General features: G+C 42.9%; 1 protein-coding gene and 1 long non-coding RNA gene across 4 annotated transcripts; one reads left to right on the top strand and one right to left on the bottom strand.

Moving 5' to 3' along the window:
• The first annotated feature begins 15,860 nt into the window (after nt 1-15,860).
• hcn1 (hyperpolarization activated cyclic nucleotide-gated potassium channel 1) lies at nt 15,861-103,250 on the top strand. 3 transcript variants are annotated; one of them, XM_030435435.1, is made up of 9 exons: nt 15,861-16,724; nt 26,057-26,480; nt 54,612-54,773; nt 67,989-68,207; nt 76,947-77,093; nt 82,253-82,493; nt 91,655-91,819; nt 100,524-100,829; nt 101,150-101,428. In XM_030435435.1, exons 1-9 carry the CDS (start codon nt 16,375-16,377, stop codon nt 101,299-101,301), a joined length of 2,166 nt encoding a protein of 721 aa, XP_030291295.1. In that variant the 5' UTR covers nt 15,861-16,374; the 3' UTR covers nt 101,302-101,428. The 3 variants fall into 3 exon arrangements, with proteins under 3 accessions (XP_030291295.1, XP_030291296.1, XP_030291294.1); XM_030435436.1 differs by having other exon boundaries at nt 101,153-101,428; XM_030435434.1 differs by having other exon boundaries at nt 16,375-16,724; nt 100,524-103,250.
• On the bottom strand, nt 81,294-82,365 carry LOC115592546 (uncharacterized). Its single transcript, XR_003986183.1, has 2 exons — nt 82,224-82,365; nt 81,294-82,108 (listed from the first exon to the last, which is right to left on the bottom strand). It is a non-coding gene; the product is annotated as an uncharacterized LOC115592546 (long non-coding RNA).
• Nucleotides 103,251-122,383: the final 19,133 nt, after the last annotated feature.

The following is a 122,383-nucleotide window of genomic DNA, read 5'->3' on the forward strand; positions in this document are numbered from 1 at the left end:
TCACCAGCCACTTGTTTGTTTTGGCTCGCTGCCATCTCGTGCTGTCCAGGTAGTGTATAATCAGCTTGTTGGAGCTCGAGGGCTTGAGAGCTTCTGCCCACAGTTTTATGAACAACGCTTCAGTTTCGCCGGGGACCAATATTGATCCTGCGACCTCTCGGTTGGGGGGAGGGGAGCGAGAACATTTCCAGAAACAGCTGGTAATGGTGTTGTTTCAGAGCGTTGCATTAATTCTCTGACTGAATACAAAACATTTGGTGTATTTGCTGCATGCTGAAATGATGAGCGTTAGCCTACTTCATATAGAAGACATAATTACAAACAATACAGTCACGTATGATAAGTATTTGGAACCGGTCTTGTCAGCTGTCTACCAGACACCCTCAGTGCAGTCTGTTAGCTCTGGATCAGCCGCCTCACCTCCTGCTGCCTTCTCCTCCAGCTCCATCTCGTGCTCATTAATCAGCTTATATGTATTACCAGCTAAAGATATTAATAGAGTGTGGATGGTTATTGTCTTACCAGTGACAGCAGTCTAATGTGGTTAATCGTAGGCTACCGATAAGGCAGCTGATCAGTTTTTAGCCAAGCTAGCTGCATGGATCTGAATGTAAGTTGACGAACTGAAATATCTCAACTGTTATCGGACAGATTCACATGAAAGTTGGTACAAACACTCAAGACTCTCTCAGAATGAATTGTGGCATGAAATTTCGTTGATCCCTTGACTTTTCTTCCACTAAACTTGTCCTGAAAATGAGTCGTCGGCCTTACTCGCGCTTTTTGTTAGCGCTTATCAACATTAGTTAGCATGCTACTAAGCCAAACCGAGGCAATGAACTGTTCACTGTTGTGTTATTATTGTGGGAGAGTTGCCATGCTAGCTTTAGCATTTAGCTCAAAGCGTCTGGGAACGTATCAGTGTTCCTGCTTGTTAAAAACCAGCCAACTTTTACTAACTTCTAACTAATAACTTCTCACAGGATCTTTTGTCTTAAGTTTCGGCTGCTTACATTACTTTTTTTGGAAATAGTCCCAGCAGCTGATGTACCAAGTGGAGGGTGGAAGGCATTGTCCGGATCTACAGAAGTATGTTGAAAGTTGGAAACTTTCACTCTGTTGCACAACATAACAGACTGAGAAACAACTGAAAAAAAAACAAGGACAGCATTAGGATCCGGCAAATTGCACTCAACCAATAATGAGACCTTAAACAGAGGAGGCAAATCCACCCAAAGAGAACAGGGATTAAAAAGCAGTAAAAAACAAGATTATGTCACTAAATCTAACCTCCAGCCTGTCTCAATATTTTAGAAGAATAAGCTGGATGATAAAAAAAACAATTGTCCTTCCCCTGTCACTTCCTCTGGGGAAATAAAGAGTTGCTGGAGATGAGACAGAAGAGGAGCGCCAACACCTCCGAGCTAACGGAGTCATGCCGAAGTGTTGTTGGTTAAATGTTTGGTCTACTGGTGTCAAGAGTGATGAGGTAAGTAAGTCATTAGTGATTGATTCATTAGCGTGGGATCGAACTGGGGCACCTTGCCATTGTGGGGCCTCTTAATTATTCATAAGGAGGAGCTCAAAGGACTTAAACCTGGATTTAGAGCTTTGTCCTGCAGGGCCTCTGTTTGCCCTAATGAATGTTGAAAAGATGGAGAGGTATTGTCAATCACCATCATTCCAAGTCATTACAGAGAAGAAAATAATACTTAGGCTGGCTGGTAGTTGTTTTCTCTGCCTCACCTCCAGGCGTCTAACAGAAAACCGCAGCCTTGTGGTCACTATTTCACCTCCCTAACCTCATCAGAGCAGCCCGTCCCCACGTCAGCGCTACAGTTCACAAATCAGATAAAGCAGTCGCAGCAAAATGACATGTGTAAGCGAGGGCGGGGCTGTTTAAAACGGACGCCGCACACTTGACAAACTTGATTCCTAACGGTCAATTAAACATTAAACATCTTGACCCTGACTGCCCGGCTGCAACCAGGAGGTTCTTATCTCCCTTTTCTGATCCTCGCAGACGGACAACTTTGTAAATATTGTATTAGCTTCGACAGCTACAGCAATCTAAACCAGCGTAATGCGTCAGTAACAGATTTTGTATCATGTTAAAATGTGGTTCTGAACTAAAAGTCACCCACACGTGGATGCATTTATACTTAAGGATGCTTAGGGATGTTTCTCTGGGCCGTTGGTTTCCAGCTAGCATGAATGCTACTTTGTGTGTATAAACAACAAATTGGAAAAACAATTTGTTGGGCCTCTTCACCACCTAGGACGAGAAGGAACCGACTTAATTAAAGTCGTAAATTCAATACAGCAGCAGCACAGCAGCCATGTATCTTGTTTGACTTGACTAATGCGGTTCATCGTAAATACAAGGCAGGAAAATACACTTTCACCAAGTGGAAAAAAAAACACACAGTCATGTCTGTTCAATTCAGTTTCAGTTAGATATTCACCACAACGCACCGTAAGATTTGTGAATTAAGTTTGAAGGCGTGAATTTGTTAAAGCTCAAATGAATATCATCGCTGCTACGTGGATGCTGACACATTGAAACATTGAAAAAGAACAATAAGGCGGGTAAAGACGTCCAACCATCTCCCATATTTGTCAGAATCTGAACTATTTGTTAATACAATATTTCAGCAGTGGTGGAGAGTAAGTGGCTGGTACCTTCTGGCCAAAAGAGTGGGTTGTTAAAGGAGCTTGAGTTAACCCCCCCCCTTATCAGCCTCAACCAACAAGTGACAGACACATGAATGCATCAGTCATTATATTTCTGTGGACATGCACAGGATAGCACTCGTACAAGATCCCAGTGCACGTCTTCAACATCCAGCACACTGATACAGGCACAAAATAAAGCTATTAGGATGAAGACAATGAGGACACACACGGCCCACATGAGACTCTCTAATCAATAGCTCTCCTTCTCAAACAAACCTCGTAATTCTGAAGGGACTCGCGATTGTCCCTGAAAGCTCTCCTGGCTGGGACAGGCTGTATGACACGCGGTTAATTGGCCTTTCTCGTAGCGGACATTTTGACATGTCATAGCATGAATAGCTCAGGTGTGACTAATGACCATAATGATCAATTGAAGAGCCACTCGAGCCCTCCCACTCTGGCTCAGACACTCTGGCTAATGTTATTAGTTACACCTGTGTGCAGCGGCGGAGGCATCGACCAAGCGGAGTTAAAAGTTCTCACTGACGCGACGTATGGCTTAAACTGTCAAAGTAATCCTTTAATGGTTATTCAACATATAAGCGTGCGTTATGCTGAAGGATAAGCCCGCTGAAAATATCTCCAAATTTATCCCCGAGGCCTTCATCAGCGACTTTCCTTGTCACGAGTTGCATCTTGAGACATCACCCCGCCTGCTTACAAATCTTGGCTTCCTCGCGAGGATTTGCAGACCCTGAACATAATCATTTGACGGGTGGAGCTTGCTGAGGGGCAGCTCGGGATTAGGCGCCGCCTGAAGGGCTGAATTCAAGGCAAAGAAATATCAGAGATTAAGAGACTTGGTCACTGCGAGATGACCCTGACTCCTCCTTGACCGCCTCCGAGCTCTGACACCGCCACCTTTATTGCGACACTCCGGTCCGATCCTGAACGGTAGCACACTCCACTTGAGTCTGTTCACCCCAGAGACTGTTATTTTTGTTTGAACAAAAACACACTGCCTTGATGATGCATTGAGGACATTTGCCATAGTGCATGTACAGTGTATTTCAGTGCTTGCCCTTTGTTTACCCTTTTCACATCTGAAGTGTATAATCAAGCCTGAACGCTGTCGCCATTCCAAGGTGAGGCCGCTGTGTGTGGTAATGGGTACAGCTGCAGGGAACCTCGCGTTTGGGGGGGACTTTTAACCTTGCTGTGCTGCTGAGGCAGCAGACCAAAACACCAGGAAGCCTTGCCGCCGTGACAGCACGGGGGGGAAAATGCAGAGAGCTGAGTGACGGCTCGGGGTTAAGGGAGGACGGATGAAGAGGTAAGAGGTGCCAGGAGGATAAAAAAAGGGGTGAAAGGAAGGGAGGGCCGGAGTGTCACCGCTAAAAATATGGGTTGAGAGGAGCGGTCGACGGGGAGGCTGAGTGTTTGGACAGGAGAAAGGTGGGATAAGGCAGAGGGTGGATGAGGGAGGAGGCGACGTCGCACCAGGTTACGTATCCGTAGAGCACTCTTCAGTTCATTTCCCCGAGCCTTGGACCAGGGACACGTCGTATCCTCTTACCCTAAAACGTTCTGTGTTCATCTAAAGTAATTCCCTCCTCTCGTTGCCTGCCCCAAATGCAGACAGACGCACACACAAGCATGCACACACGCGTATGCACACTCGTCTGTCTGCGGCTGACTGTCGTCTGCGCTGTCTGGGAGCTAGAGCACTAAAGATCACCGTGGATTACTATGGGATTTTCCCGAAAATCTCTGGCTTTCAACGTTTAGGAGATTTGACTTTTTTCGAGCCATAATTAACGTTCAGATTCCTGACATCGTCCAGCCAGCCGTGACGCAGCGGCCGCTTCACCCCGATGGGTTTCAACTCGCTCATATCGCGGCCGACATTTATACGCAACATTTCAGACATGATAAGGTTTCAAAAGCTGAACCCCGGATGATTCATATATCCTAAAAAGAGTCCATTAGTTCTGATTAGATACAGATGTAAGACAAGAAACAGCTGGGTGCACACATGGTACATACAAAATAACCAAATTCCAGCTTTTTTTAATGTCCTTGATGTCCACAATCATACCTAATGACAGACAATTAAAACATGCGAGAGAGAAACATAATGACATTTGAAATTTGGAGTCCATATTGTAGCAGAATCCCTGCATGCGATAGGTGCCTCAGAGAGAAACGACAGCAGATATTGAAAGTAATAATCCACACAGACAGAGAAGCAGTGCTAAAACATGACACTTCCCAGGAGCTTCTTCTTCTTATATTAATATTGTTTCAAGTAAAAGAAGACGCTCTTTCAGCCCTAAACTGCGCAGAAAGACAGGAAAAAAAGCTATTTTCCTCCTCAGTAATTGCCAGACAAGATTGTTTCCAAAGATTCAGAGAGACGAAAAACACTCTTTTTCGTGCTGATTCTTGGGACGCAGACACAAAAAAAAGTGTGATGGTTCAGTAAGAGCCCGGGCAATTACCGATGCATTAGCGGGAGCACTTTGAAGACAGAGCTGTGTTGTTATACGTACATGTGGGTCAGCGTAGGCAATGTTTTGGAATATTTTACAGGTGGAGCGTTGCTATCTCGTAATATCTTTAATGTGTGAGTCAAATGAGGGTCTGATTTCCTCAATTACAGAGTCGAGCCGTCTGCAGTATGTGTATTCAGCTCCTGCCTGCACAGCAGAGCTCCTCAGATATTATATCCTTTCTTACCCTGCAAGGAAAAAACATTATTTCACCATCTCTAGAGTTACAGAGATGCATACCTGATGTTCTCCTCCTACATTTAAACATAATATAAGATCATAAATCACATGATGTAAACAAACTTAATGAAGTACAACCTAGTGAAGCACTTTTATCTACTCCTCCATTCTGAGTGTTCACACACACCTCAAGTTGCGGGTTCTGTGTCGTTTCAATGTGTCATGGTGATTTTTTTTTCTTTGTAAGAAGACCAATCACTTCTAGTTTGATGATGTCTCGTAGCCAACTAGCTAACTAACCTCACATCACTGCAGATTGGGGGATGACAGTCCTGCATTTTGACGCATGTAAATGTTGCATTCGCACCTCTCGATCGTTTGTGACGCCCCAAATTTAACGTAAGTCGACCAGTTAAGTTGCTGCACTTGGTACCGCCCCTCTAATGTCAGTGTTTCCCACACATATATCTTTCTTTTGCGGGTATATTGATGGCTACCCGACATATTTTTGCTTTTTAAACTGTACTTTTTAAAATCCATCGGAGAGAGCGACGCCATCCGCGATCGATTAACTCGTGGAAGATCTGCCCTCAATCTTCCCCCCTCCGTCTACTGTCAGTCACAAATGCTCAGCAGAGAGAGATGTTGTCTGGAACTACATCCCCTCCCGTAAGACACACTGATTGTGACGCGACCTCTCCTGTTGAATGGAGGCCTACTCATGCAGTTACTTTGTTCAAACCTGTAAGTGCACCTGGTTGCTGCGATGTCGCTCAGTGCGCGTTGGTTTTCATCAGCAACGTAATTAACAGCAAGCCTCCTCACCTGCTGTTGCGACAACAGAATCGGTTGAATAGATCGTAAACACCAGGTGTGTGTTGGCCGACTTACTTCTGATGTAAAAAGCAACACTATGTAATGGCAAACTCTTAAAGTGGTTCTGAAGAGAGCTCAGTGATTTTTGAGTGTCATTCTCAGGTTGTCAAATACCGACATTGTGTAACGGTCCTGAAGGTGAGATTTAAACCACTGCACCTTGTAAGTCTGTCCGAGGGGATACAGGGCCCTTAAAGAGCGAGGCTTAGGGTTGAAAGTTGGATAAGAGATTGAGCGACTGCCTACCTAAGATTGCGGTGGAGGAGGAGAATATTGCTGACCGCATGTGGTCCTTCGCATCTCTCTTCCAAGATGTGCCCACGGACGCTAAATGGTCCTCTGTAACGGCACACTAGCTGCAGGAGTGATCAGGATGAAATGTGCCAGTTTCGAGAATGTAGTGAAACACTCTCTTTTGAACTGCTACCATTCAAGAATGCTGCTCCTGGCTCTTGGCTGTGAGAGTCTCATTTTTGTTCACGCTGCAAAAAGTTTATTTTTTGACTGCTCACTCCTGCCCACGACAAAATCTAAACCCATTAGTTGGGTCCCAGGCCAAACGCTATGCAGTCCTCTAGCACAGAGCATCAGCCTCGCACTCTACAGCCCTGTTTTTAAAATCTGTTCATTTCCCTGTAGTGCTGTGAACATTTGATCAGTCTGAAGCAGAAATGATGATGAGAGACTGAGCAGCACCAGGACAGTCCCAACAAACCCGCATTGCTGAGCGGACAAATTAAAAAGCAATGATCGCTGTGAGTAGTGTTCTTGAGATTCTTGTTTGGTTTCCTGATGAGTTTCAGATAACACAGCAGACGGAAAAAAAACATTGCAACTTTCTTAAAACTCGATTGCATTCCTCTATCAGTTTCACTGCTGATATCCAAGCAGGGCCCTGCAGGTAGACGTCTCAGAAGCCTGCACACCCACCCACACGTGCACGCTGATAAACACTTAGCTCAGCAAAGGCTGGGGCGGCCCACTCCTCCATGACTGTTCTGAAAGACGCCACCCATCAAGGGATCAACGGACGCCAGTAAATCCATTACTAAAAATACTTGCCAATCCTTTGGGATTACTACGCATAGCAAGTGGACACTGTGTATGCCACAAATCTGGAATTAGGCAGTGAAAGGCCGTCAATGGTGCATGAAACACCTGATCCACTGTCTAGGCATGAGCGTTCCCAGGGCAAAGGTGCCTGTAGCAGTGCAACTTCAACTGACCTGCACCTTATGTGACTCTAAACTTTGGCAGCTCTCTCGGGATAAAGAGGTTAAAGAAAACAGACGGCAAAGACACTTTTTTAAAAACTTTACAGAATCTGTGCCAGTTTACGACGTGGTCGTTAGAATAATTGAGCCAAATAGACGCGTGCGAACAGAAAAATCCAGTCTTAAAGTGACTGTCATTAAGGTCAATAGGGTTGAAGTTTTAAAGGATTTAAGAATACAGACCAAGAGGAGAGGAGATCACTAGTACCAGGATGAGGTACAGTGTACAGCACAGAGATAATCAACTTCTTAAATGATGTAAGTTGTTATAGCAAACACGTATTAGTCCTCCGAGCTAATCAGGATCAGGTGTTGGTCATGCCAGGTTGCATCCAGGAATCCTGACTGAGAAACTAACCTTTGTTGTTTCTCAAGCTCTAATTGTATAAAGTATGTTACTATATACACAATCTGTTAGCTTAGCTTTTGTGCAAGGAATTGATGTGGAAGAAATAGTCATGCTGTACAAGACATTTGCAAAGTAAAACATACTTTAGAGTTCCTTTGCCAATCAATCAGAATTAGAGTGCTTTGTCGTTCATCAAATGATTCACAAGTTATTCATGCAATTAATAAATTGTCCTTCTTTGAGTGCTTTTGCCACAATTAATGAAACATTCAGATTTTTTTTGCAGTTATGAGTAGCTCTTCTGTTTTCTTTTTCATTTTCATTTACATACTGAGTTTTTAAATGTGTTCAGCCACTAAATGTGTCCATCTCACTTAAAAATTGATGCTTTTATTCTGCCCCTGTAGATGTATTCAGAAAATAATGTGTCTACATAAAAATGTCATCAAGATGCTGTTTGAATTTAGTAAAAAACCCTACATACATAATATTTTGATACTTTGGAAACTGATTATTTGAATCTTTTAATTAAAGTTATTCTATAAAAGCACTGATAGTGAAAAAAACTTAACATGTTTAACATTTGACATGTCAGTTTTTTTCTATTGTCAGTATGTTACAAGTGTGCATGACTCTCGAACATTCATTTTAAAAGTCCAGAGATTAATATTAATTGCGGACAATTCTGGACAATGTGTGTATGTATATACAGTATATACAGTGTGTGTATATTGAGTAGATAGTTTCTTTTGGAAAAGATAATTGCTACAAAACTTTACAAAGTAGCACAAGATAATCTAACATGGGAGAAAATGTGTTCTAGTAAAGAGTGGGCTTTTGCTTTTGTTTTATTTCAACTGGTATTGTCAGGTTAATTATAATAATTGCTGAAGGTATGCAGGTTGTATGTCATCATATAGTCATGTGGTTATGTGTATTGCCTGTATAATAGAGACTCCAAACTAACTCAGACTCTGAGTTTACTGTACTGTGGGACACACAGCACTGCTGTGCACCACCTGCCATTAATCCATGACAAGCAGTACAAATTCTCCACTGCTTATGCTGCGTTTATGTCAAATCAGAGTTATTTCTAGCTACCAGTTTCTGACTCATGTCAATATCAAAGTCATAATGCTGGCTGGGAAACTTTTTCTGAAGGCTGCCAGATGTCTGGCTTAGAGTTTCATAATATATTAGTGCCTGAAAAGGCATTGAAGGTGACAAACCCTTATTAAACAGAAGTACTGCTATTCTATGTCCATGCACAGTTTTTAACCCTTAATTGCCATCTCTACACCCGTCTAGTGATGTCCAGTGACGCACATGAACAAATTAAAGTAAAAGACTTTATTCTTCTGTGTGGCGTTGGTTGGTTTCTACAAGCCTGTTAATGTTATTTGTTTAAAGCTATTGAAGGCTGACCAGAGGAAGAAATCCACTGATCCAAGCTACTTCAGCCACTCACAGGACTTTGTCCCAAAGGCTCATTAGCCTTTAGGCAAACAAAATCTCGTTCTTATGTAATGTTGATAAGCAGTAGATGACCATTAATTCATGGATATGAGCTTAAAGGTTAAGTGCAGCAGCAGCCTTTTGGCTGCATAATCTGTAGAGGTTGAACAAGAGCTCAGCTGGGTGGATCTAATTATGATATGCTGATGCAAACTGTCACGTTAACCCCACTGACATGCAACCGGTTTAATTATATGATTGATGAATTAGGGCCCAGCCAACTTATCTCTTCCAAACAACATGTTACAAGTTAAAAACATGAAAATGAGAATTTAATTCTGACTTTTAACTTTTGAGGAAATATTACGAATAATTGTTATATTATAATGTGAACACCCATTGACATATAAGAAGTGGAAGAAGATAAGAAGAGTTAATTAATGTGGAAAATTGCTCACCCAGTAATGAAGTAGAAAAAGTGGATTGCATATTTGTGTACCTGCTAGTAATTGGCATGCTCATTTTGATGTTTACAGACCTACACCCCATCATTTTATCATCATCATCCTCTCAATTGAGCTTCTTAATGCTCGTACGTCAGTTGTCTGATTAAGTCAACCTTGGCCTGAGCTGGTGGCCGTCCAATGCCACAGCCTCATCCCTGAGGTCCATGATACCCTGATAGTCTCAGCTGGAGATTGACCAAAGCTTGCAATCCTGTTACAACACTACCGTCGTCCCGGCCACGATCACGGTTTAATTAAAGTAGTCAGTCATGGGACAACGGTCCAAAGAGGACAAGTGAATTAGTTGTCATGGCTGGACCAGGAGGTGGAAGATTTGTATTTTTTAATTTGTGTCAGTTATTGAGCTCAGCCTCTCAGATGTTTTAGTGACACTAGAAATGATTTTCTGAAAAATCTACCCTGTGATGGAAATTATAGTACCTATAATTTTAGATATGGTCTATTCCAATAATTCATAAAAGCCTTTTTGGAAACATTTATTATTTTTAAGGTCGTTGTATTTAGCGGCCTTAGTGTTTATTACAGTAACATTTGTAAGACTGTAAGTTTCAACATAACAGCATGAGAAACACATTTATTGTACGGTTACGGTAAGAAATTTAAAAGAAGCTATAAGAAAACTGTCAACAGTTTGAAGACACATTGTCAAAAGTCATATATAATTGTTTACATAGCATGATGAACAGATTTATTGAGTGTATAGGGGCAATGTGTAAGATATTGGCTGCAGTTTTAATTTAAAACACTTGAACCTACATTACAGCAACAGAGTGTGAAGAAGCAACAGTTCGACCTTGTGTCACAGACGTCTATGTGTTGTGTTGTGGAGATGTCTACTCAAGTTAGCATGCTAACTAGCTAGGCCTGACCTGTCCATTCTCATCATACCAATTTTGAACTGCAAGAGGCGATAGTCTGATAGGTTTAGTAGTTTCAGATGGGACATATATGTGTAATCTAATCTAATCTCTCCTGTCCCTGCCTGCTGTGTCTTGCCATCCCATAAGTCATAGTCTTGGCCAGAACTGCTGTAAATCGCCTCCATACTTTATCCTCAGGGACTGTGTTCAGTCCTCTAGGGCCACAGGGCTGCACACCTAACTGAGCCATGAGTTAATTAGCAAACGGTATTTGGCTGCAGCAAAGGATAGCTAGCAAAGAGCAACAGTTGTCTGTGACTCTGGTAATATGCTGCTCCCTATGTTTTTGGAGCTACCTCCAAATTCTGTCCATATAACCTTGACTAAGCTTTCTTGCTTGATTAAGTTTAAAACATGCTTTATTTGCCTTTATTATCGGTGAGCTATACGCTTATATAACAGTTAATCATGCTTTTGAAGCTATTGCATCTAAAACAAGAACAACGTCTTACGAAAGTAAGTAGATTCTGAAGTCTTAAGTGTTATTAATGTTAATAGAATCTCACAAGGACTAATAAGGACCTTTTTACCTTGGAACCTTAAATGAAGCGTGACGGCCTGTTGTTCATTCTTTGCTGTCGGCATCACTGTAAATGTGGCAGAAAAAACAAAGCCTCTCAGAAGGATAAACTGGCCATACATTGAATGACTTGCAGAAAATGAAAAGGGGCCGGGGGGGCATTGTAACACAATGCTGCCATCCTGTAGGTGGCTGATGCTATTTGTGGCATAGGCAATGGGGCTGGCAGTCGGGGGGGTATGTAATCCCTCATGTCCAGATGAGGTATTGACTGTAAACAGAGATGACTGGATGTAATCTTAGCGACACAATGCAATTTCAGCAGGGCCAGTGAGACCATCACAAGACTCGGGAGCACATTTTATCGTGCAGAAAGCAGGATATTTGGTGCTGCATGTTTCTGGATTTTCTGCTTTATGGTATACAGCGGGATTAAATCCCAATGAGATCAGCTCAAACATGATTTAATATACAGAACATTCCAGTGTTTACTGCATTTTTTTTTGTGTATAAGGTTACAGATCTCAGCGCAGAGATCTCATACATTTTATTTTCTGCAGTTTCCGATACAGATTTGTGTGAAGATATACAGGGATTGATGTGATTCACTCCTAACAGAGGAGCTGTCCTCTAGATTCAGATTGCATGATGATACTGAGATTTGTCCAAACCTACATGAAGCTTCACCCTACACAAATCCATCTCTTCCTTCCGTGACGCACATTCTCCACCCGGTAAATTTATTCTTGCTGTATTTATTCCCAGACACGTGAATGGGCCATCTGAGATTTGCACTTTGTTCAATATCAGTATTACTTTAAGCCATAAATCTTATGCAACATATTTTTTTCCCCTCCCCTGTCAGTACCCCTCCCTGCCCCATTAACTGTGGAACTGAAGTTACACAAGCCGTTGTGTAGGGAAAACAGTTGGCATGCCAACTAATCCAACCCAACACAAACCCAGCTGAGAGAGAAAAAGCACCAAAAATACATTAATAAATAAATAAATAAAAATCAAGGGATGTCTGTTTCAATTATGATAACATTTGGATCATTACATAATAATCCACAAGCAAACATGCAAAATGATCTGAGCTAATGTCCTCTCCAGTGATACACACGGCCAGCTGAGGCCATGAAAAGACTGAGCGCGTGGGTTCAGCGTGGGCATGTCATGGAGAGTCCTGCTGAATGGTGTCTGAGAGTGTTAATGAAGGTTTCAACTCGCGGCAAAATCAACACAGGTTAATTGTCCAAAAAGGTCCGAAACAAAGTCAAAAAAAGAAGTAGCTATACCTCAACGGACGAGTACTGCATCACTTGTTGTAGTGCTGTTTTTCAGCCAGATTATTTTCCTGTACGTTAGCTGTAACCTAGCGAGCAACAGCACACATCGAGGACCAACAACGTGTTTCATAGTTTAATTTGGACAACTTGTTGATACTTGCTGCACGCATCAAGTCAGAAAGCTGTTCCAAAGCCTTTACAGATAGTACAGGGAGCACATACTGGAGCCTCATTCATTCACTGAGTCTAGAAATAGTAGAAATCAGTTAAAGGGGCACTGCGTAGTTTTTGGAGAAGAAATTCAGACTCACAATTTTACTATTGACAATGTTAATGTGGTAATAATACAAACTAACTGAACGAACACGCTGTTCTCAGAGGAAAATAATCTTCCTGTGTCAGCCGGTGGTATGTTCCTGTTTTTTTTTGTTCCTTTTGTTTTTGTACTACTTTGCTCGTCTTAGTTGAGAATTTATTTTAGCTTTTGCGTTTCAACTTTCTATTTGTAGGATTTACGCTTCTTGGTTGTTTATTGGATTCTTGGTGTTTGGATTACTCAGCTTTTGTGAGATAGCGCTCGCCTTTCTGTTCTTAATCCCGCCTGCCTCCTTGGCGTTTTTTCTTTTTGCATTTGTGTCCTCACAATATTTTTTGGGGAAATGTAACAGTATGAAATTGTGTTGTCCTTTTAATGTCAGTTTGTTTATTCAGTCGGGAAAAGACAGAATTAGTTTGGGCATAAAATATGTTTCTCTTCTGATTAAAACTTCTCCCTCAAAACTAAATAGTGCACCTTCCACGTCCAAGTCCCAAAGATATTCTGTTTAAATTTTCTTCTTCTGCTCTCCCGTCTCTCATCACTTCACACCGCGGTTTGTTTCACTGTTATTTTTAATTCACCTTCCTCTAGTTCTTCGAGTCTCATTGACCCCTCTAGCTCTTTCTCTCTACTCTGACTTCTTTTCAGTAGTGGAAAGTACATTTCTTCAAGTTCTGTATTTAGGTACACAGTTGAGTTATTTGTATTAAATGAGTATTTTTTTTGGCACTTAGCTCTTCAATTCCATTTTAGTTATTGCAAAATATGCCTTAGTTACTTGTTGATTATTAAATCAAGACTTTTTCCACTCAGAACATAAAAAGTGTTCATGATAAATGATGTTGTGCCATAAATTGTTACTCCTTCACAGTTAATGCACAGTTGAAACAACTAGGTTATTACTCAGTCAGACAATTTGTTGGCAACTATATAATAATCATGTTGGCCATGTTTGATATAAAAAGCAATAAAATGTATTGGTTCAAGCTGCTTTATTTATTTTAAATCATTTTGAGGTTTGCACTTGCCCTCACTGGTTGGACCAAACAAACATTGTTAATGTTTCACTGTAGGCTGAAGTAATTGTTTATTTCACAAACCAAACAATCATCGATTAATGGCGAAAATAATAAGCAGATTATTCCGTGACGAACATTGATAATTGTTATAATCATTACTCACAAGATGAAGGATGTTTCAAAATGAGATTCACCTGCAACAGTAAAATCCTGATTTTATATATAAAAAATAACATTAATACATGATAATATAATGCAGTATATGTTTAACATTCACTGTATAAATGTGTGTTTACAGGTCATGGGGGACACTATTGTAGAGGAGGCTGCATGTTATCTTAAGGATTGCCTCCAGTGATGTCACTCAGTTGCTAAACTGCATTATGGGTAATGTAGACGGCACGTTTTGAAAAGCAGTACACTCGTCTAACATTACACTCGTCTAACACTGTTGAACAGTTTAAAAACAAATGATTAAAACAGAACCAGAGATCAACTTTTTTATTCCACACATTATTCCTCTTTTCTCAGAACCTGCCGCCTACATTACCCACAATGCAATTTAGCTACTGAGTGACATCACCAGAGGCTGTTTATCAGATTACATGCAGCTTCCTCTGGAGCCACAAAAGGCTTTATACTACTTTCATTTATTAGTACTCCGCAAGACCTGTAGACACACTGTAATGTGTATAATTGGTGAAGAGACCCCATTAAAGGTGCAGTACGTAGTTTTGAGGAAGAGATTTTAATCAGTAGAGATTTTTTTTATGCCTTAGCAAAGTAAATAAACAAACTATCTTTGTTGTCATGACTGAATAAACAAACTGACCTTGAAGGACAACACAGTTTCATACTGTTTCACTTTGTTTATGTGTGGCGGACCCTGCCACCTTTCTAGCTTCAAACCTCTGACAACATTTTGTTTATTCAGTTAGGGAAACAAAAAAAAAACATATTTCAGAGTTTGTATTATTGCCTCCTTAATATTATAAATATTAAAATTCTCAGTTTGAATTTATTCTCCAAAATTACAGAGTTCCCCTTTAAGTATCATTTTGAATCGATCTCTATAGTGTTATTTTACTTTTATCCTTATTTTAAGGATCTTTTATTATCTTCCTTCATACGGGCTGGTGTCTACAGGTGGCTGTTTTTATCATAACGATGAATCCTATAATTCAATTACAATATCCGGCCAAGCGGAGCAGGGAGAAAAGCTAATATGTTGATTTAACAAAGTTGGTAGATTAGAGGAGCAGTTTGTCATCCCTAAATTAAAATGTCATAACGCATTCTGCAGACGTCGGGCTGCCTGATTAACTCTGGCTTTTTAGAAATGCGCCATGCAGATGATTTTTTTTTTTTTTTAATTTGTGATGTACCTGCGGTGCATACTGAAGCCCAGAGCTCAAGCTTGCTCTGCAGGAACAGTTCGCCTCCTGCAGCCTGCAGCTATAGACTCACACTCTTTAAATGTTGGATCCTGTCTGCGACACCTTGGGGAGAAAAAAAAAAGAAAAAAAAAGGTGTGATTTCCACAAGATGTTCAGCTTTTTTTTTTTTTTTTTTTTGCTTTTTTTGGTTGCTCGTGCGACCAGTGGCTGAAAACCACGATCACACCGACGTTGCAATCTGTTTTTCACCGTGTTGTTCCTCTATTATCGCTCCTCAGTAGGAGAGCGAGCCTCACCGCCAGGAAGCACACACATGCTGCATGAATTGATCTGTTCCATTAACTTCATATATCCTCTTCTGCGCGCCTCTGACGCCGGCATGTGTGGAAGTGATGACAGAGGAGGAGGAGGAGGAGGGGGGTGTGACGGAGGATGAGGATGAAGAGGATGAGGATGAGGATGAGGATGGGGGGGGGGGGGGGGGGGGGGGGGGAGAGAGAGAGAGAGAACTATCATGAGCCACATTATGTAAATAAGGTGCAGGGGCATGTGCCAGTTAAACCGCAGTGCCGTGCGAAGTGAGACGAGGCTTTGGACGGCAGAAAGCCGGGGCAGTCGGTAGATGGCGGTAACCCAAGAAACCTGATCCACCGGGCTCTCGGGCGCTCTGTCTCAGTTTGCAGCACTCGCACTGGAAGGCAGAGGAGCTCGCGCAGTTTTTTGAAGGACATAAAACACACACACACTCACACACACACAAGGAGGAGGAGGAGGAGGAGGAGAGAGAGAGAGCGCGCGCGAGAGGAGAGGAGAGAGAGCGAGAGAGAGGAGAGAGCTCACGGCGGGTCCTGTCGAGTTCAGCGCGCAGCAGCCCTCCCGAGCCGGAGACGGAACGCTTTTTTTATTTGCCGCAAAAGACCCACACACACACACACACACATACGCACACACACCACAGACACACACACACCTAAAAAAAAAAAAAAAAAAAAAAAAAAAAGACGGGAAAACTCGGAACACCATGGAAGACAAGTCGAATTCGTTCTCCAGCAGCAAGGAGGAGAAGGCGGATGGGAATAATGTTTTTCAGAGGCAAGACTCGATACAGAAAAATAACACGGGGAGCCAGAAGGAGCACGGCAACTCCGTGGGCTTCAAGGGGGAGCGGGAAGAGGCCATGGTCGGGTTCGACGATCTGGAGGCGGCGGCCAGGCAACACGGCTTCATGCAGAGGCAATTTGGGGCCATGATGCAGCCCGGAGTCAATAAGTTCTCCTTGCGTATGTTCGGCAGTCAGAAAGCCGTGGAGAAAGAGCAGGAGAGGGTGCAAACGGCCGGATACTGGATCATTCATCCATATAGCGATTTTAGGTAAGGCGCTTGGAAAGAGAGAAAAAAAAGACACCTGCTCACCCTTTCCTCTACCTCCCTCTTTCCCTTTTTCTTTTCAACCCACCCCTCCCCGCCACCCTGAGGAGGTCTGCACACACACAAACACACACACAAAGCCATACACTCTTCACGCATAACGCGCTGTCATCGGCACACGCAGAGCACTAATCTTCCTCTCTGTGTTTTTAAGGCAATCAGGCTTCTCTGTGTGTGTGTGTTTGTGTGTGTGTCTGCCGGCTCCTGTCACACAGCGAGCCCGGGCCACTGTTTCATTGCGGCATTTTTTTTCCTTTATCATAATAGACAGAGAGAGAGAGAGAGAGAGAGAGAGAGAGAGAGAGAGGTAGAAGAGAAGGGGTGTGGGGGGTGGAGGGGAGGAGGGCGCGTTAAAGGCTCCAAAGGTGTATCAGTGAAACGTCCTTGGAAAGAGGCTGCTGAATGTCATGATTTGAAACACACACACACACACACGCTAACACACACACACACACACACACACGTACGCGCACCTTTTTTTTCTTCTCCTCTTCTGGTTTGTTAGTCGGCTCCCCCTCCTCATTGCGACATACTGGCGACAGTACCTGGACACACACACACATACACACACACACACAACGTGACAGTGCCACTGCACCATCACGGTTGTAAACATTTCACTGTAGGCGGGCGGTGTAAATGGAGGGGCCTGTGTGCGAAAAAGCCCCCCAAAAAACGCAGATGATGCGATAAAAATCACGCATGGGGAGCCGGTTAGAGAGAGAGAGAGTGACAGGGGGGGGTATTCAGTGCTGCGAGTGAGTCAGATGTTGTATATGTTGCACGTTTTGTTTTTTCTGTCTGTCAGCGGTGGTTGGAGGATGAGTGATGGGCTGGAAAATGTGATGGAATGTGTTTCGTGTGAGGAGAGGAGCTGCAGGAGCGTCCTCGCCACGCTTCCTTCACTTCATGTGACGTGATCCCCCCTTCCCTTTCTCTTTTTTTCCCCCATTATTATTCCGTGTCCTCTCCTCTCACCTGGACACGTGCATTGCATTGTCCCATTAAAAAAATAAATAAATAAACCCCGCTCCATGACAGGACGGGCAGTGCAGCCGCAGACAAACAGCTTCTCGTTTGTTTCCAGCACATTGCGCTCATGCATGGTAAACAAATGAGAGCAGGTAGAGAGAGAGGGAGGGAGAGAGAGAGAGGGAGAGAGAGAGAGAGAGAGAGAGAGAGAGAGAGAGAGAGAGAGAGAGAGAGAGCCCGGGCTGCTGGTCTCTCCCCCCCACAAGCTGCATGTTTACAGTTCACCACATCACCAATTAAGCATCTCATCTGGCCCCGGTGTCCCCTGGCACAGCTTGACGGTGACAATCATGCCCGTCGTTTTTTTCTTTTTCCACTGAAGCTTCGTGTGAACGTGCCAGGGCACGTTGGAGCTGTCCATGGTCCTGAAGTCAGATCAGGCCTGAGTCTGCAGCACTGTGCCCTCCCTAACTCTCTGCTGCTGCTGATTCAGAGTCTGCTGAGGAACCGCTGCACTTTGAGTTACCTCAGCCGGCCTGTTAGACTGCATATTTAATTCATACGCTTTTATTTATGCTTCAGCATTTCGATACAAATACATCACGAGAGCTCTTAGATGCACTTCTTCTAAAAGAACAACAACAACAACAATAATAATGATGATAACTTTATCTATATAGCACCCTTCATACAGAGATGCAGCCCAAATGGCTCAACAAAGGCTGAATAAGAGGTTAAAATGTGCCACAAAAAGAGGTTAAAACCAACAACAATAACAGGTTAAAAGCCATAATAAAAAGTTAAGATGTGCAACATTAAGAGGTTAAAAAATGCAACAATGACAGGTTAAAACCAACAACAATAACAGGTTAAAACCAACAACAATAACAGGTTAAAACCAACAACAGTAACAGGTTAAAACCAACAACAATAACAGGTTAAAAGCCATAACAAGAGGTTAAGATGTGCAGCATCAAGAGGTTAAAAAGTGCAACAATAACAGGTTAAAACCAACAACAATAACAGGTTAAAACCAACAACAATTACAGGTTAAAACCAACAACAATAACAGGTTAAAACCAACGACAGTAACAGGTTAAAACCAACAACAATAACAGGTTAAAAGCCATAACAAGAGGTTAAGATGTGCAACATTAAGAGGTTAAAAGGTGCAACAATAACAGGTTTAAACTAACAACAATAACAGGTTAAAACCAACAATAACAGGTTAAAAGCCATAACAGGAGGTTAAAACGTGCAACAATAAGAGGTTAAAAAGCAACAACAATAACAGGTTAAAATCCACAATAAGAGGTTAAAACGTGCAGTGATAACAAGTTCAAACCAGCAGCAATTGCATTGAATAAGGGAATAACAAGCATACGGACAAATGAAAAATACATAAATAGATCATAGGAATAGTAATAATAATAATGACAATATGACAGTAATACACTAAAAGAATACAATAGATGCCTTTAGTCCACATACTCCAATCATACGTTACATGCTTCCACATAAGTAGGATTTCCTCCACTCACCCATGCAAAGACACGGGGACATGCCCATATGCACACACAGATGTACGATGATGGTGGGTGAAAGATTAGAGGCCCCGCACAACAGTCAACGAGCTTAACAATCTGAAAACAATTATGTAAGAAGATTGACGCCCCCCCCACCAACCCCTCTACAAAATGGCCAGAGGGCAGGGCCGGAACAATCCCCTGATATGCATACCTTTCCTTTTTTTTTTTTTTTTTTAACAGTTATGAATTATTAATTCAGCAATTAATTAGTTGTCTGAAGAGAAAACTGGCAGTAGTTGTAGGTGTACGTGATGAATAAGTCAAAATAAAAGAGCTGCCTTTCGTTTGTCGACTCTTTACAGCATGTTGATGTATTTATTCTAAAGGAGATACGGGACGAGACAGTACTGTTTCTGTCAGCACAGAGTGATGTTGCGTTTAAAGACATAACGTGTCTTCCGCAAAGCTGTGCCCGTGTTTGCATCCCTCCTCTCGCACAGTCTCTGTGTTGTTAAGAAACAAGTGAAGCAGCAGCAGCAGCCTCAGAGAGACTGCGGGCCTGTTCTCATTTAATGTACACTATTTCATTTTGAATTATGGTATATTGCACAGCTGGTGCTTTCAAACGGGAAAGTTAATCCTGCCCTTGCATTTTGTTCTGGTCGCAGTCTGTTTCGGCTTTGACTTAAAACTGAGCATTTAGTTCACTTTGTATCAGAAAATACCCAAGATATTGTGTATCGCCATATCGCCTGGATATAAATCATGTATTTGGTCCATATTATCCAGACCTACTACGCTTTTCACTTTAGTGCTCATGTAATATGTATGTCTTGAAGCGTATGTGCATCTAAATACGTAGAATAAGAGGCGGACCGGGCCGTCAGTGGGGATTTTGTGATTTTTGCTGTGTTCCAGTCAGAGTCAGAGGTCAGGATTTCAGACAACAAACTTGTCTGACGGTCACAAAATGATGCCTCTTTGGCAAGTGTACACATGAGTGAACCCCCAGCAAAAATAGCAGAGGAAAAAACGACATTATGCATTTTATTTTATGTGACTTTTATACTAAAATATCTTAATAATAGAAACACTGTCGTCTACAAAAACATCGCGCCTCCTCCCCACGGGCGAGCCCATCGCTGGGTGACGTCAGGTAACTGCTCCATCGTCGAGTCGAGTTTACACTCAGGCTTCGAGGGGCGTTCCCATTGTACTTCTTCTCTGGGGGGGTGGGAGGTCCGAGTCGTCTCCGCTGAAGGAGATTGTTTTTTTTCCTATTTTTTGGTTGTGTGAGAAAACGTTTCACCGGCTCCGGCCCCCTTAAGGTTCCTTTTCATTGTGACATTTCACAAAGGGCTGTTTTTTCATGGGAAGTCTTCGTCCTCCAGCCACGTTAAAGACACAACCCCCTGTATGTCAGTGAGACTGCCTCCTGGCTTTGAGAGCGGCACAGTGCTGCGAGGTTATGGTGCTACTGCTACCTGCCGTGCCGGTGCACAAATGATGGTGGGGTGCGAGGGGTGCACTTTGCTACTGCAGCTCAGGAGTTCATCTCGTTCTCTGCGTTGGGCTTCACAACACAATTATTTGGGTTATTAGTTTTTTACAAGAGCAACCTTTCATCGTCATATCATTATGTTAATATTAAACATTTACCATCCCGTTACTCCTTTGTACGCTGTGGCAGAATCCACAAAACAAAAACAAAACAAAAAACTCTATGGGCTTTTAATGAAGAGTCTTACGTAAGTACAGCCCATGAATGACACCACCATTCACGCAGGGCTTTATATCGCTTTTGTGGGAGTGTTTGAAACTCAATATCCGACATATTCTTTGTACACAGTGGCTGCTTAAAGATTAATGGCAGGTTAGTAATATTCATTATTCATGGATTTTTAGAGAGGCCTCATGCACGGCCTCATACACCTCTCTGGTCAGGCTAAGGAGCGGCCTTTGTCGTGGTCTGAAAGACTCTCAGTGAGGTTTTCTTTTCAGAGTCTGTTAAAGAGAGGGCATCTGTTTGGTCAAGGCGGACGGGTGACACGTATGATCGTAGTTAAAACGCCACGCTGCTGGTCTTTTTTTGCCTGCTATAATTATTCTCGCCATTTAAACGTGCTACCTAGGACGTACTGTGCAGGAAATAAGGGGCAATTTCTTTCCTGGCAGCCTCTCAGGGTCACTGAAAATGACATGTTTTTATTCCTCAGTTTGAGGATTTGGATGTTTCAAAGGCCAAATTTAATTATGCCGCTTCACTAGAACTACTGCTATGTAAGGAGACAATGTTGCAGTATTCTTTAAACGTGGGCCTTCATACTTTCTACTCGCCACAAGTTTCAGAATCGGTCCAGTTGATCGCCTCAGTTGGCATCCACGACTGCCATGAAATCCTTTGGGGCAACTCCGACTGTCAGAGTTACGTCCGCTGAAAGTGTTTATTTCTGCCACTGACAGGCTGAAATTGTTGATCCAATGTGTCCGACAACATTACGGAAATGATCCCTAAGGAGATAGATCTTTTATATTAAGTAATAAGATCTATTTTGTAACCAGAAACACCAGAAAGTGTCCCTGAAGGAGAAGTCTTGCCGTGAAATCTCGAGAAAAGCGAACGATTACAGCTGTTGCCTCATCGAGACCGTGTTTATGTTTCAGATTTCAGAGCAGAACGTCTGCTTGAGCAGGACGTGTGGTTCTGGCTACGTAAAGGATCTTATTATTTAGAATGAAATTGTTTACATAATCTTGTCAGACACTTAGAATAACAATCTCAGCATTTTATTGGACGTAGAGTCAATGGTCATAGTTGCCCCAAAGGATTATGTTGCAACCATCGCAGCCACATTGCCGCCGCAAGCTGAAGTGATCCACTGGTCCAATTCCACAACATTTAGTTTCTGTGAATCATTTACTCACCAAAATGTGTCAATATAGGACCCAGTCTTAAAAATACTGGACTTCCCCCTTTATGGATGGAGTACTCCTGAGAGACAGGCCTACAGAGAGCGATGTTTCCTCCCTCTGTGTGATCTGCACTCCGTATTTCCCTCACCGTATGCATCGGTACAGTATGTGACCTCTCGCACAGTGTACTCGTTACACTGCAGATTGGATCGGGGGCTGTGCTGAGTAAGATTGTGCGGGGTTCCCTCTGTTGCTTGGCAGGAGAGGTCTGGCATTGATTATGATGGAGCACTTGTTGTAGGGAGGAAAAACCTACAAGATGAAATGAGCCGGCTTGATTTGGAGCGGGATCGCTTCGATAACGATTCGTCTGCCCGGGCAGGAGATGGTTCTCTGATCTTTGAGCTGAATCATTGATCATCGGTGCTTCGTGGGGTTTTTCTGTTTTTTTTTTTTTTTTTTTGTGGGGGGGGGGGGGGGGGGTGTTCTAGGGCAGCTTTCTGTTTCTCCTTTCCAGTCTGGTGACTAAAAGCATTGCTGTGGTTACGGCTGATTGCACTGCTCTCAGCTACTGGTTTAACTGGGGCCGGGTGCATTCTCAGAGTGGGAGCATCGAAGCAAGAGCGTAACACGGTGGTGCAGCGAGAGATGGGTGCGGTTGTTGGGGATGGCTGCAATGGCACACTTTGTGGGCTGGCTCTTTAAAAGAAAAAATAAAAGGGGGCGACTGCCTTAATATGAGCGATGTCACTTCATCTGAAATGCTCCTTGTTTTTCTGGGATTCAGCCTCGTAAACAACGTCTTTTCAGTGTTTTGTGGTTTTATAATCTTTAATTCTAGAAGTGAAACAATGTTTTATTCATTAGACGAGTGGGTGTCTTTGAGGTCGTGCACAGTATAAATACCACCTACCCGAGTCAAGAGAGAAATCGAAACATGTGGGCACTCTGTGGGCTTATGATTATGTTAATATGTGTGGAGAACGTCCAACCTTTCTGTGACTTGAAACTCAGCAACTTAACAGATAGCGATAATGAGTTTCTGAGTGGGAAAAGGATGTTTTTCTTTTACACTCATTCTTGAATTTTGTTTTTCTCTCTCAGCTTTCTGGTCTGGCTTGAAATCAATTGAATATTGTTTGCAATGCTGCATTGCAGTATTACTTTTTCCATAATTTCCTTTCATGCACTTTGACTTTTTGAGGTCTTTTCTATCTTCTTTCTGCTAATGTGTCTCTCTTTTTACACCCCTGACTAATGAAGCTATATAAAGTAATTACATATTTTCTACAAATTAAAAAGAGCTAAGGAATATCATCATAATCATGGTTCCCTTACCTTTGTCCCCTCAGATACGAATTATCCTTTTCAGTGTATCTTGATGTGAAGCATTTAAAAAGATGAATCTTCACTGTAGCTTCTTTTAAATACATTTAAACACAAACCACAAGAGGAATATCTCGTGACACGTACACACATACACATACGGTATGCACATTATGATAATGGCTGACGATAGTGTGCGTTTTCACAATCAAACCTGTTGTTTGTAGTTTTTGCACAAACATATTGTGTGCTCTGGTGTAAAGTCAGAGCTCCCCACGTGAAGAGTCCACTCTTCAGGCTCCAGTTCAAAGCCCACTGGTGTAAAAAATACCCGTGGCAGGGTATAATGAACCACCTAGATGACCGCTGTTTAGTTGAAGTGAAGACAATTATCGGACACATGATCTGTGGATATTTATAAAGCCAAGGCCCCATCTTAATTCATTCACACAGATCCATTACCGGCTGGCCAGTCTGCCAGCGAGACAGACAGCCGGCAAGCCAGCCAGCCAACCAGCCAGCCAGCCAGTCCATTTCCATCTTCAACGACAGCAATGGGCGGGCAACAACGCAGAGCAGAGGCAGGCAGTCAGTCAGGCAGCGGGGATGGCGTCAGTGGAGAGTTTTTAGCCGCAGAGATAGGATTCCTGAAAGCATCTATTTTCATTCATGGTTGCTCGGCCTTTATCGAGGCCCAGGACGCTCGGTGAAAAGAGCAGGGTGCTGATGAATCACTCCTGGCTCTGTTCATCACGAGACAGAGGGCAGGGACATTAACACAGGCAGGATGGATGAGAGGGGTCTCATTCTAACAGGGCCCTGAATACATCCAGCAAGCGCTAGCAGCACATTTCGTGATGCCCTTGAATCATAGTTAACTTTTTCTGCCCTGACTTGCATCCAAATGAGTTTCTCCCTCTCTCTCTCATGTCAGCTTGCAGTTGAACCATTTTAGTGGTAATTGCAGTGAAGGAAGCATTAACTACCTAAATCCCAATGCAGAGTAGCAGTGAAAACATGGACGACAAAGATGCGCATGCTGTGTGTGCAACAATTGGGAAGAGCGACCGACTAAAAAGCCGTTGCTTTCTCCTCAACCGACTGAAATCCTGTAGGCCCCGACTTCGGGCATTTTCAGTGGTGTAACCGAAAAAAACAGACCATAATAATGTGATGTTTATCGAAACCTTGACAGTATCTGCTGCCTTCCAGCTGCTCCAATCCCTTCGGCATGGTAGTTTTAGTTCTGATAGGCTATTACTTTCGACTCTTAACCAATCAGACGTTGCTCTGGGAAGACATTTGAATACCGATTTGACGATGATTACCATCGCAACAGAAGAAGCTTTCAGGTATCTGGGTCAGCCCTGGCTGGTAGTAGAAACGTCCCCAGCGGGAAATAAGTCTGATGAAAATAACAACAAAAAAGAACAACCTCCTTTGTTGCTGTCAGCTCGTCAGATATGGCAGCTTGGTCAGTGACAATAAGCTTCAAACTTTGATGCTACCTGCACGTCTAGCACGCATTTTGGATGTGAATGGTTCAGTGGTCAAAGTTAGCCATAATACATATGCAACACATTTACATGTTATGACTTTTGGACCGTTACTAACGTTCTGAAATGGTTTGGTCGGGTTTAGGCACCAAAACTACCTGGTGTGGTTTAGAAAAAAATCTTGACAACTTACGTATGAAACAAAAACAACAAGGAAATCTTGCAAAGTTCGAGGTCGATTTGGGAGTGAATCCGCTCCGTAGTCTGGTAATACGGCAGCAGATACTTCTGCATCTTTTGCCAGACGGCAGCACTGTGAACAGACCGTGGCTGGGATGGGTGTTGTCTGTTAGTATCTTGACTTAAACACGGGTCTCCAGGTAAAAACTCCTTTGTATGACTCAGCTAACCATCCCAACCATGACACCTTTTTGCTCTTTATACTTCTGCATCAGAGGGGAGCTAAAGGAAGTGACGCCAGAGTGGTGACCAGGTCTGCTGCACTGCAAGCACTGGGAGTCAGAACAGGCTTAATGACAAACATGATATTGTTGATTAGCCGTGTTAGCTGCATGACTGTAGCTCCGGACTAAAACATCTGAGCAGTTATTTGATAGATTTGTGTTGCATAGTCATTCATGGTCCCCAGAGGATGAATCTTGCTGTCAGTTGTGACCCCCTGAATCTTTCCCTTTACATTTCATTTAAGTTTGTAGTTGTGAGTGAAATGTCTCAATGGACTGACTCAAAATCTTGGTTCAGACATTCATACTCCCCCCAGGATGAACCACACTGACTCTGATGATCCTCTGACTCCTTACTTTCGCTCACTTTAATGCTTTCTCGCGTCACTTTTAGTCCTACAGGCTTAATGATGGATGTTCATGAAAGCTGTGTGCTGCCAGGCAACGTCCTGGAAGTGCGTTCCAATTCTTAGGAAATGTAAACACACTGTGACAGCCACGTGTGTGAATCTGTGATCACCTCCTACGACATGTTTCCTCCCTTGCATTACTGATTCATGTGTGTCACCCTGCAGGTTCTACTGGGACTTGATAATGCTCATCATGATGATGGGGAATCTAATCATCATTCCTGTGGGAATAACCTTCTTCTCAGAGCAGACTACCACCACCTGGCTGGTCTTCAACGTGGCCTCGGACACCATCTTCCTGGTGGACCTGGTCATGAACTTCAGGACGGGCATCGTCAACGAGGAGAGCTCCGAGATCATCCTCGACCCCAAGGTCATCAAGATGAATTACCTGAAGAGCTGGTTCGTTGTGGACTTCCTCTCCTCCATTCCAGTGGATTATATCTTTTTAATAGTGGAGAAAGGCTTTGACTCGGAGGTATATAAAACAGCCCGCGCCCTGCGAATCGTCCGCTTCACCAAGATCCTCAGTCTTCTGCGTCTGTTGAGACTGTCCCGACTCATCAGATACATACATCAGTGGGAGGAGGTGCGTATACGTGTGTGTCTGTGTGCGAGCTCCTGGCGTTGATATGAAGGCAGAGAGCAGGGCAATAATGCGGAGTAATGCAGGGATTTATGGTTGTTTGTGCTTCACGGTGGCTCTCCGGCTGGGTGGTTTTCCTCCCCGGCTGCACGGCAACAACCTTGAAAGGTTAACGCACAGATGTAATTGTGCACGTGTACGGCTAATAGGGGCTGTCAATCACCACTGGACGGAGGGCTTATCTTTGGATAACAAGTGGCCGTGTCAGTCTCAGCTCATTGATGGGTGAAATGAATTCAAAATCAGGAATTAAAAGCAATTGCCTCCATTTCTTTTTCAGACAAAACGCTTCAGTTCTAACCATAAAGTGGATTTATTCAGATTAAAGGCATAATGTGAAGTAATCAAGTATATTATCAAGTGTATTCCACTGGGGTGATATATATTCCAGGCTAAATGAACTGCTCTCTTAATGTTCTGTTGCTGTGGTTGTTCTCGATTCCTCTGGTGGATTTTGTGTGAACATCCACAAGGTTAAACCCCAGCGGACGTAACCGAGAGTGATACATTATTACCTTGCACCGAGTCCGTGCACTCCCTGACTCAGACTGTTTAACCGAAGCCGTAGTCTTTCTCCTTCTCCCCGGCAACGATTTCATTTACGCACTGCCTGATGGAAAGATTGCTTCTCTCTGTATCGTGACTCCAGCAAGGCGCCGTGTTGCATTTTTAGCCATCGTGTCCAAAGCACTGAGGTCACGTTTGATTTGAAATGCAGCCCAGATATAAAAAAAATAAATAAAAATGTAAATGGTTGACCGTAACACCTCCTCGTCCCGGACGCCCTTGCCCTGCAGCTCCCTGTCCGCCCCCTCTTATTGTCTGATTTCCCTGCTGTTGTCATCGCTGCTGTTATCCGGGCTGTTTGTTACGCCGGTTGAAGCAAATTGTGCTGCTGTCAGGCCTCAACACGATGCTCCCAATCTTTGTTTACTGTATGGTTCAGCGAGATATCAGCAACAGGGGAAGCGCGAAATAGATAATTGACTGTATAACTGGCAAAGCAAATATCATCGACCTGTAAATATAAGCTAAACGTAACTAGCTATAGTCGTGAACATCCACCCCAGAATATAAGTGTAGACGGCAAAATCGTTCAGCGTATCCAATTCCAAGGCACGCCACGGATCAGTGAACATTTACGGAGCGGGGAAAAGATCATCTTTGTGCTCAAGTAGCAATGAGGCAGCAGACTTTTATAGTGTTTATGGCAGCTTATACTTTTTTTCTGTCAGTGTGTGTTTTTAAAGCTGCGTTCTCTTAGCCCCGCCGCACAAATGTGGCATTTGGAAAACAAAAGCATTAATCACGCCTCAGCAAAAGCATTTCCTAAATGTGGACTTCACTGTCGGACACGCGCGCCATTACGTCACGCACCATATTCTGAAGAGCGGGCGCCATATGGATCGCAGTCGCCTGGCGCTGTTATCTCGGCGTGCACACTGTGTGGGAAGTTGATTATGCGTTTGAGAAAGGGGCAGCGCTGTGTGAGATACCGCTGGTTAGTTTGCAGGGGCCTGCACGCAGTGGGAGGATGGGGACGGTACGGGCCAGGTTAGAAAACACGGCGCCGCAAGGTTAATGAAAATCTGCAGTGTGCATGCAGGGAGGCAGGCAGTATGTATGCAGGGATGTGTCATAGCACTCGGATACAACGGCCCTGAGTCTCTCTCTCTCTCTCTCTCATGCTCAGTCGTTCCTCTTTGTCTCCACTCGGGTTTCTGCTTATCAAACTCTTGCCTGTTTCCCTCCCCTCGCATGCTCCTCTCTCTCACGGCATGTCACCCTCGCTCGCTCGCCGTCTCCCCCTAAAAAAAACGCTGTTGTGTTTAACCTCGGCGCGCTTAAAAAATTACAGTAAAGGAATTGACTGCCGTTAAAAAAGACACACGGAATAATAGGACGACGGCGAATCAGACACATCCACGGGAGACGTGCGAGGAGAGAAAAAGCCACTCGGTGGAATAATTCCAAGCTGTCGTAACATGTTAGGTGTAGGACGCAGGATTAGCGCTTTAATGGAGGGACAAACGCGGTCTCCTGCCATCATAATGAGTGTCGAGCAGCGAACCGTCGTTACATCGGCTCCGGGATGGGCTCAGTTAGTTATGCAGACAGTGGGTTTTGACAATAAATCATCTTGCAGCCTTGCGTGTCCGTCACTCGTTCATCTGTCGTGTGCTCCCGGCCCCCCTCTACACTTTGTCACCATCTCTTCTCTCCATCTGCGAAGGCAAAAAGAGGGCCGTTATTTCATCAGCGCAGGCTGGACACTCAGAACTGGGCTAAGTCAGATTTGCTGTCTCGCCAAAACACTCTCGAATGGAGCTATTCCTCTGTGTTTTTCATAGATCTTAATCTCTGCGCCCGTCAAAGGTCGGAAGCTGCATCTGGAGGCTCCTGCAGGCTTCGTTTTTCTACCTGCTTAGCACGACAGATAGTGGATATATACATGACACAGCTGGGATGAGTAGCTTTTATTTCATGTCCCAATTCTTTGGCTTGATATCCAGTCTGACCTGCTGATCCAAAGCGTCAGTATTTGATGAGTTGGGAATGAAACTCAACAATCAACTGTCTTACAAACCGGACCTTTAAAGGTGCTCGTGCCACACGGGGCTGCAAATAACGATTATTTTGTTTTTGATCAATCTGCTCCACGACAACGTCTAGTCTACGAATTGTCAAAACATTTTGAAAAATGCTCGTCACAATGTCTGAGAGCTCAAAACAACATCTTCAGTTTGCTTCTTTTGTCCGACCAACAGCCCAAAACCCAAAGACTCATCATTTACTATCATACACGACAAAGAAAAGCAGCAAATTGAAGCAGTATAGAAGCTGGAACCAAAACATCTCTGCTTAGCAAAATGACCAAAACCATTAATTGATTATCAAAATAGTCTGCGAATGATTTTAGAAAATGAACGAAAATTATCGACAGACTGTGAAGGAATAACATTTTTGACGTTGATGTATTGTGTCTGGATATATCTACTGGAGTTGGCAGGCTAACGATCCAAAGCTGCTCCAAACCTGCAGTCTAGACCACTAACTGCACGGCTAATTGTGCTAACTAGCTAACAGCAGCTACAGTTTGCAGCGGTTAGTGTTGCAGCTAATGTGCCAAAACAGAAACCTCTCGCTGGTGAGAGGTCGCTGGATATTGCAGTTTCAGTGCCCACATAGGAACTGTTTCATCTTATATTTAAGCAACTCACTTGATTGTCACTCATTAGAGAGGAGTGGTGGATGTGACTCCATCTGGCTGTGCCAATTAGGGAGGAAAAATAATTACAGCAAAAAAGAATATATATATTTAATGAAGTACACATCCTCAGCGAGATGGAACTTGTGATTCCTGGTTTTTCCGGGGCTCTTACGCGGTGCCACTTCTGTCCGTATCCGGTTCTCTCTGTGTGCTTGTTCAGTCATTCATTCATTTGTTTGCTTACACATAATTATAGCAATGCGGAGCGCTCAGGGAAAATTGCAGTGTATGGCGTGAAGGTCACGCAGAGCGGCAAATCAAATGAAATCACAATTTGAACAGGCGCCGACCGAAATGCAACTGTTCACACAACTGGAAGTAACAAACACGTTTTTTCCTCGTTTCCTTGTTTTCATGTAAACACTCGAGTGTTCTCTCAACATGTGCCGCCGTGAGATGATCTTAAGCATTTTGGTCATTTTCAGAACAGATTCTCACTGAACTACTATCAAAAGCATTTCTGTTACAGTAGAGTGTTTGTGAGAATCAGTGTTTTCTTTCAAACTGCAATTAAAATGCGTTACTTGTAGTGAACCCCACAGAGATTTATCTTTAGCTCTGCTGTGCATTTTAGCACCTTTCAGCTTCTTTTTTTGGTTTTCACAGCTGCACATTTGCTGTTTTGATCCTCGCCGCTATCACTGGCCTCTTTTCCGAAAAGGGCCAAGCTGTACCAAACCAACCAATCAAACCACGTCCCAACCACGGCTGTTTCTTAGCCGACGAGGAAGTAAAGCGGCCGCAAACCACGCCTCCTCTGAAACACGCCCACTTGGACACAACGCCATGGTGGCTGCAGAAAACAATACACAACAGCAGATCAGAAAAATGAAAAAGTATGAAAGAAATAGCAATAATCTCTGATAATGTGGCCTATTCCCCGACAAAAGTTCAAGTTTCCCTGTGGGTACAGACAGTATGTAGCATAAAACCTTGAATCTGGCTCAGTGTTTCCCACTCAGCGAGCACTGAAACAAATCCCCTGGTCATAGGTTCCTAACTCTCACCTATAGTGGCCATCAGGGGAATCAAATTTAATGACTCAGTATTTAATAATTCAATGAAATAATGAGAACAGTTATCGGGGGCATTTTATGCCCTTTCATCTTTAATTTCACAGGATTTTTTAGATCTTTCAAGGGCACATTTGCCCCCTGCTCCGACTCATTTCCAGCCCTGCTTCCTTTGCATTATGTTTTGTTCCTTATTATTTCATGTCCTCTCAGATACAGAGCTAATTATCCCGATGACCTTACGCTCACCACAGACACTTTTTTTTTCCCTCCAACTTCTGCCGCTGCCTTTGGATGCGCGCTAACGTTGGAGAGATCTTGGCGATCCGTGTCACCAGGAGCAGATTGAGATACCCCCACCAGCCGCTGTTGATTTTTTTTTTTTTTTTTTTCATTGTGTTTAATGAAAAATGCAAAAGCAGTCTAAGGGGATAGCATTTTTAAACTGCTATAGAGAATCCCCAAAGCTCCCAGTGCCACATCTGGCTCATCACAGCCACCAGGCCTCCTGCCAGATCCCAGCTCCAGCATAAGGGCTCAGGTTGGGCTTGTGGCAGCGTACCAGCCCCCAGGGGTGGCTGTACCCTTTCTGGAGCCCCGGGCGGAATCTGTGTGTCCGGGGCAAATCAGTTAACCATGCATATTTGTTTTCTATCTTTAGGTTTCACTGCGATTAATGTCACTATTTTATGATCTAATGCTTATGATGTAGAAGTGAAAGGTAAATGAATCATTATAGAGAATTAGGAATCATAATTAAACCTGTACGCACGAGAAATCCAAACCTCTGCCACCAATTCTGTGACTGTTCAGTGGTTTGTGTAACGTGCAACACATGGGCTGTGCACTCCAATTAAATTTGAATGTTTAGAGTTTTATATTTAACCGGCAAACATCGATCCGAATGAGTCAGAATCACAAAGTTTAATATAAGACATCTGTTGGAACTTAATTGTTGGTTCTCGAACATATAAGTGAATCCATTGGTGTGACATCTTACAAGCTAATGTAGCAAACTACACAACCAGACGAGGCAGATACAATGACAACTTGGAGGAGTAATAGACAATTAAATGAATCAAGATCAATACAAATATATATATAAAAAGAAAAAATAGCGTGAAGATGTCATAATAATATATAATACCAACTTGTCTTTTGGGGGAAACAGCTGAAATATGGTGATCTATTTTTATTCATAAACTGGTACTGAGGGAGATTTTGACATTTACCTGTCAGACTGTTCTGCTTCGGGCAGCTGTGGCCCTTTTTTTTTTTTGTTTTTACACATTCAATGTGAACGATTTGTGTGCGTCCACGCGTGTTAAAGAGGCACCGTCTGCAGACTCGACCGTCGCCGCCAATACAGGTCTACGGTTGAAGCATATTGACACATTTTCTCTCCGACGTAGGTTCGTCTCCCCTTCTTTAGTTAACGTATATCTCAGTGTATCAGAGTACACGTCGCCTGGTCGTGTTGCAGAGTCGACTGTATTTTGATACGGTGGTAACACGTTGTCACACATGGTGAGTTACACAATGATACCCATCCCCTCTACTGTCAGCGTACATAAACTACAGTAGCAGGACGGGATACTGTTACCAGTTTCACCTGCAGTGCTTCTTACTGGAGCTGCTTTACATCTCAGAATGTGTTCTTATTCTCAGGGCTGAAAGTGAGATCACTGCGCTGATAAAACATACGGCGTGTTCATACCGAGTGATCCACCGTGTTCACTGCGGTTTCTAGTCATGCTTCTGTGGATGTGCCCCCGACGATGAAACTGTGTCACCGTCTCATGTCGGCGTGTCATCGCCACTGTTGAGGTTTTTTTCTTTTTATTTTTTTTGCATAAATACGCCCTGAGGTGTCTTTCCTCAGACGCACACTATACTTTACGTTCCTGATGTGGGCAGGGTCCTTTCCCTGACTCAGCGACACGGATCCGTTTTACCATCGCTCCCACGTGATTTTGAACTTTTTTGTTCTTCTTCCCAAAAAAATGGTTCAAGTGTGTGTGTGTGTGTGTGTGTGTTTGTGTGTGAGGCAGTTAGCAGCTGTCGGCGTGCAGCTCCGCTTTTGTCAGAATCCGAATCGTGGAGCTGTCACGCAAAGGCACAACCTGTTTCTGTGAACATCAATGTGACAGGCTGAGTCACTTCCTCGAGCTCAGATTGTTCCACGCTGACATCAGAGACGCCCTGTGGTAGCGCAGTGTACGTTTAATTCACATGCAGCATGTCCTGCAGCCGGCATGCCTTCTGAATGTGCATCAGGCATTGTGTTGTTTGTCGGACTGCAAAAAAAAAATTGCAATGTGCCCGAGTGTGTTATCCAAAATTGCAGGACGCTGTAACTTTTTTTTTTTTTTTACTCAAAGCTGAAATGTGTGACAAACTGGTTTATAGTGAAACACTGTGGTGCTGCAGAGATGCCCTGTCCTGTAAAATCTTCTTCTCCAGATTTAAGAGAGCGTGTTCGGTAGAGACCTCGATAAATGTCGCATCATCGGGACTTTAAGAGAGACACATTTAGGAGACAAAAATGAGCATTTTCAGGTCACCACATGGCTGAGTCGGTCGATCGTACAGAGGCTGTGTCCTCACCGCCGCAGCCCGGAATCTGAATCCGACCTTCGACCCTTTGTTGGACGTCACCTTTCTCTCATCCTGTGTCACTCCCCGGCTGTACAATCCAATAAAGCCAACAAAAACAAAAGAGGGAGAGACCATTCCCACTAAATCAGGACTCATATCGCACTTGTCATATCTGTCAAAATACTAGCATATCCTGGTTCCCGACTGCAAATTGTGACCAGCCCGAGGCGATACTCACTCTCTTCAATCAGCGTCTTGATATGCAGCAACCTGTCAGTTGGATTGATCACCTTGGCAGATAGAATAGTTCACAAATACATATTTTCTGCTCACAGTTTGAAAGAAGAAATCTGTTTGTGTGCACACAGAAGTCTCAGCTCGTTCCCTTTAACTTGGGAGTGAAGGCCGAAGCGTTGCCTTTATCTTTTCGTCCGCCGTATTAACTCACCTCTCGCAGCAGTCGCCTGGAAAAGAAAACCCCCCTGCTGATGATCCCTTAAGCCGCAAGAGATAGGTAGAATCTGCTAAAGCCGTCAGCAGAGCATGATGCAAGCGATCTGCTTAATTATAGCGTCGGCAGGGAGACCTGGTCCCGAGCAGAGGTGCGCGGCTGGATCGCAGCTCGGCCGGTAAATTGATCTGAAAGGGGGCGGAAAATGTGAGCCGACTGACCTGAGTATCTAGTTCACTGTGCGGGAGCAGCGGAGGAGACTGTAACTACATTACGCCAGCTAAATTTGGTCCCCGCTGAAATAACCAACGCTATTGTGTGACAGGCAGCAGACCTACGGTGCAAAACAGTCTAAAGTCTTTTTTTTTTTGGATAAATTAAAGCCAGGAGGGAGCTTCAAAGGGTGTTTTTCTTCATATACATGGATATAAAAATAGCTTTTCTTTATGATTCTTTCTGATGCACACACCTTTTCTTATAATGTACTGCGCACTTACGAAAATAGATGCATCCATGTAAAGAAAACAGGGATCTGAAGTGAGGTTTACAGACAGGAGAGGTTGATAATAAGGCTGAAATTTCCTGTTTCGGTATCATTTCTTTGACAAACACCAATTCCAGTTTCCCAGAGTCCAAGGTGATGGTTCAAGTTGCTTTTTTTGTCCAACCAATTGTCTAAAAATCAAAGATTAACAGCAAATCCTCTCTGAAAACAGTATTTATGTGGCCTTTATGCTTGAATAATGCCTGATTATCGATTGTTTTTTGCTAATTTTCTGTTGATTAACTTATAGTTTAGCACTAGTTGAAGATATTACGAGAGGAGAGGTTGAAAATGTGGCTGAAAATAACAGTTATTTCCTGTGTGCATATGATTTATATCACAAACAACAATTCCACAACTCCCAAAACCCTGATGTGATGTCTCTAAGATGTTTTTTTTTCTCCAACCAGCAGTCCAAAACTCAAAGATGAACACTGTGCTCTGATATAAGACAAATCCTCACTGAGAACAGCATATATTGGGCACTTTTGCATGAATAATTACTTGATTGTCTATCGTTTGTCACTGATTGTCTGTTGATTAAATAATTATTTCAGGCAAGTGAATATATTACCTTCCCCGGTGATGAGAGCAGAGGCTGAAGACAGTCAATCAGAACCTCAAACATTAACACTTTTTAAGATACACGAGAAAACAAAATCCCCACCAGACAGCAGGACATGTTTGGCATTACCTGATTATCTATCGTACATGATTAATTATCTGTGGAATACTAATATAAAACCTTCCCACTGATCAACATAATGAGCTGAGGGAAGGTGCCGGCAGGGTAAAGTGAATAAAGGACTTCTAATTTGCCACCTCAGCAACAGATAGTGTCGTGTCAAAGGAGATTAGTCAGCTTTGCTTTATAGAGTCCTTTGGACTTGATTCACCTGTCTCTGAGAAGTGCCTTGAGGCCTCCGCCCTAGTCCCATGGAGGGACACAGGTGCATGACACACACACACACACACACACACACACACACACACACACACACACACACACACACGTACACAGAAGGTGTGCTGAATCATGAAGTGCTGAATCATGTGCAAGGTTGAAAGAGAGAGACGGAGAGACGGATGGAAACAGAGGAAGAGGAGAAGCAAAGGGAGGACGGCCGTGTGTGTTACATTTAATCTTTGAATCGGCAGCGGCAGTGATTCCTCCACTATGCTCATCTGATTGATTTTCTATTGCGTCGACTCCGTTACTCCCTGTAATCACAGCTTGTAAATGAAGTAAGGGGCGGAGGGTTCGCCGTTCGCATTGCCCTGCAGGCGTCCTGCTCGGCCGGTTTAAAAGCTGCACCTACGTCGCAGCGGCCGGAAAAAAACAAACCAGGATGAATCTGTGAAGAAAAGCAGACAATGCATTCATCACGGAGGCCAGCAAATGACATTTATGGGAGGATAATTAAAAGGATCCTGGCCTCATTACCGTCTTCTCTCAAATGGCATTTGGTTGCGGGACAGATTTTCAGTAGTGAGGGGAGGCGATGTGACCGGCTGCAGGACTCTCGCCTGTGAGAGAGCCGTGCTGGAGCGGAGCCGTCGGCCGATGACTGTATGCAACTGTTCCCCGTTACGTGACGTGATCTGATGTGATGTGATGTGATGTGCGAGGCTGAGGATTGTCGTGGGAATGTGTCATGTCTATGTGTGTGTGTGTGTGTGTTGTGTGTGTGTGTGTGAAGCAGGATATTTCTATACCCCGTAGCCTCGAGGTGGCATATGGAAGCTCGGGAGCACAACTAATCGTTCTTGTGCCTAAAAAAAAAAAAAAAAAAAAAAAGCTGTGTTTTTCACAATCTGCCGAGGCCATGACTGGGTTCACAGCGGCAATGACAGCTGCCGATGATCCAGGGAGGGTGTTGGAAGACATCAAGTCAAAACTGATCAGTAACTTTTTAGGCAAGGCAAGGCAAGTTTATTTGTATAGCACAATTCAGACAAAAGGCAACTCAAAGTGCTTTACAGGCACACACAAATTACATTAAAAGACATAAAAATTTCATTTAAAAGACATTAAAAATTGCATTAAAAAATAAAAAATAAAAATAGCATTTTAAGACCAGTAAAAACATTAAGAAACAAACATCAAAACAAATAGGCTAAAAATAGAGAAGCTTTAAAAGAAACAAGACTGTAGAGTCAGAGTCATAATGCAGTTCAAAGACTTGAATTGCTTCAGTTAAAAGCAGTGGCAAAAAGAAATGTTTTAAGTCTTGATTTAAAAGAGGTGAGTGTTGGAGCAGACCTGCAGTTTTCAGGGAGTTTGTTCCAAATATGTGGCGCATAGTACCTGAAAGCTGCTTCTCCATGTTTACTTCTGACTCTGGGGACTGAAAGCAGACCAGTAACTGACAATCTCAGAGGTCTGGATGGTTCATAACGCGGCAGCAGATCAGAAATGTATTTTGGCCCGAAACCATTTAGGGCTTTATAAACCAATAGGACATAGATTAATCAGAGAATCTTTGTCGTGTGACTTAAAGGAGAAGTTCACCCAAAAATGAAATTGCAGTCGTTATCTAGTCACGCTCATGTGAAGGGAAAGTCAGGTGAAGTTGCATTTCTGCAGAACGGTGTTGGGCAACATTCTCCGAGGCAACAGAAGTAGATGGGGACTTGCGTCAAACACAAAAACACATCTGAAAAAGAGAATAATCCATCCAGCCTCCAAGTCTCCAAGAGCCCCGAGATCACAAATTGATTTGAAAAGACGTCATTGACGCCCTTTTCAAAGCCGAAATCTTCACTGTGGCTGCTGAGCTAAAAGTGTCAGCGTTGCACCCTGTCTGAAGTGTGTGTCCTCGAGTCATGGGTGTAAATAATGTCTTTTCAAATTATTTCAGGGTCTCAGGGCTTCTGCAGACTTGTATTATGCCTGACAAGCTGATTGGAGCAATATTCTTGAAAATTTCAGTTGTTTAGGAGGCAATGCTGTTTTGCTGTAAAGCTCCAGAAATGTTTTGTGGACTACAAAACTTCACCTGAACTTTCATTTTCGGGTGAACTTACCCTTTACCATTCCTCGAACGGCAACAACACGCTGCTGTTGGAGATTTACGACAGCTCTGTAGATAAGGGCTGCTGGGAAAAGTTGTACAACCGGGGACATATTTCATCTTTTGGAGCAGGTGTTGTTTGGCCCAGATTCTGTATCTGCTGCTGCACAGCCGGTTGTTCATCATCAATATCCCCACAACAAGAAGCCGAGATGCTGGACGTTGCAAAGCAAACAAAGGTCTGGTTTCACCTGAAGGTACGTTGAGGACACTGAGGGACATCTTCTCTGCGCCTGGAGACGGTCGTGTCATTTACTGAACGGAGGCAGCGATCTGAGGCGCAGCTTGTGTGATGCATATGCATTAAAGCAGCATTAATGTGCAGGTGTGAGTGGGATTTCTCCACCAATGGAGAGAATGGGCAAATGATGCAGGTGGGATAAACCTGCACATTGCGCAGTGGTGGTTTTAAAATGGGCAGTTTCTGGTGTGCATTATGATACAGTTACGTGGGAGACATCTGTCATATCAGTCCCACATACATCCTCCATTTAGCTCTGATCTGAGCTTCTGATGGAGCGGAGGCTTTGTCTGGGCGCAGCAACAGATAGGGATTATTGTAATTTGTATAGCTCTGAAATATAACTGGAAGCCAGACCATGTGGGTCTTAAAAGTCATCAAAAGATGTAAAAATTAAAATCAAATTGAACTGGCAGCCAAAGGACGGTGGCAAGAATTTGGGTGATATTAGGTTTAAGATTGGTCTTGGACTGGGTTAAAATGAGCTGCAGCATTCTGCACTAGCTGAAGACAGATCCTTTTATCGTCTGGGAGCAATAACGAATAAGCCTTTTCTAAGTGAGGACAAGACCAAGCTGATGTAACATGGTAATGTCTTTTAGGTCGAGGGGAGAGAATTTAATGAGATTGCTGACATGTTGTTAAGGTTCGCAGAATAGTCGGGACCCAAATGCAGACAGGGAGGCAGGAAGGACGATGTAACGAATAACGAGCTTTGATGAACTAAAGCTGAATTCCAAATAACTACGACAGGCGACAAAAGGGCTGGGAGCAAAAAGCAAAGAGCAAAACTAAACAAGGTAGAAACCAGGAAGACACGAGGGAGGCAGGTAAAGCAGGATGAACAGACAACTTAAAATAAAAACACAAGGGCTCATCAACAAATGAATGTAGCGCATAGAAAAAAATCATGGGAAAAAGACAAAGACAGGAAGTGGAAGGTCACAACGAGAGACACAAGGATGTAATCTACAAAATAAAACAGGAAGTTACTAATCAAAAAACCCAACCCAAGTGTGGTCAAAAGTTGAGATGCAAATTAAATGTGATACCTAGATGTTCTTTTCTGAGCCTGACGGACATTTTCTACCATTAAACAGCATCTTGTGAACTCAGTCCAGCCAGAATGTGGGTTGACTGCTTAGTCAGCTGACTTTCAATTATTAAAAAGGCATAATAAATGAAAGGTGCCGTTCTTTTTCTCTTTTGTGTACATGAAGGTGCTTCTGAATCTTGGACTCTGAATCGCAGCTATACAAACGTAACAAATCTCAAACAAAATGACCACAATACAAAAAAGTAGGCCACACCTTTATTTATTATCAGTAAATACTAGTACTGTGCGGATCCTACCGACCGGTATCCATAATTGGACGCATTGCATTTGTCGCTAAAGCGTGAGCAGAAGCAAATTTTCTGTCCAGCTCTGCCGAGCACTTGGCTACGGAACAGTGAATTCACTGTTCCCTCTTCTTCCCTATTGCATTTTTCATCAGCGCTCCGGCTCCGTAGTGATGTTTGTGCATGTTTTATGCCATTTGGTTGAGCAAGTCTTAAAACAGCAGCCCTATTTCTTTTCTTTCTTTCTTTCTTTTTTTTTTATGGAAAGAGCTTACAAATCACCGTGTTACACATCTTTGTATTCGGGTTTCACTCTGACGGAGAGCTCGTGCCCTCCGGGCCTTTGTTTTTTTTTTTACAGCATCCAAATCGATTGCATACCACTTTGAATATTACGTGAATGGGTGACTGCCATCGATAGGTTTTTTTGCTTGCCGGTCAGTCATGTGGCATAAACAAATATGGGAAACCCCACCCTGTATTTGGGACTGCAGAGGATGACCGGGGAGGCGAAGCAGACATTTGTTTTCTTGTGTGAGGGAGATGCAGCCTGCTGGGGGCCTAAAGAGCTCCGTCACGTGTCCTTATGTGTGACAATCTGCCTGTCACACGTTTGACATGTTGTTTTGGGGGGGGGGGGGGTGCTCTTCCTGTTTTAGAGGCGCCCACACTGTCACAGCAGCACTCAGCAACCATGTTAAATACGCTGAACAAGAATGCGTGATTTCTCCTTTATTTGGTTCACACAATGTGCTTTTTACACACACATCAACATTTCTGACACAGTTAAACACTTCATTAAATACACTGAAGCGTATAAAATGTGGAATTATCGCTCTTCCCCCTCCCTCTCCACCCATTTCTCTCTTTTTCCCGTCATGCACAAAAACATCTACACACAGACAAGCGAGCAAAGTCACACACACGCACACACACACACACACACACACAAAACAGCCTAATGGACTCCTCCAGTCCAATTTTGTCTAGCAGACAAAAAAAAAAAAAAGAAGGACAACAATGCTTCCTCCCTCTCATGCTGTCTGTGTTCTTGTCCTCTCTGTTTTAAAACACGGCTCTCTGACGATGAACATAATGTGCCTTGAATCGTGTTCTCGCTCCGCTCACTAAGGGGAAGCTCGCTCTTGGCCCACAGGCCGGAAAATCCCAGACTCCACAGCCTGGAAGAAAGAAGAGTTTTTCCTCCTCATCCCCCTGTAGATTTAACCCATTTCACCCCCTCGCCAAGTCACTCGGTGCTCCTTCTGCCGCTAGTTGGTCTTGTTAACCGCGGCGGAGAGCGTTAATTGCTTGACCATATGGTTTGGAGTGCAGAGTTAATTGTCAGACCCGCGGTGTAAACTAGAGAGGAAATAAAGCACTAAGCTCGCTGATTACAGCCCCGCGGCTACTCTTTATTCCCATGATTTATTGAAGCAGAGACTGGCTCCCCAACGAAGAACATACTTTTGCACACATCGGTATAGATACAAGGTTATCACAAGTACGCAACAGCTAACAACTAATCCCCATCTAATATACGTTATTTCAACACGCTGGTTAAATGAATAAAAGAGTAGTTTGGAGGTGCTGTGTAGAGATTTTCCCCGGTGTGATCACGTCTCAGGAAGTATCTTATTTTCTATCTAATACAGGATGATTCAGTGCCATAGATAAGCAAATGGGCTTTCGAGTGAGAGGAAACACACAGTTTGAATTGGCGACGTCGTCAGCACTCAAACGTTCCAAGCTTAAATCCAAAAAAACAAACAAAAACGTAATGTCCAGTAAAACCTGCATGTTTCTATTATAAGTAACTGTATCTAAAGGAATGCAGTTTTTTTTGGCAGTCAAGTCATGTATTGCTGTTACATGTATTCTGATACTCGGTGCACGTAATTGGTATGCTATGCTGAACGTCAATATGCAAAGGGAGATAATTAGGAAAAAGATTGTCAGAGTGATTTATAATTATGAAATCCCAGAGTCAGTTATCCTGCCTCCATCGCATATCTTTGTGAAACGGCTTCGATAACCACATTTGAGGGTTCACTGCAGAAAATATGCGAGGTTAAAGACAATCAAAAATATTGGCCGATATGTCAGGATAGCTATATAAATAATCCAGTATCATTCCGGCTCTTGCTGTAGTGTTTAAAACGCAGCTTCCCCTCCCGAACGTGACGCCATTTGTCACGCGTTCAAGCTCCTCAGACGTTAACGGGACCAAAACACTGCATTTCACTCCCTCACCGATGCTTGACAGAGGTTAACGGATGCAAACCGACGTACGTCTGTAATGTTGAAAAAAAAAAAACCTGCTGATAGATCACATTCATCGAGTTACGTTCCCAGTATGTCAGCCTATATGCGAGCTTCTGCTGGCTGCGCAGGTCGCTTGGCATCACACTGTCACTGTAAGCTGATGCATGACATTTAAAATGTTGTATATACTCGTCCACCGGGAGTACCTCCGTCTCTCCCTCCCTCTCGGCCTCGGTCTTTTCATCTCCTCCTGTCACTGTCAGTCTGTCTCTCAGGCTGGCCCCTTATTTGATGTAAGATACAAACAGACATGTCCGCACAGCGAAGACAGAGAGACGGAGAGGCGGTGACACCGAGAGGAAGAGACGGAGAAAAGGGGGAAGGAATAGTTTGTCTAGACAGGAGGCGCAATCGCACGAAATGTGGCAATCAAAGTGTTTCAATCATTCGTATTTTTTTATATGGATGGAAGCAGGTTCCATGCTGTATATACAAATGACGAGGGGAAGGAGAGGAGAGGGATGCGTGCCGTGAAACACTGTCATCTTCAGTTACTGAGCCCGGGGTGTGACTGTTTCAGCAGCCCCGCAGCAGTCAAAGAAAATCAACATCTGCTATTTTCCTCCAACATCTGCTGCTTATTTTGAGCAGAATTTTGTTTTTATTAACTTGATATTCAGCGACGGTATTTGTATTAACCCCCCTTCGCCTGGCTAAAAGAACCAGCCTGTTAAAGCAAGCTTTGATCCCGTGTCCGTCCCAGCGGGATATCCCACCACCAGTTTCCTCTGCATGGTGTGCTCAGTACAGTAAGCAGACAGATGACAGATATAGACTTGGTGGTGGTGGTGGTGGTGGCGGCGGTGAGGGGGGGGTCGGGCTAAAGTGATAAGTGTGGAGATTAGGGCTAATCTCGGTTATTTCTGTCCCCGGGGGCTGTTGTTGGTGGTTACCCGCTGTTAGTGTGTGAGTGCGAGGAATGGCATGTGGAGGGGTCGCGCTGATGATGGTGATCCCTGGTCGTGAGAGGAGGGAAAGCTCCTGTGAGACCCTCCATACTCCACTGGACGGTTCTGCACGAGCCTCGTAATGATCCCTTTGTTATTTAGAAGTGGGGGGGGGGGGAGTAACACCACTCACGGCAGACATCCTGTAATGATGTCTCGTGCAAAATAATTAATTAGTAACTAGCGAAGCATTTAGGGTTTCTTCCACTCGCGCTTCCCGAGAGTTAATGTTGTGGTGGATGGATTTTACCGAAGCGCCCTTCATCCATCTGTCGTGACGGCAGCTGTGCTCATCTATTGAAGCCTTAGTATGAATAGAAACGCGATAATTTATAGTCTCTGTAGTCTTGTGTAAGAGCGATGGACTATTATTGCACCATAGGGATGTATTGTTATGGAGGTCTATTTGTGACTGCGGCACAGATTAGATTATGCAGCGTATCAAGTGTAGTTACTCATGCAGCTTCAGCTAACATAGTCAGAGGTATGTGAGACTAGATAATGTGTTGTCGCTGTACTCGGGGGTTACACGACTGGCTTCCATATAGGGCTTCATATTTACTATACCGTGCCGTGACACAGCGAACTAATGTTTTAGCCATTAAGAGCCGACGCGAGGTATTATCCGCGGGACCGTTGGCGCCGGTGTGTCCTCGCCGTTCACTGTCGTAGGAAGGGTCCATCTTGCTGATGTTTACATGAGCACAGCAGGTCACCCTGCGCAATCCAGTCAAATCCCTCCTGCTCTCACATGGGCGCTAATCTTCCCCCGACTGCCTTCTTAGCACAACTCACCCTTCCTCTCGTCTTTCACTCCTCCGTGACACTCGCAAAAATTGCATCCCCCCCCTCGCCCTCCTGCCGTGCATTTTTACGTTTTGGTGAATCAAGTGTAGCCGAAATTCAAGTAATAGTCAATGTTAAGTTATCAAACGATATAGTTTATATGAGGAAACACTGTTTTTTTTAATATTAAAGGTGAACTATGCAACCACAAGCGTATAAAAAAAGAAACAAAGCTCTTGGTACATTTTAGATGTATTTTAAAGTCATACGTCTACATTTGTGTTCAACATTCGAGAAAAACAGGCTTGTATTTTGAGTTATTAGATGAAAAACAGCAAGTTTTCCTGCAGAAATACAGAATTACAGAAATCCTACAGTTAATGAAAAAATTACTTTCTAACCAAAATTGTTTATATTTAGTGCACTTTTGAATGGATATTTGAACATTTTGGGAAATACATACACTTACATTTTATTTTGCTGTGAGTAAAAAGTGTGATATCGCCTTATTATCTGTGAATTAACTCCACCAGTTTTACATATCCAAGTGTGTGAACAGGTTTCTTTGGAGTGCTAATGTGAAAAAAAGAATTATAAATCCCCCCCCCATAGATGTCACTCAGTGACTAGTTGCATTGTGGGTAATGTAGGCACCAGGTTTTGAACAGCAGTCTACTTGGTTTTGCATTGGATTAAAAAAAAGAAAAAAAAAACTTAAGTATAGAGCCAGAGCCGGGAGTTAATCAGCTTAGCTTACCAAGAAGTCTAGAGGCAGTGGAAAACAGCTGGCCTGTTTAAAACATGAAGAAACAGAAATGTGAACACAACTCAACTCAAATCAAATCAAACTGGGAGTTATATGCAGGACCTGTTGTTTCAAGACCAAAGTGAGCTTCAGAGGGGCTTGTATGTGTATTTTGAACTTAGGAAGTCTTTATGCTAAGCTAAAGAATGCTAATGATATCCAAACTAATGACACTGACAGACAGACAGAGTAGTATCAATCTTCTCATCTAACCTATTGGCAAAAAGCAAATAAGTGTACTTCACAAAATGTACAACTATTCCTTTAAAGTAAAAGCTACACAGACTATGGTCAGTGTTTAGCGACAATGTGTCGGCTCCACAGAGCTTTACAGTGACTTTCAGCTCATTGTTTAGCTGCCCAGCCAACAACTTCACTGTAATTAATTCACTCTTAGGGCTCTCATAGCATCGTTTTCAGATGCAGCAGGTAGCATGAGAACATAATGCAGCATTTCACAGCTACAGATCCAGATATGTCCCTCATGAGTTTTAAATAAAGATAACTGGCAGTATTAACTCACAGTACAGATGAAATACATCCAGTAAGATGTTCATTCTGTGCAGCGAGACAAGAGGCTTCACTATATAAAATCAAATCAAGATATATCCGCAGACTGAAATCAAACAGAATGAATCATTTTCTGTTTTGTGCTTTGGATCGATGCCTCTGTAAACTCTCTGTTGTCTCTCGGCTCTTTGTCTCTCTTTTTTTTTTTTCACCATCCATCTATCCCTCCGTCATAGACTGACTGGGGACATTGATTTAATTCCTGGAATGATGTTGTCAAACTGTCGTCCTGAAACAGACTTGCATAACCAGACAATTGGAGGGAAAATGGGTCATGTGGGAAAACAGTTGTTTTTGAGTGTACTGGCGTGGTTTTTGAACAATATGTCCGCACGCCAACACACACACACACACGGCAGTCATTTGTTTTTCTCAGAAATGGCCTCATCAACGCGCAGGTGCCGCCGTCTGAGCTGTAAGTGCTGCTTGTTTTGGGAGGTTGTCAGTCATGTGTGCATGTTTCCTTCGAGCCGGCGTTGTTATTTTGTTGCTGCTGCTCAGGTTACAGGTACAAATCAATAGAACATTCATCCTCCTCCTCATCCATAAATACATTTACCTGTTCCCTTGATGCAATGAGCCTTTTCCAACATAAGGTCCTTCACCGTGATAAAGAATCTAACATTTTACAAAATAGAACACAACAGCACTCTTCTGCAATTGTAAGTTCAAGCGTTTAAGGTAATTTAGTTGTTTTTACATGTGTAAATATCACTATTTAAATAACAGGAAAATACTGTATTTCTAATAGTATTTGATAGTCATTTTAGGTTATATTACAGTTTTACAATTTTACAGCTATTCCTCAGCATCATCATCAGTATACACCATCAGTTTTAAATACCAAAAACTAAACAAGGTCCTGTGTAAAATTTAAGCTAAATCTCTATTTAAACAATGGAAAAATAATGTTTTTTGTATGACATTTGACATTTATTTTCTGTCATTTAACAGTATTTTTGGTACTATAACTGCCAGAGTATACTCCGTTTTGGACAGCTTTTCTTTCACAGCCATGAAAGCCAAAAACTAAATACGATCTCACATAAAATTGAAGCTAAAACTGTATTTAAATAAGGGACAACCACTGTTTTAATGACATTTGATGGTTATTTTCTGTTATTTTACAGCATTTTTGGTCCTTTAGCTTTCAGAATATACAGTTGTTTTCTACAGCTTGTCCTTATCAATGTTGAAAATCAACAAAAAAAACAAGGGCTCATGTAAAATTGCTAAAACTGTATTTAAATAATTGAAACATACTGTTTTTATGACATTTGACAGTTATTTTCTGTTATTTAACAGTGTATACAGCCAAGGTATACTGCTGTTTTTTTTACAGCTTTCCTTTTACAGTGTTGGAAGAAATTAGTAGAAGATTGTGCATAAATTAACTGCATACATTAAATGCATACGTTAATCCTTGCAGACTCTCGGAATAACGTTCACATAATCAAAAGGAAGGCTTAGCAGTCTCTGTGGGTTAGAATGTATATATATATATATATATATATATATATATATATATATATATATACATATATGTATATATATGCATATATATATATGCATATATATATATATATATAAGTACTGGTAGAAAAGGTACAAGATTCTCATGTAACATTTCAAGCTAAGTGTTTACCATCCTGAAGTCATTACCAACACAGTATCCTCACACAGTCCGCCCATGCAGTCCATGCAGAAGACATCATGAATGTGACCCCCTGTGGCTGTGCGAGCTCCTGCCCCGGAGGACGCTGCCTCTGCCAGTGCAGCTCTGAATGGTTGAGCACAGATTAAGGCGGAACAGTGGTGTTGAGGTTATCACGCTCACACGACCAAAATAGACGCAGAACGGGTGAGACAGCGGGCAAGGCAGCACCGCTCGCAGTACAGTGTGATGTACTTAGTGGGAGAACAGGGAGAATACTGCTGACGGACACGGGAATGATGGAAAACAGAGCGGATGAACTCCCGGGGGAAAGAGCTTCTTGGGCGGAAAAGGGGCTTTATTTGAACCGGTGACTGACAGAATGAATGCACTGATTGGTTGGAGGGGTTGGTAATCCAGTTAAGAATAGTATCACCCAACCTACCGTCACCTTTTATCTGACACTTTCCCAGGATCCTTGACATTATTGATGATCACGAATGAACCCACTCAGGCTACGTTCACACACATGTAGGTCAAAGAAGGAGAGCAATTTTCCTGTGTCTATTTATTTTTTCCTACCTAGCTATTATAACAGTCAGCATCAAGTGCCATACATCATCTGATTCAGGAGAACCTTATGTTTCTGTTTGGATCATTTAAAGTCCAAATTATGTGACTGTCTCAGAAAATTCTGGTTTCGTTTATTAAAAAGATGAATGTCTTGAATGTTTTAGCCCTCCTTATGAATTTGTGTCTACATCTTACCATTCCTAAGCTAGTTACAACCTTTATCATAATACTATCCCAGACATTTTCAACAAAAAAACAGGTGTAATCCTATACTTACAGAACACACTGATGCTTAGAGGAATGATCGTGTAATCATGTTCACTACAGAGCCCATGAATGCCCAAACGAGAGATGTGCGACGCTGAGCATCTCTGCTTTACATGAGTTTTTAAAGCATATGAAAGGATCAGGGGTTCAGAAATTATTTAAGGTTTTAGTTATTCTAAGCGGCTGCTGAAGTCTTTGAGGTTAAAAGTTGCAGGATTAATATGAAGGTGACTCCCTCAAACTAAAAAAGACTTTTTTAATTAGTTTTAGTGTTTACTCCCTACAATTTGATTTGTTGTGGTTGTGTTCAGTGATGTGAGTATTTCATTGTATCTTTGTCTTGTATTTGCAAGAAATCTTCTGAATTACACAGTTTTTTTTCTCCAAGTTTAGCTTGTAAAATTCAAATTGTAAACATAGCATATTAAAAAAAGAAGAGTACTAAGCACATCGGATGGCAGGGATGTTTACTGAAGTCATGAGCTGAAAGACAGTGATTCCGTACTTTTACCTCCTTTTTTCAAACTACTAACTTGCACCTCCTCCGTCGGTATGTCACGCTTTGCTATGCGTGTGAGGCGACGGTGCATGCAGTGAAGAAACAAATGACTTCCTCTTTCAAGTGTTTCCTTTAACATTAATAGATCACTACTTGTGTTCTGCCCGTGTAAAGATCTCATTGATCACCACCTGCCTTTTAATTAAGTCTCCGCCTGGAAATTAACTGTTGGGGCCTCATTAGCTGATATGCACTGCTCTGAGCTGGAGATCCGAGGCAAGGCGAGGCGGTTTGATTAGATTCGAGGTTCTGTACGGAGAAGAAAACAGCACAGAACAAAGTTAACACGAACAAAATCAATTCAAAGCTTAAGAGCAGAATCAAAGAGATTCATCTGTATGGGAATGAAATAAGACGAAAGGTTTTAAATGCAGTTAGTTAAAAGCACTGGAGAACAATGAGGTTTTTCAGTCTGGATTTGAAAAGTTGCGATGTCGGACCATCAGGCCATTCAGCTCCAAGCTGCGCGATGACTAAAAACAGCTTCTCCTTGTTTAGATCTTTCCCTGGGCTCCACTAGCAGTCCACTCCACAGTGATCTCAGGGGTCAGTTATATATTTCCGGCTCTAAATCCATCTAGACATTTATAAATAAGTCATATCAAGTAAACTTTAAAATCAATTAAGTGGCTTACCGGGAGCAAGTGTAGAGACTTTAGAACTCGGGTGATGCCGGCTGAACCGTTGGTTTTGAGTCTCGTGGCTGAATTAAGTATAAGCTGCAGGAGCCTGATGGTCTTTTAAAGACATTCTGTCAAAGTCCATCAGGGTAATCAATTTTCTGTTAGGTTTAGCACAAAGGACCCAAAAAGACACAGAGGAAGTGAGGTTGAAAAAAAAAAAAAAAAAAGCTGAAATCCACAGAACAAAAGGCAGCAAACACAAAAGGGCAGGCATCAAATCAGGTAGATAAGAATCCAAGAATAAAACTGAAGAGATATACTTAACTCAGAACAAAACCAGAAAAAGCACTGGGAACCAAAACAGGCACACAAGGAGGGACACGCTAGACTGTGGGAAAAGACAAAGACAACCTCAAGACTGAAAGGGGAAAACACAGAAAAACAGGCAGGAAAAAAGACAAAGGCAGGAAGTGTAAAGCAGGGATGAAACCTACAAAATATGACAGGTAATTAAAAACTCAACCATGACATTCTGCTTGAGATAAAAGCATGGATCAATTTCACCTTGTTTCATCAAAAGCTCCCTTACTTTGTTTTAAAAGTGATAAAATTCTTCTTTTCTTATTTAGGTTCAAATCAAATAAAACACCACGGCTCTTAATCTGTTTTAACTTTAAGTCGGGCAGCAACCATCAGCCTCTTGTCCGTGCTGCTAAATTTGAATTCACTCTGTTTTTCTATGTTTAAAGGAGAAGTTTGCCCAAAAAATAATAATTGTCTACTCACCCCCATATGGATGAAAAGTCAAATTACATTTTCAAGTCAACAAAGATTTCTGGAACGTCACAGCAGTGTTGCATCCCTCTGCTAAGAAACCGAAGTAGATGGAAAACACCCAAAATGGTTTCATACAGCTTGTCTGGCAAAAGACAGTCCAGAGATCCCTCACCGATTTCAAAAGACGACATTTACACCCTCAATCCAGCCTTTGAACACACCTCAGACGCGGTTGTAGCTAACGGTTTTAGTTCTTCAGCTACAGTGAAGATTTTGGGCTTCAAAAAGGGTGTAAATGAAGTCTTGTCGAATCGATTCAGGGGTTGCGGGATTTCTGGAGATGTGGACCATGCCAGACATAGCTGTCTGGAGTCATTTTAGATTTTTTATGTCAGTAGTATTTTTTACATTTCAAAAACAAAAAACAAGTCCCCGCCTACTTCAGTTGTCTTGCTGTGAAGCTCCAGGAACGTACCCTTATTTATTTGCACATGCGTTTTCACAATAACTGCGTAGGACTGCAGCAATTTGATGAGGGAGAAACATGCAGAGAAACACGCAGCTTCAACATGTCCTTGAGAGAACAGAGTTACATGTATAAAAAAAATGTACTGTGCAGGACATTTTCTTGTTCAGTCTGGTCTGTTCTAGACAGATTTACAGACTGATTAGCTTCTCTGAATATACACTGCGCTGCCTGAAGCGCTGAAATAATGCCAACTCTATTTATGTTTATTTATTGCTGAACCATACATATATCAACATGATTACGCACAGGGCATTACAGACATGTGAATTGTGATTACTTCCAGCGAGCTGCTTGTCTTTGGGGGAGAGAGAGAGAAAGCGGTACAGCAAAGTCTATTTCCAGTGTATATAAAATGTTCTATATTCAGACGCATCTGATGTCAGAGACAAACATTGTCTTCGGGATGATTGTGTTGCTCTTTCTCCCTTTTTCTTTTATTAGTCATCAACCTTTTTGCGCGTAGAAGAAGAGCGACGGAGGAAGAGAAACACGAGCTGGTTTTAAATCCCAGTGAATTCCCATTACATGATAATATGATTTTTTTCTTTTTTCTTTTTTTCCAAATCCAAGTTCAACTGTAATTTTGTGATTAAGCAAAAACCAAGAGAGGAGATCCAACAGGAGATTTACAAGACGGCGCTAAGCGGGAGAATTCCAGATTTTCCTGGAAGCATTTTTGTCATCCTTCAACGTAATAGCCAGTGGTGGATTTAATCCCCTCAAATTAGTCCCTCGCTAATCCTCACTAACCTCAAACAGAGGTCACTCATGTCCAATTTGAAGATGCATAAAGAACACTTTGTAATTGCGTGTTGGAGGCCCACAGCTTGGCGACGAGTAACTCTCCTGCGTGCTCTTTTCTCTGCACATCAGAGTCAGACAGTCAGCGTACAGTACATACATCAACCTGACGGCTTTCAGACGGCAACACGTGGACGTTTACAATCAACACCTTCCATGTCCAAGCGTATCTGCGTATGTAAACACACGATACCGCCCAGGTTGACGTCCCAAACCCCCGTCTGCTCTGCTCTACTCTACCGTACTGTACCGTTGTTCCGTGCCAAATGTGAGCGAGCGCTGTCGCCGGCTGGAGCGTGTGACCATTTGCCGCTATCACATCGCATCTTGGCTCTTTGTCTCTAATGTATAAGAGGATTATGCCGACCTTTGGCCCCCCGTCCCCAGTCAAATTTAAGCTTGCACTTAATTCTAAGCCTATATTTTGCCGACGCCGGCTGAAAGCATCGCTGCTACGCTTGGCTCTCAGTCAGCGCTACCTGTTTCCTGGAGTCATTCCAGGAGGTGGAGGTGTATCGCTGCAGAGAAAGGCTGCGGAACTGATTTCAGCTCCTCATGGGCGGCCACACAGCTCGGTTTAGTCTGCCGAATTGGTGCTTGACGAAGTGATGGATGTTGACATCGCCGTTTCGCGAATTCGAGGCAGCGCGTCCCCCCAAGTGTTGTTGTGAGGTAGCAGCTGCGTATTAGCTCGCCGCTGTTTCCCGCAAAACCTCTGACACGAATCTCCAACTGTCAGAGGAAACTATCTCCTGTTATCCAAGGAAGCTAAGATAAGAAAACTGCATGAAATGTCATCTAGTGTCTCGGGTTCGCCTAACTGAGAGGGTTTGATGAGAAAAAAAAAAAAATGGGACGTGAAGACGTAACGTATGTATCACTGTCAACTGAATTCTGGACAGAATTTTGAAGATGTCACCTTGTAATGATTAGAAGTCGATCGCGGCGCTCCTTTGTGCGGCGAGATGTCACGTTCGCGTTGCAGCCGATCGTGTTTTCTTTTGACCTGAAAGGTTTAGTGAAAAGCCTCAGACGCAGCGCAGTGTTGTGATGCTTTTTTTTTTATTTTTAGATCTGGCTTGATTTCCCCCTTACTTTACAAGTTGAGCGAGACAGTGGCCGGCCCATATTTTAATCCTCTCTAATAGCACCGTGCTGCACAGACACACTGCACTCTCCTTCTCGATGGCCTCATTACGACTCAGATGCTTCAGCTGCATCTTTGGCGTCGAGGACCGGCTCTCCGCGACGGGAACTCGGACCCTCTGAGTAGCTGATTCACTCCACGACCTAAATTTCTTGTTTCTTCGGCCGTTTGCTGTGACATCAGCTATTTTATTCGCGCGAGAAAGAGGTCGGATGCATGTGGGGAAAATGAGATACAGAGTTAAAATTCATCCCCGCATTACGGTGAAGGTTATTCTGTATAATCCTGCGACCTGACCGGTGATCTACACCTGGAGCTTCTATTATTAAGAGCTCTATAAATAGAACGCTACCTCATGGCTACCTGCTGCCACTAGCAGACTTCTCCCCCCCAGCACCCCCATGAAATCCAAAACCCAAACAACTCCCACGTTGTGTTTATGAGCTCCTACGTCATCCCCGTCGGCCCCCTCGGTGACTCAGCCTGACCCAGAGGTCGCAGAGGCTTCCCAGCAAAGTGAAACGCTCCCTGGGAATTTGCAAATTCTCTCTCTAACCTTCACGCGAACAATCCTGCGTCCCAGACCGTCTTCTGATGTGTTTCCTTTCGCTAGTTGAAAGAGGAGAGTGCAGACAGGCGGTTGACTCTTTGCTATTTCTGCCTGGCGTGAAGCATTTGCAATTCAAAGTGAGGGCCACTTCCTGTTTTTTTTTTTGTCTCCAGTCTGGGCGCAATAACAATAACGTGCAAGTTTATTAGTTACCTTTATCTCGCTCGCTTTGTTTTTATCTCCCCCCCCCGTCCTCTCTCTCTGTTTCTCTCTCTCTCTCTCTGTCTGTCCTGTGTCTGTCTCTCCGATTATGTCATCAAACTAGACACTCAGAGAGCGAGGGAGAGAGAGAGAGAGTGGGAGAGAAAGTTCTGCTAAATTAAGAATAAAGATGTAGGCAGCCGAAGAGATACTGGGTGCGTTGAGACAGCCGTCCTGTAAGCTAGTGGCTAATTTTAGCGTGTCAGGGCAGTGCACTGTATCTCCCTGTGGATGATCTGAACCATAGAGGGATCTGAGCACCAGCCCAGCCTCTTGTTCTCTCATCTGTTCGGCGCGTGGACACTGTTCCTTTGTGCAGAAAGGTTACAGGACAGTCACAATAGGCCGGGGGGGGGGAGGAGAGACGTGGATTCAAAGAGCTTTTAAACCACCTGGGGTTTCAGAAAGAGGGTGGCGGCGTTGTTACAGCAGATTCGGCACGCACGGCAAAAAAAAACGGCGCAGACTCACGCCAGAATACATGTCGGGGACAACGTGAAGTCCGCGATGTGGCTCTCTGTCCTCCTCTGGAGTGATTGCACTCTCTGAGAAGAGGAAATAAGTAGCCTCTGTGATTTGGTTTAAAAGTGGTCAGTGTTTTTCCAGATTTGGAGGAATACATGCCAGGAAAAGCAAAAATAGCACAGAAGAGAAGAATAAAAGATGGATAACGAGGTAAAGTCTGAGCCTGGTGGTACATACACAGAATATGTATCTATCAAGTAAAAACATAGAAAATAGAAATGGTTAATGTTACAAAGCTCAGCTCATTTGATCTCATATTAAATAAAAACATGGCAGTAGATTTCATATGAATATGTTGCCTCACCATTTAGTGGCTGATATCGACATTAGCAAGTTAAGTATTTCAGGATCGCAGAATATATACATACAAACACACAGGTATTTCAATGATGCCTCAGATCTTTTGATCAAATACTTGTGACAAAGGCACGTACGAAATGGAGGCAGGATATTTCAGTTAAGCAATAAACTTTGCAGTATTTATTAATCATCTTTAACGTATCAGAAAATATCCTGGTTGTGCTTTAACCCCTAAGGTTTGATTTGGCCTGCCGGATGTTTTCCAAGGAAAACAAGTATCATTTTAATAACTGAGGTGCAATGTGGCTAGGGGCTAGCTGGTTAGCATGCTAACTTCAATAGATATCCCTGCAACACCACACGTAGATGTCATAGAGATAACTGATGTTTTTTTCCCATTCTGTTGATCATTATGTGATTTTTTTCTGATGTTCTAAACTGAAAGATCTTACATATTGTACCTTGAAGCTAGCAGAGTAGAGAAACGTACCTCTTTTTAACCTCATGAGGCCGAATTTAATTTCCAGTACACTTACGATAAGCGGAATGGGCAGTTTACAGGGAATGAGAACCCATCAGCTTAAAAATAGATCATAATTACCTGAAATCTCTTCCGCAAATTGGCAAATGGGAGGCAGGTTTATTATGCAAAACCCACCAATCAGCAATCAGCAATCTCTTATTTTTTTTTATCATATTTAAGTTTTTTTAGTAGGAGAAGTGGAGCTGCGGTGTGTGAGGGCGGTGATGGAACAACCAACCTGGAAAGAAGTAATGGGTTTCTCATGCTAATGAGGAACTCCGAATTAGCGGCACAGCCAACCGGGCGTGAGTCAATTCTCCTCGCCCAGATACCACGTAAATGAAACCGCTTCCCATCGCAGACATGCTTACTCACCCCGCTGATGACTTTCTATTCTGAAACTTCCTGCTCTGATTAAATAGCCACACCGGCGGTAACACTTGCCCTCAGCTCGTGGCGCTCGAGCACGCGTACCGGCTGATTGTTTTTTCCCCGGAGGCCTGCGCTCCGCCGCCAGCGCTCAGTGTTTTAATGCACCTTGCTCGCTCTGCATTACCCACCCTGTGCTGTATGTGCATTTCCTCCACCGGTCAGTTTGTTTTGGAAAGCAGCCATGTTGAATTATGCAGCTCAACATCTGTGAGATGCACACACACACACACACACACACACACACACACACACACAGACAGACAGACACTGGCGGCGTCAAAAATTCTCTGGTGGCCAAGCGGGCACGCCATGCCCTCCACTTCAAAGGTGACTTTGTACTTTTTGTGAACGTTTTAAGTGTCTTTTTAATCTTTTCCTCTGAAAGGAATCTTTTTGTGCCTCTGAAATACCAACGCATGTGATGTTTCAGAGACGCTAACAGATCTAAATATGAACCCCTGTGTGTCTGTGTCCACTGCTCGTGTTGCGTCACCTCAGAGTTTGACTACGTTTTCACGCAAGCTACTGAAAAGGTCTAACCGAGGTCTCTCTGTTTGTCTCTCTCCGTCTCTCTTTCTCTTCGGCAGATTTTCCATATGACCTATGACCTGGCCAGTGCAGTGGTAAGAATATTTAATTTGATAGGGATGATGCTGCTCCTGTGTCACTGGGATGGCTGTCTCCAGTATCTGGTGCCGCTCCTCCAAGACTTCCCCCCTGACTGCTGGGTGTCCCTAAACGGTATGGTTGTAAGTATTACGCACTCTTCTCTTTTGTTTGTTATTTTTGGCATTTGGTGTACAAACCATATTTCCATTCCTGCGCTCAGTTTTCGGTGTTCAGAGGCAGATTTACCCTTCAGAAACTCTTAGTAATCTTTATTGCAGACAAAATCAGGCTTCTCATTTTGCAGTCTGAAATGATATCTGTTCAGCATTTTTTTTTCCACCTCTAGCAAGCTAGCTAATTAAGCTACAGCTGCCAGACATAAGAAGACCTCCGTCGAAATCCCATTGACATATAGGCTAATCGGCTAATTAAAAATACAGCCTCGGAACAGAGCCTTAATTATTGTGTATAGACTCATATGTCTAGATCAAATGGTTGAGTAGTTTATATAATATTTATGTTTATAGCGGTGGCCTTTAATGAACACCAAATTCCCATCAGCCGTAGACGTCAGCGGTGAGTCCATTAGTAAGTCTGAGGTCTGTTTGGTGAGTTTTATTGATACGGAGGAAAGTTACAATGATTAAGCAAAACACTACATAGTCGCCTTTGTTTTTAACATAATGTGTAGTCTTGGTAAATAATGATGCCTGAGTACCTCGGCCTTGACAGGATACGGTGGGTTGTAAGCTAGCTGGGCAAAAATCTAAGCTAGCAAACCGTAGCACAAGGTTAAATCCACTCCTTACACTTTTACTGTTGTGTTCTTTGCTTTTTGAAAGGTAAATTCTCCCCTTCAAATTCTATAAATGCAGGATTTCACTCCACAGCCAAAGAAATCCAAAGCTAGACAAACATGCTACACCGTGTTATTAAGCTATGTTGTGGACATTCTGGGGAAAGGGTATAGCCAACGGTTACGGATACGTAGTCACAGTTGTAGATGAGTTCGTTGCAACGGATGGGTAAGACGAGAAAAGTTATACTTTTTTTTATCAACAGTCTAAGTTGAGTCTGAGTTTAAGTTACTGTGAAATATTTGAAGCGGATGATGAAAATCGTTGGAGACAACTTGACGTGAGATCCGCTCCAGACCGGCGTTTGATGAGATGCTGAAGAACAGTTCGTTTGTTAGGTCAAGAAATCCACATAAATGAAACAGCTTACACCTCTGCATACATTCTTGCATCATGTGACGGGAAAGAATCCTGTTTTTTTTAAAACGTTCTTAGTGTCACACTGCTGTGTACCATGTTGGCTTACACACAAACACAGGAAGCTGAATTTTCCTTTTTTTTAGTCTGACATAAAAACTAAGTCCACTTCACCCTTTTGATCTCTGGTGGCAACTGTCTGTGAGGTCGGTCTAACCATCCTCTGTTAGTGGCTTTCTCCACCACCGTCCAGTGTGAGCGCCGCTTCAGACGACAGCACCGTGACAAACGATGCAGGAAACACGCTCTGCAGTGGTTTTTATCTCTTGAACGGTGTGAAAATGAAATGCTTTGACATCAGCGATGAGTCTTTTAGGTACGAGCGGCGCGCAGGAAACCGAGTTCAGTCAGGGGACAACACTCTGCACAGAGATGTGGACTGTAATTGGACCGAGGCATAAATAATATAGAATTTCTCATAATTACAGGTGTGTTGATGAAACATCTGCAGACATAATGAGTACTTCTGAAAATGAATGTGCAGATAAAACGCCAGAACAACTAACTCATGAATAAATCATATAAGAAAGCGCTTCACGTTGCGTAAGCAAGTAACTTGACATGTTCAGGTGTAGACGCGGGCCTTGTTTTTGACTCTCTTGGTGTTTTGTTTTGAGATAGTCTGGGCTTAATTTGGAGAGCAGGAGGCGATCTATAATTAAGAATTGCAGGCAAGTTTCATCATTTCATCAGGGACAGTGCTGCAGGTACATTATTGCTCTGCCAACCTACAAAGAAACAGGTTTTAAAGAGGCAGTGGGACGCGTACATCCCTGGTGTCCTAACAGTAATGTGCTGCATTTTATGAAATTACGTGCACACTGTGAGGAGGAATCTAAAATACTTCTCGTCTTGTTCGTTGGTGTGTACACAAATCACACCTTTCTGGCATCCCCGGTCAGTTTGAGGTGTTTGGGAACTGTCCCTCGTCCGTCTGTGCGTCCTTTGTGTGTTTTTCCGTCTTTCTCTGAGTCGGGGTCAAACGAAATATGACTGCTGCTCTCCGAGCTGTGTGGTCGTGTAGAAGAGTGTACAGTCCTCCCGGGTAATGCTGATTGTAAATGCTCGCCCGAGGAGCTCTTCTGCCTTCTCGTCTCTGACAAACATTCCTCTACTCCGCATGCACGGCGACGGCTCGGAGGCATCTGACTGGAGGTGCAAATGTCGGCTTTCGTCAACATCACGACTCCGCGCCGGGCTCTTATTTGTACTTTGAGGCGATGATATGCCCAAGCGAGCCCAGTACCGACTAAACATGTGTTGTACACCCAAACAGACATCATCCATCTCTGTTTGCGCCAAAAATTTATTTGCAGCGATCTCATTTCCCACATAACTGTCACAGTTTATCCTTGCTAATAGTCCAGCTGCTTAATGTACTGCAGTGCCACAGATCTTTTTAACTCGCCTCTGATCGACACTGATCCCGTTTCATATTTAATTGTGACACAAGCTTAAAGGGGAATTCTGGTATCTGTGATCTGTATTTACATGAGTCATACCAACCAAATGTTTTGGAATCGATTAAGTACAGCAGCTACAGTGCGGTCCTCGGGGGCAATTGCGTCAGTCCAAGTTACATCCACTACAAGCGCTGTTTTTTTTTCCCACTGACAGGCGGAGGTTTGTCGTTCTACGGCTCAGAAAAAACGCTCCTTGATGACTCAGGCCGTTTTCATGTCTCGCTCAAGCTCTGAAATCTCGTCTCAAATCATCTCATCGAGAGACTTTGGAAATAAAGCCATTATCGTCCTGCAGCGACTCACATCTCGTGAGGTTTTACTGGTGAGACTTCTTCTTGAGCGAGACTTGTGTTTCTGGTTACAACAAGGATCTCATTATTCTACAAAAAAGGCCGGTCTCCCAGCGAATTGTTTCTTTAATAATGTCAGACACTTAAAATATCGACCTCGGTCTGTCAGTGGTGTAAACAAGCCCTTTTAGTGAGGGTAACATTGACGGTCTAACCCTGATCCTCGTCCTAAAGGATTACATTGGATTCATTTTGGCTGCAGCTGCCAGCAGAGGCAATCTATTGATAAGTATAAATCTATGGACTTGAACATGTAAATAAGTTTAGAAAAGAAATAAAAGAATTCCTCTTTAACTTGCCCCTCTTGCTCAGAATAATCAGATATTTTCCTTTCTTGTATGCAAGGAAATGAAATGGTAAAGTTATTAAAGGCTAATATGCTGCCTCCCTGTGGGCCGGATCATTTACACTGTGGAAGTCTAAAGCCATAACTGAGCCTCTGCAACAGAGAGCTAATATAGCATGTGATACCTGTAATGAAAGCTTATAGGTGAGTTAAAATGACTCATTAATCTAAATTCTCTCTCTCGGTGAGATGAAACTGTGGAATCATTTGTATTCGGTACGTAGAACCAACATTACGTAGATGTCTCCCAGCTCTCCACAGATAGAAGGTTTCCAGTGACATGTTCCGACTGCGGCTGCTTGTCTGCACACCGACACTCCTAAATATAGAACCTCGCACATTTCGCCTGTACAGGAGCCTAAAAGGCACAATGATGCTTTCTTATCTCAGCAGTTTCACTTCCTTTTTTTGGAACTGCTGGATTAGGATTACCATATATTTCGTGAATCTAGTTCCATTTTTTTCCTCCTCGTGTTCAGATATGAGGATAAAGACTTTGACAGCATTGAGGCCGTGGCTTAGTCCATTAATTAATAAGTCGATAGGGAGAAATTTAATCTACAACAGTGTGATAATCAATCAATTGTGTATTAAGGGAAGAAAAGCTAAAAATTGGCCGCTTCTTAAATGAAAGGTTTATCTGTTCTTCTTTCTTTCCTTCACTTTAACACACTCAAACCCAGAGATATTTCAGTTAATTGGACAAAACAAGCATCTTTAAAATATAAATCTTTTTAAACAAGTAATCGATTCATTTAAGAGGATCACCACACTCACAAAACAGTTCCAGGGCTGACGAGTATGGAGAGAAATTAGTCTTGATACTGGTTAGAATCCTGTCCTAAAATCTGCATGTCTTTGTATGATGAATTGTAGAAAATATATGATGTTCACAAAGGTATTTCCCAATCCACCAACAAATACCAACCAACTGGGACAACATTTTCATAGATATATACAACCCAACTTGAACAAATGTCAGAATTTTTCTATAGGTCTTCATTTATTCATTAATCTACTAGGAGTCATGAAATGTAAAAGAAACTCCAAAAGAGGGCTAAATTACAAATATGAAAGAAGTAAACAAGGCCCTGCACACTGACACTTTATATTTCTTTATGTTTAATTTCACTTTTCAATTTTATGTTGTGACATCGCTGTGCTTGTGGTCTGGCTGGGTTTAGGCACAAAAACCACTTGGTTAGGGTTAGGAAAACATTGTGTTTTGGCCTAAACTACATGTTTTCTTTCACCACAAACACGGCTGGAGATATTCCCAGCTTCTCGTCAAAAATATCCATTATTGTAAGTGAAACACAGTCCTGAACTGCAGTCACTGGCTTGACAGCCTTCTTGCCCGTAACTCCACTACCGTCCCTTCTGCCTCCAGATATGACAGTCAGGTCAGGTTGTACTTCTTCTTTTGAAATACAAAGAAAGCTCCACAGATTCAATTCATCACATCAGAGAAATCAATACAGAAAACGGTTAATAGCTCAAAAATAATACGTTTTTAATTTAAATCTGACGTATTTTTTAATTTCCAGATTGCTTTCCGTATTGATTTCCGCTCAGTTTCTGTGATGACTGAACGCTTGCAAACGACAGTTTATCAAAGAGATAAGTATAATCGTTGGTTGCAGCCCTTAACTGAGACGTATTGGAGGCACAAATCTTTGTATATGTGATTAGCGCCGCTGGATGAGAGCTCGTGGGCAGCTAGCTTAGTGTCGCTGACTTTGATGCGGTAGAATGAGCAATTTGTGGAAGCTCTTCCCTGTGGATCCTCTGCAGGAGCAGACGCCCGTGTGCTGACCGCGGACTGGCAAATCCAAAGTGAAAAGCCCGGCCCACGTGTGGGATTCCTCTTCTCACACCATCACAGTGCATTAGCGTTCATAAGCTAAGAAATCTTGATAAGATATCTCCCCCTCTGTTTTGCCGCAGGTATAAATACATGATGTGATTCTCCGGTCTGTCAGGAGATGGACTGTCAGGTGGATGTCCTGCTGTCTCTCAGCTCAGGAAAGGACTGCTTCGGATTCACATTGCGTCATTTATTTTCTTTCTGTCGTTGCCTGGGAACTTTTTGTCTCCAGCTGTGAGAAGAAGAGTGGGGCCAACGAGGACTGCAGATACTGCTGAGTGGTGTAGTACGGGGTGTAGGACTGTTATCTGCCTGACTAATGGCCTGAGAGTAGCTTCTTACTCTTTGGAGGCTGCATTTACTTAATCACCGGACAAGATAGCGCTGCTGTCGCTGTGTTGGCTCGGGTGAGAGGGTGATGGGGTGTTGCTTTTGTCTGCAAAGCGTGAAGATATGTGGTCAGGAGCACAGACGTATTCGTTTTGTGAGCACGCTCGTATTAAGAAGGCCGACGGCTGAGATTCAGATTCACGTCTCGGAAGAGATTTAGGAGGCAGACAGATAGACAGATGCAGGAGGTAGACACAAACAGAGAAGAAGAAAGGCCTGGCTAACCATGCATAACCATGCTCTAGCATCGGGCGCCCTTCCTGGCCTCTTTTATCCCCGGCCCACCCACTAGCTTCCCATCTCTTTCTTTCCCTGAATGAGTCACTTCCAACAGCTGAGCTCGGTCCAGTCAGAGTTTATGAATTAATCAAACTTTCTCCTCTCCCTCCTCTCTCTCCTGGCACACTGGTTTCATCCGAGTAAAAATGCAAGGCCGCCTTTTTGCCTTGATGTGAAGGGCTTGTTTCTGCGGCTCTCGTGGTTAATTATTTGGTGCGGAGTTCAGTTTGGATGGTTGAAATTGCCGGGTGTGTTCTTTACCCCTCCTGGAGAGTCCTTCCCGATGGTACGAGAGTCGAAACGCACTCATCTGCAGGAGTATTTCCATCAGAATTGTCAAGATGTCGAGCATTGGCTAGTTAGGGACGTTTGAAAAGCGCAGAGCGACGGACTCACTTGTTTTACATGGAGGTTATTCGTGTGGAGTGTGTGCAGGCAGCCTCGCGGTTCATAACAGGTCGCTTCCTCGCTTGGTCAAACCTTTCTGATTGAGGGTGTGCTCATCAGTGGAAGTGGCTGCTGCATACGTGATTGCACATGATTGGACACCAAAAGAAAAAGTCGCCTCACTCCAGACATTTATTACCCCTCAGAGAAAGTAGAAAGAAAAGGGCCTATCTGCCTTTTTTTTTTCAATTGTAAATTTTGTTCCTTATGTCTTCATCTGCTCCTGTTCTTCATCTTCTGTCTCACTTTACGTTGTGTTGCTTTTACTGCTGCTGCAGCAGAACCAAATGCCCCTCAGGGACGAATAAAGTCTCGTACTTGAACTCCAATTCTACCAAGGTGACATATTTAAGTAGTATATTATGCAATAAAGAAAGTACAGCTAAGTTAACATGTCACAAAGCTCAGATTAACTGATCAGTATGCAGGATCAAGCCACATCCAGTCCAGACGGCAGGATGAGACGATGGCAGGTAATGTTTCTGTAAACCACTGATAGGATCACAGATGTACGTTCCCTGGGCTGGACATATCTTCAAAACGTCCATGTTTATGTCCTGACTTTTTATCAGGAGATGGGAAGGATGATGGTGGAGTTAAAGGCGAGAAGCCTGGCAAGCCAGTGACCACAGTCCTAGACTGGGTTTCAACATTTGTAGCAGTGACAACATTGGCTGTTTTTACATCAATGTAGGGGTATGTCCAGCTGTGTTTGTGGTGAAAAGACAGGTTTGTAAAGCCAAAACTTGATCCCTTCCTCACCCTTACCAAGTGGTCTTTGTTCCTAAACCTGGCCAGAGCGTAAACACAGTGTTGTCAAACGATGCGTTCATAAAATTGGACATAAAGATGTGTACATTTCGAACATTTCTGTGTTTTGGCAAAACCTTAACAGCCAACATGTTTCTTGTGACTGGTGTGTTAAACCCACAACTTGAGCTGAAATGATTAGCTGATTAACTGATTAATTGATTGACTGAAGTTTTTAATCGGCGACTATTTTAATAATCAGTTATTTTAGCATCAACATGCACTGGTTGAAGCTCCTCAAATATTACAATGTCTTGTTTTCCTTTGTTTTGTGCGATAGTGAGCTGAATTTATTTGGGTTTTGGACTGTTGCTTAGAAAAAATAAACAGATTCTGAATTATGAAATTATAATTCAGATATTTCATCATGTTCTGATATCTTATAAATAAATTGATTCTTGGCCAGAATAATTGTTGATATGATAATAACATGATAATTTAGTTGCAACCTCACTAACAGTCCAAACTTATAACTCAGAGGAAACCAGGAGAATATTGCAAAAGACAAACAAACAAGAAAAAAAAAAACAGAGAGTTGTTGGCCCAGTCCAAGAAGCATCTGTCATTGTAGAACTTAGGGGACAAACAGAACCACAGCCTTCGCACTGAGACACTCCACCCCGAGCTGCCGCTGCTTGCCAGCTTACAGTTTGGTCCTGGTGCCGGCCCGCGGACCCCTCCACTTCCTCGCTCATGTGTTCAAAGACTGTTGTGCCTTCTGTGCTCTCCCAGCGAGAACAGCTTGTAGTTTGATTATGTAACTGAAAAATGAATATTGTGCAGCACACAATTTTTTTTCCCCCCCCCCATGCATGGGACAGCTTGCCGGGGTTTTAGAGGGTTACATGATTGAGTAATTAAAGCCGTCAGTTAATGCGGATGTTGTTTTGCTCATTCTTTTTAAACGTGGAGGAAAGAAAAAAAATCACGAGGGGAGAGTGTACTTGGAGTGAAACATGGAAATGAAGACACAGGATGCCTGTAAATTCAGAATATGATGAAAAGAATGGCACCAAAATGTGTATAGGAAGGAGGAAGGTGTATTTTCTTAGCTTGTGCAATAAAACAAGGATGAATCAGTGGGAGTACAGATGAGAAATCACTGATTTTTGTTACCCGCCCTGTGAGCACTTGTGCTGCTGAGTCCTGTCCCGTCCCGTCCTTCGCTGGCACGGGTTACATCCTGTTAGTCTTCTTTGTCGGTACCAACAACAACCAACGCTTCTGGGTCACACTCGACACTGGGACTACGGTGAATCATTGATCGCCCTCCCGGTCACATAACCAGTAACATCTTGTGTTGGAGGCACGAAAGTTTTGACTAATGAATCGAAATGGAAATTGCGAAAGCACACGCGAACGCTTGGCCCCTCGGTCTAATTATAGAAAAACTTTAGGGTGGTTGATTCGAACGCTTTGACAATGGCGTGGGGGTGATGTTAGTGTTAACGCATGTGATAATGAGGTCGGTGAATTCGAAAAATAATAAACGAAAGGCAGAGCTGCAGAAGGATGAATATGCAGGATCTGATGTCACTTGTTTTGCTGCATCCAGAGCTTAATTATATCTAGAGCTCTGGAGGAACTGAATACATCTGCTGTGTTAGCCACATTTATTAAAATCAAGGGGATTGGAGAGAATGGGGGGGACAAAAAAACAAGTAGAAACTGCATTTTCTGGAGGAAAATGTGTTAATAACGCCATGAGTCACTCGTCCCAGAGGAGAGAGGGCTTAACAGCAGGATAGAAAGTGAAGTAATTCTGTCAATCTGCTGCTTCTTAACACTTTGACATGCTGGAGGAGAATAGATGTTTATGTCTCCTCAGATTGCGACTGTTAGTGGACAAAAAAAAACAGTGTGATTGGCTGATACGATCACGATGCTCAGCACCAGACCTGCAGTGAGTCACTGTAAGAGCAGGATGACACAAACTCAGGGAATCAAACCAGCAGTACCGCACGCGTTAGTGCTGTGTTTTTCCTTTTTTTTTTTCTCAACACTCCCTCCTCCTGAGTTTTGGGGTTTTGTAAGAAACCCTTTACATAACCTGTTGCATCACCCAAGACATGTAACTTTTAGCATCGCTGCTCTGCTGACTTTTAGACAGTACGAAACTTAACTTCAGCACCAGCAGCTTTAGCTCAGAAAGCATCAGACATTTAAATACCATTAAGCACAAGTTTTATAATATTATTAGTCACTAACTTAAAAAAAACTGTGACTCCAACCAAGTCACCAGAATAAATGTTGGCAATGTACCTTCCTGGAAACTACAGATATCTTAAAACATTTTGTATTTCTTTAGCTATAATCTTCAATTCTGTCTTGTGACAACGCTGTACTAATGCTCAGGTTAGGTTCAGGCACAAAAACAACTTGGTTAGGGTTCAGAAAAAATAACGTTTTGGCTTAGAATAACTGTTGTTGTCGCCACAACCACAGCTGAACATTGTCCCCTTCAAAGTATCCAGTGGTTTTTCATGTACAGATGTTAACGCGCATTATCAAATTGCGGTCACTGGCTCGGGCCTCCCCTGCTAATCCAGTTATGAGGTCAACAACATGTAAAGTGGATGTCCTAGAGGTTGTACTGTATGTAAAAATGGCACCATACTTTATAGTACATGCAAATGACAATGTGTCATAGTTTACAGAAACGTTTTATTACGGCGACAGAACGTATTATTTTAATGTTACTGACCACTTATATAACAATAATAATGGTAAGTTACTTCTGTCATTTCTTGATAAATGTCAGCTATATTTTGTTTCGTTTAAATATTGAACCATCTTTGAAAGACCCAAAGACAAAATAAAATCAATTTAAATCATCATCGGTCAGAAAAATAAATTGTGTACGTTTGAGTTTTCCACCGCTTATTCGTAATTGTGAGCAACTTTTCGTGAATTCTTCCACAAGATTCCGGCATCCATCCTTCAAACTGCAGATAGAAATCTTTGAGCAGGCGAGTTCCTGCGGTGGATGATAACATCCTCACCAACAACTGCTCCCAGAAATAGCTCCCACATCATATGCTCGGCATCAGAAGTGTGACATACAGTGCAACAGACTGTGATGTCAGCTCCGCAGCCCGATATAACCCGCAACTACAATGGGATTATATGACCTGTTGGATGTGTTTATATCTGCAGCAAAAGCACACAAGGACGATTACCAAAAGGTTTCGGTGAGTCAGCCAAGCTTACCTGAAACTACACTTCTCTGCGTTTCCATCCGTATATGAATATGTCGACACAAAGATCCTGCAGTGTCGCAACCACACATGCTTAATGCACACAAGTGGAAGGACACCTAAGGCCCCGTGACCTCACAAATGGCATTTGTTCCTGTTACACGGTTGGATGAGTTTGTCCTGTGTGTATGTGTAAATACATTACACAGTGAATGCATTGTGTGTGACATTTCCATTACTGTGTGTATCGTTCGGGGGGGGGGGGGGGGGGGGGGAGAAAGATGGCGGTTTTCTTGTGTGGCAGTTTGTTGGCTAAACCCTTTTGGAGGAGACGCTGCCAAGACAAACTGGACTCTTTTTTTTTTTTTTTTTTGTTAATAAATCTGGCAAGTGTAATTATAACAAATTTTCTAATCAGTCTCTGGAAGAAACAACTAATCAGTATGGAGATGGGAATTGGTGAGTCATCCCGGGCGGATGATTCGCTGTGAATTTACTCATTTGCTGAACCCCAGCTGAGGTAGAGTCGAGCAGAGTGGCTTGACGGGGACGAGGGGAAAAAGACAGAGACTAACTGTGATTTATGGAGACTTCATATTTCTTTTACTGGCTATTCTGTTTTGGGTGAGATAGGTACTCTGTGTGGAGCGCCTCCTCAGCACTTCTCGCTCACAGGAGGTGAAGCTATCGGAGGAGTCAGCAACTTGGCCGTGGCTGCGAGGCCCGATGCCGGAGAGCTGTCACACTCGCCTCTAGATAGGACATACTAGGCTCCGCAGATGTAGCCTCGACGGGCCCGTTCAGGCCGCTCGCTAGAGATTTTTGCATGTCTCCGGGCTAAAGGCACACACTTGACGTGTGCTGTATTAATGAGGAGTCTAAATCCTGCACTGAATACAACACACGGCTTCTCCCGAGGCCGAGACCAACAAGAAGTGAGACAAAATAAATCTGAGATGGGAGTAAAAAAAGGTTGTACATTTTCCAAACCTTCTGCAGTGATACTACCTGATAACATGGATGTATTATAAAATGGGTCTAAAAGGTGTCGGTCTAGATAAAAAAAAAAACCCTGCATTTGAAGCGTTATCGTGTCTTAAAGGAGACCTACTATGCTTTTTTTGTCTTCTTCCTTACCGTCAATATTTTATATCAGCTTAGTGCACGTAAGAGACATTGAAAGTTAAAAGGTCAAGACAGACAACAGAAGCTCCTTTCTCCCACAGGAAACACAGCTCCTGAAACACCTCGTCAGTAGTCCCGCCTTTAATTCCATGACTTTGTGACATCACAACATGTCACACATTTGCATACAGTATTCCCATTGGGCAGTTTGGCATGTAGGAATTGATTTAGCACAGCTGCTCTGTTGTTATTAGCGGTGCTGGGTCAGGCGTGGGTGAGCTGACCAATCAGAGGAGACTGGGTGCCTTAAAGAGACAGGCGCTAAAAACAGAGCATTTCAGACAGAGGGGGAACAGTATGAGAGAACTGATACTACTTTTTCTCCGTGTATGTCTTAACTAATGGACTTTAATCGAAAAACTATTCTAAGTCTAACTTGACTACTTGTAGATGGATACATTCGTACTCAGTTGTGTATAGCTGGTGATGGTAACTTGATGCCATATTGGTGATTGTGAGGATATTTTCTTTGTTGTGATGTGCAACAGTATGAGAAAAGTAATATTACTAACAGTACATTGGGAGAGGGGGGAGTTTCTATCAAGGGGTGCGACTGCAGTGGTGTTGAAGGGGTTTGGTAATGTACAAAAAACAATAAAATATAAGAGGTAGAGGAAGACTTTTTTGAGGACTGGCACGTTTGGCAATATTTTTCGATTCGTCTCTCTAAAACATAAAAAAGCGCGTCATGAATCATCATCAGAACCAACCTCGATGTAGAAACATAGGGCTGGTAGTGTCTTTGTGGACACCCCGAGGCGTGCCAGCTGCAGCAGTTCAGCGATGCAGCCATCATGCACAGGTAGAGGTCGGCAGAAATACTAATGACAGACAAGACAAGTTATATAAGCTGATCTTGAGTGGCAGAATACACTTCTGCTTGGCAGCGTCTCTGCTTGTTGTCCCGGTCTGCAAGCGACTGATCAGGTTTCTTTTCAAACAGCGAGGCGAGGATGAAACCACTTCACATAAACGCAGCTGGACGCATTATTGGATAATAGCCACCCCGTATATAAAGCCCGACGCGGCTATCTCACTGTGTAGTTAAAGGCAGGCGAGACGACGTCAGTTTGCGGGGAGAGCGCACGCCGCGAGCGACTCAAAGGAATGACTCTCACCCAGCGCAAATCACTTCCCTTTGTTCACGACAAAGAGTTGTTTCGTGACTCACCGGATAAATGTTCAACTATGGAGGACTGATACACACTCGAGCTGATATGTTACATGACTGTCAGCTCTGAATGTGTGCGTGGAGACTGCAGAGGAGGGGCCTCCCTCTCTTTTCCCGCTCGGTGTTTGTTTTCCCCCCCCCGACATCAACATACTGAATCCCATTACAACACTTTCAGACCAGAGAGAATGTCCGCCCCTCGCTGCGTAGGGAAAAAAAACGCCTCAGACGTCTGTAAATAATGCAAGTTCGGGGTGGGCTTGGCGTGGAGTTTCTAACCTTTGGCAGATGGGAAAATAGATGAAGCCAGAGAGAGAGAGAGAGAGAGAGAGAGCAGAGAAAGGCTAAAGAATGAGTGAAAGAGGAGAAAGACAGGTAGAAAGTTCAGTGGCTCAGTGAGGGCACGAGGCTGCGGAGCATGAACAGTGTTGTGCTGGCAGGATGTTTGCTAGAGGTTCAGTGATCCATCAAAGGAAAGCCTGTCTTTCCATTGTGCCTGCCGGAGAGCCTTCCCACCATGCCTTGCCTGGCAGTAACTCCCCCCACCCCCCTCTCTGTCTCCCTCTCTCCCTGCAGAACGTTTCCTGGGGTAAGCAGTACTCCTACGCCCTCTTCAAAGCCATGAGCCACATGCTGTGCATCGGGTACGGCGCCCGGGCGCCCGTCAGCATGTCTGACCTGTGGATCACCATGCTGAGCATGATTGTAGGCGCCACGTGCTACGCCATGTTTGTGGGCCACGCTACAGCTCTAATCCAATCACTGGACTCTTCACGCAGACAATACCAAGAGAAGGTAAGGAGCGAACAGTGACACACACAGCCGCATTGAATACCTGAGGATTATAACCATGATTGGGTTCAGTTTATATCAGTTCAGACTACTATTGTTCCTCGAGGGTAAAAAACACAAACACAACATGTTTGAGCGAAACACCCTTTTTTCATTCACAGGTCAGTTTGAGATTTTGGGCTATAGTTAGAAAATGTCCAAAATACACATTTAGGTTAGGAATTTAGTTCAGATTTCTGTTCTGGACATCAATGCAAATCAGTACATATTATATTATATCACCTCATTTGCATATATTTCAACATAAACCATCAGAAAACAAAAAAAAAATCAGCTTAAGAATAAGAATTAAAAGAAAATGTCAGCTATTAAACATCACTATAAAACTTCCCAGTTGATTACTGACATCAGTGTATTTCAGTCCGGTTCCTGGGAGGCCACCCTGCTCTTTTTGGTGTTTCGCTGCCCCAACACGCCCTGAATCAAATGAGTGAGTCGTTATCTCACTTCAGCAGAGTTTGATGACGGGCTGATCGTTTGAATCAGGTGTGTGGAAGCATGGAAACATCTACAACGTGCGCGACAAGGGGGGCCTCCCAGGACCGGGGCAGAAATACACCGATGTAAATGATCAACGGGGGAAATCCCATTCTTATGAATGTGATATCTCACGAGTGCCTTCGGGGGATTTCTCCAAACTTGGCGCAAAAGTCCACTTGGAGTCTAGGATACTGACAGATGTCTGGATATAATGATGAAGTTATGACATTTTACATCCAAAAGGTCAAAGATCAAGGTCACTGTGGCCTCAAGGCATCCCATCATCAATCATACTGAAGGACTGAACTGATAAAAGTTTGGTGGTCAAAGTCACGGTCGCCTTAAAAAACACATATCTGGCTGTTACTCAAAAAGATGTCTGACAGGATAAATTCAGATATGGTAGCTGAGTAGCCGCTGCACGCCGCCATGTTTCTCTCCAATGATGAAGCTATGAGATTACACATCCATGAGGTCAAAGGTCAACTTCACCATGGCATCACATTGTTCTGCTAAACATTTTCAGGCTGTTATTCAACCCCACAGCCCACAGAACAATATTTTGACTGACAGCTCAGCCGCTGAGTGACATCACTGGAGGCACTTTATCAGATGACATGCAGCTTCCTCTGGAGCCACAAAAGGTTTTATAGTACTGATTGTAGTACTCCCCAAGACCTGTAAACACACTTTAATGTGGAGTTACCCTTTAAGTGTGTATTTTACAAAAGAGAACTTCATGTAACGGAGCACAAATCTTTATTTTCTTGTTGTTTTAAGGTAAGTAACGCTAATCACCTCACGGCTGGACTTAAAGTATTTATCTGAGGGTCGTTTGCTCTTTTTCCGACTGTATGAAATCCTGCTCATTGCGGCTCGACCTAAATAAATTAGATCTTCTCTCAGCGGCCCCGTGGACCAATGGGTTGAGCTCTCACGGATCACAATATCCGGGCCGATGACTAGGAAAGAGGATTTGCTCCTCTTGAGCAGACCGTACGAGGCCAGCGAGGGTGAGGAGGTCTGTGACATGACCAGCCACCTCATTGTCTGTATGCAGCCAGTGAACACATTTTTATTCGTTCCTTTCGTTTCACTCCTTCTCTTACATCACTTTTCTTTCTTTTTAAATTTATTATTTTTTTTTTTGCGCTGAGGGATGATTATCCAGCATTTCAGCCGAGCCACCATCTGTGATCCCGCCGAGGGGACTGGGCAATTCCCAGTACACATGGTTGTGACTGATGCACTCTGCGCTCGCACGCAAGAACCTGAGTTCAAATTCCCAAACTTTTCCTGCAGAGCTTTATGTACATTGTTGCGGGGCGGGGATTACAGTCCTCTATGGTATATTCTGATCCACGCCTGATGAAAAATTAAGAGCTGGCCTTTAGCTGATGCCATAACATAGATGATGTAAGCCCAGACAGATTGATTCCTGTACATAGATATTATTATTATAAAGGCTTTGTCCAAGGAAAACAGGAGCTCACGTCATTTGGAGGTCGAGTCAAGAGAAAGAGCAGTCAGCAGGAATAGTTGATATTCTGCTCTCTGAAGCTGAGCTGAAACGATCGGTCAGGTTTCCGAATAATAATGTGCAAATAATCCATGAATTATTTAACTCTTATTCTCTCCACTTTCATTGTTTATTCTGTCTTATGTGATACTAAAGCAAATATATCTGGGTTTCAGGCTGTTGGTTGGATAAAACAAGCAAATAAGGACTGCAACTGACATTTCATTTGTTATTGATAAGTCTGCTGATTATTTTCAGATATTATTGTTTTAGTCAGTAAAATAATTGACTTTTGCAGATCTAAAAGCCTACGACACAAAGTATTCGGTTAACTGTAACAGACGACGAGTAAAAGCTGAAAAAACATTTCAGTGGCTGGTACAAGTCAGTTTTCAAGTTTTCTGCTCGAGAACATGAAACAAACAGTTTCCAGCTGTAGAACAAATTAAATGATGATTAAAAAAAATGTGTTATATTTGACACCCACACTCATTGAGACTGGACTGAACTGCTGCAGAAAGCACACATCAGTTATCCTGCTGGAGATTGTTGCCATAATTCTTATCAGAGCATCGACGGAGTCACCTTGACGGCGACTATAACAGGATGTGCTTGGAAAAAAAAAGGAAAAAAAAAAGAAAGCAGTTCATTAATTTACACCGTGCTTATAAAAGCATTTCGCTGTTATCAACTCGTTGTGAAGCGATGGTCTGACCTTGCGGTGCACTTAAACTAGGAACACAGTGTTCTCTTCACTCACTTTACTGCTTGAATACAAATACAGCATCATTATTGTACAAAACCACAAACAACTCACACATTTCAAAAAGTGCTGGAAATGTCTCATTTAGTCAGCGTCATACTGGATAAGTTCACCTTAACGTTGCTCATTGCTAATTACCCTCTGATAGATGGAGACAAAGAGACAGTGTCATCCTCACACTCATCGTCAGCAGGTCCACTCATTTATTCAGATGATTTAGAACATTTAAAGTATAAATACCCCCATAAAACGGACTCGAGTGAAAATGAAAATTACTAATTGAAAATCCCACTAAAATAATAATGTATAAATAAATAAACAAAATTTTTTCCATTTGAATATGTTTCCATTTTTAAATATTGCACCATTATTGACATTAACCAGCTTAAAAGGCCAACAGATTACAGGCTACATGCTAAATTTAGTTAAAGGACAAGTCCACCCCAAAAAATAAAAAGTCAGTCATCGTCCCCTCACCCTCATGCAGATGCAAAGTCAGGTGAAGTTTCACAGTCCGCAAACCTTTTCCGAAGCTTCACAGCAGAACAGCGTTGCAGCATTCTTCTAAACAATTGAAGTGGATAGGAACTTGTTTCAGATGTAATCAAACAATGAAAAAAGCCCATCTAATGTCTCCAAACAGCTCGTTCGGAGTAATCCCAGTCTGTAAAAGTCTCAAAATCCCAAATTGCCGCACAGCTTCACGGACGCTGCTCAGCTAAAGGCTTTGACGCAAACCTCTAAAGAGGGGTCACGAGCTCGACTGCTCAAATGTATTTGGGATCTCTGGGCTTCCAGAGATTATGCCAAATGAGCAGTATGGGGTATTTTATGTTATTTTGTCCTCATCTACTTCAAGTTGTTCAGGAGAATGCTGCATCGCTGTTTTGCTCCCGAAATGTTTTGTGGACGACTAAACTTCACCTGACTTTCCATCAGCATGAAGAAAACTGAACACAGACAACGTGAGCTGACTACATTTCCACCTGTAGTATTTCTAACCCACTTCAGTGCTCTTGTGGAGTATACAAGTGAAGATCTGTTCTTTTCAGCAGGCACAATGAGCACTTCATCATGTAACTGTCCCTTTTTGGATCTTGGTATGAAAAAAAAAAAATCTTGTGGCCAGATGTGGTCAGGGATTGTTGCCGAAGGCTGCCTCTTGTTCTGGGTTTTTGCTCCATCATCATCGCATCGTGGTCAAAAGACAGGTGGTGCCTTTTTTTTTTTTTTCTTCCGGGCAGCTGAAAAACTTTCCATCTGCACGCTCTCCTGCCCTCCACTCAATCCTCACATTTAGAGCGGAGCAGTTGCAACACAGGAACGAACGGCAAAATGTCGTGTATTATAAAGTACACCGCCGGCAAGTCGAAAAATCTATCAGGACAAGAAGCTGCAGATGAGGCAGGACAGAGACGGAGAAGATTCAGTGAAAGACCTGTCTAAATAAAAATCCCTTGTCCAGATAACGCTGCTATTATCCGTGGCTGGGGTAATTAATTCTCAACATGGCGCTGATTTCCTCATAAGCTTCAATTTACCATTAATCCAAGACATCATTTTATGATTGATCATAAACATCGATGTCACAGCAGACGCCACCAAAAATGAACGACAGCCGGTCGCCCACAGCAAACGAGCCCGCCGCTCCGAAGTTTGAATCAGTGACATGTGTCTTGCTCAGTATGTGAATGTACATCTGTTTCGCAGCAAATCTGCTTAATCTACATCCCACTTTAGCCCTTTTGGACATCCCTCCAGGCATTGAACTGACAGCTTTGAGGCTGCGAATGCCGCGTTCATGGTAGCAGAGCCCCAGCGTGGAGACAGACTCGGCTCGGGCTGATTTGCTGCATGGCTGTGCATATCAGCGGAGCAGGCTGAGGAGCAGCAGGAGATGAGTTCAGGGTGCTCAGCCTCTAGTCATCGCGTCCATCGCGGCCACAGCTGGGGGGTCGGAAACATGGGCGGAGAGATGGATGTGGATTCAGTGTTTGAGGTTAGGTGAGGACAGGCGAGGAAGAAGGGTAGGATTGATTATTCATCAGTAATTAATCCTGTCCAGAGGTTCTACTTAAATTACACCATAAAAAAAAACACATATCTTTAATTGGCTTGCTATAACATCTACTTCCTGGAAAAACTACACCATGATTAGAAAGATCATATTAAAAAGATGGAGGGAAAGAGACTGAGAGAAAGATATAAAGGAAGAGCGGAGTCATAGAAGCCATAGGAGGGGAGCTGGAAGGAAATGATGGTGTCAAGCATGTATGGTTTTGGAGACATGCCCGCTGTGATGCCCTGCTGCTGAATCACTGTAAGACAGCATACAGCTGCGTCATCCGGCAGCTGGAGAGCCGCGCCGTAAGACACATTAAAGCTGTGCCGCATTTCATATACAGGCTGCTACTGTTTGCAAGAAGGACCCAAATGCAAGAAACCAAACTGGGAAAATATAATGCGAAATCGTAACTGAGAAACGATTGAGAGAGGCCGGAATATTGAGGGAAGACACGTGCAGCAGGACCGAGGAACAGATTTAAAAACGCAGACGATGCGTAAGGAGCAAACGCAGACAAACTAAAAGAGGGAGACACGCTGATTTAACACACGGGGACAGACGAAACAAATCATGGGCAATCACAAAGTGGTGAAAAAGACAACGACAGGAAACAAAGCGACGTGAGGGTGAAACCTACAAAATAAAACAGGAAATGACCGGACTAAAAGCCAAAAAAATGTTACACGAGGAAATGTAAACCTGACTTTACCGCTGTCCTGCCTGAAAACAAAACGCTCACTGTGGAACAATTTATAAAAAGAGTCCAAATAAAAGATTCATACAAAGAGCAGAAACCTTTTTTCAAAATCCTGCCTTCTTTATCTTGTTTACTGACAGCAGATCTCCCTTTTTTCGTAAACAGACTTAAAGCAAGATACATCCAATTAGGGTTTTCGCCCCCATCTTACAGTATTTCCATGGGATGTTATTTATTTGCAGATAACAAAGTGCCCCTCGGGCTGTGTTATATAAACAGGAGTGCCTGACAGCGCCACGGGCAAGAACAGAAGTGGGCTCAGTTTTGCACCACATAGTTCGTCTTAATGCGAGTGTACGGCCGACTCCATCTTTAAAGAGGGGAAGAGTTTGTCTGAAATGAGATACGAACTCAGTCAGCAGTGATCGGAACTGCCCCATTAGAACTGCATAATTAACCAACAGAACGGCCGTATTTTGTTTTGCGTGGGGATTAATAAAGAGGAAGAAAAACTCGACACGGCCTGAAGCTCAGTGCCGCCTCTGCCCGACCCTGAGACCGGCCTCCAGCCCACGTAGCCCGGCCCGAGCCACTGGACCGAGCCTCCCGCCCTCACAGCTCCTGCTGGCTCTCACCTCCTGCTCGACTGTGATCACCAGAGGCGGTGTGAGAGACAGCGCTTGTTTTCAGGTGTCAAGGCCTCGGACCGTCTGGGAAGATTGTTTTCGCGGCCCTGTCTGCGGAGAAGACCGCGTGAGGAAACAAGACTGATCAAAATAGATGGGCCCGCGTATTCTCTCCCCTCTTTCCCTCTCCTTTGGGTCAATACTTGCCTTGAGGTTAACGCGGGGAGAATTTTAACTCCCACGAAGACTCAATTAATTACCAGAAACAGGACGGTTCTCCCGTCTTTGTTACTGGCAGTGTTGCACGAATGGAAAAGTCCTGAGTCACAGGCCATCTGGCTCTGCGATAGTGAGGCCAAAAAATACTTCATCCTTGTATTGTCTCTCTCCATCACCCTCTCTCTAACAATAGAAACAGGGTTTTAATATCATAATGTACAGTGGATGTAACACTTTGGGAGATACAACCTTCTTCATCCAGAGAATTAACACTAAGTTGCACGGTTTGATGTAGAGCACAGCTGGTAACTGATAAACCAGTGATTAAAACTGCAGTAAATAGAGATTTAAATTAGATTTTGGTTGCACTTCTGGTGTTTCCTCTGTAAATGTTTTGTAGTGGTGCTGACATTTTGCATAAATAGTCAAATTATTGTGTCAACTGTTGTTCTGACTGCCCACAAATGTTTCCTTTACATCAAAGTTAATTCAAATATATCAGTAAACTGAAATAATCTTATAGCAACAGGCAAGTTTAAATATATTTAACTATATGTTACTATATGTTTTATACATTTTTTTTACTGTAATGTTTTCTTTTTTAACTTATGCAAAGTGTCTTTAAGTATGAAATGTATCAGTATACAGTATATAGCAAATGTCATATGTTATATCTCATTATGATATTATTATAATATGGCACAGTTTATACAGTCATCAATCATGTTTCCTTTAAATATTTTAATTGAAATATGAAACCATTTAGCTTTATAACAATTTTATGCAACATTTAATATTTCTTTTGAACCAAGCCAGTGATTACAGCTGAAAGATTGTGAAATGTATTAACTGGCTTAAGTTTTTGGTAGACAGATCAAATATTTCTACTAAATAAACATCAATAATAATACATGAACAGCTGGTTGCTAGGCAAGTTAACCAATATATAAGTAAGTATATTATGTGTCTTTTTTTTTTTAAGTGAGAATCATAAAAAGCTTGCTGATAATAAAATATATTTGTATTCTTATAATAGGTATTGATTTAGTTTTAAAGTATCTTACATAATAATAAAAAGTGCTTTATAAGCTATTTGTTTGTTATAAGGGTTTATAAAAATCAGCTGCACTCAGCACTCCTCAAATCTGATCTGAAAATATTCCAGACGAATCATGCAAATCACGATCACGTGACCATCATGCAGTCTGTGCCATCTGGTTCACAGTCTCTGCTGCTCCTGCATCTCTCCAGGATATCAGGTATACCTTGCTAGTTCACATTAGATCATAGCTTACTTGCCTATTAGGGGCCGGGCTTCCTGCATGGGTGAAATAATCAGAACTGCTACCTTGGTCTGACATAGCCGCGGGCCTGTGCTTGTTCCTACTTTCGTTCACCACCTGCCTCCCTCGTTCTGTCTCTTCCTCCACACACACACACACACACACACATGCACGCACACACGCACACAGAACCAGGACATGGCACTGAGAGCATGGATCGTCCTCGATACGGAAACACAAATACACACTCTGTGAGGAGTGTGGAGCTTTAGTAGTTTATTCAAGGTGCACTCAGGAAAACTCTTGTATTTATTATGCTGCAGTGAAAAGATATTTAGAAGCCATTTTTAACTATTTAAGCTGGAATACCATGTCCTGACCACAAGGTGTCGAACCCCCCTCAGCCTCAGACACACTTCCAGTAGATTATTACTGTCGGTCACACTCGGTCATTTTGAAATATAGCATCATATATTCAAAGTGGCGGCGGGAACTCTGGGGGAGCTCTACTGAATGTGTGAAAAAGTAGCTTAAAGCATTTAAAGGCTCCAGAAGAAGCTGCATGTAATCCGATTAATTTCCTTCAGTGATGTCACTCAGTTTCATTGTGGGTAATGTAGGTTTTAAAAAGGAAGAAGAATAGGTGGAATCAAAAGCCGATATCTGCGGTTCTGCTGTATCAATTTCCATCATTTGTAACACATTTCAATGCTTTTTAAAAAAAAAAAACATTGGTCCAGTTTCCCTTTAAGTCCGGAAAGAAGGTGAACCTGTCTGGTTCCCTGAGACTAAAATGATTTTACAGTTATTGCTGGATGACTTTTGATAGAGACCGATGATGCATCGCGTCCACTGGAGGAAACGTTTATGTTATTGAAAATTAAAAGAATTCGTGAAATAAATCTGTTGGCAAGATTTAAACTAACTTGATTCAGTACTTCTTGGACGAAAGCGTTGACAGTTCCATTTGAATATTTGGGGTTTCTGTGCTACAGTTTGACCTCGTATGTGCTTTCTTTTCCCTCTCCAGTACAAGCAAGTGGAGCAGTACATGTCCTTCCACAAGCTTCCAGCAGACATGCGGCAGAAAATCCACGACTACTACGAACATCGCTACCAGGGCAAAATCTTCGACGAGGACAACATCCTGAGCGAACTCAACGACCCGCTCAAAGAGGTGAGACGGCTGGAATTCAAACTACTTACCAACATTTATAAACCCCTTTGGAGAGTTTACCGTTTGAAGGTTTATTTTAAGGAATAGGTAAAAAATACACACACACCTCAAAATCTAAAAGGAGTTCTTGACGGGTGCGCTGTCATGCGGTGGTTCTAGTTCGGGGAACATGAGTGAGTTTATTCCCTCACGATGAAGAGCGGATCTTCATTTGGCACCCTTAAAACTGAAATACCGGCGCCTGTCGTCTCCTCTTACAAGGTCGAGGAGAAAGACAGCGAAACGGATTCTCCTCAGCCGCCGGGGGGGGGGGGGGGGGGGTGAACCCAGACTGAGCTCTCATCGAGATATGAAAATATTCCCGTGCAGAAACATCACCTGCGATAAACAACCGCTCCTTTATTTACAATAAGAGGACGGAAGCACAGTGACAGAGCGCTCGGTGTAGTACTCTACAGAGAGAGGTAATGAGGAGGAGGAGTAATGAAGTTTATAGTGGAGTCGGTGACCAGCTTTTATGTTCCTGGCTGACCTCCTCGTGTCAGCAGATTACACGGGTAATTATGCACCGGTGGATGGGAGAGGAGAGGAGTAAAAAAGCAATGCGAGCGTTGGAATCGTGACCATCTCTCACATAACCCCATTAAGTCACCTTGCGGGAGCGGGATGCTGAGGCGAGGCGGGGGGAAGGGGGGGGGGGGACGACTCGCTGCACGATCCCAGACACTCGCGGGGAGGTGCAGGGGGGGGGGGAATTAAAGGTATGACTTACTACACCGAAGATCCTGCAGGCTTAAGTTCAGCGTGCAGAGCAAGCAAAGTTTAAAAATCTGCATAGAGACAGCTTCGCCCCAAGGGAGCGACAGGGAGGAAAACATACCTAGTTATGCCGGAGCAAAGCAGGACACGTAAACTAGCTTACTGCTGCCACTTTCCTGAAAAAATGCTCGCGAGATATTCTGGGTTATTACAACTGTCTCCTTCTGTCTCACAGAAGGAGGAAGAAGCAGGTTGATTTAGAAAACTAGCTTTTAGGCAAAGGACCGTGTTAGTGTTTCATTACTTTCCAATTAGGCAGCATCGTTTCCTGGATGAAATTAATTTCCAGAGATTTTACAATTTAATAAACCAAAAAATCACACTGTTGTCGCAACGCAATCATTTCGGTCGGAGTGCAGATTAATGTGTCCGCTGTTGTGCTTCTGATTCCGGCAGCTATTAGAACAAGAGCCGCGTTAGTACAACCAACCAAACATCTTTAGGTCGGGCTCCATATTTACATGTTGTGGGGTGTTGAAGATTCATGCTTACCAAATGTTTCGGAATCCGTCCTTTAGATCGTCTCAGCTGGCAGCGGTGACGCGTTTGCCGTAGCTGCAATGATCCTTTGGAGCATCTGCAACTGTCAAAGTCACATCCAGTGAAAGTGCTCGTTTTTGCCACTGACAGGCTGAAGATGTGTCTGAAACAATTCCTGCAGGAGTAAACATCTTGTTAAAGAGCAAGAAGTGGGTTATAACACTTGTTAACCCCTCTAGATTGTCAAAATCAGTTAGATAGTCAGCCTGGCTTTGGAAGTAAGTTCCTCTAAACCAACTCCGAAACTTTTCTCTCCAACTCTGGCTCACGTTTCTTCCGCCATCATCATCCTGAAACAGCTCGCCTCTCGTGAGATTTCAGAGCAAGACGTCTCCCTGAGCGACGCCTGTGTTTCCAGTCACAAAAAGGATCTCATTCTTTAACAAAAAGCTCTGTCTGGATAACAAACCTCAGCCCGTCTAACAAGCTCTTTCAGTTGACGTCACTTTAAGAGTCGCAGTTGCCACAAAGGATCACACTGCAGCCATTGCAGCCGTGTCACATTCGCCACGTTGACACACCAAAACATGTTAATTTAGGGCCCAGATTTAAAGATACAAGAACTGTCCCTTTAATGCTGCATCCATACATCACTGTTCTGTAAACCAATTTCTCCAGTAATCTTTTAGCTCTCCGATTGTTTTTGTTTTTCAGGTTCGAGCTGATTTATTTTCCATTTCAACGCCCATCTCTTCTGTTGCTAGTCGGTACTTTTAAACAGCTGAATGACTGATGCCAACCGTCGTGAAGCGCCGCTGCCACCTCTCTCAATGAGCTCGCCTTTGCCGTCTCCTATTTGGATCAAATTAGACTAAAAGCAGCTGCACACTTTACAAAGAGCAATAAATTATAGCCTTCTCAATTAGAGACATATCAGTTCGTCAGAGTGGCGCGACTGATGGCACCTTCTCTATTGTGAGACGTTTCAGCTTACTGTGGCCTCTGTAGTAAAGTGGCCATAAGTTTTGTTTTGTGAGACAAAGGACAAGAGCGATGGGGTTTTTTTTTTTTTTTTGTATCTGCGTCCCTGATCTGTATCCTATAATCTCAGGCCATTTAGCGGCCTGAGGTTGCCGAGTCGGGGCTGATTGCGGCTGAGTGTCGCAGCGTTGTGTTCCAGCACGAGCCTTTTTTAGGAGTGCGGACTCACGGGTCATCTTGGGATCAGAATCAGCTCCACTGAGCAGCACTCAGAATCACTCCGGGGCCGAAGCAAGGCCATGAAATCAGTCCAAGTGTGCTTCAGTTGATTCTGGCGCATCTTTTTTATCACAAGTCTTGCGTGAGTGCGTCTAGGTGTGCCAGAATCAGGCTGCTGTCGGGCTCGAGCAATTAAAAACGATCTGGGATTCACACGACTCCGCTTGGGTGGATAAAAACAGCTTTTAGGGTTTGGTGTTGGGATGAGAGGGTCAAAGGTAATGCTGCTTGGAGCAGAGCCCTCAGTTAATTATTCTGGTGTGCAGCTTTGGAAGATGGTAGAATTAATTTAAAATGATTTGTGAGACTTAATATCAGTGAGATTTTCGATTATTTTAGTCCATCACTGTGTCCGTAAAGAAACCTCCTCTGGTCCGTTTTTGTGTGGTACACTATGAAAAGCACCTTGCTGTGAATCTGAACTTGTTCGGGGCGAGTAATCCATCACATTGAACTGTTTGTTGCCGCGCTACAGCTGTGGGCAGACACCACTTTAAAGTCTCTCCTTGGTGTTGCTTTCAAGGACACTCCCGACACCCCGTAATGGATTGTTAGCCGCCAAAAAGCATTTAATTGATAAGCTCTGGTATCGGAAAATCCGGTCAACAAGACGCGCAAGCAAACATGGAAAACCATGAAAAGGTGAACTGCATCGCATTAAAAAAGGTTTGCCGTCTCCGATTTCACGTTCGCGTCAATGCACGGGGAGAATTTACCATCAGATAACCTTCCAAAAAAAATGTCCGACCTTTATGGACTGCATAACAACAAAACAAGACAAACATAATGAAAAGGTGACAAAAGCTCATTGCGATGGATGGATGGATGGAAGCCCACGGTCGGATAGTAGCAGATGACATGTGATGGGGATTACATAATGAGATTACAGAAAATAACTAACTACAGTGAGTCCAGGTGACATTTGAAAAAGAAAAGCTAAATTCGATAATAGAGACATTGTCATGGATGACTCGATTGCATTTTTGATCATGTCTTTGAAATATGGCAATTTCATGATGATCAAACTTTGTTTCATTGATAGCCTCAACTCATGTAACTCACGAAAAGCAACTCTGAATTTATTTATTCTAAGGGTAGACTTCCTAAAAGGGACGTCTTCTTTTCAGGGGGGTCTCAGAGATTTAAGAAAGATGGCCGACTTGTTGAAACTGGACTATAAACATATTTATGTTTCTTTTAGACATAACATGAATTTAGGTTGTTTCAAAAATGTAATAAAAATCTATTCAATGAGTGTGATGACACGCAGATGTTGTATTTGCGGGTGTGCATGCGAGGAGCATCCAAAATAAAGATTGGTATAGTTACAGAGGGATTTTAGTTTTTTATTTACTCCAAAATAGTGACGTTTAGACATTAAGGTGAGCCTTAACTGTGTCAGAATTTTCTTGAGAGAGATAAACTAAATAAACCAGAACTTCAGATGCAGCCAAAGGTGGGACATTCATTTATTTTAACGATCCTTTTGCTCTACAAGTGCAAAGATCTCTGCAACAAAAACTTGTGCCAAAGAAACGGCATCCCACCGTACACCTGTAAATGCTGAGTATGCAAGATGCATTGAAATTGCATTCAAATAGTTTTGAGATGTTTAAAGACAAAATAAAATAACAAAAATGTTTGTGTCTGCGTCCATCTTAAGTATAAGATGCCAGATGTCATTACATAATACTTTATTATAATCCAATCAGAAAATCACAGAAATTGTCATTGTATTTACTAACTGCAGACATTTAAAATTGTATCTGACTCGACCCTGCAAATATCAAACATATGCTGTTTGTCATTAATGAGCCGCGTTGTATCTCAACCAGCAGACTGTTTCCTCGTCTCTACCCCCTAACCCCACCTTTCCTCTCCTCTGTCCCGCTGCCTCTTATTCTCCGCCATATGACAAATCTTTAAATAGGCATAGCCAAAGATTGTTTCCCCAAGAGGACTCCTGGCTGGGCATGAAAATTGCTTACTCTCTAATTCATTAGTTCTGGTGCGTGATTGAGGTCAGCGCCCCGTGGCATTAGCTGACACCGGCATCGGAGGCTGAGCTAACATCTCTGCGCGTCGTCCTCGTCGGGCGGGCAAGGCGAGCGAGCGAGCGTCCCAGAGATTGGTTACTTCTCTGTAAATGTCCTGTTGTCACTGGAGGAGAGTTATCCCTCACGGGGGGTCAACAGCACACAGCCGCAGATGCCAAGTGCCCCGGCTTTCCATCTGCACAGCAACAGAGATGTATGGGTAAACAGACAACAAGCTCCTAATCTCCTGCTGGGTCTGAGGGGACAGGATGAGACCAGAGAGATGGCCTGCAGCCGGCACCGGAGGGCAAACTCATCAGGATCTGCCGCGTGTGCCAAAAAGTTTCTTCTCAGGAGTGATGGGAAGTGCTTTAGAAGTATTAGGGATAAAGCGGCAATACGCGTCCAATTCATTTGTGCCTGCAGATGAAACAGACAGAAAAAATGAGGGATTTGCGGTGGTGTCTCGTGTCAGAGTGCGTCATATTTCAAGCCGTAGGTGGAAATAACTGATTTATTTACGACACAATCTCACCAAAACTCTTTTTTGCAAATCCCCAACAGGAAATCGTCAACTTCAACTGCCGCAAGCTCGTGGCCACCATGCCTCTGTTCGCCAACGCCGACCCCAACTTCGTGACGGGGATGCTGAGCAAGTTGAAGTTTGAGGTCTTCCAGCCCAACGACTACATCATCCGGGAGGGCACCGTTGGGAAGAAGATGTACTTTATCCAGCATGGCGTCGCGAGCGTCATCACCAAGTTCAGCAAGGAGATGAAGCTGACCGACGGATCTTACTTTGGAGGTAAGAAAATGTAACATCCTGCAATGACATGTGCATTATTTCCTTTTTTCTTTTTCTATAATAGATGTTTACATGAATTATATACGTCGGTGCTGGCACGCGGGAACACCATGAACACCCAGCCAAACGTGCATTCCTGCGGCGTGTTCGTACGATTATATACTGAGACGTGTCTCGCCCGCGGCCGTGCGTTTGATGCCGTTTGAAGTTAAGTTACTGTGGATGTGGATTCTCATTAACCAGTGTTGGACGGTAGTCAGTTCCTGCAGTTACGTAACCTCTCATCTGGCTCTTGGAGTAGGCCAAGGCGTGGATCAGGCATCCCTAAGGACACACAGAGCTTCCTCCCCCCCATCCTCCTCACACACACACACACACCCACACACACACACACACACACACACACACACACACGCATGAACTCTTCTCCCCCTCCATACGTTCCCGCCGCACACACTTGGCACTGACGAGAGCAGCCAGTCGTTCCTTCTGTGTGAAATCAAAAGCTGTTCCCTCGTTCTGTTCTCCGCTCCGTCTTCCAACCCTCTGTCTCTCGACACGAGTCCCGCTCCCCTCTCCAAAACATCACGCATATTATTAATTTTTTAAAAGTCGGATGCAATTTCCTTGCGCGTTGTTTACCGAGACATGACGACAACGTCTGCCTGCAGGTTTTTGTCAATGCGAAAGCAAAGCAAAGTTTTCCGATTTTAGAGGTTCTTGCATATTTTATCTCACGAGTTCATCCCCACTATGGAGGGAGTCTAAGAATACCTTCTCTTTGGTGTGTCGGCTGCGTGCTGTTCGTGTCTCGCAGGCGATCCGAGGAAGAAAAAAAAAAAAAGAAAAAGGAAGTAATCATCTTTTTTTTCCCCTCCTCGTACAAAGCGCAGGATTGCTGTCATGCCTCTCAGTGTTTCAAAAGTGCATTTTAAAATTCTGCATCGAGTGGACATGTTTAATAGAAAGACATGTGGCAGTTGCCGTGCGGCATTCAGACAATTAATCCTCCGGGGCTGCACAGCTCAAGAGATATTCTGCTGGGGAATAATTGTGGCACAGTAGAAGTACATCTTGTTTGAGAAACGAAGCTGGCATGTCAGGATGAAACCCTCAGCTCAACGAGGCTCTGACAAATGGATCGTAATGGCTCCGAGCGCGAGTGCAGTATCAAACTGTTTCAGACGTGAAGAAAAGTAACTGCAAGAGCTGAATTGGCTGCTGGTCGTCACAAGTAGACTGAACACTGGCGGCCACTCTCATATTGCATCATGTAAATTCAGCCGTTCAGGTCATCTTTAATTCTTGTCTATCCAGCGAATCTACGAAACTACTACGAAAGGTGTCACTTGATGAGTTTCAGCCGATTGTTTAGCCGTTTACCTGCAACTTCACTGTTATTTTCACTCTCATTGCTCTCATAGCGTCGTTATCCCCCCCCACTGCAGGTAGCCGCTTTCACTAAAAGCTAACTGCACACTACGTGTTCAGCACCAAACAGCAGATGGACACAATTAGATATTAGCTCGTAAGCGGTTTGGAGCATTTAGTAGCTAAAGAGGCAGACATTTCCCTCGGGAGTCGGTAGAGACCAAAAACGGAGAAGAGAGTGAATGTTTTGCAATGTAGCTTGAAAAAATCAATACCAGCGAATTATCAGTTATCAAAGCGGTTACGGGCCGATCCACTGAGTAATCGTTTCATCTCTCGAGTGGAGGATGATTGAACCGTGCAGTAAGAAAAGGGCTCATCGTTTGTCTTCCCGCACGTGATAAAGTGTTATTCTGCCTCCTCACAACAAACCGCTCCCCTGAAAACTGACCTCCGGAGACCGAATTTGTAAATCCAGGAAATGTGTTGAGGCAGCTAGACAGCGAGTGCTTTTCAGGGATTTTTGGATTATCTTTTTAAGCTTTTTTTTTTTTTTTCAGGCTTTATCTAAAACATTTTGAAGGTTATTCTGTACCAGAACGTATCAACTCAATAGTTTTTCTTGTGTTTACTGCTCCATCCAGATTGATTTAGCTCAATATGAAGGAGTTCACGAGTGCAATTAGTAGTTTACAGCGAAATATCATGTTACATACGTACAGAGAACACGGAGAACAGAAGACGTCCTCTCATTAAATCATTTTAATTAAGTGGATATGCGTTACATCCGTCCAAATAAAAGCGGTGCACTGCTCATTTCGCTGTGTTCTCTTGGTACCGGCCACCTGCTGTTGCCTTCTGCCCAGCTGGTATTTTTACCCGTTTGTATGGCATTAGTAGATGAGGCGGGAGCAGCTGGCTGTGCCCGCCACCTCACTCTTTCTCCCTTCCTCCGATGATTCACACTCCCCTTACAACCAGGCCAAGCCGTGGCCGGAATGAGAAATCAGTGAGGCGGCCTGAGACCGAAACAGAGGTGAGAGAGTGCGGGTAACAAAACCGAGCCTGGCCACGGGAAACCATTAGCATAGTAATAAGCTGGACATCTATGAGGACAGTAGGTCACAAAGCACCTCCAACCATGGTCAATGCCACGCCTGCATGCTAAAAAGGTATCATAGTAATCACTCCTGGGCCTCCGTGAATGGGATTACATATTGGTACCACACAGCTCTGTGGTGAAGTCACTGTGAGGCTAAGGGACTAATAGAGTGTAATGCTAGGACAATGACAGGCAGAGGATGAAAATCCCTACTGGGCTTGAATGTCTTAGTCATGTGGGACTCCCTCCCTCCTCAGTTCCCGCTATGGGAAGAGGAGGAGGAGGAGGAGGCGAAGGGAAGGGGCGGGGGGAGCCGGTTGCCATGAGAGTACGTGACACATGAAGTGATGGCAAATTATCCGCGATGCTCCCGGGGTCACCTTTGATGCTTTTGTGGCGAGGAAACAGACAGTCGTCAAACCCTGTCATGGGAAGCGATGACAGGGCGGTGACGTAGACACACAAACACACCTCAGAGCACACATGAGACACACGCCTGTCGTTCAGTGACAGTGTTAATGTTAAAATATCAATCCATTGCTACCTGCCAGGGACAGAGCAGGGCAAAGGAAAGAAGCTAAAGATTGTGCTTAGAGGGCACGTGTGGTCATTTTGAGGTTCACAACTTTATATTGGGTCACTACTAGAATAGGTTTTAATGTTTTAATGCTCAAAAAACACATCAGTTTTCTCATGCTGTCTTCAACCTCTCGCTGTTTTAGCTCCTGTCTCTTTAAGCCCCCCCGAATACCCAGTCTCCTCTGATTGGTCAGCTCACACACGCCTGACCCAGCACTGCTAACAACAACAACAGAGCAGCTGTGCTTAATCAATTATTTCTTGCCAAACTAGCTGCCACTCAAATGTCTGACATTTTGTGGTGTTGTGATGTCACAAAGTCACGGAAGTAAAGGCGGGACTACTGACGAGGCGTTTCAGGAGCAGTGTTTTCTGTGGGAGAGAGGAGTGTCAAGATATTCTACACTCACGTGATCCTTTAATATGCTGAATGGAAGGGGAAAAAAACAAAATAGAAGCAAAACAAACAACTTCTGCAGCTCAGGAAGGTCCTCCTGCTGCACGTCAAAGTATCCTTGAGCAAGATACTGAACCCCAAATTGCTCCTGATAAGCCGGTCGCCAACTTGCATGGCAGCCACTCTCATCAGTGTACGAATGTGTGTGTGTGAACGGGTGAATGTGACGGGTGTTGTAAAGCGATTTGAGCAGTCAGTGGACTGGAAAATGTCCACTCACCATTCAACACCCCGCCCCCCCCGAGCATTTCCATGTGGTATTATTGTTGTCACAAACACAAACAGATCGCCTCCTGTTTTCCTCAGGGTAGTATCTATACACACAGGATGCACAGGACAAAAAAGGAGAGTTTATGCCTTCTTTTAGTCTGCAATGGAATTATAAAAACCGATGCTTTCATTTCATTTTCCCGGGAGATTTCGTACCCCGTGGCCATCAAAATTGCACGGTGCCAGCAAGGTTTATAGTCAACAGATCTATGTTACATTGTGTGATCAATCATTTACTTTATATAATAAGTTTAAGCAAAAAAAAATTGTGTCTATTGGCAGTTTAAATGCCCTGAAAACCTAATTCATAAGTAAGAATCAACTCATCAGTTTCTCTCCCTGTTTTAATCGAATATCCTACTCGGACCACCACATTCTGCCCCACTCTTGGCAGTGACACTTGGATATTTGCATGTAGAAACAAAGCAGGTGATTAGCTGAACACGATGATGTATGATGTATGTATACAGTGTTAAAACAGCTAAAAATACAGACCTTCCATCTGGCTGTGAGCTCTCTGTCAGCGCGATGCTTTCATGGTCTTAAACAATCGCTCACAACTGGAGTTCAGAGTAGCCCGACAGAATGAATTAGCACAGTTTGAGAGTGCTATTCCAACAGAGGAAAGCAATAAATAGAAAAACTCCCACTGTTGCTTGTGCCATAAATGTACTCGCTGGTAGAAAGTCAGTTATGTGGCGGTGTGGCTACCTGACAAGGCAATCAAAGCATTTTAAATAATGCTTCTGAGAATAAGCAGTGTGCACCGCTAATAAAACTGCAGGAACCTCGGGGAAACTGTCGACCACTTGCACAGAGGCCTGCGGTTTGATTCACAGTATTTAAGGTTACATTCACAGGCGGGAAGCTGGCAAGAGGCGCCATCTGTGTGGCTTTAGTGGCGACTCCTACTCTGTAAAGTAAGGTAGACTGTTAAGTTTAAGTTGTATAAAGAGTTTTTACAATGTAAAATGATGAGGTTGCTTTGCTCAGTAATTTTAGAGGTAATGGTTTTCCTTTACTTTCAAGGTTTTACAGTGTACTGGTAGGTTTGGTCGCCTTTCGCAAAATAAAACGTAAAATTAAACCCCCTGCATGTCCTGCTACAAGTTTTCCATAAATTCCAAGCCTACATTTAATATTCAAATAGTGTTTTGGGAATAATTTTGTTGAGAGTTTGATGAGAAAATTGAAACTACTGTCCTATGTGTACATAAAATACGAAGCTAGAGCTGGAAGACGGGTATCTTAGCTTAGCAAAACGGTTGGTAGCAGGACGGAAACAGCTAGCTTGGCTCTGTCCACTCACTAAAAGTAACAAGTCATGATTTTACACATTTAACTTGTTTATTATTGGTGTTTTTTGCCTTCTTACAGAGCCAGACTTCCCACTACTTCAAGTTTTTATGCCTTGCTAAGCTAACTGCCTGGTGGCTCCAGTGTCACGGTTTTTGAGAGAAGATGAGGACCCAAATGCGTAAACGCACGGGAGGCAGACGGGATTCAGGAACTAAAGGCGAGCTTCAATAAACAAAAGCTGAAATCCGACAAAACCAAGATTCCAGGTGGACAAAAAACACAGAGCAGCAACACGAGAGCTTAAATAAAACAAAAGCAAAGCACAAATCAATGAAAACACGAGGAACAAAAAACTAGAAGATACCATGAGGTCAGACGGAGGAACGCTAGAGATTACTGGAGGATGCTGTGCTGAAACCTGGGGGGGGGAAACACGGGAGGGAAACACAGGAGGAAACGGAAAGATCTGACAAAGACAAGAGGGAGCACGGAGACTATATATAGACACACTAACGAGGGGATGAGGTGCAGGTGGAGTGAGGCAGGGAGAGGACAGGTGAGGGAAAAGGAACGGAAAAACACTGGAAGGAGGGAAATCACACAGAGGGAGGAACTGAAAAGCAACGCGTGACACATGAGGACACAGTTTCAAAATAAAACAGGAAGTAACGGAAGAATGACACCCAGCTTTATATTTAGCTTACAAACAATGAGAGTGTCGTCAATCTCCTCATCGGCTTCTCAGCGAGAACGCAAATTAACTTATTTATTATAAATCATTAAACTAACTGTATACAGGACTCAAGCTGTTGATCGGCCTGTCTGTGTGGTCGCTTTCAAACTTCATTCAGTCTGTAGAGGTGAACTTACCCTTATGTTACGCAGACCCACTGAAAAGTCGATGTTTCAAATCGCTGTGCTGGGTCCAAAAAACTGAAGCCGCAGTTGGAGAACAGCAGATGTCGCACAGTGGCTCACCTTGGCACGACGTTCTCGCTCTGACTTTAATTGCACTGGCTGCATCTGTATTAGGGAACAGTTCCCAATATGAACTTTAATGACAAAGCTGTAATTAGAAGCCTGTGGTGCTTGAGGGACAAGTTCATTTTAACTAGTTTCCGAAAGCTGTATATGGAATCGGTCCAGATTTCGTGCCCTGGCAGGCAGTGATCGGGGCGGCATCAGTTGTTTTTTTCACAGCTCGCAAAATCACGCCGCATGGTTTATCACCGTCAGCTCCGGTGATTAGAACAACAATAGACTTTGTTTCTATCATGTCTTTGTATCCGCTTCGGTTTCTGAAATCACAATACAGATTTCCTCCGTCTCCCTTTTGTTGCGTATCTCCGGTGTGTTAACAGAGGTACCACTTATAGGGAGCTTCTCCATTATAACGGCTCCAACACCTTATTCACACCCACAGCTTGAGCGTGTTGCTTTCACACCTTGCGCACTCTCGCTGCGCTCTGCTCTATTTTCATGACAGCTCACGGCACGGCCGGGGCGAGCTCACACCCCGACGAGTTAACATTTAGCGATTTAATGAAGATGGAAGTCGTGTCGAGGTTGGGCGGAAGTGCAAACGTGGGCGGAGGTTGAGCGGTGTTGGCAGCTGAGCGGGACTGAGCCGAAAAAAACACGCACGGGAAGTTTATACTTAGAGAAGACGGGTACGGGAGGATAAAGACAGGACAGAATAGAGGGCGGGTAGAGAGACTGTGCACCCTCAGCCTCGTGTCGCCGATACACGAACACACGGAGGAGGTCAGAAAATCTGAACGTCTTACTGCTAGAAATAAGATGCTCAGATGTGGAAGCACAAGTCACTTTTGACATCTGTTTTCGCAAATATTCCATCTGAGATTAAGTTTCCTGAACAAATGATGAATAAAAAAATAACATCCGGTTTTAATCACAATATGACAGAGAGCGTGATTTTTGGTCGGTTGATATTGACATCAGAAGTGAAACAAGTCTTTTGGTCATTAAACTTTGAGGGCTGAATCAGAAGCGTGACCTTTTTCCTCTCAGCATGAGGTCTGTTTGCAATCATGTAATTGCCGTTCAAAAAAGATTTTAGCACTAATGAGTATTAGCGATAATAAGCCTCCTACTCAGAGAAAAATGTTCTGACATATTTTCACATGCTCGTAATTAAGTGGGCTGAATTGATATTCGCATGGCGGGTCAGCGCGGGGTCCACGAATTTGGGTAGGTTCTCTTTTTTTTTTTTCCCTCTCGAGCCTCCCCGCTGACTCATTTTGGCATTTCGATACGAGAGCCAAACTTTCTTCTTCAGTCACATTTCTACTCGGAGATGTGACCGTAGATTTATCATCCACAACCTCCACAGAGCTCTGGGCCCGGTCCTGTGTGTGGGGTATTGATAATGATGCTGAAAAGCACATTTACTCAAACTTTGAGCTTCTTTACGGTACATATTAGCTCCAATTTATCCTACTTTTTACCTCTACTACATTTCAGAGGGAGAGAAAAAATACTGTTTAAAGTTACAATCACTTGTTCACAGGTTAAGTTTTAAGATAAGGTTTTTAAATACTTATCATCTTCATCAACTCACAGCCCCTCAGATTAATCTTGTGACCTCCAGTTTGGGAACCACTGGGCCAAACTGTCGCACAGCGAAGCTAATAAAAACTAGCTCTACCTCAACTAGCTACAGCAGCAAAAATGCTACACATGCAGAACAGATCCTTTAACTTCTGATACTTTAATTTGTACAATATATTATATATTGTATATTTTATATTATATTATATATTATATTATTGTATATTCTCAGGTAATAAAAAAAACTAGTTGGCACTAGCAGCCTGGCTACTTTCCAAAGCAGGAAAGAAACCCAAATTGACCTCGAAACGCCAATCTCAGTGAGATCAAACGGTAGAGTTAAACTTTTATTACCTTATGATGTAGTAGACAGAATGCAGGTTTGGGCTGTCTCGAGATCTGGTGGTGAGAGGAAACAAACTCTCCATCCATTAACTCCTTGTCTTACCTTGGTGTCTATCACTCTCCTTCTTCACCCTCTTTGCCTCCTCCATCAGTGAGGTTCTTCTACTTTTTGCAGCGTGCAGTTTCCATTGAACATCAGTCGTTCCACCTGAAAACAATGTCACTCCCTGTTTTTGTTGCGCAATGGCAGACGCAAATCCTTTGTGTGTAATTTGACCTTCAAATTCAGCCCGGTGGCAGTCAGAGTAGCATCGTAAGAGCAAGACTACAAGCGTGTTTTACATCCATTACACTGTGCAAACAGTTTTCACTTTAGAATGATAAGTTAATGCAAAAAAGGTGACTATTAGAAGTTTGAATGTCATTTTGAAAGCAGGGGTTTAACTTAAACATTTGGTGTTGGTTTAGAAATGGTGTTATTCTTTTGCCCTTGCCCTTGTCTTTGTCCAACTCGTGTTTTTTAGATGTGCTGTGAAAAAAATACATTTCTTCTTCTACCAATGACCAGAATGAAAGCTGTAACCACAGTATGATAGCTGCTTTATTGATTATATAGACTATCACAGGCAGGTATCCTTAAGGAGAATTTGTCATTTGTAACCTCAGTAATCTGATGTGTGTATAGTGTTTTATACGAGAGGAAGGAGGTGCACGCCTCGTCACAATCCGATGCGATGGTTCCTACTGTCCTCAACACAAAGCACCGTGTTCCCTTCATGTAAGAAAGCCACGGTGACTGAGCGCAATGCAGGAATGCTATGTAACCATACTCCCGCTGAGTTTTACATTACATCTGAGAAGTGATGCATTGATGCAGCGATGCCCGCGGCGAGGCTCACTCCTGTATCGTATTATGGGACCATTAGCTCGCTGCTGCACGATGAATTATCTCAGCGTAATGCGAGTGACAGCGCCGCTGATGGGCCTCCTCATTTTATTTACACTCGCATTAGCTTCTGCCGCCGTACCTTTTGTACTCCGGCTTCATCAATATGGTAATCTGTATTGTAATTACCGGGATGAGTTCCTTAATGTTCCTCTGCAGTCTCCGCGTCGGCTACTGTTCCCTCACTTTCTTGTTGTCCCTGTCTCTCCCCTGTCACACAGAGATCTGTCTGCTCACCAAGGGCAGACGAACCGCCAGCGTGCGAGCGGACACCTACTGTCGACTCTTCTCCCTCTCTGTCGACCATTTCAATGAGGTGCTGGAAGAGTACCCCATGATGCGACGCGCCTTCGAAACCGTCGCCATCGACCGATTGGACCGCATCGGTAAGACGTGCCTACAACTAACCCTCGTCCTGTCTGATTGGTCGAACCTCTTGCCTGTCATCGTGCCTTGTCGTCTTGTCTTTATCAGTATTCGTTTGCCTTCTTTCTTCATTGAAGCATTGTGTCTGCCATCTTGTGCTGCATGACCTGTATGCTATCGTTTTTTTTTTTTTTCTTCCTTGTTTTTTCCTTCTTTTGACTTCCCGTCTCTTTGTCTTAAATAACATTAAGGAGAATTTGTTGTAACCAGCATTAATCCTTCTAAAGAACCAAAGTAGAGTTTTGTGGTTGGATTAACTGGAAGGCAGTGCATGTCGCTGTCCGGGAGGGAGTCAGTTCGCCCCCTCGTTGGTTTGGTGTTGACCCCCCCACTGGATGCCAGCGAGTGGATGGAAGCTAACCTCACATGCATGTGTGTCTGGCCCTCTTTTCCACTCATCTGCACTCCTGGGTATGAGCAGCACCCCACCCCTTATCAAGAGTTCTCCAAAAAAAAATCAACCAGACTCTGTTAAAAAAAAAACAAAAAAAAAAAACAGAGAGCGGGGCCAGGTGACGTCAGCGAGTTTGTTTCAGGCACTAACGTCCCCACATCCATCAGTTTCAGCTATACCCCCCATCGACAATGCTTCCTTATTTCAAGTCTCAGAGACTTATAGAAGAACTTGGCCTTGACATTGTAGATGCAGTAGAGGAAGAAGCGATAACGATTCAGACACACATGGATTTGTTTGAAAAAAGGGGCACATGTATGTAACGCAAACAGGGCAATAATTGGTTGCATTGACCCTCATGTTGCACAGTCTCCCACTCCTCCGCTAGCCGTCTGCTCTCATTCTTTGATTGGAAACTGGCACATTGTTAATTAAACATGTAGAACTTCATATGATTATATTATTATTACGTTAAGTGTTGGATCATTTTTTTTAAACAGACATAAGTAGAAACGTATGTCTTTTGTCTTTTGCTTATGTTTTGCTGCATTAGTTACATGTATATTTTTAAATGAATATATGAATAATGAGACAGGGCTGGGCGATATGTCAACATGATATCATCGTGATACGACTCTAGGCTTTGATTTGGGATATCATGATGTGGCGTAAGTGTTTTCTTTTCTCGGTTTTAAAGCTGGATTACGGTAAAGTGATGTGATATTCTGGACTAATACTTGCCTTTACCCACTTAGTCATTATATCTTTATTATTAATTGGGTTTTATTAAAAATATCATTGTGTTAATAGGTTAAACATAATATGGTAAATGTGAAAGTAGCAGTAGTTATCCTTACAGTGTCGTTGCAATATCTGTCATTTGTCAAAAACATTGTGATATTTAACTTTTGTCACTTGGTCTGAGTCTCAAACTGCTTTTGAGGAGATTTAAATAAATTGTGTTAGTATGATATATATAAATATATATATCGCCCAGCCCTAGAATAATACGAAATTCGGCACATTTCATGGAGAGAGAAACATTTAGGCACACTTTGTTACATTTCATGTGGACATGTCCGTGTTTGTATAATGAGTTCCATTATTTGTTTCAGGTCCCACTATAGATACTTTAAGATCGGGTCTAACCCTGACCCATGTTTATAAGAAGATAAGATAGTAAATCTATAAAAAAAAAAAAATACATGTACTTGATAAAAGGCAGGTACGGATTCATAGACGTAAAGTATCGCTCTGCTGCCGGACACCATTAGTGTGGCGGTATAGCAGAATCTCATGTTAACACCATGATGCGTCGTAACGTAGGTGTGCTGTGAATATTCTGATCGCAGTGTTTAGAGTTTAGATTTGGATTTTTGATTTTATAACCCAAGATAAAGATCTGTTTTCACAACCACTATGGTTGTAAACACAGCAGCATACAGATGAAGTTAATTTAACCTATTTTTAAATGAAAATAAGGTCACTGTAACCCTTTTAGTCATGATCTTAGTCATGAGGGGATTTCTTATGATACATTAAATGAGCTGAAAACTCCAGATAAGCGTGTTAATAGCGTTTTTCACCTGTGCGAGGCTTGTTCCTGAATCAGCAGGCAGTTAAGCTAATTTATCAAGTGTGGCCTCTGTATTTCGTTTCTTTTGTAAAAAGCCTTCATGAAACGCAGGTGGATTCTCTGGAAGAAAATCAATATTTGTTCTCGAGGCGAAAATTAATTGTTTGAAGCACATTCAGTCCTGCTGTTTTATAGAAAAAAGCTACAGCTAGTTGTTTTTCTGCGCGGTAAGAAATTAAATTTGTAAGATAAAGCACCTTTGGAATTAATTACTGTTCATATCATTAACTTTAATGGCATCATCATCAATTAGCCAAACTCTCTCAGTGTGTTGCCGCTGGCTTCGTCAATAAATCTGCCTTCTTGTCAACCAACTGATAACACTAGGTGATTTGTTTTCATTTCAACGTAATGAGAAAACGATATCACTTGAATACAAAACTGTAGTTGGTTTTGCATAACGACAGTGTGCCAATGTTGTCTCATATCAGTGGTTGAGCTTATAGTCTGTATCTACTTGTCTGTTATTGTTGTTTTTGTTTTGTCGTGGCTTTTTGTATTTGTGCATTATTTTTTGCCTGGCACGGGCACATCAATATTTTTAATTAACTAATTGAAATAGACACTGTAGTGTCAGGTAAGCAAGCAACAAGCAATGAACTCTAGATTTGGAAGAAGACCGCTGATGTGTGTCGCTGTTGAGACAACCTTTTCTCTTCAGAATTACGCTCAGATGCAACTATGATTCAGGTTTTGGCAGGGCGTGATGATGCCTGGATCATATCAAAACATATGACCAGGTGTATCTGCACATTTTAATCAACTAGAGTAACTAACCGCATCCAGTGGTGGAGAGTAACCGAGTACATTTACTCAGGAACTGTACTTAAAGCAACGTTATGTAGCATCACGTCATAACAATGTTATGTGCTATGTAACACTGTGACCCCACCCTCTCACTGAAGTTACATAGTGCAGTCACGAGTGATACTCTATTACAAGACACTGTATCATCCACATGATTCTGAAGCTGTTATTTTAAGGTAAAGCAGTTACATAATGTTGCTTTAATTATAGTGTTGAGGTCCGTTTTCTCCTACTTTATACTTCTACTCCACTCAACTCAGAGGCAAGTATTGTACTTTTTACTCCACTACGTTTATTTGAAGACTAAAGTCATAGTTACTTTGCAGACAATCAACAAATGAATTATGTTATATTACTGAATAAGATCAAACTGTATTGATCCCTGAAAATTCCCAAGCTGCCTCACAGTTTCAATTAAAGAGATTAACACAATAAGGCATCGGCATTTATTATCCATTAATATACTACTGAAATGTGCCATTCTGAATTTTTGAGTACTTTTACTTTTGGTACTTTAGCAATATTTTGATACTTTTGCACTTTTATTCAAGCAGATAATCTAAGATTTGAAATATAAGAAATAATTTTACATAAATCATCCAGACCTTTACCATCAGTGTTTATTGCTGCACTATCTGCTCGAGGCCACTGAGGCACTGTTAAGGTATGGTTAGGGTGATACAAATAAAACTCTCCTCCTATAAAGGACAATAAAGGACACAAACCTCCATCTGAAGCTTCTTCTTCCATCCACCCGGACTTCAACACCGACACTTGTCCTCTTGGTATCCAAAGCCTCACTACATTTTTATGCTCTGGACCTGAACACATACTGAGATGTAGTTGCATAACGAGCGTACTTCAAAGGACACAAGGTTGTTTTATTAGACGATCATAAATTTAAAGAATAAATAAAAACATAATCTTTTATTTGCCCTGTAGTGAAGTGTCATGGATTTGTGCCCTTCACAACATACTGTATGCCTTTTGGCCTCAACAGTCCAAATCTACATTTGCCCTTTTTATTGAGAGCTACCAGACCACACCATTGGATCCATCCTTTCAGACTAACCATGAAGGGGGTTTTGTCTCATACGAGGGAAGATACTTTGTCATGATCCGTGCTGGTTGTATCGTTTCTATATATGAACTGCATTTGGTTACATGCTTGTCTTGCTCTAAAAAAAAAAAAAGGAAAGAAAAATAGTAACCATGCTTTGAAACCAATAACGTGTTGCACATTTGACATTATCTTTTATCTATCTAAAAATTATTTGACCAGGAGTCCGTCTTGAGACGAGCACATCTCGTTTTCAAGAGTGTCCTGGCCGACGAGTAGGCATCAGGTAAACACTTTATTCCAATTCCAATATTCGATCAGGGACAAATTGACCTGTAGAGGCTTTGCTAAATGGATCCGGTCTCAAATATCATCCTCCAAGAGTTTGACCTCTTGCTGAAGGTTACATTAACTGTTTAATTCAAAGTCACCCACACCAGTCCTGCAGATGTTTTGATGGACACATTCAAAATGTCAACAAGAGAAAACTAAGACAATCAAAGAAACAACAGATATCTCATTCAGTGTCACATGCCATGTTTATTTTTGTAACAGACTCTCACAGAATAATCAACTGGATTATGAACACATGCACAGCTCTATCTTTTTATTTAATCTTTGAATCCTTCGTTCAAAGTGTATTCACAAGTGGAACCATGTCTGCAGCTTAGTAAAAACTTTACTAATGCAATGCCACATACACTTTATGTCACATGCAGAAAATCCCATTTCATTACTTATCCATGTTTTCACCGACAGAAAAACAAAAAAAAGTTTGTTTCTGATTGTCTGACTTTTAAGTATGAATTCTGTCTTTTGTGTTAATTGATCTGGGAAAATTTTGCTGGCATTAAAACAAAGGACAGTTAATCTCATGTTTGGACACAGAGCTACAGTGATGTTTAGTCGACCACATGAGGAGAGCAAAGGTTTATATACTCCATTAAGAATCATTTTTCTCACACATATTTACACCAGTTAACATCTGTAAAATAAGATTTTTTATAAACAATGTTTTATTGAATAACCCACGACAAAAAAAGAAAGAAAAAAACATTTCCTGCAGTGACTTACTCATTCCAGATTTTTGGTGAAATTATTTATCAAATTACAATGTACCATTTCTCTGTTAAGCCTTGAATGCATCTCAGAATTTGTGTATTTTATTTATTTATTTGTTGTTGTTTTTTTAAACACAGCCTTCATTATTTCTATGGTGTTTGTTAACATTATGATGTTGGTGTTTTGTGTTTTTTTTCTTGTTCTTTATTTGTTTACTTGCCTGTCAGTTGGCTTTTCGGACTGTTTTATAACGACTATGTTTTGGATTTCGGATATGAGTTGATTACTGTGGTAACGTTTTTTGAAACGATGATTGAAGCTGTACGTTATAGTAAAATTATAATTGATCTAACTTGAAATGGTGATTCAACTCATATCTGATCAATATTATTTTAATTTAACACAACTTTTGTTGTAAGATGACTGTAGTGTTGACATTTCTTTATGTTTTTCTTTGTTTGTTTTCATTTTGATTTTAGGGGACAATAGTTTTATCCTCTAAGAATGTCTCATAGTCAGAGAAAGATCAGGAAAATCACATTTTGCAGACATGTTGAAAAATTACCTTCGGCATTCGTTGAAAGGCAGTCCAGAATATTTTCAGTATAATATGTAACATGTAATATTTAATATACAATTAAGTGTCTATTGTATTTGTTGTTTGAGTTCCATCAGTAGAGATATGCACAGTCAGAGCCGACCAGTGTTTTAAAGATAGATGCATAGACAGATAATACAATCTGATATTGTGGTGTTGTTCCTGAAACATCATAATCCTGTTTTTGTTAAGTCATAGCTTCACAGCCTGGGGAAAAAGACCGGGAAATATGTACATGGTAGAATTTATCCCCTGTAACAAGTGTGAAAAGTTTTGAAAGGTTATATTTTTGACCAAAACTATGTTTTCTAAACCTAACCAAGTATTTTGTTGCCTAAATCTAACCAAGTATATTTGTTGCCGAAACCTAACCAAATATTTTGTTGACTAAACCTAACCAAGTATGTTGTTTTCTAAACCTAACCAAGTATGTTGTTGCCTAAACTTAACCAAGTATATTTGTTGCCGAAACCTAACCAAATATTTTGTTGACTAAACCTAACCAAGTATGTTGTTGCCTAAACTTAACCAAGTATATTTGTTGCCGAAACCTAACCAAATATTTTGTTGACTAAACCTAACCAAATATTTTGTTGACTAAACCTAACCAAGTATATTGTTTTCTAAACCTAACCAAGTATGTTGTTACCTAAACTTAACCAAGTATATTTGTTGCCGAAACCTAACCAAATATTTTGTTGACTAAACCTAACCAAGTATTTTGTTGCCTAAACCTAACCAAGTATTTTGTTGTCTGAATCTAACAAGTATATTTGTTTATGCCGAAACCTAACCAAATATTTTATTGACTAAACCTAACCAAGTATATTTGTTGTCTAAACCTAACCAAGTATATTGTTGTCTAAACCTAACCAAGTATATTTGTTGCCAAAACCTAACCAAGTATTTTGTTGTCTAAACCTAACAAAGTGTGTTACAAGTGAGATACAAACTCCGGTCTCCTACGTCAGAGTCATAATGGAATGCTCAAACAGCAACTTTTGTTGTGTATCGTCATTTGAAATGATGGTCCTGGAACAACACTGGTACAACGATATCAGATATTCATACAGACAGACAGACATGGAACATAGCTTCTAAAGCATGATGCAGCATAGATAAATAGCAACTTTCTAGAAAAAGTTAAATGAATTTTAATTGCTTTTAAAAAAAGACTTAAATGTAACTGTCTATCTGTGTAGATATATCTCTAACAGTCTGTTATATTCTCTAATACATGTCTATCTTTTGCACACCCAACAAAGAGGATAAAATGTCAGAAAGAGTGATAAGAGGATGAGAGAAATAAGGAGAGGACAGAAGAATGTAGAGGGGCAGCAGGAACAGCGACAGATAAGACAGACAGAACATCATTTTCCTTTTAAGATGGACCAAATTTCTCACACCGACGAATGCCTGTTGCCCTGCCGTCCAACAGTGTCGATACCCCTGTGTCAAACTACCAGCGGTCATTCAGATCCTCGCTGGCTCCGACTTGGAGAAATAACACAAATGTGTTGTCCCTTCCAATCTGCAGATTTTAACCCTGCCAACTTTAAAAATGCAATAACAGCATTCTTGTAAGTTAACAGTAGTGAGTCCTATATGTGGTGCTAGCTTTAGCTCTTAACCACCCCAACCCTGTAGTGACTGTCGCAGTCTAAATGAACAAAACGTCAAATGGAGGACTCGAGTCTGAGAAATGGCTGCAAAACACAACATCAGTCCACGTTCAGCTGCGAGAGTCTTGTCTTATAGCTGAATGCATGGCTTGTTGGCAGCCTTGAGCGGAGAGCAAGCCGTCCAGCGAATGCCGCTCAACTGTAAACTCCATTGCAGAAATCTTCAGCCCTCAAGGACAGGGCTTAATGATTGATTGACTCCAGCTCTCAGCACACTAAAAGTCAAGTCTGTCTTCTTTATAACGCTCCACGTCCTGTCGATTCACAAGGCCAACAGTGATTACAGGAAAAAAAAACACATCCCCCTAAATAAATTTGAACGCGGCCATTCAAAGTAAAGACGTTAAATCGATCTTCGCCGTTATTATTGTCAAACGTGGCCGTTCTTTTCTGCAAAAGAACAGATTCAAGACGTCTTTCATGCTCTTAGCACCACTTAGCATTTTACCACAGTTTTGCTCCTAAAACTCCCAAAGCCACAAAAGAGGCTGGTGGATAAAGAAGCCATCTGTCAAGCTTTTATTATCACGGTGCATGACTTGTGACAGGCTGGGACACATTTAGAGGCCTGTGGGCTCAAAATGCCCTTTAGAGTACATAAATATAACATGTTGTTTACTGTTTTACCGAAAAAAATGCACTGTTATCAGGCAAATTCTGAATTAATCTCCATAAAAGATTTTAATGATAAAGACGACAGCATTCTGTGGTGAAATGAGTTAAGTTTAGTTCTCCATGAGGATATTTAAATGTATAACTACGCAATCTGTTCCCCTACATGAGTGTTAGGAGTAGATCTTTGTGTCTTTCTTTGCTTGTTTTTTTATTTTTTTTTATTGATAGCTTGTTCGTGAAATAAAAAAAAAAAAAGAGGTTATTCTAAGTGTCCCTTGTGATGTCTTTTAGCAGAGTTGTCATTGTGATTTAAATAGAACGTGGCTTTAAATTTATTCTTAGAGCTTAGAAAAGAAAAAAAAAAACTGTCCAGTAGCGTGATCTGTGGGTACAACTCATCAGTATTCTTCTGTGTTTCATTGTCCACATCAGCACCTTCACAGTCTACGCTATCATGTCACACTTTCAGTAATCTTTGTCTCCTTATGTGTCCTTCACTCCTTTCAAACTGTGTATTTCCCATAGTCATTGCCATTCAATGTCCTTCAAATTTTTATATTGAATATGAACAGATCTTAGCAGGCATGAGAAGATGCAGCTTGTACGATTGAAAGAGTTGATAAATTACGTGGAAACAAGAAGAGAAAAGCTCTTCTATTGGCGCCAAAACGAATGTGCTAAAATGTTCCCGCTAGAACATACGAGCTGCATCTTTATCATCACTGTCCTGAATCCCTTTTCCTGTGGTTTAGGGCAACCAAAGTTTGCCATTGCTTTATGTGCTCACCTCTCCTGACTGCACCCCAACAGGGAAGAAGAACTCCTTGCTGCTGCAGAAGTTCCAGAAGGATCTGAACGCCGGCGTTTTCAACACGCAGGAGAACGAGATATTGAAGCAGATTATCCGTCAGGACAGGGAGATGGTGATGATGGTGGACCGCAAGCAGTCAGTCACCGGGATGAACTCAACACCAATGTCAGGAAACTCCATCATTAACTCACCTGCCCAGCCGCCCTTCCCCACTGTCTTCAGCACCAATCAGCTCCAGCAGGCCTCCGTACCCATGACCTACAGCGCTTCTGCTATTGCCAATGCTACTGCTGCCCGCATGATGCCAGCCGCTGCTGCTGCTGCGGCTGCAGCGCAGGGGGTCTACCCTGCACCCAGTCTTTCCCACGGCAGCCTGAATTCTTCCTTAACCAACCCACAGCAGCAAGGGGCCATCATGTCGCCCTGCTCCTTCACGGCTGCCATGTGTAGTCCGCCTGTGCAGACCCCTCTGGCCGGCCGGAGCTTCCAGTACGGCTCGCGCACAGGCTCCCAGCTGTCACTTATCCAGCAGCCCATTGCACAAACATCTCTATCCGCACAGCAGCAGCTCGCCCAGCAGCCTGCCGCGTCGGCCGCAGCCGCAGCTTCCGCATCGCAGCCGCAGCAGCAGCAGCAGCCGTCGCCTCAGCAGCAGCAGCAGCAGGTCCCCTCTCCTCAACGGGGAGACATCCAGAAGAGCACACAGGCTCTTCAGTCAGGCAGCTTGAGTCGAGATGTGAGACACTTATCTGCCTCCCAACCTTCACTGCCACATGACACATCTCTGGGGCCCAGAGCACACCCAGCCTCAGGAGACTCTCTGGCCTCCATCGTGCCACCACCGGCGGCAGCAGGGATCCAGGGGATGAATCTGCAGAGCGGCATCCGCACCACAGTGCCCCAGCGGGTCAATTTATTCCGCCAGATGTCGTCAGGAGCGTTGCCTCCGGTGCGCTCGGCAGCAGCAGCGGCGGCGGCGGCGGCGGCAGTGGCGGCAGCGTCATCATCATCATCCTCGACCCAGCACAGGGAATCCCCCGGATCTAGGAGAGATTCTGTCCTGAGCAGTACAGAGACTGAGCAAGACAAAATGCGTTTTGCATCAAATTTATGATCCCATTTTTCTTTTCCCCGTTTTCAGTTTTTTTAAACTTAAATATGTTTGAATTCATTTTTAAAAATGGAGATACAACAAAAGAGATAAAAGTGAGGGACTTCAACATTTTTGTTTCTCTCCGACTTTCTTCTAAAATAACCTCATAGATATCCTGTACATACAAGCCCTTGTATTATATTTTAGACACATTGTCTCCCTAAACTTAAGAATGTATATTATACAGATACATCTCTCTTTTCTTTTGCGTTACATATATATCTATATATATTTATATATCTATATATAGATATATACATATGTGTGTATATATACTGCTGTGTGTGTGGGCGCGTGCGAGTGTGTGTGGGTGCGTGCATGTGACCGCGTGTGTAAAATCCAACTAGAATATTTGGCAATGGCAATTTAAACGCTGTAGTATAAACATGAGTCTTCCTTTCTGACAAATATAAAGAATTATATACAATGTATGAATTTTTATTTTTATTTAATTTTTATGTTATTTTTCTTTCCGTGTTTTTATTTTTTATTTTTATTTTTTTTAACTGGAATGCATCGTGGATTCTGACGACGACTTTTTTCTTTTTTCCGTTTCTTTTTCTTTTCGTTTTTTCCTTTTCACCATTGAAGAAGAGACAAATGATCTTCTCCTATTAAGCAGCTTTAGGCACCACTGTGGAATAATACATGCAAGCAACTCTGACAAATAATCTCCAAAAGCACACACACACACACACACACACACACACACACTCTCACACTCATGACAGAAAAATCTCACTCTGAATTTTCCTGAACTCTCGTTTTCAGAAATCAACACAGATACTGTAACTAAGTGTTATGTTGCTCTCAGCGACAAAAAGAGTACAGTCTGCCGAGCCTCTATATCTACCACAGCGGCTCACGTACAAACCATGACAGTGTTATGGGTCCAAAGGGAATAGATGATAGAAAATGCTGCTTTCTCTGTTTGTTTCGAGGAGAATGGATTGTGGAGAAAGTCGTGGATGGATGCTATTGTTTTCTATTTCTAATTTCAGATGGCTGAGATGTTATGTAATGTTGCTTAAAAAAAAATTCTGTGTATATTTATAATATTTATAAACTAAAGATTATCACCATTATGCAATAGACTGTGACATAAAGATTACCTATATGTGTGCTGTAAATAGTTTTGTAGAGCTAGTATTTACAGATACTGTGTGGTGCATTCTCTCTATCATAACAATGTCTTACTTCTATCAGGAACCTGGATATCATCTATACGCGACAAAGGTTAAGTGACAAAATACGCGATGTTTCATAGGAGATGAGCAAACCTTAATGCAAGAGCTAGCACTACTTGATGCTGAGAGACGCCTGATTGGAGGACATTTAAGAATCCCTATTTCTCTCTCTGTAGACTAATCCTAATCCTACTGTGGCTTTTGATTCCAAGTGATCAAACATGATATTTAACGACAATTCACAACTTCATTTGAGAGTAACTGTTTCCTTTTCTCATCACCTCATTCCCCCGAAAGCTCCCGAGGATCATTTTAAAAATGATTCCCTGCTTTATGACTTGCTAATGCACCAAAATGAGGCTCTTTTTTTCTTTTTTTTTTTTTTTTTGGTAAAGCTACAGTTTAATTCCATTCTTGCTCACATGCTTCTTGAATAAAACTGTACTGTACGCTGTCATATCACACCGACTGTAGTTGAAGAGCCTGGCACGACATCTTCCACACATACGTTGCAGGTTAAAGGTGCAATATGTAAGAATTTATGTTGAAAACGTTCAAAGATGAGCTAAAATTAGCAACTAGAACTGAAGTTAGCATGCTAACCGGTTCGACCCGGCCGAGCCTGGTCTACAGCTCCAGTACCAGGGGTGTTAAAACCAACACTCCCCTGGCGCTCCGAGCTCCCAGTCTGAATTGCTAGATGCACGGCTAACCGAGCTAACCGGCTAAGCTACAGCTACAGTTAGCTGGTATCAACCCATTCTGATGAACGTGCCATCTCGAGAATGCCTGCTGGGAATTCCTTCAAAGTTGGCACACATATTCACTTGGACTCGAGGATGAATTGAGTAGATTTTGGCGGTCAACAGTCGAGGTTACCGTGATCTCATGACGTCCCATTCATGTATCTGTGAAAACGCCTTGTGGGTGTTTCCTCAAATTTTGGAAGAAATGTCCACTTGGAGTCGAGAATGAACTGATTAGACAACACAATTTTGGCCATTACTTAATTTATATGACAAGTATGACAAAAAAAATATACACAGATGTCTAACAGGATAAAATGATGAAGTTCTGGGTATGAATTGGACGGATGGCTGGTTCTTATATATTGCACCTTTGAAGGTATCCAGTCAGTCCCGTGTGCAGGAGGGGAGGACATTTCAGCGAGAGGCTGCAAGTCAGAAAAAGAAATGCTGGTTTGCATTAAGGTTTCTGTCTCGTGTAAATCCATTATGCGGGCTTAGCTACTCAAAACTGACCGGGGGAAGCAAGGTCAAGCCAGAATATTGTGACTCTATCAAAAAAGGATCAGAGCTTATTTGGAATATTTTAATCTTGCAATAACCAACGACTCAACTCAAATAAGCCGGCCACCGCGGCTTACGGGCCACTTCCCTGCACGCGCAGAGGATTGTCGTTGCACACTAGACCTTCCTTTTCTTCCTTCCTTCCTCTCTCAGAAGTATTCTCACGTCAGCCCGTGCAGAATTTCTTCCTATTCCGGAGTCGCAGTCTTCGTAGCGGCCGCGTATCCCGTCAGTTTGGAAGTGGCTAAGCCCCGTAGAGATGCCGTTTTAAAAAGATTACGAGTCTTTCGCTACAGATTGTGTCGATAGTGTACCAATACAGTCAACCCCACCAAATGTCATGAAAGCATGCACTGTCACAAATACTTAAAAAAGAATACTATCTCAAAGATGTTGACGTTTTAAATGTAATGTTAGATTATGTTTTTTGTTCATTGTCTGTCTGCCTAGACGTTTATTATCTGTGTGTGAACAAGAAGCATCGAACTTTTTCACATGGACATTCTTAAGTATTTGTGCCTAAACTATAGCCATGTTCCATCCTTTGTTACGAGTGTGAGCTTCGGTGCGTACCGTGGGGGAGGGGAGGGGAGGGGAGGGAGGGGAGGGGGCACTTCTGCACACGGCTGCGCATTCATTCTTACTATACTCTATGTGTTCTATATGTCTCAGTGTTTTTAGACAGGGGAAGGAGTAAGCAATGATGATGGCCAAAACGTCTCAGTTGATCCAATTGGTATCTTTACTTACAATGTGAACTTCTAGAGGCAGGTTTTTTTTGTTTTGTTTTGGTTTTTTTTCTTCCCTAACATTGTCGGTCAAGCTATATAGGACATTTAATGAGGTCGTGTACAGTTTAACGAGAAAAAAAACAAAGGAAGTGCAATCTTTAGCCGTAATATCACGCTCAACGAGACATTGTACAAATTCGGAGCACCTTTATACCTTTCTTTGTAGCTAGCCACTGATGTTTGGGGGCGGGGGGGGTGGGGGTTTGAATTGTTGATGTGCGGAAAGGAAACTGGCCAAAGCAAAACATTCATTGTCTTTGTTTTAAATTGCACTTTTCTGATTTACTAATAAAGACAGATTCTTTCAGCTAGGTTTTTAGATGTTGGAAGGAGAGAGAGAGAGCGAGAGAGTAAGGGAGCAATATCCCCGAGAACTCGCGCCGCCCTGATCCTGTATGAGGTTCCGAATGAGGAGGGAGGGGGTGGTGGTGGTGGTGGTGGTGGAGGGAGATGTTCTATTTACAACGAAGAGCGCTTAATCGTGAATATGCCATAGTGTATAGGAACTAGTACACAGTCGAGATGGATAGCAGCACTGTTAGTTTGTGCTGTTTTTGATACTTGCCTTTGGAGGGAGAGCTTCCCAACTATGTGCTTTTTTCACTATCACAACAAACATACTGGAACGGGCATTAATGGTGATGTACAACACAAACTAAATGAGCTTACATATTAGCAGTATAGAGACTCTCAACAAACCAGCACATATATTTGTATATTTCTTTTTTGTTTGTTTGTTTGTTTGTTTGTTTGTTCTTTTGTTGGTTTGAGAAAAAAAAATGTTAAAAAAAATGATAATGAAGAGATGCAAAAAGAACTGAGAATAATGCCCAGAGAGGACGAAACCAAATGTTCGTTTGGTTCACCACAGGTTTTCATATGTTTACTGATGATGTGCGCAGTGGAGGGAGGGGCGGGAGCTCCACGGCGAGCTGCTCGGCCCTCTTAAAACCCACTCACATGGTCATTGTTCAGCTCATTTATGTAATCCAAGGCTTAGACAATATCGGTTGGTTACTTGATACAGACGAGAAGAAAGATTAATGTAAACTTTCTTACAACAATATGCAGACAAACAGTGTTTGTCAAAAAATCGTTTTGATTTTTCTTTTGTTTATTTTGTTTGTAAATAATAAACCTTTAAAAATATAGAAAATAAACGACATATTGTCATCTAAAAAAAAAAACAACGAGCGTGTGTGTGTCGTTCTATTGTCGAACTGTGTGCAAATGGATGAGCTCATCTACAGTCGGGATCCAGGGAGAGGATGGAGGGTTTTCGAGAGAGGCAGTGATGGAGAGGGTCGGGGAGTATTCAGGAATGACGTCTGTCAGCGGTCACAGGCGAGGTGAGAAATTGGTCTCTGTGGCCGCCAGGGATTTCCATTCATTACCTACAAATCCAGTTATCAGTCATGAATCATCATACAGAAGACAGATCTCGCTCTTAGCCTGTTCTCATAGATAGGGCAAGTTACAGAATGGGGCTAACGAACAAAGCCCTGCTCATATTAAAGGATACGGGAAAAATCTACCGCTCATTTTGTCTATTAAATGTCAGAAAATACTGAAAAAATGTCCAAGCTGATGTCTTCAAGTGTCGCCTTTTGTCCGACTACCAGCAGAAAACCCGGTAATATCAGTTTTCTAACATATGTGACAAAGAAAATCAAATATTTTACTCTATTGATTAAACAATTGATTTACAGACTAATCATTGCAGCTCACTGCACATGCAAGCAAAAATCAATAAAGCTCTAACGGGTAATGCCAACAATTTTACGCGTTTAAGTGTGTTAACAGGTCTTGAGAAGCAGTATGGAACCTTTTGTGGCTCCACAGGAAGCTGCATTTCTCACTCAGTAAGTCAATGGCTAAGTTGCATTGTGGGTAATGTAGGCAGCATGTCCTGGAAAGGAGGAAGATTACACGGAATACAAAAAAACCGTTATCTCTGGTTTTGCTGCATCGATTTTGAGCATTTGTTTTTAAACTGCAACGCTTATAGTAAACCAGGAAACGTAGATTACCCACAATGCAACTTAGCCACTGAGTAACATTACTGGAGGCAATTTATCAGATTGCATGCAGCTTCCTCTGGAGCCAGAACAAGGATTTATACTGCTCCCCGAGACCTGCCAACACACTTTAATGTGTAAAATTGATGGAGTGATGCTCGAAAGCTGTATTGATTTTTTTGCCTGCATGTGCAATGAGCTGCAGTGATCAGTCCACTAATCAATTGCTTGACAGATAATGTGAGCTGGTTCCAGCTTTTTAAAAGTTCTAATTGTATTTTGTTCTTTGTCATATATGTTAGTAAACTGATATGACTGAGTTTTCTGCTGGTAGTTGGACAAAAGGCGACACCTGAAGACGTCAGCTCGGACATTCTTCACCATTTTCTGACATTTAATAGACGAAAAGAGTAAATGAGTATTCAAGAGAATAACTGCGAGATTAATCATTTTACTTGCAGGTCTTAGATAATGATATGCTAACAATACAGCTATATTGTCAGGTTGCACTGAGTATCATTTCTGCTCAAGATTTTTACACACAGGTTAAACATCAACCTTCATATGACACATATCCGTATACGAAGCAAGTCAAATAATATACTAAATTCAGATCTTAGGTGGCAGCAAACTGATTAGACTAAGCTAGGATATTTTATGATGTCTTAAAGAATCCCTCGGGCTGTTGTGTTTAAACGGGGGGACCCTAAATCAACTACTGGAGGTCAGATGTTGGTATATTCTGTTTAGAGCATGTCCGTATCCCACGTTATACCATTTAAAGCTCAAAGATGAAACTGCAAGCGTTTCTGTTTTTCCCTCTCAGTTGAACACAGAGGTGGAGCACAGCTCAGATTGCTGAGGCGGTTTGCAGTTACCTTTTTGAAAGGCAGGCTAACGGGGGGGGGTTACACGGGGGTGACGCATGCTTCGCTTGATCCGTCGCTGCAGAGAAACACTGCACTCAATTAGACATTAATGCTTCATTAAATGTGAGTAACTAACGAGGGGACATTAAACTTTTAGCATGTGTTTGTTTGATGACAGTTCGAAGTTTGTCTGCAGAGACGTCATCAAAATGACCAGTGGAGCCATTACGCTCAGAGTCATGTCGTGTGAATGGATACTGAGATTATACTGATATTCGTGTGATTCAAAAAAAGGAAAAAAGAAAAAAACTGGCAAAACAAAATGTTCTGTCTCTGTGCTCAGTGTACCCTTTCAGTAATAAATCCGTCAGCGCGACAGAAGCTGCTACTTTCACCCCAGATAACTTCACATCCTCAGACATCAGGCTAACGCGAGTCAGTTCGGGGCCTGCTCGGGCTCTTTCTAGGGAGCTGTGATGTCAAACCAGGTTGTTATGAATACATTCGCAGGTCTAGCTCCCGCGTCGCACCTGTCAGCATCGCTAAAAGTCCCAGCATTCCCTCACCTGTCACTCCTTTTGTCGTGCACGGTGCCCTGGCTCCCACAGGCTCGCATGCAAACGGCTACAGGATTAGTGGAAGGTTATATCCTCTGAAAGAAGACCAAAATAAGGTTACAGGCTTAGGCTTGACCCTCACTGATCCCGTAGTAACCTTAAGGTCGTTTGAGAAAAAAAAGAAATGGGTGTATTTATTCGGGTAGTTGCATAATATCCACCTGCGTAGCAGTTTCGGCGTCATACTGACAGGACATGTGCTTTAACCTTGGCGTGACCATAAAACGACTTGTGACCTACACGTTAATATGCTCGTCCTTCAGTATGATGTTATCCTATGGATTCAATTATTTAGGCCTGCATATCAAAGCACTTTATCTAACCCGCAGCACCGAGGTCAACAATCACGTAAGGTACATTAAACCAAGGACAGCGCGGCACGAGTACAGAAGCTTTTCGACGGGGGCTGACACTCGCGGAGTCATTTTTCGAATATAAAAAAAACACACCGCGGAGAGTTCTCCTCGACAAATCATTCATTTGGAATGTAATTACTTTCCTATTCAGATATATTCTAATAAATCTGTAGCACAAGTGGTCATACTTGGTGATTTATCTGGCAAGAGGCTACCATTTATCAAGGCCTTAATGAGCTTGTCTGCTTACCCCACACCAAGTACTTTAATGGGCTCGGAGGCATTTCTATGTTTTATCCACCCCTGTGCTGCAGGGGGGCAATATATTTTTTTTGCAACTCCGAAGAACAAATCGTGCTGCAGAAAGCCTCGCAACACAAAAGATACACAAAGTACAACTAGCACACGGCAGTTACAACAGCTGGAGGTGGTATTTGTGAGCGTTGGCTTGCTGTGACCTTCAGATTTCCCCTTTTTCCCCTGCAATTAAGTTGTGCCGACAATGCAAATATTCTGTTAACGAGCGCTGTGTTCGAGCTGCAATACATTTACTCTTGGACAAATACATAAGCCACAACATGAGACCAGGGAGGTGAAGTTGATAACATTAATCATCTCATTACAGTCTAATCTTATGTCCCAGAACAATTCATCTCAAACCCATCGAGGCTTGGACACAGGACCTCTGGGGGCCTCCTGTGGGTGTCTGGCACCTGGGCGTTGTCCGCAGACCTTTGGGTTGTGAGGTGTTGGCCTCGGTGGATGGGGCTTGTTATGGGATGTTCCACAGATACTTAAATGGACTGGGATGTTGGAGGCAGGATTGGTGCCTTGAGCAGCTCTTTCCATGAGTCGGGGTTGGGGAGTGCTGTTGCCATGAGGGGGGTGGAATCCACATGAGGGCCCGGACCCAAGGGTTCTAGCAATGTAACGAGATGATCAATGTTATTCACTTCACCTGTCAGTGGTTTTAAAGGTTAACGTTGGTTTTCCCTAAATTCAACCTCATATATTAAAAGGTCCAATTGTGTAAGAACGTCGTTTTTTTCGCTCTGTTCCCAACTTGTTGATAGCTGATGCCTGACATGGCAGTCTGACCGGACCTACAATCCAGAGCTGAAGGGGACAGATGGCTGCCAAACCAGTGACCGCAGTTCAAGACTGTGTTTCAACATTTGATGTATGTAACAGCTGGATAATTTGGCTGAAGGACCACTGACCTTTAAACAGTTTTAAGCATGACAAGTATTTTTTTTTTTTTTTTAGGAGACCTCGAGACAATTTGAAGCTGCGTTTATGCCGACAAAAAAAATAATATTGTTGATGAGAAGAAGGGACATCTTCAGCCATTTTTGTAAAACCAAAACAGGCATTTTAAGCAAAAACATGATCTTTGCTACGTGGAATTGCTACACGCAACAGAAAATTAAACCTAAAGGAACAAAAAGTTGCAACATAAAGAACTGTATTCTGGGTCGTGGGTTGCCAACAAGTCCGTAAGCTTGAGGAGAGTTAATATAATCTTACTACAGCATGTTCTCCTTTTATCCTTGTCTGAAACATGCAATTAATTACCGCACACGACAACAACATTTGTTAGTCGACGGAAAGGCGGCCCCTTCAGTTTGCGTCTCGTTTGTCCCTGTGATCGAATTTCATCAGGCGAGTCGAATCAATGTCAGCTTAACTTCCTTCCCCTCCATCGCATTTCATTTCAAGCAATCACCTCGAGACATTTGTAGCATTAAGCACGGAGCGGGCGGCTGTCCTCAGGTGCCCACGTAAGGTCACACCCAGCCACGGTAATCCACAAGGTGATTCTAGAAATTAGTCATATTTATTCTGCTTTTTCATGTCGACAGCGGTCCGGAGATTGATTGCAGGCCCGCTTCAACGGGGGCCACCTCATCTTCCGTCTGTTCCGCGGTCAGCCGCCGCGTTCCACATCCGATATCACCCCACCGTCCTGAGTCACACTCATTGCGCTCGGTCAGTGTGTGTGTGTCTGTGCATGTGTGTGTGCAGTTGTGTTTGCTCAGTATCTGTGCAAGCACCGATGAGATGCACGATGTCCCGGCCCACTGGGTGAAAGCTTCCTGGGAGCCAAAACAGGAGACTCTGATTAGAATGCACAGGCCGTCCTGCTGCTGTTTGGCCTCTTCCTCTGCTTCTGTGTCTCTGTCTGCGTCTGCCTACAGATCACACACACACACACACACACACACACACACACACACAGCAGCCGTGCTGATGTACAACACCACAGGTAAAGTTCTCATTAACATGAATCTCACAGAAAAAAAAAAAGCTGTGATTTATGTAAGGCTCGGCCCCTTTACATGCACTCAAAGGTCAGAGGTTATTATGCACCGCGGTGAAAATGGAGTCATCTTATTACGCATCCTCTTCAAAGAGGACACAGCAGGAGAGCCGCCTGCCGCGCCCCCTCCCCCCGAGCTCGATATTGAAGTCTGCAGCAACAGAGAAGTCGATCAAGATTAGCTCTGTGTGGTCTCGGTCTGCCCTTCACGGGAGGCCGTTTTCAATGAGGCGATGTCGGTTTTCGCTTTTGGAGTCCTTTCACCAACTTTTCTCTGAAAACAGCATCGTCACCACGCTTGCCTTTTGGGGGGGACATTTGCATGTCACTGAAAAAACATTTCATTGAATCTAACAATACAAGATGAAGTTTGGCGGGGATGTGCATTTATTGTATTCACTTGAAGGTCAGATATCTCTTGTGTTCAGCCACGATTAGAAAAAAAAGTTCAGCATGAGAGCCAAAGTCGGTTGCTTTGCTGCGGCCTCGGTCGCAGAAATCTGGTTAAAATATGCTCTACAGGTTGAATGAACCAGTGGAAACGGGGGGAAAAAAATGCAATTCCTCCTCTCATTTAAGAAAATACACACTAACCAGCTAATGACTGATAATAAGTTGATCATTAAAGCTCATTTTCACTTGAATGAACCATCGATCCTCTCAGTTCAGACGGCGTGCAGCAGCTCAGCTCTCCTCGGCTCCCACAGGGATCACACTGAAGACACGAGACACCCCCCCCCCCCCTCCTCTAACAGGATGTTTCTTTTCCTTCTCTTTCCTTGTTTTTGTGTCTTGCGTGTGGTACCCAGATGCGCTGTGAGTCACTTTAACCTTTCCCAAACACCTCGCCTCCACATAGCGTTTAGCCTCAGATATGACTGCTGGACGTCGCCGCTGACCTCGCAGTGCAGGTCAGAGGCGTCTTGTTATCTTCTTGCTCCCTCTCACAGACACGCACTCTCTTTCTGTCCCTCGAACACACACACATATACTCCATTTCTCCCCGAGCAAAAGCCTTCGTATCTCCCCAAAAAAAAAAAAATCTGAATCCTGATCTTCAGCAAAAGGATTTGGAGAGTGTGGCCAGGAAGGAAGGGGGAAGAACACAAAGACGTGAAAGATAAGCAGAGCAGCCTGAAAGTGACGTGACGTAAATTAAATGTTAATATTATTATTATATCAGCCGCCGTGGCTCTTTACCAAGCGGCCCTTCATGGTGCCTCGCCTCCACCACTCAGACACCTATTGATGAACTGTCAGCAGATGCCGTTTGCCATCTTCCGTCATGGAGCAAATTTTTTCCATTTCCATAATTAGACCAGGAGGAGGATTTCACCCGGTCCTGCATGTTTTTTTCTCCTCTTTCACAGACCATACGACCAAAACCGGCTTACTTTCCTATTTGATTTACTGTGAATAAATACCTAAACATAAGGTAGAAGCATTCAGTACTCATCACTGAAGTATGTTTTCCGCAGGCGTAGGGAAGGGGTGGCCAACAATTGTATCGGGGTGCAATGGACCCCCCTGGACTCTCCTTTGGATTTGCTTGTTTAGGAGTAGAAGAAGATCACGTTGGCTTAAAATACCTGTTTCGGTCGCCACAAAGACAGCTGGGAAATTTCCCTGAGGACCCCTTAGAAATATCGAGTGGTTTCACATTTGCAAATGCAGCCTTGTCGCCCGTAACTCCACCACCGCCCCCTTCACCTTCCAACATGATGAACGTCAAATATTAAACACGTGAAGTGAAGGTGATATGACACCTGCTGTAGACGTGTCAATAGGATATGAAGCCTGTGACACCTACAAATTTTAATGTACCTACGACATCATTTGTACTCTAAACAAAATGAAAATAAAAACGCAGTTCTAAGTTCCCTCCAGACGATCTACGTGATGGTCAGGTGGGCGAACGACTCATTGGTGAGCTCGGTGACGCTGAGTTAAAAACCTGCCACTCCCCTATCAGTCGGTCAGAACTGAAGAAGCCTCTTGGAGGAGAATTGAAACGTCATCAAGCAAGTCAAGCAAGTCTCCAGTTTCCTTCATAGAGCAAACCTGGTGACTGAGGTGACATTTGTTCTGAGGTATCTGGACTGCAACACATTCTGGCACTTAATTCAACTCAGTTTAAATTTAACCTGTTCCTCCTTGTGTAAGTTAAGGAATGTAGACAATACGGGGCTCACAGCTCCAAGGGACCTTGGAGGCAGCATTCAGCTGTGTGTGGGTCAAAGGTTAGCAGAAGAGAAGGCCACTAGGGACTAAAACGGAGCCTGACTCCTGTGTAGGATGGAGGAAGATATCTAAACGTGTACATCTCTAGAAAAGGAAAGATCATTTAGGTAATTTTGGAATAGACCACCTCCTTTTCATGTCAATTGGATAGATGGACCCTCAACCCACCACAGTGACCAATTAGGAGTAGGCAGGTACAGCCCAAGGGACTTTAAGAAGGCCCCGACGAGTAGAGATGTGGGGGTGGCACTTGGAAAAACCGCCAAAGAGGCAAAGGCTGAGGTTTTGAGGGAGCAGAGGGCAGAGCATTTTTTGGCATTGTTTTTCAATTCTGACCCGGATTCAAGGCGCTAGATTCTGTTTTAATAAAGATTGCTTCTTCATTCCACCCGCCTTGCCTCCGCAGACTCCTTTTATGATCAAACTACACGCCGACACCGCAAAGAAGAGAAGCCCAGAAACCACAGTTCCAACATTTGTAAGGTTGACACCATCGGATATAGCCCTCAGGACATTTTCCAAACGTGTTTGTAGGAACAAGAACAGGTATTGCAAGCCAGAACACAATCTTTTCCTGTTCCTAATCACGTGTTTTGTGTGCCCAAACCTAACCAGTATAAGTACAAGTGTAAAGTTTCTATGTTGCCCCAAGTTTCTAACCATATCTGTGGTTTGTAGAAACGTAATTGGCTCGTTTCCATAGGAAATCCGTAGAGCTTTATCGTAATTATAGAAAAAGATAAACATACAGTAAATCTCTGTGGGACTAGCGAGTTGAAAGATGATTATTTATTCAAAGATTAAGCAGCCCTGATTCATTTAACATCAGGATTTCTTGCCTTCCTATACACAGCAACATATACAACAAGATTAACCCCCCCTTACATCTGCACAGTCAATCCCTGCAAGGGAAGTAAAATGATTAAAAAAGAGGCACAGATAACCACAGGTTTGCCTCAATCCAATTGAGCTTCATGATCTAGAGATAATAGACTGCTGACTAACTGCAGAGAGATCAGATACAGTAGGTGGAAGTTATTAAATGTAGGCAAAAAGTTTAGCCTGTGGTCCTGCCAATAACCATTTATCTTCCGAGGGATCCTTTTTCTCACAGGTTTATTAATTCATACATCCGAGGATTCTTGACTTGGGCTCCGTCTGATACGATATCAAACACATGACACACACGACCGCCCCACGAGGAGCTCCGTATCTTCAGTCCTTCATCTGAATCCCTCCCTCGGACCAACTCGCAGCTTTCATCCAGCGCTCATGCAGCAGGGGTCCTCTTCAGAGGTCTCGATCAGCCAGATTATCTCCTAACTACATCAAGGACGACATCCAATATCCCTTTACCAGACCCACTCTCCCGCTCTCCAACATTAATCTGTCTGAATGAGCCAGGATTAATAGTTTCGCAGAAATACCAGGCTACTATATGAACAAGAGAAGGGAAACCTGACATCCTCTCGGGTCAAGGCCTCGAACGCAACGGATACAGCTGACGAACGGTGGCTGAGCCCGGATCGCTCGTACGCTGGGCTGACCTACGAGGTTTTATTGCAAACAAAAGAGGATTTTCCAAAGAGGTATGGATGTCACAAAACAGTTTAATACTCCTGAAAAATAATCTCAAGGATTCATACGAAGAGGTGAATAGGGCTCAGGGATAATCGTGAATAAGCAAAAATAGTTTAGGTCAATTCCCAAGAAAAAAGGGGGAAAATCTGATCGTTTGAACTTAATAATAATTATACAATTATAATAATAAAATGATTTTCTTTTTTTGCTTGTCTTAGTAAACACCATATTGTCATGGTCCTAGGTGTTGGTGTAGTTGATTTACGGTATAGTGGAAATCGCGTGTCATGTTTTGACTCTCCACTTCCTGTCTTTGTCTGTTTTCCCGCCCCTTCTCTGTGTACACCTGCTTGTTCATTAGCCCTTGTGTATCAAAGCCTGTGTTTCTTCCTTTACTTTTTCGTTGATGACTCTGTTGTTCATCCTGTGCCTCCTGCGGTCCTGAACCTGCCTCCCTGGTCCATGTGTCTTCCATATTTGTTCCCCATGTCTTCACACTCTGTCCTCAGTTTTTGTATCACTGTTTAGTTTTCTGGAGTTTCCTTGTTGCTTTTCCTTTTTGTTTCTTTCGTTTTGGATTTTGGGACTTCGACGACCGTTTTTGTCTGCATCTGTGTCCATTTTAATACATTGTGACACTTAAGTTCACATGAATTGTTATCATCTATTAGGTCCAATATTCTAGACTGCGCCTATGATCAGTGGTGACTCACCCAAACACATTTCCCCCCTCTTTGTGGCCGCAAAACTGTATTTAAAACATCCAGCAGCAGCGTCTCTTCTGAACATGATGACACAGCTGCTCACAATAATCTACAGACTGTGTTTTCCTTCCACGTGAGTAGGTGGAATCTCTCATTTCCATGCAGATAACAGTGTCATTATGCCGGCGAAGTGAATTGAACACGTGCACATTTTTCGCCTCTTCATATATGCCTGCGTCTGCAAAAATATTGCGGCCATGCATTTTTGTTCCGCGCTGTGCCTCGATGGCCTGAAACCCCGGCCATTCAGTATCAGGTAGTCATCACTAAAGTAAACCGTAATCTGGTCAGTTGGAGGGCAAAAAGGATGTAAGAGGTTTCCCTCTGATGTTAGAGCCCTATCCCTATCCTAGACTCCATGGACATGTGACACCTAAAGCCTCCTGCGTAACAGTAAATAATCCTGCCATCGTTAAACCCGGCCAGATTAAAGCAAATCCCTTATGAATTGACTTTTTGTTGTAGTTTCCATAACCATATTAATGATAATATTATGAGTCAGCCCTCGTTTTCCTCTTCTGTGTATCATCAGGACATGAATGTGAACAGATTGCTGGACTGTTGTGGGCCGGTAGGTAAGGAGCCGGGTCACGCACATGCCCATCGCAGCGCAGGAACGACGACAGCGGGATGGAAGTCGACTTGAGGCCAGCAGTACATTCAGATGCGCAAAAAAATGTATTTGTAATTTAATGGATTGGGATGTGAATGACCTCTGCGGCCTGTTAAGTCTAAGCTTTGGGATCCCAAACCGTCTGTTAGACGGCATAAGCTTTTATTTGGTTTTTTTTTTTTCCTTTTTTTTTTTTCCTTTCCAAAAAAACATATGAAAGGGATCTGATGTAATTCTATTATGGTTCCGCTGCTACTGCTGCTAGGTCCTTCTGCTGGTGCCGCTACTATCCCTGCTACATCCAAAGTCATGAAATGTACAACTTGTGCTAGTTTACCATGATGTAACTGGACTGTTTTGGTCTAAGTGCACAATTTTACTGACTGTGATCTGAAGAAACTCCCCTTCTTGGTGGTCCAAATGTGTCAAACCAAAGATACTGAAAGGATTCGGATGAAGCTGAGGACACAACATGCCTCCATCATCATTATCCTTACCTTTATGGTGGCCATAATCACTGCTGCCGACAGGAAGTTGGACTGCCGGTGCTCCAGGATTTGCACATGCTTTGTCCCTAATACATGGCTTACATAGTTTTCACACTCAATTTTCACGATCGGCATGCATCTACGTAGCAGCATACGTAATCGTAACATTATTTAAATCAGAAATAGTGTAACAGTTGTTTTGTTTGGATCTGTTTTTCCAACAAGGTGAGTGAAGAGTCCATCAACAATAACTCCCGGTCCTTTTGACATCTGCTCTGGCGTGTCAAACAGATAAACACATCTTAGACTCTCCTTCCACTTCCGAGGTCAAGAGATTAATTTTGTCGTCTGTGACGATCACAAGTCGCATTGTGCAGTTAACTCCGGCTCCTTGCATGACAGATGTCTCGTGCAATCCCGATATAATCTGGCATTAAGGTCGGAACCGAAAGAGACTTTGTAAATTCTATGCAGAGAAGCCGCCAGAATCTGAGAAGAGTTATTAAAGTGCAGATTTCAGATGGCTTATGAAGTGCGCGGAACCATTGCTAAGGACAATCGACGTGTCTTTAATGGCCCGCGGTTTTGTGAAGTGATCTTACACACATTTCAATTATTTATGCGTACTTTTCTCTGTTACTGGGTCCCACATTTGTAATTGTTAAGAGATAATATGAGTCAGAATGTTCTCTTTCTTTCCTTATTGCTGGAAACAGAGGAGCATTTTACATTCGTGAGATCTCTGACTGTATTCTTTGCTCAAATCAAACACAACAACCTTCACAAAAAAAAGGCAAATAGCGGAGTCAAACATCTCATTTCCTTTTTGTGAAGCTCATGAATACAGAACATAAGATCTGAGCCTCACCCGGGAGAGGAAAGCCTTTTCAGGGTAAATGGTAAGCATGACAAACATTAATACATCGGGGGGGGGGAAAAAACGAATAAAGCCATCTGCGTGACCTGACATCTCCCGTCATGTTGCCGTCTGCTCCGACAGAAGCCATGTGATAATCAAATGGTTTCCCGTGTCACCAGGAGGAAGTGTTACATCACAGACTGAGCGGACATGTACAGATGTGGTGTAAAAGTAACCGACCAGACACTGATGATCCGCCCGAGGCTGTCGCAGTGCACACTGAGTGGCCATGTGGCTGTTACGCAGTCGTTCGGGGCCACATGAGCAAAGTTGCACAATTTTAAAACCCAAAGGTGTTTTAACTAACACATGCAGCAACTCTGCTCTCATCAAGTACACCGTGATCACTTTTTCCAGCCTAAAGAGGGCAGTAATAGTCTGTTTGCATCACACAGTCCATCCAAAGTCTTAACAACAACTGGATGGATGGACTGGTTAGTAAATGATAGCATGCTAATGATGACTTAAGATGCCTAACACGAAACTAGCCAAACATATTGACACTTTAATTCTGAGCGTGTTAACATCAGAATCAGGTTTACTTTTTTACAGACAAAGAATTTTGGCTTGGTATTTTGCAGACATTAGCATTTGGCTCAAAGCAGCTCTGTGGCTTAATACAGCCTCACGAAACTCTTAAGCCACATTTCAAAACCGTGTACCCAGGATTGCAGCCCAATAAATGTATTTTTAAGGAACTGAATCGTTCCTTCAGCCCATTGTTGTCTGTGTTTCTACCACAAGATCCAGAAGAATTGGTCTGCTGACCGTTAAACAGTGAAAAAGCTTCTATAAACTATAAACACTAATGTTAATGTGTCGATGCACAGTCAACAAAAACTAAACTGAAACGATGAAACGCTGCGAGAACTCGACCATTTAGAAATGTTCGGCGCTGCAAGCCTCACTCCCAAAGTACCTGTCCTTTTGGAGAGAACCACCCACCAAGCAGAGACTTTTCAGCGGGTAAAAATAATGTCCTGTGAGCTTTATTTAGACCCTTATCCCTGTGGTGTTCCTTCAAAGTTTTCTAGTTCCTGGGGAAAGTTCCTGCGGGAGGAATCAGAGCTTTAGTCATGTTGTGAAGTTTGTTGATGACACAAAGCTGAAAGGCGAAAATTATCATCCCCTCAGGATCAACGCAGCCTCGGTGAAGAGGGTTTACACTTATCATGGTCCTCTCTTGTTGACACCATGGTAAAAAAAAAAAATAAAAAAAAAAAAACTCCTGTCAGCGTCTCTACCACCTCCGGGGGACTTCAAGCTGCCCCCTCGAGGTGCAACAGACTCCCTATACCTGCTCCGCAGAGAGAGCCCTGACAGGCTGGATCACCTCCCTGCAGAGAGCGGTGCGGTCAGCAGAACGCCCCGTCAGATGTCAGCTCGACAAGACATTCACACCTGGAGGTGCAGGACGAGGGCCGAGAGGATCATTAAAGACTTCAATCACCCGACGAAAGGACTCCTTTCTCTGCTGCTGTCAGACCTGAGGGCCAAAACAGAGAGGATGTGGACACACACACACACAGTATATACTGTATGTAGTGCTTCGTTTACCTACACATCTTAGGCATTAAATATAGATTTTTCCAAAACATTAATTTAGATTCAAATTGATACAAAATGCAGCCTAGTTCTTTGATTCTTTATTCTTGAAAAGGGACAATTAACAAATGTAAATAAACCCAAATTAGCTGAACAACCAGTTGTACATCAGCAGCCCTCTCCCCTGATGTAAACAGGCATCCTAGAATATATTAAAATAATACATCATGTACAACAGTTAAAAAAAAAAACACTACTACCACACCGAGAAAAAAAAACATAAATTCAAAAAACGTGTATTTGTATGACAAAATGATTCATCGGTATAAATGAACCATCAGCCATCTCCTCCCATATAAATAAAAGCATTTTGCAGCAGAATTTCTGTCAGGTAAAAGAGGCAGATTCATCATCTGAGGTGGCTCCTCTGAGCTTCTGCAGATATAGAAGTGGAAACCCCTCCGTTCCGTGTGCTGCCATCTCATTCACCGCCTGTCCGTTTATGTGCAGCCGAGCGCGCCCTGACGATTTACGTTAGCTGACGCGTGGTGGTCATTAATCAGGTCTGTGCTCGTGGCTGGGGCTGGTGATAAGACCAGTGGCTGAGGATGAATGCTGGTGGAGATGAAAAGAAATTGTACTTTTTTTTTTCTCCCCCTTTACAGTACATTTGTCATATTGATTCTAGACAATTTGCATAACAAAGAGGCCAGGTGAGCCCCCTCTCTCTCTCTCTGCCTCTCTCGTTTGTATTGCATGTGTGTGTGTGTGTGTGTGTGTGTGTCTGTGTCGTGTATTGCATGTTCATGTGCTCTGCTCGAGAAAGTTTGTCTTCGTCATCCTGACATTGGAGACGATTGGAGCTATTCCTGTATCAGCTGTTTGCTTTTCACTCCGGTGTAGCATCCCAGAGGTTTATTGACAAGAGGGAACCTGTTACCTGACAAACACAACTGGCCGATCCTCAGATGACCCGAGCACGACGACCTCGGAGGGAGAAAAAAAAAATCAATGATTATTATTGGTCTCTCATGGAGGCCACATTCATATTTTTAAGCAGATAGGAAGAGCAAATTCCATCCTCTCAGCTCAGGTAAGACCTTTATTATCCCACAATAGGAAATTCGCTTCGCAGAATAAAAACATAAACGCAATTAGACAGTAAGAGAAGCGAAGTATAAAGGGCCCGCTGGCACAGAGCTGGACACGCAAAAAACAGAATGCACCAAAGATTAAAAGAATAAAAAGGAAATAAACAGCATTGACAGGAGGAACAGGGAGAAGACAAAGTGCTAAGCCGTGTGGAGAACCAAGGGGCAGGTTATGGTGCATCGGAATTAAGTGTTTGTGCACATGTGATTGATGGTTTCTAATTATAAGAGACAGTCGTCTCTGACCAGAAGAGACAGGCTGTCGAGCGCCTTAAAGAGAGGATGGTTGGATTTGATCTGATGCTGGTCTGCTCGAAATCTCTGACAGAGGAGCAGGCGTAGAGGAAGCACTCAGATCCTTTCACTCAAATGGCTTCTACATAACTTTAACCATGACATATTAGAAAAATAATACACATGAACATTTTAAAAAGCACTGAGGTGTCTGTTTAGCTCCACATTCTGAGCTATGATTTAACTATGACCAATTGCTGCTCCTTGTATGAGTTAAGAAATGTGGCCGGTGTCGGGCTCACATGTCCAGGGGCCCAGAAGTCATTATTCGGCTGTTTGTGTATCAAAGGTTAGCGAAAAGACCAGGCCACCGTAAAGTACTAAAACTGAGAGACCATTTGGGCCATTTTAGGGTACAAGACCCAAGAAGGGACAGCAGCAAAGTTAGGTGATTTGTGGGAGATGAGCAGGGAGACAGGTCAACTCCTCTTTTAGTCTATTGGATATATGGATCCTCTGTTCATCAAACTGACCAATTAGAAGAAGTAGGTAGGTACAGGCAAAGGGACTTTAAAAAGGCCTGCACAAGCAGAGAAAGTGGGGTGGTCACTTGCAGATTTCCTAAGATCGAAGATTCGAGAGGTTCTGCAAAAAAACACCTTAAAGATTCATGGAAACCTCTGCAGGGGTTCAGTCTTTGTTATGCTTGAATATCGCCTCGATGTTCACATCAGAGCTCAACATGGAGACGATATGCTGTGACGCTCGATTGAGAAGGTAGGACTGATATCTGTCAACACAGTGTTGTCACAATGACTCTGTTAGGTTTACATGTGAGAGATCCATCTCACAATCTTGAAATCAAAATTGAAAAGATGCGTCCATTTCTTCAGTATCAGAAGAAATCAAATTAACAAAAGTCTTGCATCAGTTAGTTAGACGGATGGATGAAGATGCTCGCGAATCATCTTCCCACTTGAGGTCTTTTGAAGTCATCTGTGTTGCATTTTCCCGCTACAACACACACACACACACACACACACACACACACACACACACATCAGAGCTTGTTCCAGCTAACGTTATCTGCTCTCTCAGCAGAGTGTCCTCCCTCATCTCACAGAACAGAGCGACATCCGTTTTGTTCTTGTCATCCTGAAAATTAGAGAGAATACACAAGTAGGCAGAGAACAGCAACGTGTTATGATGGAGGATTTTTTTTTTCTCAATTGTTCGGCCTCAAGGCAGAGAACGGCAGGGCTGACAGTTTCTTGGCCGGCGGAGTGTGTGTACGGCTGTGTGTTTGTAATTCCTGTTATCCGTGTAACTCCAACGATAAATCACTTCGGATCCAGCAGGTTTGAGGATTTTGATGCACTCAGTCTCTCTGGCGGGGCTGAAAGGCACACAGCCACAACACGGTGGGATTTGTCCTTACCAATCATTTCCCACTATAACCCTCCTTAAACAGTCCCAAACATCAGTTCATTACCACTGTAATCCTTTGGTGCCACTTGACTTGATAGACCTGATCAAGTTATTACCTGTTGACTTTGTTAACTTATGGAACATGTTTTTGAGCCAACTTAAAAAGGACAAAAAGTATAATATAACCAGGTGTAATGGCTGGAAATGTTGTTGTTGTGTCTTTATTTAGAAAAACGGCAAATAAAGATTTAATTCTGGCACCGGGCTCGGTCTC

This window comes from Sparus aurata, chromosome 12 (genome assembly GCF_900880675.1).
Source record: "Sparus aurata chromosome 12, fSpaAur1.1, whole genome shotgun sequence".
NCBI classification, from domain to species: domain Eukaryota; kingdom Metazoa; phylum Chordata; class Actinopteri; order Spariformes; family Sparidae; genus Sparus; species Sparus aurata.

What these genes read in the sequence shown, in the direction of transcription:
- hcn1 (XM_030435434.1), top strand. Translation starts at nt 16,375, where the DNA reads ATGGAAGACAAGTCGAATTCGTTCTCCAGCAGCAAGGAGGAGAAGGCG. An exon ending in CGACGGATCTTACTTTGGAG is followed by an intron (nt 82,494 to 91,654) that starts GTAAGAAAATGT and finishes CCTGTCACACAG; the next exon opens with AGATCTGTCTGCTCACCAAG. An exon ending in CGACCGATTGGACCGCATCG is followed by an intron (nt 91,820 to 100,523) that starts GTAAGACGTGCC and finishes GCACCCCAACAG; the next exon opens with GGAAGAAGAACTCCTTGCTG.